This window comes from Nansenia antarctica, assembly GCF_963989245.1.
Source record: "Nansenia antarctica genome assembly, chromosome: 4".
NCBI classification, from domain to species: domain Eukaryota; kingdom Metazoa; phylum Chordata; class Actinopteri; order Argentiniformes; family Microstomatidae; genus Nansenia; species Nansenia antarctica.
In genome coordinates this window covers 40,822,442-40,966,620 of record NC_137689.1, presented here as the reverse complement: position 1 = coordinate 40,966,620, position 144,179 = coordinate 40,822,442, and the positions used below count along the sequence as shown (strand labels likewise).

Sequence of the window (144,179 nt, the reverse complement as noted above, 5' to 3'; positions counted from 1 at the left end):
GTGGAGACTCGTTACACTGTGTAATGTCATGATGCAGTCATCCAGTGATCCACCCTGGATTTTCTTTTAGCGATGTTGATGGATTGCCTCCCTGATGTCTCTTCCCTGCAATCATGACATTTCTTACATGACACGATTACTTTTACCAAGAGGTCTACGAATCACTAGTGCAAGTATGACGTCAACTCTTTGACGTGAATGACAAGTGGTCAGTGAACGAGCACGTGTGCGTGCACGTTCGACCTTGTTTTTGTTGATGTTCAATTTGAGTGCGGCTGCGCGCGGCTCAATGTTGTTACCGTTGGTGACGCGACTTCTGAAGACAGAAGGATTGGAGAAAATATAGAAATAGATAAGGAGAGGAGCCTGTCGTCTTGGCTCCTCTACCGAAGCTAAACGTGTCGATTTAGCAAGCTAACCTAAAGTGTGTTGCGGAGGCCGGAGGGGAAGATAGTCAACTTCACCCTTTTATGTGCTCGCCCTTTCCCCGTCGCCGGACGCTGCTACAGGGCCAGCCAACAACATAGCTAATCGCCATTATATGATCCAGTACACAGCGTCACTATTGCCCTCCATGTGGGTGAGGGACTTGTGTGTGTCAGATTATGGCGAGAAAAACAGTTAGCAGGAAAAGGAAGGCAGGAGAGCCCAAGGAGCAACAACAGGTAGGCGGAAACCGGCTGATCTAGTAGGTAATTAACGTAAGATAGCTTTTCAAGCTAATAGCGAGCTAATTCAGCTAGCTATCGAGCTAGCTATCAGCTGAGCTGTTTGTTACCAGTAACGGCGCATTCATGACAACGCAATGTAACGTTTGCTAGCTTACAGTTCACTATATTTTATTCATTGATGAACTGGCTAACTAACGTTAGCTAGCTGAAGCTAACTGCCTAGTTTGCGAGTGCCTCTAATGTAAGTGAGATGGTTAGCTAACGTTAGCCAGGTCGCTAGCTAGCTGTTTAGCCTAGGTAGCTAACCTAGCTAGTTCGATCTTTACAAGTATTAGAAACCTTAACTTGGGGGAAATGATAGATGATCGCCCAATGTTTTGTTTGCGTGTGTTTGATAACGTTAGCTACCGTTCGAACATGCAACTGCATGCGACATTGCCATAAATGACTTAACTAATTTCTTCATTCAAAATAATGTGTCTTTCCTTGATATTTGATTTCATCCTGTCGGAGCCAGGCCTACCTTTTAGGGCTTACATTGCAATTCCATTCATCACATTTGAATTGCGATGGCCGGACAGGTTACATTTAGTCTATGGCCTTTTACAACTAATACACATCCCAAGCAGCAGTTGAAAGACGTTGTATTTAGGCCTATGGGATGCTGGGTGGGGACTAATTTGCATATATATTTTTTTTAAATAAAATGTCATAGTCCTACAGAAGTATGTCTGCTGAGGTGAGGTTTTTTTGTACTTAATGGAAAACATGTCAAAACATCAGTCTTTTTACTGATTAGCCTAGGTTTGCTACATGGGGTGCAAGAACAAGTGAACAACATCCAGGGCTACAAACATTAATTGAAGCCCAAAATGTAGCCACGCTGGGCAGAGGGGGCTTTAGGGTACTGTGTCAACAGAAAAGCTCATTACGTAAGAGAAAAATCACCATCATTTGACCCATTTACCCCGATAACAATAAGTCAAATGAAGTCATGCTGTCACATGTCCAAATAAAAATCTGTAAATGCAAGTATGTTTTTTCTTGCTGTGTTGAGGTGTTTTGGTTTCAAGAAAGCACTTTATCAAATATAATTTATATCATTATGAGTATTATTATTACAGAGAATCAGACACTTTTTTTTACCTTCATGCCTATTTGTTTTCAAGCCTGTCTCAAAATACAACATACTCCCATTTAATGCCCACCCCAACCAATTTTGTGTCTTGGCCTATTTAAAAAAATGGTGAATGGGTTTCGGAGGGCCTAATATTTGACATTGGGTGCTAACTTTCCTAACAGGCTAGACACGTCACACTTTCAGTAGGAGCTCTGTATCTGTATGAATTGTCCTGTCACGGCACGTGGGAAATTGATTTAGGAGTAGCTAAAAAATATGTGTTGCCCAAAATAGACAATGCTTTTGGCATCAATGTCTACTTTCAGACTTCAAAATCATTTTTGCACTGTCAGTGAAACAATGTTGAAATAACTAATGTGGTGCCATGCTTGTCAAAGTGAGCTAGTTGTGTACAGCTTTGTGTTCTTTTTGGTAACAATTGTTTCCCATTAGATGTAGCCTAACTTATAATGTTAAAAAATAAGAAAGCTAACAGATGGACGTGGGAAATCATAGAAGCGCTTTTGTGGATATTTGTTATCCGTTGTAAGTAATACAGGGGTGCAAACTTGTTACTTGTCGCTAAATTAGAAGTTTTTACTTCAAAATAGGTCATCCATGCGAATCATGTAGATCTGGCCCAAAAATATTTTGGGAGGGGTTGGGGGGGTGGTGGTCTACGTCTCATCAAAGTCACATGATGACTATTCTTCGAACTAATCTTCCTGTCTGCTAAACTCTGCTGCTGTTGAAATAACTTTTAGCTTCATACAGCCAGATACAATTCTAGACAGTGTGGAGGTCACAGTAAGCAACCAGTTTTCAACTTAATTATGTGGGTGTTACGGTTAGGACCGCTGCTGAGACCACCATTAGTGCTAGCGCTATCCATTTAGCACCGTCAGTGCTAGGGCCCCCACCCCATCAACAAAAATGTTATCCGCGCATTAATAATTTGTCTTAGTTTTTGGGCTATCACCAGTTTGCACCCCTGGTAATAGGTTGTGTCTCACCACTCACGGTTGTCATGGACCTGTTTAAGGTAGGGATGCACGATATGCATTTTTTCCAACCGATACCGATAACCGATGTTTACCCGCTTCTCGTGGCCGATAACCAATATGATAACCGATATGGGAACAGATATAATTTCACAGTTGATAACCTGTAGTTCATGCACACCTGAAGGTAAGAAAGGCTGTCATCCAGGAAACCGGAAACAAATGCTGCTAACAGCTAGCGGCTAACAAAGCACAGCACTACGAAAGTTTAAACTGTAAAATTTAAAATTTTAATAACATCACAACATGCTGATAGAACATCAACATGCTAAAAACACATAACTACACATAATTAGATGATCACACAGTCCTTGCTTTTGAACACGTCCTAAAACGAAAGTATATTTACAAGTAGGGATGCTCCGATCTGGATTTTTGGGGCCGATACCGATCACCGATTTTTTTCCTCAAGATCAACCGATACCGATACCGTTTTTTTTTTTAAATACATAACTGTAGGCCTACTGACTGGATAGCCTACATATTTTTTGCTTTTTAGACAAAAGTTTTGATCCATTAGGCACCAAGCAAACGCAGACCCATTTTTATGGCATAGTAAAGGTCTGGCCTATCACCCAGTTAGGGCCTGAAGCCCAAGTCAGTCGATATGGCTGTATAAAAGACATCATAAACGTGGCCTTCATGGTTTACATACTGTTACGTCCTCCTATGTTTTCTGTTCAGTTATCTGTCTTCCCCAGAAAAAGAAAAAAAAAGATCGTTTTTTGCGATCTGCCATTTTTGCCGATCACCGATCGAGTCATTTGGAGTGAAATCGGCCGATTTAAATCGGTGGCCGATAAATCGGAGCATCCCTATTTACAAGCCATGTAAACCGATAGCCGATTACCTCCGGACAACAATAACAATGAATCAATTCGGTTGTTAAGTCGTGACGTGTTTCCGGGTCCAAAGTTGGCTGAGGCGCTGTCTTCGAAATGCCTCAGTAATAATAATAATTCATTATATTTATATAGCGCTTTTCCGAGGCTCAAAGACGCTGACAAATACGGGAAAGTACTGTGTCCCTTGTTGTATGAATAGATCAGAGTCTAAAAAACGATTGAACTGTCATTCTACCGCTGTAGTTAGTGTTGTTCCGATACCGATACTAGTATCGGCATGGCCACCGATACGCACAAAAATGCTGGTATCGGTATCGGCGAGTACTAACTTTTTTCTTTTTTCTTTTTTTTCTTCTTTTTTTTAAGTACTAAAGTTATTTTGTTTGTAAATGTTCACTTGCTGTTGCACTACTACTACGACTGTTTTATATCTTAAATGGATATTGCACTGATTGGCATCTGTGAGAGCCACATTTCAGGTTTTATAAGTGGTTGATTTTCTTGTCACCATACCAGGTAGACAATAAAAAAAAGTTCTATAGCATTCACTCTCTGTTGGTATTTTTTCCTGTTTTACAAAGGTTTTGAGCAGTGCCAGACTAAGTGTTAGCAATAATTTTACATCGAGGTGAGTATGCGGCTCAAAAAACATGTTTTTTTGTTTTGTTTTTTCAAACGCCGTGGTATCGGACCGGTACTCGGTATCGGCAAGTACTGCACGGTCAGGTATCGGTATCGGTATCGGGATAAAAAAATGGTATCGGAACAACACTAGCTGTAGTACACTGGTATTATGGTGCAGGGAATTTCTGGTTTGGACCCGGAAATTGCTAAACGTCACGTTTGACGTCAGACTTAAGAACCGAATTCCTCAAAGTATACATATTAAGAGAGCTATTTATAGTGGTTTCACGTATGCGAGTGGTGTAGCCCATATATGCATTGTGCATCTGCCTCAGAAACTCTGAAAAATGTCCACACCGTTTCGCTCTCGTCTCTACACTGCATGGCTGTACGCAGGCGCAGCATCATGAGCGCGACAACCGGAACTGGAAATATTTCCGGCATCATATTATCGGCTCTATATCGGCTAAAATTGAATAAAACCGATAAATATTTAATAACATACATTTCCCAATATCGGGCCGATAAATATCGGCGCCGATAATATCGTGCATCCCTAGTTTAAGGAAAGATTGTGTGTGGCTCTGAAGGATCCAGATGTCTCTCGTCCAGTATGCTGTGTGTTTGGATATGGTCCTGCAGGACGTAACAGAGGCTGTGATCAGACAAATTACGCGAGGCCTAAAATGTTTGTGTGGTTACATCTCCCACCTCTACTAGTTCTACTTAATTAATGGTTTAGTCTGCTGGTCGAGGTTGTGACAGTTTCCCAATGAACAAGTTGCCTTTAGTGAACAACATGTCATTAGTAAAAGCGCTGTTTTTGGTCTTCTCTCCTTTGCTATGTTTGTTGTTGAACCTTTCTTTTTGAAAGTGTAATAAAATATGTTTAAAGAAGGAACCATTTCTCTTGCAATTTAGAGCCCTGGTAACTCTATGAAAGGGCATTGTGCGCACACCAGGGTTTCCGTTAGAAAAATTTGCCGTCGGACATTGTGTCCGGGAAGAATTCGATTTACCGGACAAACGTGATATATTCCGGTCATCATATTAAAATATATATATATATTTTTTCAAAATCATGTTTTTTTCCCCCAAATCTAATATAGCTGTTTGTCGCGGTGATTACTGTTGTGTAGCGGCCTATATATGCCATTTAATGTCTATTTCTCATCCGATACGATTAGATGCGAGCTATATAATAATATAACATGATTTGACGCATGCGTGCTATGCCATGCGTCAAATCCAGCGCTGAACGGGTCCAGCGCTGAACGGGCGCCTCACTGGGAACTGAACAGACAGCATCGATCAATGAACGGACTCCACATTACGTTAACTGAAGTTTGTTAAATTGTTTGGGATTAATGTGAGTTTTCTATTTTCTCTTTCCAGTTTTACCCTTTTTTAAAAATCAATAAAACAACGTCATTTCTATAACCAGGTCTCGCTGGTTGGGAAGGCATTTCGTTTAGCTCGGGAGTATGACAATGGGGAGAACATAACTGTTTATTGAGAAACAATTGATAGGCAGTCTGGGATACGTATATAAAGAAATACCACAATGTCTAGATGTATAACATTTTATTGAACAGTAACAGTGCAAGCATGTAGGCTTCTGGCGTGACACGGCTAGCCTAATTTCCGTTCATATGCCTTTTATCAGATAAAATAAAATAGAATAAAACTCTTTGAAAATAAATAGGCTTTAAATTAACTTGCAATGCGTATGTATAGGCTAATTTCCGTTCGATGTTACAGCCTAGGCCTATCGCCTATGCCTTTTCTCAGATAGATAGGGGATAGCCTTAAATAAAATAGCGTAAAGTAAGTAAAAACTCTGAAAATAACAATGGCTGCTCATATAATTCAGCTACTTATTAGGCCTACGTCGCTTTTTGGCAGCATTGAAGCGTGCAGCTGCGGACTTGAAATCAAAGCTGCAAAGTGTCTCTCCGCAACTTGCAATGCGCATTAGCCGTGTGACCTTGCCCTCCCCAAGGCGACTTCGGTCCGCAGTTTTAATTCGGTTCTGCAGAGAGAATCCTCTCTCTGCAGGCACACTGGAGACGGGAATCAAGCAGGCTATCTTGGCCAGTGTGGCCCACTCTGGGTAAATTTCGCTGAAGTCTCGGATGAGGACTTCGCAGGCTGTTGAGAAACGCAAGCCCCCATAACCACGAAGCGCTGTCATGACACCGATGGCATCTCGTTGCACGTTTGTGGCATCGATGACCGGGGCTGTGGCTGGTGCTGAGTCATCATCGCTGGTCATTTCTTGGCCAAAATGACCAATGATGGTCTGGATGGCCGGTTTAGCATATTCTTCAAGCGCTGAGGGGACGGAATGAGTGATAATGAATCAGTGATGGCCTATTTTTTTTTATGACAAAATGACATCAACAGCCAGAATAACTGAAAAGTAGGAAGGTTTAAATGTTATCCTGTTGTTTTCATCATTGTTGTTATTATAGCCTAATAATTATTATTGTTATTATGATGATGATAATTATTATTAGCCTATGATGGGCGGCGGCCATAGTCTACATTTCGCAATTTAGACAAGCATTTTAGGTTATTCAAAAAGGATAGGCCTAAGAATTATACTATGCATTTTGCAACCAACTTAATTAAACAGGCTAGCTTCTACTTACCATCCTGCGTCTGTGGGTATTGGGAGGGGTTCAGAAGGATGTCGAAGCTGTTCAGTACATCTAGGGAATCTTCGGGGAATCGCTCGTGTAGTTGATTTAGCTCCATCACCAGAGCAGGCCAGTTACGTTTTATACCCTCCACTGCCCTGTGCAAGGATAGCCAGCGGACAGCGCACGGCTGCTTTAGGCTCGTCATGTCTTCGTCTCTGAGATCTGCTGTCACCTGACGGAGGCGATTGGTCCTGCTGGCTGAGTGCTTGTAAAAGGAGTACACAGAAGCAGCTGTGCGCTTGTAGGCTCCTACCTGGTCAACAGCCTTTGCCGCATCTAGCGCGGCCAGCGCAACTCGGTGGGCACCACAGTGCACCTGAATGGAAAACGCACTCTGTTTCTTCAGAAGACCACCAACTCCAGCACGCTTTCCCATCATTACACTGGCCCCATCCGAGCCCAGGCCAATGACGCGGGACAGCTCCACACCTCTCTCGCGGAGCACCTCCACCACTTTGTCAAATATACACTGTGCGGTCCCGGAGTGCACATCATAATTGCCCAGAAAACATGTCTCAACTCTTCCTTTTATTTCCAACTTCACGTATATAATCAGCTTCTTGTCCACGGTGATATTTACTGTCTCATCAATGATAATGCCAATGAAGTCACTCCCCTTTAGCTTTTCATCCAGCTGATCCATCACAACGTCTTCCAGTGCCCTTTCCATGTCATCAACAGAGTCGCTGTGGCGGTAAATGCCCTCAGTCGAGACAAAATCTGGAGCCTTAACTGCTTTCAGTAGCTCAGTCAGACCCACATACTGATGACATGCGATGCCATTTTTTGCCATGTGAAAGGCAACTTGTAGCTGAGAGTGCAGCTTATTGTTAGCCGTTGCATTAGCCTGCTCACAGTGGCCTTGCATAGCGGTTTGCTGTTGCCTCAAACTGACCGCCGATATGTGGTCACTGCACCGACTGTGATCAGTGAGAGCCGACATTCTCATATTAGTTGCTCCTCTCGTGAATCCATTATTCCTCCCCGATGTTTCGCACGGTGAGCAGAACATTTTTCCGGCTTCCTCATCTAAACGCAGCCAGGGGAAAGTTTTTTTCCATTCAACTCTGAATCCACAAGACTTCTTGGCTGGAGGAGCCACGACGGCGTCAGCCGCTGCGGCCTCCATCTCTTCAGAGTCAGACTTCTCCTCAGGCTCAGACTCATTGTTGCTTGGCTTCATGAAATAATTGCTAAGCTTACTGTAACTCCCTCCAAGCACGATGACACAAGTGGCTTTCTTCTACTGATGTAATTGGTTTTATTCAGTTCCAACAGCACCGTGAAAACTATAAGAACAAACATTCACGGTTAGCTTGGCTAGTATAACAACATAACATCGCATGTACAACACAGTTCAATACAAATTAAATACACACAGAACGTAAATACCTCGTTGGCTGCATGCTATAAAGGGAATGTTGTCTTTGAATCTGTGGTCTTGGTGAAGCTAGCTGTTCCTGCCGTAGCAAGTCCAGAACAACGGCCGCTCCGTCTCAAAATGCCACCGCCATTACCGAAACGGCAAAGGAAAAGGACAACTGACACGTGATTTCCCAAACCACGCGAGAGCAGACCAAACGAGACCACACCACACAAATCACCATAAACAAACAACAACATTCAAACACCAACAAGCAGACAACATGCTAACCAATATAGATGCCTTGTCAACTGTCCACACGAAATGGGTGGCTGCAGCTACACTTACTTTGTTTTGCCATCTTTCCATTAATTTAATCGCTCGCTATGGTGCACTTTGAGCTGCAACGTTTGCGTATTACTATGGTGGACGGGTTGGCAGGGTTGCCAGATAGGCATGGGTTACCGCCGAATGGGCTACTGTGTTTAAGCGGTAATAGACTGGTTAAGCTGTAATCCCATCTGGCATCAATCCCATGTGGCACCTGTGCGCTGTTTCGCATAGGCCGGCCTACACATTAGGAGTCATCATCATGCCGGTGTCAAATCATATCATAATAAAAGAAATACATAGCCTATATATTCGTCTTTTTTAAAATAGAAGGAATCATAATGTGAACTTTAGCGAATTGTATTCAAAGGGAATTATTTTCACCGGACAATATGTCCGACGACTTTTCAATTTGTCGGACTTCAACAAATTTTACCGGACAAAGACCGGTAATTGCCGGTTAACGGAAACCCAGGCGCACACACCTGGCTTTCTTGAGCACTCTGTCTGCCCATATCCTCTTAACTGATTTGTGCTTTTGCCACCCTGACCCTGCTACTGTAGCTTTTGTATCTCCCATTGTCAGAGTGGACTTGGCTAACAGTGCATGTCATGAAAAGGTTGAGTGTGTTTTTTGTGTGCGTGTGTGTGTGTGTGTGTGTGTCATGCATTCATTTGTACATAGATCCTGCCTGATGAAGTGTATTTGAAGGTATATGTGCACCAGGGATGCCCCGATACCGTTTTCTGCCACTGATACTGATTTCCGATAATCTATTCATAATATCGGCCGATATTAGGGGTGCAACGGTTCAGTTGCCCCACGGTTCGGTATGAACCTCGGTTTTTGGTTTCGGTTCGGTTTCAGTACGTGTTTGTGTGCATAAGGAGAAAAAAAATTAGGGATGCTCCGATACCGTTTTTTGACACCGATAACGATCACCGATAATCTATGAGCAATATCTGCCAATATACTGCCGTTATACTGCCGATACCGATCAAATAACAGCCTAATATTAAAAAGATAATCAATCTAGAACGTGCTAGGGCAGAACGCTTGAAGTGGCCCACGATGCGTCTCCTTGTAGCTATGATATCACTTATGCTTAGAGTTGGGTACCGAAAATCGGTACCGGTAGGTACCGGTTACTTTACATTCGGTATTTACCGTACCGAATTGCAAAGGAGATTTCGGTACCTAATTTCGGTACTTTTCTACTTTTTTCCCCCCTGGTGTCCGGTGTCATGCAACAGTCAACCACACGTGACTGAGTCGTGACGTGACATCGCCTGTTAAATTTCCAATCAGTGCGTGTCGTGGTAGTGAGCTCAGCTGAGCAGTGGTAGTGAGCTCAGCTGAGCAGTTGTGTTACGAGAGAAGAGTGAGTTTATAGTAAGTGTAGTAATATAGTTAGTGAATTTATACTAAATAATTATATTATCTGAATTGTATTATTATTATTATCATCATCATCATATTATCGAATTTCGCTAGCTAGCCTAGCAGTGTCTAGTAGCTAACAGTGTCTCTGTGTCTAGTAGCTAACAGTGTCTCTGTGTCTAGTAGCTAACAGTGTCTACTAGCTAACAGTGTCTAGTAGCTAACAGTGTCTAGTAGCTAACAGTGTCTAGTAGCTAACAGTGTCTAGTAGCTAACAGTGTCTCTGTGTCTAGTAGCTAACAGTGTCTAGTAGCTAACAGTGTCTAGTAGCTAACAGTGTCTCTGTGTCTAGTAGCTAACAGTGTCTAGTAGCTAACAGTGTCTCTGTGTCTAGTAGCTAACAGTGTCTAGTAGCTAACAGTGTCTAGTAGCTAACAGTGTCTCTGTGTCTAGTAGCTAACAGTGTCTAGTAGCTAACAGTGTCTCTGTGTCTAGTAGCTAACAGTGTCTAGTAGTTAACTGTGTCTACTAGCTAATAGGGCTGGGTTCAAAAAAATCGATTTCACGATTCTGAATCGATCTTCATTGAATGAGCGATTATCGATTCATAAATCCCGAGATCGATCTTTCATGCATTTTCCTGCTTGCAGCTTCAACCCGCAACGAGATCTCGTGGCCAGATCTCGCGCTACAAGAATTTATCATATCTCATATCTCACGCAACGAGAGGTCTCAACACTGTAAAATCTAAAAACATGGCGATGGCAGGGACACTCAAGTCACCACCAGGCTTAAAGGCAGATGTCTGGGTGCATTTTGGATGTAAAAATTATGACGATAGAGATGAGCAGGACAAAAGCAAAGCCATATGCAAGCTGTGCGCGCCGCAGTGGAGGTTACATTTAGTGGAAACACCACAAATCTACGGAACCACTTATTGAGGCATCATCACCCTGACGTGAAACATGGAAAAGCGGATCCGAAACAAGCCTCGCTGATAAAGACGTTTGGTTGCAAATTACAATCAAATTCTCCGCGTGCCCAACAAATTACCGAGGCTGTAGCAAATTTTATTTGCAAGGATATACGCCCGCACAGCGTTGTCGAAAATGCTGGCTTTTGAAGCCTTGTCAGTGTACTAGAACCACGCTACGTGTTACCGACACGCAAACAGTTGAGTGAAGTGATAGTCCCAGACATGTCCGCGCAGGTGAAACGTGACATCGCAACTTCACTTCAGCCAGCAGAGAGAGTTGCCATAACGTGTGACAGCTGGACATCCAGAGCAATGGACTCGTACCTGACAATCACTTGCCACTTTATCAGCGAGGCTTGTTTCGGATCCGCTTTTCCATGTTTCACGTCAGGCACGTCATGCCTCAATAAGTGGTTCCGTAGATTTGTGGTGTTTCCACAAACTTATTGTGACTGTATACTACAGTATTTTAATAATCATTGATTTTCCAATTATGTTTATTCCTGAATAAAATCTTCCAATCTCCAAAAAGTGAGAAAGCAGTAATGAAGGGCTTTAGTTTCATGGACATTATGGTTTACAATGTGTTTTTTTGTTCCCCAAAATACCCTCATCTATTGCACTATTTTCGTTTGAGTTTTGCACATTTTTATTTAGTATATACAGTACAGGCCAAAAGTTTGGACACACCTTCTCATTCAATGCGTTTCCTTTATTTTCATGACTGATATTTTAAAAAGTTATGAGCATTTTCATGTATCATGTCAAAAAAAGTGAAAGGTAAGAAATGCTGCCCCCAAGCTTCCCCCGACCCCTTTCTCCTCCGGGTCGGGGGAGGAGCCTATGCAGATCGGCCGGTCTCGTTTGTCTGCTTGTGATGCAAAGCAAACTACCCACCACAAAAACATAAAAATAAGTACTTTCTCTTTTGTTTTCTTAAAATGTTTATTCACCATAATGTAGTATGGAGTTCAAAGTACTAGAATACCACATAATATCAAAATCACCAACATCGCGATTTCCATCTATTTTTGCTCTCTGCCACAAACGAACGCCAGCGACATCCGACGGGTTTTCCCAGGCCACCACACATATATTCTAAACGGTATTTCCGTCCTCATATTTTCTGAATTCATTAAGATTTAAAAAAACATAAATATTCCACGGGCACGATGGGAAGCTTTGGTGGGCCTCATTCGGCCCGCGGGCCGCCTGTTGGTGACCCATGGTCTAAACTGTATTTTAATGACATCACTACATGTTGATAGAACATCAACATGCTAAAAACTACACTTAATTAGATGATCACACAGTCCTTGCTTTTGAACACGTCCTAAAAAGTCATGTATCACTTACCAGTAGCCTCCAGAAAACAATAACAATGAATCCATTCCACAAAGTATAGGCTACATATTTAGTGATCCATAAAATGTTGTTTATTACATTGAGTGGGCACTTCAAAATTCAAGTTGCGTGTTATGAAAACCCCCCAAAATATGACATTTTGGCAAAAACTATTTGAGAGCTATGCCTATTTATAGCCGTTTTACAGATGCGAGTGGTTTACGGTTTCACCAGCTGCCGTCACAAATGTAAAAGTGCCTCTTAGGCCTGGACTACACGTATATGGATATTTTTTTAAACGCTTTTTTTTTTTTTTTACAATTGGGCCTCTCAACCATATGAACACAGGGTTTTCACTCACATAAACTGAGATTTCACTAAACGGATAAAAAAAGTGAAGAAATAAAAAAATATCCGATTGAGTGGATCAGTGTGGTTATGTTAAACGGATTTGGTGTTGATGCAATGACGCCAAGAGCAAGGTTGCCAGATGGGGATTGACAATTACAGCCTAACCAGTCTATAACCTCTAAATCAAGTAGCCCATTCGGCGGTAACCCCCTCCATTTTATGTTTTGCTGCCCTTTGATTACAACTGACTGCGCATGCCCATAACGTTCTTCTACGGTATTTGACAGATCGTGTTCAGTTTTGGCTCTTCGTATGGACAGAGATATTTTTGTGGTGTGGACAGTTTTTTTTTTTTTTAAAGAAAAATATCCGCTTAAAAAAATATCCATATACTGTACGTGTAGTCCAGGCCTTAGGCTTGACGACTGGTATAGAAGAGAAACAAATGAAAGTAAAAATGCACTTTAGCCATGACAGCTATACCAGCTGTAGCCCACATATACGGCACTCGTGAAGCATTTCTGCGACACGCGTTTCTGTTCACTGTTTTCATTCCCTCGTCGCTGTATTCAATGCCAAAACCAGAATGAATGGTTCACTAGTGTATTGAACCGTAGAAGACGAACCGTACGGTTCAATATGAAACCAAGAACCGTTGCACCCCTAAAATATATATATATATATAATATTATTTGGTTGGTTTATTCATGGTGTATTCATATTCATTATTTATATTGGTTTTAAATACTGTACAATCCATTTAAATAGTAGACACCTGGTAGGGTGTTTGAGAGTTCCTCTCACTTCCATGCTTGATAGCTGGTCCAACTTTCCCATTGAGGTATATGACAGACTCTTTTATAAATCTATACAACCGAGAAAACTTACTGTTCTTATGCAATTCAATTGGGTTTAACCTGTCTTGAATCTTCCTGCCAGAAACTCTTTCCTCTATTCCCATCCAAATATGCAGCCTGAAATAAATCTAAACCTCCTCCAGGGGTGGTTTAAATATATCTGCTAATCCAGGTTTAAACTAGGTTTAAAATTACTTGTGCAACAGACTTTATTTAAACCAGGTTTAAACCTGGATTACCAGAGGCTTTGATTTGAACCAGGGTTGAATTAAACTTAAAGTTTAAGCTAGGTTTAAAGTTTGGTGCAACAGGATGAGTAGATAAGCCATCCTCTCTCTCTCTCTCTCTCTCTCTCTCTCTCTCTCTCTGTCTGTGTCCTCTAGGTGGGCTGGTGCCAGTCACACAAGCGGAGTCGGGTTTCGTCCTCGTCCCGGCACGCGCAGCAGTGGTGGCGCAGCCGGCGTTCGGTGGTGTACGCCCTGCGGGGACGGGAGTTCCGGCCGCAGCAGCAGCATGAGTGGAGGCTCCAGTGCAGCCTGCGGGGCTTTGCGGCCGGCCGTCTGCCAGGCATCCTGAAGGAGAGAGAGTTCTCCCTGGGCCGCCTCAACAAGGTGTTTGCCTCCCAGTGGCTCAACCACCGGCAGGTTGTGTGTGGAACCAAGTGCAATACGGTGAGACCACGGAAAACGAATTGTCACGACCCAACAAGCTCTGCATGTCAGGGTTCCCACGGGTCCTTGAAGTTGTTGAAAGTTTGTGAATTTTAAAAAAAAAAAAAATCTTAAAAGTTTTTGAAAATAGACACGGAAAGTGCTTGAATTCCCCTCTCTCTCTCTCTAAAAAATAAATAAATATATAAATAAATAAATATATATATATATAAATATATATATATATATTCACATTTTCTTTACTTAGCTCGTCAACTAGTAAATAAGTCTCTGTATTGCTTAACTTTACACATATTTCACAATATATTGTTTTGCTGTGCTGTGGTAGAGAAGGCAAGAGACCATCTAGTGTTCACACATTCAAGCCTCTCTTTTTAATTGTTGTCTGTGAGCGGATAGTTCCTATTATATAAACTCTCATATAGATCTGTCTCAAACTATGCCGTGTTTGGTCCTTGAATTTGAGGGAATTGAGTCTTGAAAGTCCTTGAAAGGTGCTTGAATTTGATGTTTCAGAAGGTGTGTGAACCCCCTAGTAAACAAAGGAAATGGCTGGTTAACATACAGGGCCGAGGCCAGACACAGAAGTATGTTATAGGTACGCTCAGTTGGCAGTTTGACGGCACCCGGTCAAGTGGTAGAGGGGAGAGTCGTACCTTAGCTCTTCGCGTGCTTCCGGTTACGCAACCGGAAGCTCCTGCTTCAGGAATAGTCCAAGCAGGTTGGTAGGGAAGGGGTGTCCCATTTGTTTAGTTTGAACATTTAACGCACATCAGACAAGACAAGGGGGGTACGTCACAAGTCCCAGTAGCATCACGTTAGGGGTAGCGGAAACATCGCAGGGGTTCATCACAGCGTCGCACATGAACGGCGTCTCCCCATTCTCCCCTCACAGGTGGTCAATCAGCTCTTTTCATGACACCCGCCAAGGGGCAAGCCACTCCTCCAAGTACCCTGGGTAGCCAATCACCATAACCCACTGAGCTTACATTAACAGATAAGAGTTGGGCCGTGACAATGTCATTTTGTCTGTGTACCCAAATGGGGTCACACTGCGTTCATGTGACGCCGCTATCACCTCTAACCAGAAGCTTTCCTTCTCCCTCATTCCCTCGCTCCCTCCCTCCCTCCAGCTGTTTGTGGCAGACGTCCTGACTGGGCAGATCACGCGCATCCCCATGCTGAAGGACCGGGAGGGCCACGTGGGGGGGGTGGTGTGGGTGGCAGGGGCTGTCGGTGCCCCCTTCCTCCCCGGCACGGGAGCGGCGTCCGGGCTGGACCAGCAGGGCTGCGGCATCCACGCCATCGAGCTGAACCCCGGGGGCACACTGCTGGCCACCGGGGGGGACAACCCCAACAGCCTGGCCGTCTACCGCCTGCCCACCCTGGACCCCGTCTGTGTGGGAGACGTGAGTCATCTGTCACCCACCACCACCCTCTCATTGAAAGACCACTTCACCAAGTCCTGCACATTTTTATTTTCACACTCTGAATCAACACATAGCTGGTAGGATTGACAGATTTCTTGACAATGTATTGTGGGTTATTTCATGCCCTGGTGTGATGATTCCATAGAAGGAGTAAATGATGATATGCATAGGATATCTCAGGTGGTAAGAACACCAAGTACTGGGAGAATGTGCAGCAGTCATACGGGAGGTTTGTCTTTCTCAGGACGGCCATAACGACTGGATCTTCTCCATTGCGTGGATCAGTGACAGCATGGCCGTGTCTGGTGAGTTGGTTCATGACGTGGTTCTCTAGATTGAAACTTTGAAAGAGGTTTGACTTAAATCCAGGGTTCAACATTAACGGTTGCCCAATTGCCCGGGGCAAGTAAAACATTTGCTGGGTTTGTTTGCGCGACAGCGACGACGCTGCCGGATCCTGGATCTGTGTATCGGTGTGCAGGAAGAACAACGGACGGCGCAGGCGCCAGACAAGACTAGATGATCGTGGAGTGAAGATATTAGTAAAGCCCACCTGTCTGTCGATCAGCGCGTACGCTTTAATAATATCTTCACTCCACAATCATCTAGTCTGGTCTTGTGCCTGCGCCGTCCTTTGTTCTTCCTGCACACCCGGCAAATGTTTTACTTGCCCCGGGCAATCGGGCAGCCATTAATGTTGAACCCTGCTTAAATCCCTGTTGTTGATCAATCCAGATGGATGGTGCATGTCTCACTACGGCCAGTAGCCTGCTAGCTCAATTCAGCAAGAACGGTGATGATGTGTAATTCCTATGCCCTATGCTTGCATTAAGATGGACTCAGTTCAACTTGAGTGATTTGTTGATGATATTTTTCCACCGAATAATAACCATCAACTTCGGGTAGAAGAAATATCTGTTTCCATCACATTATTTGTGCTTTCCCGAATAACGCATTCGGATTCAGGTACGTCCCTACTAAGAAACCTAAATACTCACACACACACACACACACACACAGACACACACACACACACACACACACAAGCTCATAGGGATAGGACGATACACTCAACTCACAATACGATGCACCTCTCGATACAGGGGTTCACGATACGATAGTCACGATACAATATCATAAATAAAACAAGATGAAAAAGTGTGACTGAACACTAACTTATTTATTCCGTTCCATATAATAACATTTTAGTGGCTTGTTACAGTGCAAGCTAAAACTTTGTCTGGATACTTTTAAACATCATATTTCCATCTCTAGCCTAGACTAGGATATGGACATGTTTTTCTTCAGAAAAATCAACATATCAACATTTTCTTCATTTGCCACACAAATTATTTGTATCTAGGTGGAGCATTCTCAATGGGTCCATGTTTGACTGGTCGAATAACGTCACATTCAGGCAGCTATCTGTTTAAATACATTCAAGCAGCTATCTGTTTAAATACATTCAGGCAGCTATCTGTTTAAATACATTCAAGCAGCTATCTGTTTAAATACATTCAAGCAGCTATCTGTTTAAATACATTCAAGCAGCTATCTGTTTAAATACATTCAAGCAGCTATCTGTTTAAATACATTCAGGCAGCGTGCAGCATTCAGGGTGTCGTGGGCACACATCCGGGAAATTTTGCAGAGGCAATACAATGGTGATTGCACCCTCTAGTATTCAAATGGTGAAGTGTAGCTAATGGAAAATAAAACACAGTTTATTTCACAAACCATTTTTCTGCAACACGATGCGTATCGTCACGTTTTTGTATCGCGATATATCGCCATACGATATTTCGTCCCATCCTTACAAGCTCAGCAGTAACAATTCACAATTTAATAGATAGCCTACCTTTTCTTGTAACATCAGGGCTCGACATTAAGGCTTGTCCACTTGTCCGGGACAAGTATATTTTATGTTCGGACAAGTGGACTTCCTCCTGCAGTTGTCTGACGGACAAGTCAAAACAAATAAAGAAATCAATATGTGTTAATATCTACATTACAAAAATACAAAAATGTATTCCTCCTTCCGATCTAAATAGAAAAAAATATATTAGCAAGCTATGCCTCATTCTCGCTGCCTAAGTGCTCTCGTAGTTCAGTATCGTGGATGTTAGTGTACATTGTGGGTCGCCTATCACTAGTGCCATTTGCGTGAACGTGTATTCGCTTCTTCTCAATGCTGTTTATTTTCATTTAGTTTGATGCGATCGTATATTTTAGGTTTTAAGTTTTAAGATGAACACATCGCAATGCGAACTTCAGAATGGCAGTAGTGATAGGCAACCAACAATGTACCCATAACATCCACAATAATGAACTACGAGAGCACTTAAATACGTAATAGTTTATGGTAAGTAATATGAAGAGGGAGTCAGAAAATACCAGTGAAGGCATTAGCTAAGAGGGTGAGAACGTTTCTATTGAGTTGGACAATTTGAGGCAGTAACGGCGGTCCGTAGGTGGAGGACCACCGGTCAACCAAACTGTCAGCCAGGATTCAACCCTGGGGAGTTTAGGAGGAGGGGGCAGGAGGAAGTTCTCTCAATGTGAATACAGGATACTATCCAAAAGCTAGCAAGATTGCTTCCATTGAGGAGGCAGGGGTGGATTTTTGGTAAATATTAGTAAATATTCCTGCCTATGTCAGTGCTGGGCCAGAACAGAGTTCTGCACCTTCAATATCCTCCTCTTCATCTTCATCGATAGGCTAACCAGTCTTAGCAAACCACTGCTTGTGCCATAAACAGAACCCATTGTAACGGGTCTAGCTTTTACTAGTTTCCTGTTGCTTGGAGTCAGTGTGGATGTGAGCCCGGCCCAGTGATGTGCTGATGTGTCGGTTCCCCCAGGCTCTCGGGACGGCTCCATGGGCCTGTGGGAGGTGTCTGAGGAGGTGCTGAGCCAGGCGGAGCGGAGGCAGGACCAGGGGGTGCCCTGCTACTCCCACATCTCCCACCGCGCCCTGGAGGACATCCCCAAGGAGTACACCAACCCCTACAACTGCAAAGTGCGCGCCCTGGCCTTCAACAACAACCACAAGGTGCCGGTAAACTTTTTTATTTTTTGGGGCCAATCGACCGTCAATCAAATGTTGGAATGTGGTATTTTCTGCACACATACGGTACCCACGGGAGAACATAGCTCTGGGCACAGGGTTAGCCGTAGTTAGCGCTGTGGAGCAGGTAGGGGGTTAAGTGCCTTGTTCAAGGGCAGAACAACAGAGGTGGTAGGCACCGTAGATATGATGCCAGCAACCCTCCAGTCACCAGCTCATATCCAGCTGCCTCCTGGGGTGGGGATGGAACCAGCGACCTACCGATTGCTAGCCAGCCTCTCTAACCTCGAGGCTACCTGGTGGTTTCAGCGGCCTCAGACCTCTGAGACACACTGACAGGCCTCCTACCAGTCTCTTAAAGCAGTGCTACTCAAACCCTATGTCCCATATGCTGTTACCAACCTACCCTGAATTACAGGTTTTGGGGGACCTACAAAATAAACAAAACCTACAAACCTTTTTAGTTATTTAAAAATAAAAGTTGCTGTGTCATGAATTACCTATGCACTGAAATAAGTCTTCCCATAAGTGCACTGCTGTATCTTGGTGTGATATCCTGTAGGCCTGTTGCTATGGGCAACCCTTATGCTCGTGTGTGTTGCTATGGGCAACCCTTATGCTCGTGTGTGTTTGCCTGATCAGGAACTTGGCGCTGTGTCCCTGGATGGCTACTTTCACCTCTGGAAGGCAGAGCACAACCTGTGCAAGGTCTGTGTGTGTCTGTGTGTGTGTTCATGTGTGTGTGTGTTCATGTGTGTGTGTGTTCGTGTCTGTCTTTCTATGTGTGTCTCTGTCCCTGTGTGTTTGTCTGTGTCTGTCTGTCTGTCCCTGTGTGTTTGTCTGTGTGTGTGTCTCTGTCTCTCTGTGTGTGTGTGTCTGTCTGTCTGTCCCTGTGTGTTTGTCTGTCTGTGTGTGTGTGTGTGTGTGTGTGTGTGTCCAGCCTTGTATAACAGCCTGTGTGTCTGTGGTCCTGGTAGCTGCTGTCCACCAAGCTGCCTCACTGCAAGGAGAACGTGTGCCTGGCCTACGGGCAGGAGTGGTCCGTCTACGCCGTGGGCTCCCAGGCTCACGTCTCCTTCCTCGACCCCCGGCAGCCCACCCACAACATCAAGTCTGTCAGCTCCCGGGAGCGAGGAAGCGGTAATGGAGGTTTACTAACTCTTATCACTAAAACGCAAGCCCAGGCTGCATAGTTTGAATTCCAGAGGTATGTGTTGTGTATGTGGTGCTGTTCATGTTCTCAGAGGGGAAAGAACACTTGAGTGAAACAGCCTGAAGCTCAGTTGTAAAACGTACTCATTTGACATGATTTACATGAACACATTATTGCATTTACCTCTACACATGCATTTACCTCTACACATATGCATTTACCTCTACACATATGCATTTACCTCTACACATATGCATTTACCTCTACACATATGCATTTACCTCTACACATATGCAGACCAGCACCATAGGTAGTCCATCATCCCCTGGTTAGTACCAAACAAACACATACCTCAGCCTTCAGATCTGCACTGTAGACTGCATCACTTTTATGCACTGATGCCACATTAAAGGTGCCATGTTCAGATACTTAGTATTTTGATAGTACTTCCAATGCTGCTCATTTGTATGGATTGAAACATGTCCTATCAATGGAAGGGCAGAATAGTTTGCCACACCTCATGACATGACACCTCATGGATGACACTGAATACTGTATCTGTAGAGCAAATGTGACAGCAGCTGGTGAAAGAGGGAACAAGTCGGCAAACCGACTTTTATTCAGAAAAATGTAAATAAATCTCAACGTTGTTGGAAATCAGTGACACACTCGCTAGTCAAGCCAGAATATTGCAATGCAATGGATGCGGTGAGTAATCCTCACTGCTACCTAGTTAGTGTAGAGTAGTGGGGATTTACTCACTGGATCCATTGCATTGCAATGTTCTTGCAATTCTGTAACTTTCATTTCTCTTCCCCAGGGCCAGCTGGAGGTACAACAACAAACACATTTGGCCAAGATGCAAAATAAAACAGACGGTTACATTCACCAAGACCCACCCCCCCCCCTCAATTTACAAACAAGTGCCCGGGAGAGCACTTTTGACTGCAAACTAAAGTTACAGATTACACCTTTTAATTAAGGATACTTATTCACCTAAAAGGAAAAAAAGGTCCTAGTCATTTCTGCATGCCATCAAAGAGTGAGGTGCTCAAGGAATGACGATCCGTAAGGGCAGCGTTTTTGTTTTTTTAAACATGATTTGAAACTTACAATACATGATTGACTTAAGTCACCATCACACTAGAAACACACAATGGAGTAGTAAGAGCCTTATTGTTTTGATTATGATAAGGTAAGACAGTTCTACTCATTACGGTAACGATGGGGCTTATTTCACTATTCTGAAATGACCTGGTATGGCAGGCCGTGTCTTTAACCTGGAAGTTGTCTGACTGTGTCCCCCAGGTATCCGCTCGGTGAGTTTCTATGAGCATATAGTGACGGTGGGCACGGGCCAGGGCTCCCTGCTGTTCTACGACATCCGGGCCCAGCGCTTCCTGGAGGACCCCTTGAGTCCGGCCGGCGGGTACCGGCAGCGCCCGGGAGAGGGCATCCTCAAACTGACCACAGGCAAAGGCTGGCTGGTACGACTTCCACGCTTCACTCACCTGCCTCAGAGAATCTGGCAAATGTTTGTTTGAGAACATTCATAACGAATGGCTCCGTCGGCGGAGAGAGAAAAAAAACATTCAAAGTTCAATTCCTGTTTATCAGGGGTGCGAACTTGTCACCTTTCGGCGAGATTTGCTGTTTTTTTACCTCGATATAGGTCATCCATGTGAATCACTCCTGTTGATCTCTCTCTAGAATCACTCCTGTTGATCTCTCTCTAGAATCACTCCTGTTGATCTCTCTCTCTCTCTCTAGAATCACTCCTGTTGATCTCTCTCTCTCTAGAATCACTCCTGTTGATCTCTCTCTCTATAATCACTCCTGTTGATCTCTCTCTCTCTCTCTCTCTCTCTAGAATCACTCCTGTTGATCTCTCTCTCTCTCTCCCTCTAGAATCACTCCTGTTGATCTCTCTTTCTCTCCCTCTAGAATCACTACTGTTGATCTCTCTCTCTCTCTCTAGAATCACTCCTGTTGATCTCTCTCTCTCTCTCTCTCTAGAATCACGACGAGACGTGGAGGAGCTACTTCTCGGACATCAACTCCTTCCCCAACGCCGTGTACACACACTGCTACGACGACTCCGGCACCAAGCTGTTTGTTGCCGGCGGACCCCTGTGCTCAGGCCTCCATGGCAACTACGCAGGCCTCTGGAGCTAGCCTCACCCCCTCCCTCCCTCCCCCCGCCTCGCCTTCCCCCCTGACTTCCCCCGTGGGTGTTGGTGTCTCCCCCCGCTCTCCCCAGCCTAGCGTCTTGGCCTTAGCACATGTGTTGATAGGATTGGATGCGCTATAAGCCAACCTGATAAGCTAGGTAGATTTGTTTTGGTTTGCCATTTTAGCTTCTAACGCTCCAATCTTTTCAGATCTGGAAGGAGTGTGATGGATGTAGATGCTAAGGGTTGTTTCAGGACAAGGCCGTGCCTCCCTGGCTCATCTCTCCATCTCTCCTCCCTCACCCGGGGACTCGGGAGCATGATCTTGCCCCTGCGCCCACACACACACCTATCACGGCTTCCACATCACCATTACTATCTTGCCGCAACAATTTTTCATTCCTCCATCTGCCATTGTGGTCGTTCTGTCCTCCCTTTTCTCCTCCTTTTCTTCCTCCTCTTCTTACCTAATTTTTCTAGATATTAGATAATTAACCAGTGGTATTTAACAAGCTGGAAGGTCTGCCACTGAGAAAGTCGGACCAGAGTATCTAAAGTATAACATTTTATTACAAATTTTCAACAGTTCCATTATACACACATGGAGATATTTTCTTTGGTTTCTAAAATATGTGATACTGGCATAGACAGTTTCTTCGTGTGGATTTGGGAATCTCCCCCCCCCCCCCCTCCTCCTTATCTCTCTTGGAAATGGACAGCAATAAAAAGACACGAGAGATGAGTGGCCCTAAAAGACTTTAGTTTTGAAGGACGACTGAATAGGAGTTTGACTTTTATGAGAAACTGAGGAAGGACATGCTCATTGGCTGTACTGGGGCATTGCATGCCATGCCGGCCAATAAAGACAGTAGCGATGAAGAACTACCCAATCAGATGCAAGAAGAGAAGACTCAGAGGATGAGGACAACTAATCAGACAGCGACAACGTGTTCTATTTTTTCCTTACTGATGATGTAGCAGAGTGATGACTAGATGCAAAAAAAATGCCATATAGTTGTTCTGCTACGATTAATCCTGGAGAATGCTTCTTTTATTTTGATTCCAACTGTGTGATTTCACATAAAAGTACACTTGTTGATATTATTGCCATTAGCTTTATTGTTATTATTTATTTTCCCCTCTCGCTAACACCCTTATCTATGGTCAACTCTATTGGCATTCAACCCTAGTGACTGGGAGGTTAGTTACTTATCTGTACAGAGCAGAATTAACAGGATGTTGAAGATCTAGAGGTAGTTCCAGATTGTGGCTTTGAAGTGATGAGTTGGTGGGTGACTGACCAGCTCTGTGACTGTCCGAGGTCTAGGTTCTTGTGTGATGACATGTGCCAGCACTACATTTGATGAGTTGAACACTGCTGGATGCACCGTCATTTGTTTTACCACTATTGGTTCTAACTTTTTTCTCCTTTTGTATCAAGTGATGTATCAAGGTAATATGAGTGTTTCTGCTCTTTTCCTTGTGTGCAGAGGCAGGGTAGACTTGAGTTACTTTGTTGCCTTCCTTTAGTCTTTCTGTGAAAGACTGTTGCAGGATGACATTGTTTTGCTTTTGTACATGGAACTTTTCGTAAAGAGTTTTCATGATAATGCTAGATCCAAAAAAAAGAGAGAAACACCAATTACGAACATAAGTTGAACAAATAACCATCACTTTTAAAGTGTATTTTATATATAAATGTGTATGTATATGTATGTGTAAAATGCATAGAGACAAATGCATACATTTTTATGTATATGTTTGAGGACGTGTGTGGACTGATCTGTCTTTACTTTGGTGGTGCCCTCTTTTTTTATACACACCTCATGAATGTTTTTACAAATTACTGAATGAATTAGAGGATATTGTAAAAAAAAAAAAATCAGCTACAGTCAAAACCAACCTTTGAAATCTTTAAAAAGAAAATTATGATAAAAAATAAATAAAAAGTATATTGATGTAATATTTCTCTTATTACTTTGGCTTTTGTGTGTACAGTATATCTCAAAAGTGAGTACACCCTTTAGATTTGTGCAAATATTCTGTCATATCCTTTCAGGGGATAACACTATCTTAATGAAACTTTGATATAACTTAAAGTAGTCAGTGTGCTGCTTGAATAACAGTATAGATTTATTGTCCATTGAAAATTACTCAGTACACAGCTGTTAATGTCTAAACAGCTGGCAACAAAAGTGAGTACACCCCATAGTGAACATGTCTAAATTGTGCCCAAAGTGTCAATATTTTGTGTGACCACCATTGTTATCTAGCACTGCTTTAACCCTCCTGGGCATGGAATTCACCAGAGCTGCACAGGTTACTTCTGGAATCTTCTTCCATGACGACATCACGGAGCCCACGGATGTTGGACACCTTGCACTCCTCCACCTTCCTCTTGAGGATGCCCCACATGTGCTCAATTGGGTTTAGGTCTGGAGACATACTTGGCCAGTCCATCACCTTAACCTTCAGCTTCTTCAGCAAGGCCGTTGTCATCTTGGAGGTGTGTTTAGGTTCATTATCATGTTGGAAAACTGCCCTAAAAAACGGCCCAGTTTCCGAAGAGAGGGGATCATGCTCTGCTGCAGGATGTCACAGTATATATTGGAATTCATGTGTCCCTCAATGAAATGCAGCTCCCCAGTGCCGACAGCACTCATGCAGCCCCAGACCATGATGCTGCCACTGCCACCACCACGCTTGACTAGGCAAAACACATTTGTCTTGGTACTCCTCACCAGGGTGCCGCCACACACGCCGGACACCATCTGACCCAAACAGGTTTATTTTGGTCTCATCAGACCACAGGACATGGTTCCAGTAACTCGTGTTCTTGGATTCATTGTCTTCAGCAAACTGTTTGCGGGCTTTCTTATGCATCGGTTTCAGAAGAGGCGTCTGTCTGGGGCGACGGCCATACAAACCGATTTGATGCACTGTGCGGCGTATGGTCTGGGCACTGACAGGCTGACATCCCACTTCTGCAGCAATGCTGGAAGCACTCGCACGTCTATTTTTGGAAACCAACCTCTGGATATGACGCTGAGCACGTGGACTCAACTTCTTTGGTCGACCCTGGCAAGGCCTGTTCCGAGTGGAACCTGTCCTGGAAAACCGCTGTATGATCTTAGCCACTGTGCTGCAACTCATTTTCAGGGTGTTGGCAATCTTCTTATAGCCAAGGCCATCTTTGTGAAGCGCAATAATCCTTTTTTTCAGCCGCTCAGAGAGTTTCTTGCCATGAGGTGCCATGTTGTCCAGCATTCAGAGAGAATTGTGCCCAAAACACCAAATTTAACAGCCCTGCTTATCATTTACACCTGAATCCTTGTAACACTAACGAGTCACATGACACCAGGGCGGGAAAACAACATCATTGGGCACAATTAGGACATGTTCACTATGGGGTGTACTCACTTTTGTTGCCAGCTGTTTAGACATTAACAGCTGTGTACTGAGTAATTTTCAATGGACAATAAATCTATACTGTTATTCAAGCAGCACACTGACTACTTTAAGTTATATCAAAGTTTCAGTAGGATAATGTTATCCCTGAAAGGATATAACAGAATATTTGCAAAAATCTAAGGGGTGTACTCACTTTTGAGATATACTGTAGATTATTTTTGCGCACTGACTCTGGGTCACAATTCAGTTGAATTCAAGTGTTCCTCTTGTCTGTTGGCCTCACTTTACAGATGGTCCAGAGTAGGCTCCATGGGTTCAACTCAAATGTCAAGTTGTATTAAGTCACATTACACAAGTGTAAGAGTAAAATGATTAGGCTTTGGTTCCTGACGTTGCAGCACAAAGTGCTCTAATAATAATAAGGCTATAGGCAAGGTAAAATAGAGTGACAATAGTATGACATAAGTGAGACATTCGGACAAGTGACAGTTGTGAGAGACAAATAGAAAATAAGATAGGAGGAGAAGGATACAATTGGCAGTACAAATAGTCAAATTAAATTGTGAACTATTTGTGTTTTTAACGTCAGAGTGTGAGTCACTACACTAAAAGATGTCACTACACGAATTCTAACAAGCAGAACTGACAGTAGAGAATATGAATGAGTCATATATCAAAGAGGTTGTGGCGAATTTGGCGATAGTAAAAAGTATGAAACGTAAGAATGTTGCTCCCTCATGTCGATGACCCCTGGAGGACGACACGTGACCGCGCCGCAGCGAGGCTTGGAGGAACGCGTCAACGGTGACGCATCACGTGACCTGTCTGCTGCTGCTGGCTGAGTGAAGCGTGTGTAAGCAGGTAATAAAAAAAAACAAATCTGGTTCAGGCGCTCAAGCTAATATTTTGTATTGTACCAAGTTGAAATCATATTCTTAGCCATGTCCCTCTTGAAATGCAAAGTCACTGGTGCATTTGTTTTGTTTACACTACCGTTTCAGGCTATATTTCGCAATGTTCTGTTTGCTTGTTCCCCGGCAAGCAATGTCGGGGTTGGATTGTGCGCTGTGGCCATTTTCGTTAGGTAGAATTGATTCAGCTTTGTGTTTAGTTAGCAACCTAGCTAATTTTTCTACATAGGCACTTTTTCATTGTAATTTTTAAGGCAACCTCCCATGTAAACATATTATATAGCAATATCCGTGCAGGAATATCAGGTAGCCGTATTTTATTATTTTTCTGCCCGTACATATTTGTAATAAACTCAGTTAGCCAGCTAGCTAGTTACTTTGGCTAACTACTTAGCTAGCTAGGACAAAGGGGTTCTTCTGTAGTCGGTCACTATTGTGCCAGCTAGCATCATCTATGTAGCATCATCTATGTAGCGCTCCGCTTTGCAGACCTGTCAAAAGAATGAAAGGTAAATATTGATGGGCATGGGCATTATCCCTGTGTGCTGCGCCTACGATAATATAACCAAGTCTACGCATTATTCATATTGTTAGCACATCATCAACCGGACGTTTTTATCATTCGAGGGTAACAATGTTATTGTCGAACAAGACCAGTGTTCTGCCAAACTGCATTGTCCTCTTGACGAATCATAAATCGGTTGTCTGTGATCGTCTTGAACATTATTCGACTTTCAGTTGATAATCGTGCTCTTCTCAGTCATACATCTGTGGTTAAACTAAAGGCAGAGCCTTATTCCAAACATGTTGTTTTGACTCTTAAAGGCGCAATAGTATTATATATATTGAACATATCTAGCCTATTTGTAAACAAACAATGTATGGCTGTTTGAAACTCATCAATATCATGTACTGTTCGTGCTTGCATCCAGAGACTGAATCTGAGCGGTCACATAATGCCAATCCCCATTTCCGAAACAAATGGCAGCCAGCATTCAGCTAAACATCTAATCACGGGCTGCATTTGTAATGGGTGATATGAGTAATTCTGAGCTCAATTCAAGAAGCGAGAATATAGACAACTGTCTAAATGTTGTGATGCAAGGTTCTATCAAATTAGGAAAACAGAGAAAGCCATGAAATAGCAATTTCGATCTAATCAGCTGTGTGTGAGAGAAATATTATATTACTATTTTCTTGAGTTGCTGTGAGTTCTGTTGTCTATACACACTCCTATTTTTTACTATTCTTTCCTATTCTTAATGTTCCACAACATTGTGCCCTACTGAACACACTTTCCTCACACCTGTTCAATGGCAACTGGAGCTAGTACCCTGAACAGCCATACATCCCTGTGAGCAACACTACCATAAAGGTGACAGGCCTCATACCCAAGAACAAGTCAGTAGCCAAGGCCTATCAAGACGAGGTGGTGTTCCAGAAAGACAGCGTAGAACATTAAGAGTTATCTAAAGGTATCTGGCTTCAGCTAACCTGGAGTTCAACGTCAGGATAATTCAGTTCTAAAGAGTCCACTCCTGAATTTACTTGACTCATTCACATCATGTGTAGAAAGGCATGAGAGATGAACACTGATGGCTCCATTGAAGTAAAGCTGCCAAGAAGAGCCAAGTCAGTGCCACACTTTCACTGCAAACCAAATCACTGCCTGCCACTCATAGTAGCTGTAAAATGTAAACAATAGACTTTACTTTTGTTGTTTGTTATGTTGTGAAATACAATTGATGGAATTTTTTGGTCATACAAATGTCATACATGTTAGTACACTTAGCAGTTAGTAATGTTTGTTAATACTTATTAAGATTTGATTAAATATGTGAACACATTCAAATGTAATATTTTATTAATAAGCCTATTTATAGTTCTGGTCTAGTTTTTAGGGAAAGAACAATCATTTAAAGATAATAAAATGGTATCGCGTGTCCTGGGGTGGTCCAGTGGTCTAGCACTGCGGTCTACAGTGCACACATTATGCCCATGTCGGCATGGGTTAGAATTCAGCCCATGCCCTGCTGACATGCCCTCTCTCCCTTCTTCTCCTTACTTTCCTGTCTGTCTTCACTGTATCTGTCCAATAAAATGAAGAATATGAATGGGACTACCCCACTCAGAAAAAAAACACCGGTATTGCTATATCAAACCTGCTTTTCTACAATTTCAACTATTGCGTAAATCAATTTTATCCACTTGCACTTTTGAATCTACATGCACATAGATACCAGATTGTCTTGATTGACGTGAATCTTGCAGACAATCCTTGCAGAAGGGAGGGAATTTGATTTGATTGGTCAAGAGCATGGGAATTTTGCCTCATTCGAGGTAAAGTTGACTTAACCTGCAAGAAAGCAGGTTAGCTCTGAAGGATTTGTTGCTATAGTTTTCCTTGAGTGTTCTTTTTGGAACAAAAAATTAAATAAATTCAGTTGGTTCAATATCTAAAAAGATCTTACTAACTTAGTCTTACTAACTCATAGCGGCATAATAGCGATATTTTTGTTATGCTTGTTGTAAAGAAAATGTCTATAATGCATTGAAATTACATTAAACTAAGATAATAAGATGGTTATCATAATTTTAAAGTAATTACAGAAAAAGTAAATGACATTTCTGTCATGGCTTCCCCATTTAGGCCTACGAGAGTCGGAAAGTGACGCTACCAAGCGGACCAATCACAGTTCTTACGGTCTGCGTAGGTGTGCCGCTCCAGTAGTTACATTTTCGGAGAGGTGCGCGACAAGCTACGGCGTAGATTTTACGCAGAAGTATAAATTGGGCTTTAGGCTGATGAATGCTAGGCCGTTGTGATGTAGGACTCAGTAAGTGGAGACAGTAGCGTCTGATTCCCTTGTGTGGGCCTGGGGTGAGGAGACAGTTGTGATGCATTGATATGTTGTGCGTTGGACAGTCGTGTTTGTGATTGGATTCAATGTTTGGGAGGATTTACCTCCTTGGTCATGGCTGGGGTGTGAACCTTTCAGTGCAGGAAGCTCAGTAGTTTTGCATCGATGGCAGTGTGTCCCCATTTCTGCTGTATAGACGGCCTATTCCAATGACAGTTGAGTTCAGGGTTTCATATTCAGAGACAGTAGGCCTCATGTTGGCCTGGACTGTCTCCAAAGGCCTTATTTTGTGAAACTTTTTGACGGTTCCAGTGTTTCCTCCAGGATTTTTCACATTAGTGGCGGAGCGCTCATTTTTCGCACGCGGACCGCGGCGATTTTTGTTCGCGTGCACGCGCATAAAACGCGCACTGGCGCTCAAAACAAAGACGTAATTTCACCAAAAACTAGAGGGTGGCAACAATTATAATTTCTTAAATAGCGGTTAAGTCATTAAAGCTGAGCAGGTGATTTTATATAGATCAAATACCAATATATCCTACAGCTGCAGCGGAACATGCGGAACGCGCATTACACACACACACACACACACAGAAAGATCAATGCGAAGTAGGCCTACATGAGAGTACACGCACAAAACCGGCTAACGTTACTCATTAACTGTTTACACAAGTAAAATCACAGTGTGACAGTCAGATGGAGCATTCGGTAAACAACAACAGCAAGGTAATGCTATCAGTTGAGTTAAAGAAAACCAACTCTTACCTTTGAGGACACCAACATGAGCCCTGCTTACCCGTACCTCCGCCGTTCTGTTCGTGGTGATTTTAGAGGCAATAGATTATGTTTGCCCCGTGCATATTGCTATGAATAGTTCGAAGCTAGGTGCTTGCACGTTAGGTGCGAGAATGCTCGGTTAACCCATTAGCGGGAACATTATTTGTTTCACAAAATAGGCTGATTTAATTGACCATGAACATCAGAGACATACATTACGAATGTTCATTTAAAATACTCTATACTGAGCACTGGTATAAGAACATGAACCAGAGAACAGCAGTAAATGCAATAACCCACAGTCGTCGCTGATGATGTTGCATTTTCGATTAGGATACGTTTACAGAATTAAAGGGACCGGCGACGGGCGAAGACAGAAATCCAAATGTCCCGCTAAATTCGGACCAATCACAAAACTGTTTTGAAAGCGCGTCGCCTCGCGCCGCGAGCCTGTTGAGAGCGATTCAGTCTCGATTGCTGTGCGAACACAAACGACGAGGTTAATTGCAACATTGTAACATATTGTAACTAACTACGCCCTAAATCGTAACGAAATGTAGGTCTGGAAGCGGCCTGAATCTAGCTTTAATCTGCTTTTTTTCTGTTCTCCGGTCATAATAACTCGCTGCCTTTCTGCGCAGCAATTAGTGGCGGAGGAAATTCATTCGTGGCGGCCCGCCACGAATAAATGCATATAGAGGAAACACTGGGTTCTTTCAATCAAGGTTGTGCTTTACTTTTTTTTTTACTTTTAAGTTATTCTTCTTTCTAATGAACGCCCACATTTCCTTGAGCAAATAGTGCTGAGCAAAACAAAATCTGCCCTTCATAGTCCCGCCCCCCCCAGTCCTCTCTTTTTGGAGGAATCCTCAACAAAAGAGGACAGGAGTGAGGCCCTGTGCACTAGACAAAAAGTCCCCTAACTGAGGAGTAGCCAGAGTCAATGTCACCCTGGAATAGCTCCTGGGCCCTGTTGCTCAAAATGTTTAATCTGGATCAGAATGATCCCGATTATTTTCTCTGATTCAGGATCAGATCGAGCTGGCTGATTTCCCCTATACGACTCCAAATCAACCAGATATGATCTGATCCTGGACAGCAAAAAAGAATCAGGATCATTCTAATCCAGATGAAACTTTTTGAACAGCTAGGCCCTGGTCATTGGTATCGGAGGAGTAGAGCTCTGAGAGATGAATCCTCCCAGCCTGGCAGGGCTGGATAGAGCTGGACTACAGCAACGGGGGACTACCAGGATGACTGCTTCCAGGAGACTGCTCCCAGGGACCAAACAGAGGCCTCAGGGGTCTGCGAGGATTGATGGATGTCAGAATCACTTTCCAGCTCCTCTGAACTAACAGAGGAGAAGAGAGCAAGCTCAGAGAGTCAGGGTTGAATGAGGGTGACCTCATTGGTCTCCTAGGCTCATTCCAGGTCTCCCTAGTCTTGCCCAGCAGGATACAAGCTCTAATCTGGACAGGGAAGACAAGTTTATTTGTAAAGCACATTTCATACAACAGGGGCAATTCAAAGTGCTTTACATAGCATTAAATACAGAAGAAGAAGGATGGTAAGATTTTTTAATTTTTATATGACCAGAATAGATACATATAGAAAATAAATAGATTAACATTTAACAACATAATAAGACAATGAATAAAAAGATATAGATAAAAGTGTTATTACTGCAACTGTATTCAAGCGTTGCTCTTCCCGATATGTGTTTGAGATTGCAGGTGCTGCGTCTGTGTTTAGCCTAGGGGTGGGCAAACGATCAACATTTTTTGTTCGATCATCGTAACGAATTAACGATCAATTATCGATTAATCAATAAGGTTTTTTTTTCATAAAAAATAAAATAAAATAAAAAATCCGGTTACAGACGGTTTTGATAAAAAAACGTTTCTATTTTTATAAACCCCGGTTTTCGGTATAACCGAAAAACCGTCCATCCCTAGTTGGGTCGCAGTTCAGGCCCGCAGAAGGCTCCCTCAGAAAGGTGCAAACTTGTCAGCAGCAGCGCCTGCTGCGTATTGCTCCCCGAGGAGCTGTGCCATGGCGCTGACCGGAGGTCAGGTTACACTAACGTACGGGAACTTCCGTCATGCCGTACTGCGTTGCGAAATTCAATGCAAAGGCAAATGCAAAGTTCATTTCTCACACATAACGTGGACAAACTAATTTCCATTATTATTATTATTATTATTAAAAAATAAAAAATGAAAAATAAAAAACGGTTATCGAGCAAAATATTTTGTGATCGACCAAGACCTTATCGATCAATTAATCGATCATCGATCATCGATGCCCACCCCTAGTTTAGCCACTATCTTGCGAGATACGGCGTGTGAGATCACAGTGTTAAATGACACGTTTGATACTGCATCTGTGTTCAACCGCTATCCTGGCCCATACGGTGTGTGAGATCGCAGTGTAAAATACAAGCTTTCATATAAACACTTCTTATCGCCACTGAGCAGATCAACAGAGGAGCCTAACAGCAAACTCTACTTTCTCTTTCCACCTGTCTATTTGGAGAAATGGGAGTATGCTGTGGAATGTGTTCGGTGCAAACGTTCGATTTTCCTCAGCACTGCCTGCAGTACATTATATATCACATTGATTATACATGCTTGTCTTTGTGAGTCGAATGTAAGATCAACATGCATCACAGAAGAGAAGTATGGTGAGATTGACATTTTAGTAATTTAGCAGACACTTTTATCCAAAGCAATTTACAATTAGATATTACTCCCTGGAGTAACTTAGGGCCTTACTCAAGGACTCAAGTGCCTTACTCAAGGGCACATTAGTGGTGGTGTTCCCAGATGGGATTTGAACTCCTTCTGATCATTTTGCTAATTTTGAACTCCATTCTGATCAATTTGCTTCCTTTTTTGTCTGTATGGCAGTGAAATCCCTAATTTCATCACCTTGAGGATGACAAAAAGCTATCATATCAGTGTTTCCTCTATATGCATTTATTCGTGGCGGGCCGCCACCAAAGAATTTCCTCCGCCACCAAATGATTCAGACAGTCCACTTTGATTCTGGCTGCGCAGAAAGGCAGCGAGTTATTATGACCGGAGAACAGAAAAAAAGCAGATTGAAGCTAGATTTAGGCCGCTTCCAGACCAACATTTCGTTACGATTTAGCGGTAGTTAGTTACAATATGTTACAATGTTGCAAATTGCAATTAACCTCGTCGTTTGTGTTCGCACTGCAATCGAGACTGAATCGCTCTCTAACAGGCGCGCGCGCTTTTCAAAACAGTTTTGTGATTGGTCCGAATTTAGCGGGACATTTGGATTTCTATTTTTTTTGTTCGTTTTGTGTTTTGTGTAATATGTCTATCGGCAAAATTCTACTGCTGGTCTTAATTATCAGCGACCGTCTCCGCTGCCGTGCGACCAACACGCAGGGGGAATATGGAACTATACAGCAAAAAAGGAACGTCTAAACACTACAGTGTGTTGATCACAAACGAAAAAAGATGCTTATAGCACACGCAACAGAAATAAACACAGCTGAAGAAGGCATTGTGAGGTGTGATTTCGCCGGCAACATATTAACGCGTCATCCGTACAACCAATACAACCAACTTGTCCGTCTGAAGCGACAATACTGGCATCATTCGTGATTGGGTTACAATCAGTCAAATACTAGGCGAACATGTGTGTAAGACACAAATAAACTTGGATTTCATGCATTTTAAGTGGCATATTTGTAATCATGACGACGTAGCCTGGTCTAAGAATGCATTTCACCATGTTAATTCCCAGTATAGTGAAAATACCACCGCTCATCCGTGATCAGACTTAGCTGGGGTGAAAAAAGCAGCATCTGCACACTCAAATATGTGCAAAAAACGATGTTTATTGCAAGCTTTCGGTTCCCAGGCTATCGGACAATGTAAACAAAAGCTGTATGACAAGTTTGTATTACGCAGTTTGACGAGGCTGAAAGCGCACAGGGTTGCCAGATGGGATTGACAATTTACAGCCTAAACTTTCTATAACCTCAAAATCAAGTAGCCCATTCGGCGGTAACCCGCCCCATCTGGCAACCCTGGACGCAACCCTGGACGCGAAATGCATTTTGAGGAAGCAGTATGCCAAAAGTGTCCATCGTGACAGACTTCAATTATCCCGGAAATAATTGCTCGCATACTAAATTTCTCGCATACTCAAATCTCGCATACTGTACAGTGTGAACACACTACATACTCAAAATCTACGTCATATCTAGTATGAGTAGTATGCTAGTATGCTATTCCGAACACAGCCATTGATTGTATGTGGAATATTGAACTAAATTGAAGTTTAGGTCTGAGTCTAGAAATACACCAAGATTTCTGACCTGTTTTTTTGTTTGAAGAGAGAGAAGTTTTGCACTGACTTTCGTTCTTTTGTCAGATGCACCGAATACAATTATATCTGTTTTGTCCTTGTTTAGTTGGAGGAAGTTTTGTGTCATCCAGGCGTTTATTTGTTCAATGCAATTACAGAGAATTGGCGCTTCTTATTTCTAAGTTATAATTTTGAAGATTCTCTTCATAGATCTCCAGGGAGCTTACCAGTGATGCATTTGGATCTAATGGGTGCAATATCATAAATGTTTCTTGTGAATTTTAAGTTTAAATCGTGTAGAAGGTCATTTACTGAGGTTGAAATAGAAGTTTGGGGGGGGGTGGCTAGGGAAAAGGCCTGTGTGAACAGTGCATTGGTGTTTTCGTTGATATATCGTTTCAAAATAGTTTTAGACATAGTTTGAATAACCGGGAAGATAAATATGTCAAAGAATATGCAACAACAATGGTCAGATAGGGCAATGTCAGTTACAACAACATCTGAAATATCTAGGCCTTTGGTGATGATAAGGTCCAGAGTGTGACCTCGATTATGAGTCGGGAGATTCAAATGTTGTTGAAGTTCAAAAACAGAACAGAGAGTTGCTTGGCTTTGTTGTTATCTGAGTTATCTAGCCTACATGAATATTGAAATCACCAGCAATGATCAGACCATTAAATTCAGTAGTAATGATGGAGAGAAGCTCTCTAAGTTCATTGAAGAAGATAGTAGAGTATAAGGGTGGTCTATATCGGCATGTAAATGGTCAACATGTATGAAGAACTTGCTGAAAGAAACAAAACCAAATAACAAAGATAATTGAAATATTGTTTTAGCAACCACTCATTTAGTCGTCATGACGACCATGCAAGGTATGATGCAGGACATCTTCCTTTAGGACTTCTGTTTAAATGGAACTTAAAAAAAGACTTAGGCCTAATATAAAAAAAAACTTTTTGTGGTTGTGCATACTCCCCTCTGTTAAAAAAACAACATATGGAAAGCATATTCGTTGAAATATGTAAATGTGTGTGTGGCATATTAGATTCTAATTCAGGTCGTGTTCTTAACTTTTACTCTTGTTTTTAACAAGAATGTCCAATGGAAATAATACCAGTTAACCCAAGTGTTTGGTATATCGTTCATATCTCGTATCACTGTCGTATTATTGATCCTAATAGGAGATTTTTTTCGATATCCTGCAGCCCTTCTTCTCTACATCATTATATTTATTGTGTCTTGTCTTGAACAATGTTTTTGAGAACTGATTATTCAACCAGAGTTTTTATTATACAGTTTGAAAAGGCGTTTGCATACTATGCAGTATTCAGAACTCCCATTGGATTGTTTCTCATCGCTGTCGTCTATTACAAGATGGCTGACTTGGCTGACTCAATTCAATTTCGCCATGTGCAGTGCACTAGGAACATGATTTGGTATTCTACCATACTAATATACAAGCTACAGTACATACAACGACAACACGACAATACTCAAGACAAAATATACAGTACCAATATGAGTGGATATTATGAATAAATACTGTACAACTAAGTGCAAGAACATGTAAAGTGCAAGGTGCAATGATCATCAGTTATTGAGGAGGGCTGTGGCTTTGGGGAAGAAACTGTTCAAGTGGCGTGATGTCTTTGTCCTGGTGGCCCTGTACCGCTCCACTCTTTTGCCTATGCAGTGGAGGTTGCGTATGTTGGTGGGATGTGGACATTTAGAGGGAACCATTTGACACTGTCAGTACGTGTGGTCGGCTGTGGGTGTATCTCCCACTCCTTCTTGACCTGAAAGAAGTGTGTCTCATGAGGTAGTGGTCTGTGTTGCACAATCCTTGTCCAACTGTGTTTACGAGGATCGTGGGCCACTTATGTGTTTACATTAACCACTCTCTCTCTCTTTCTATCTCTCTCCTCCCAGATTTTTGTATTTTGTACATACATAGTTTTGTATATACTGTATGATGACCTCGCTGGGCGGCGACAAGGCCCGGGGCTCTCGGGACAAAGCTCTGCCTGCCGCCACACACACCACACAACCACAGAGACAGCTGCAGGTGAGACACACACACACACACAGAACACACACACACACACAGAACACCACAGAGACAGCTGCAGGTGAGACACACACACACACACACACACACACACACAGAACACACAACCACAGAGACAGCTGCATGTGAGACACACACACACACACACACACACACACAGAACACACAACCACAGAGACAGCTGCAGGTGAGACACACACACACACACACAGAACACACAACCACAGAGACAGCTGCAGGTGAGACACACACACACACACACACACAGAACACACAACCACAGAGGCAGCTGCAGGTGAGGAACACACGCACACGCACACACACACACACACACACACACACACACACACACACACACACACACACACACACACACACACAATCACAGAGACAGCTTCAGGTGAGGAATACACACACACACACACACACACACACACACACACACACACACTCACAGACATGTCAACACGACCATGTCGCATGCCAAAGTACTCCAGTACTGCAGTGGACTTACTCCATCACTGGGACAGTGTTTAAATTTGGTACTGTCACACGGACGACAGCCCAGCTCAGTGTGTGACCATCACGTTCTGTAGGTCTAGAAGTTGATCAATCTTATGTTATCAAGGGTGTTACCATAAAAATAAAAAAAAACATGTTCAAAATGTTAAGCCTGATCCATGTCAACTGTAAATACAACATTTTCGAATGTTCGAATAAAATAATGGCTTATGTCACTTTTGAGGAAAATTATGTTTTTGCCTGAACATATTCTATATTGTTTTACAATTACGAACATTTCCAAAAATATTTAGTTCAGTTTATTGTTTTTCTCAAAATTTGAAAATATTACTTAAAATAAAATCTACAATATATATATATATATAATATGACTTAAGCCATTATTTTAAGAAGGTGGACGATATGCTAAATATATTTCAAATGCACATCCCTATCCTAGAGACATGCATATGCATGTGTACACACACACACACACACACACACACACTTGTACTTTGCTGTATGTACGTCTGTCAGAGTTTTGTGATTAAATCAATATTTTCCCTTTTTCTACCTTTCCTCCCCCTTTCAACTTGACATTCTCACCACCTCTGCTACCTTTGTCATTACCTTCCTCTCCTCTTTCTTAACCTCTTCTCCTCCCCTCTTCCACCTCTCTCTCCATCTCTCCATCCTGCCTGCAGGCGACTGCGGAGCAGATCCGGCTCGCTCAGATGATCTATGACAATAATGACTCTGACTTCGAGGACAAAGTGAACCAGGTGAGTCCATTGGAGTCCTGCCTGCTGTCGCTCTTGAAACAGTGTGTGTATGTGTTTGTAGCTTAAATGGTAAATGGACTGACTTATTTATTCCAAAGGGCTTTACAATGGCCTCTCATTCACCCATTCACATACATTCACACACCAATGGCGGCAAGCTACCATGCAAGGCACCGGCCCGCTCATTGGGAGCAATTTGGGGTTCAGTGTCTTGCCCAAGGACACTTCGACATGTGGCCAGCCAGGGCTCGAACCGCCGATCTGCCAACCTTGCGATCATAAGACGCCGGCTCTACCTCCTGTGCTACAGCCGCCCCTATTTGGCTATTTGTCTACAAATATATGAGACAGGGTCTGGTTAAAAAGTAGTCCTCAAGTAGGCATGGTCTTTTTTCCAGATTATGAAGGTGCAGATTAGATAGATAACCAATCATGTGACCATAGAGCCAAAAATGTTTTCTTTCTTTTTTGTCTTTTTTTTATGATGTAATATTTGATGTAATGTTTTCTTGAGTGTGATGTTTTTATTTCCTATAGTTCTGTTTTATGTGATATTTTTATGTCCTGTTTTAATTGTTTATAACATCTGAGGCCGTATTTCCCCTGTGGATTTACCTGCCCAGGGACTGCTGATGCAATTTAGCTACCCAGCTAATTCAGGGAGAGTCAATGACTGTCCATTGTCCCTTTTAAATAAACAAATAAATAAAAATAGATTGTAAGCTTTCAAGTGTCATACATATGAAAATAGTTGAAGAAGATATGTTTATTTGAATGTTGGTCCACCTCAAACTAAATAGCAGAGAAACGCAGTCTGAATCAAAACACAGGCAAAACAGCTGCTAGTAGCTGGTGCTAAAAAGGAACATCGCTACGAACATCTAGCTGCATGTTTATCACATCACAACATGGTGATAGAACATCAACATGCTAAAAACACAACTAGATGATCACACAGTCCTTACTTTTGAACACGTCCCAAAAAGAAAGCTTGTTTCCAAACCATGTGGCAATTACCAGCTCCTACGGCAGGCGAGACCGTTAATCCAATTAATAAATAAGTATTTAGTGATCCTAAAACTGTTGTTTGTTATATTGAGTGTGCTCTTCAACACTTCAACTTTCGTAATATGAAAAAAACCTGGAAAACGTAAAAAATAAAAATAATGCGCGTCTTGAGGATTGCCGACATGCGGCTCTTTTTACCAGACTGTCACATATCGCTTAGACCGAGCTACAATGTTTTGTGTGTGTGTGTGTGTGCGCGTGCCCACAGTTGATGGAAGTGACAGGGAAGAACCAGGACGAGTGCATGGTAGCCCTCCACGACTGCAACGAGGATGTCAACAGAGCCATCAACTTCCTCCTGGAGAGCACCTCAGACACGGTGAGTCTTCCTGTCTGCCTCTGGCGCTCCCCAGCCAGGGGTTCCCTGGCTCACAATAAGGCTTAGGTGGTAGAAGTGGATGCCCATACCAAAACTATTTTTGTGCGACCGCAAACCAGGTGCTTGTTGTTATAACCATTGTGCTGACATTAGTGAGATGTATATATACAGTATATATATAAAAAAGAAAAGGAGAAATATGTGACAAACGTAAAACATAGGAACATCCATCCGGAACCTTCTCTCTGAGCTTTCCAATCACTCCTGCCTTCCTCCTGACCTGGTGTGCATCTCCAGGTGTGCATCTCCAGCCCACCTCCAGTCTGTCCAGGGCCTGACAAGGCTAGTGTCTGTCAATGGCACCAGTGCTACAAACTCCTCAGTGACAGTCAAAGAATAAATATTCCTAATTGGGATACATCAGTCACAGTGCTTTCATCAATAGCAATAGAGAATGCAATAAATTACACTTTACACTATACTTTTAGTTTAGTTGTTCAAATCTCCAGCAAGTTCCCCAGTTCTCTTATTGGCACTTCTCAGGGGACACCAGCTCGGCTGCCTTTACAGTTTTTTACGGTCGCTAAGTCGCAGTGTTCAATACTGAAGTCAGAGTCACAACTCTTCATACAGTCAGCGAAGCAGAGGTCCATGTGGGCCAAACTGTGACTCAAAATGCATTCAATGACCACGTTCTCCAAAATCCATAACACTTCTCTCATTCAAACTCCCCCACCTGCAAAACACTATGTATTTGCAACACTTTTTTTCATTGTTAACATACTGTGTTCAAAACAGAATGATTTGGTTCATTTTTGCAGTAATCATTTTCCTATCATATGACCGAAAGCTCGCAATAAACAGTTTTTTTGCACAGTGTTTGAGTGTGCAGATGCTGTTATTTTGCACTATTTTATTTATTTATTTTTCAGATTTGATCCCTTTTTCACCCAATTTGGTAGCCAATTTAACCCAACTTAGCATCCAATTATCCCCTGCCTATTGCATAGGATCCGCCGCACGACCCTGTGGCCGGCAGTCCCAGAAGAGGCCGCCAGGCAGACTAGCTGACTGGCTCCTCGAGCCCAGCACCGTTATTCCGGCGCCCAGGGGGCGGTGTTGCGCGACGGATCCTAGTCCAGAAATACTCCTATACCGCCCTCGGAAGCGGCCGCCCAATATGCCGCTTCCCGTGTGCCTCGGCCATATCTGGATCTGGCGAGCCGGGATACGAACCCCGGCCCCGGTGGGCAGCATGCACTAGTGGCCAGTGCGTAGACCGCTACACCACCGCGGGGCCGTTATTTTGCACTATTGATACTATTCAGTTCCAGCACCTCAGCAAAGTCTGATAACGGATGAGCGGTGGTATTTTCACTATTTGCAGTAATCATATTGAAATGTCTAGAAAATATTAGCGGAATATATACAATGAAATGAAATAGCCTAGATGCATTGCCAGGGAAGACATTAGATGTGACCAGATGCAGACCAGAGGGTGGACCACAACCCTCAGGAGTGAGACATTTTTGGTGTGATTGCTATTGTATTGTAGCCCTGGAATTTCTGTTTTTCTTTTTTGTTTGAACTTTGCATCTTCCACTTTATTTCCCACTTTTCATTTTACACAAGTAAATGTAGTGTACTTTGAAGTAAATGTACCGTAACATACTTTCTGCAAAGATAGTGGGAAAAAAATACACACTAAAGGATAGAAGCAAATTGCGGCATTTCTGATTCATTCTTGTTGCCTAATACTTTACAGTTGTACAGTCAACTATTCTGTCTATGATTACTATAAATCAAACCATTTTTATAATGAAATATTCATTCTTGTGAAAATCATTCAAACTATGTAATGCTCATATTGGCTGCCCAATAGTAACATTGCAAATTTGGTAAACCCAACCCGCCCTCCGATCTGCTCCTCTGTAATAAGGGTTTTTGAAGCCTTGGAGTTTTATTGCCCCATATAAAGGATGACAATACACCATCAATGTTACGGAAGAAGGATTTGGGGAGGAAAAGAGGCAAACATTGAAATAGGTACAAATATCGTGGAAAAATATTCATTTTGATACACTGCGTTCTCCCTACGAGTGTTAGCTGTAAGCTATTCCACTTTTGCAGATCTTCTTTGACTTTTGTTGTTAGTGCAGAGAAATTGTTTTTGAGTAGTAATGGTATACTTTGAGAGATGTTGATTCCTAAATATTTAAATGTGGTCGGGGAAAAGGCAGATCAGACTGTGTGATATCCCCTGCCAGCTGATTGATGGGGAAAAACTCACTTTTACCTATATTGAGTTTGTACCCAGAGAACGTACCAAAGGTTTTGAGAGTGTCTAGGATATGAGGGATGGCTCTCCTTGGGTCCGATATGTAAAGTAATAGGTCGTCTGCATACAAGGATACTTTATGTAGGGCCTTCTATCCTGAAACTCAGTGGTGCCAAATGGAATCACATTCATGCTATTCTTCCTCCCTATAAGCTTTGGTATGCCATGCCAAAAGACTGAAGCCCAAGCAACATACAAATAATCCGATAGTCATATCTACTTTGAGGATCTGGCAACAAATCAAACAGCACCTTGGCTGGAATACGCTTCCCCTTAATACCCCAATATGCAATAATGAGCTGTTCAAACCTGCTAGGATCGATGGCGGATTCTCTCTTTTGGACAGACAAGGCCTTAGCACGATCGGCAACCTCTACAAGGATGGCATATTCTCCAGCTTCGCTCAGCTGTGTACTGCCTTCAACCTACAGCAATCAAACCTATTCAGGTACTTTCAAATTCGGCACTTCGTTAAGTCAAATACATCCTCATTTCCGGATGCTCCTCCCTCTTCGGGAATTGACAAACTCTCACCTGTGGCAAAAATGACACGGCAACACATTTCACTCTTATATGACCTCCTAGCCCCGGATACACCCCTGGCTCTGATGAGGATTAAGACAGAATGGGAATCAGAACTTGGCATTACCATATCTGATGACCAGTGGACTGAGGCATTGAGGGAAATAAAATCTTGTTCATCCTGTGCAAAATTCCAACTAATACAATTCAAAATAGTTCATAGAGCACACTACAGTAAATCTAGACTCGCCAAGATATACCCGGATGTAGTAGACACATGTGATAGGTGCTCCCAGGCTCCTTGTAACCTCACTCATATGTTCTGGTCGTGCCCGAAGCTGGAGGAGTACTGGAAATCTTATTTCAAAGTAATTTCGGAAGTGCTGGGACATGTAATAGAACCGTCCCCACAGATTGCTATATTTGGTATACCTGAAGAAGGCAAAAGAATGTCAGTAAAGCAAGCAAATGTGATCTAATTTACCTCTCTGATAGCCCGTCGGAGAATACTTCTACTATGGAAGAGCACGCCACCCCCTTCACCAACTTCATGGCTACGCGATACAATGTCTCTTTTGGAATTAGAAAAAATCAAGTTCTCTATACGGGGTTCGACTGACAGGTTTTATAGTCACTGGCGGCCCCTTCTCACTTATGTTAAGAATCTGACCTCCCTTTCCCCAGAATGATTATTACCATATTGCATTGCAGTGAAAAAACCACACTTGCTGTTGAATAGCCAGGTTGCTATGCAGAGCAATGACCTATAAGACCCTAAAGTAATACTTCCCCTTGCTTCTATCTCTTTCCTTTCTGCATCTACCTTTCTCTCTCTCTCTTTCTTTTCTTTCTTTTCATTATTTTATTTTTATTTTTATTTTATTTTTCTCATCAATGTATTAATCTGTTTGTAGTTGTTTTATTTCTGTCTGTCTTGTCCGTATTTTGCAACAATGCACCTATAGAGGAGCAATGATAATATTGTTGCTCACTGTCATATATTTTTGTTGTCATTGTCACGACATACACAGGGCTTAAAGTACTCCGGCACAGTGCCGGATTTCCGGCGCGGGAGATTATTTTTATTTATTTTTTTCAATTGCGGCATTGCGCCGACGTGGTGGCGGGGGCGCTGTTTCACAAATAACTTAGCTTTCGTGTTTGCTAGCGAAACAGCTGATAGTTGATGTTGACTGCTCAAGGAGAATACATATTTGAAAGTACAGAATGCCTGAGAGCCTTATATTGCATTATATTACATTATATTTTGAATGGCCATCTGGTGCCTGAATATTGTTTTTTCCTTTACATATATAATGACATTTCCACCATAAATTGATGGCGAAAGGGCACAAATTGGTGCATATCAATTCACCAGAATGCAAGAAATTAAGTGTTTGATGCTCGTTTAAGGACCCCCAGACAGCCCTGCTTCATGGGTCCCTCCCGATGTCAAACACCACTGGTACCACCTCCGCCTCATTTTGAGCCAGGAAAAACCCTGAGTAGTGACGGGCCTTATGGGACGTGGTGCCAAGAAGGAGAATATAAGTGATAGTGGCTTAATAAGTAATCAGTTTGTTCTTTTAAAGACATCTATTTTTTTTAAAATTATTATTAAGTATAAAACAGTATTATGAATGAATGAATGAATGGTCTTTATTGTCATTACAGTTTTTCCCAATTGCTAAAACACAAAAGCCAATTCTCTAAACCAAATGACCAGTTCTCTAAACACATTTAATAAAACTAGCTCCCATTTGCCAAAACCATAAACACATTTCACATGAAGACACAATTCACAAAACACAATCCTCCTTTTTTCATAAATCTAAACACACTTTGTCTTGCTAAAACACAAGTTGCAAAAAACTCTGCTCAAATTCTCAAATTAAAGCTCATGTGATGCAAAATGCTTGCCACAGTCAGCAAATTTTTAACACAATGAACACACCTGGCTTCATTCATTGAACATAACGACTCAAAATTTAAGACACTTGTTGCAAATGATTGTGGTGTGTGTGTGTGTGTGTGTGTGTGTGTGTGTGTGTGTGTGTGTGGTATAGTCCCATAAATAAATAAAAAAACATCACACCCTGAACATTGTTTTCAGTGAGTATTGTTGTGTGTAATGGATCCTCTGTAGTGTTTGCATTGAGTTGTGATACAGTACAGTATTGTACATGTTACGGTACATGTGAGAATACGGTAACATTTTTCAAACCTTTATTTACGTAAAACTAGATAGGATAACAGTGCAACAACTTCGCTGCTGAACTTTAGTAAAATTTCGGACATCATATGCCATTTAAAGGGGGGAAATTGATATCTAAAAATGCATGACTATCATGCAAAATCAGCCTTACTGTAATGTAAAATATGTGATGTTAGATATAACGTTAGACAGGGAGCGCAGATTTATTTTTATGCATGACTATCATACATGTGGGAAAACTAGGGTTAGGTGCTAGGGTGCTAGGGTTACAGTAAGGTTAGGGTTAGGATTAGGGGTAGGGTTTGAGTTTTGAAGAGAGAAGGTGTGGTTTTGCTTATGTAGCTTTAGAAAAGTGTGTTGTGTTTAGAGTTTTGGGAAAATGGAGGAAAGTTTTGTGAAATGTGTTTTAGCAATTGAGAAAAACTGTAATACAGTACAGGTACCATACAACGAAATTTAGGAGGGGGGGCTCCCCTGGTGCTTGGAAAAAGGCTAAAAACACGAGGGCCAAGGGTAAAATAAAATGTACACTATCTACTATACTACTATACTATACAATAAAACACTGTGCTGTACTCTGCTATGCTATAAATATCCTAACTTTTCCTATATCTGAACCTTATGTACACAAGGGTTGTCATATTGCACATAGTATTGTTGCACATTCATTTAAAGTATTAATGCATTTTAACATTGAGACATATATTTTGTATTGACTATAAAATAGTATTAATGCATTTAAACATTGAGACAAGAAGCTGTCTTCTGTACCCGCTCTCCCAATATCTCAAACTGTGACCCCCCCTCCCCAAGAAAAAGTTTTAGGCACAGGATTTTTTCCCACTTTAAGCCCTGCATACTGCATGACATGCACTATTGCTGGGTCGTGACTGGGAGACCAAGAGGGTGTTGGCTGTGTTTCTGTGGTGATTTGTATATTTGATATTCAATATTTGTGAATATTGATTTGTGAGGACTGCCAAAATGCCAATAAAATATGTTTACAAAAAAATAAATAAATATGTAATGCTCCCTGTTGTTAGTGTTTTGTAAGTCAGAATGTTATGAATGACTGTGTATGCTTTCTGAGTGAACATTGTTGCCAGTGTATGGTTGAACGAGCTTCTTTTGAGACATGAATGAAGTGATTGGCCAACATGCATGTTAGTAATGCAGACTGTATGAAGAGTTGTGACTCTGTGACTTCAGTATTGAACACTGAGACTTAGCGACCGTAAAAAACTGTAACATGCAGGTCTTCACAAATTCCCCCTCTGAGAACGTCTTGGACGCTGCAGAGATTTCACTGGCAATGATGACAGAGCAGTTAAGGCTACATGTGTCTCCACATTTGGGAAATACACATTTTTAGAGATGATTCACATACAGCTTTTAGGTTCGGAGTCGTCATGTTTCTGTGTGGGTCTCGTGGTGTCCTTTGATGACATCAGATGCTACAGTCACTGTACAGTGAGCAGATAAGGCGTGTAAGTTTGCCATGTACCTCCCAGAAGAAATAGAGCTCTTTCCATCTTTCTTGAAATACCCTACATTCCGTGTCAACCTTTCTCTTATTCAACAGCATTTTTGCTAAACTAAACTAATGTGATTGTCAGCGCAGCGACGTGTTTTCCCTACTTCATACAGAGTTCATAGTGCTAGGTTTAATTCAATGATCAGATCATAGAAACTTCTTACTTTGCTTATTTGGTTGCTTGTAAATATGTTCTGACTTTGGTCAAGGTTTACTACCCTTGCATGTAGTCACTTTAGTCACCCAGCCAGTCACCCAGTCAACCAGCCAGTCAGCCAGCCAGTCACCCAGCCAGCCAGCCAGCCTGCCAGCCAACCAGCCAGACAGTCAACCAGCCAGACAGTCAACAAGCCAACCAGCCAGACAGTCAACCAGCCAGCCAGCCTGCCAGTCAGTCAACCAGCCAGACAGTCAACCAGCCAGACAGTCAACCAGCCAGCCAGCCTGCCAGTCCGTCAACCAGCCAGACAGTCAACCAGCCAGACAGTCAACCAGCCAGACAGTCAACCAGCCACACAGTCAACCAGCCAGATAGTCAACCAGCCAGACAGTCAACCAGCCAGACAGTCAACCAGCCAGACAGTCAACCAGGCAGACATTCAACCAGCCAGACAGTCAACCAGGCAGACAGTCAACCAGCCAGACAGTCAACCAGCCAGACAGTCAATGAGGCAGACAGTCAGTCACCCAGACAGTCAGTCTCTGTTGTTGTTGTTGTTGTTGTTGTTGTTGTTGTTGTTCTTCTTCTTGTTCTTCTTCTTGTTTTGGTTTCTTGGAAGTACTGAAATAGAAAGAGGTTCATTTTCTCTTCCTGTGTGTCAAACTCACTACTGTATTTAATCCTGTCAAACTCACTACTGTATTTAATCCTGTCAAACTCACTACTGTATTTAATCCTATCAAACTCACTACTGTATTTAATCCTGTCAAACTCACTACTGTATTTAATCCTGTCAAACTCACTAATGTATTTAATCCTGTTTGTAATCTGCTACCTGCTGTTGTCACCACCCCGTCCTGTATAACGCTCCCAGACACGACAGTGAGAAGAAAAAAAAATTGCCTCTAGCATCTTTGATTGCCAATGGCCCCTGGCCCGAGCATAGATTACTTTTTCTTGCGATGACTGATGGCTAGATGATTCACTTACTTGACAAATGTATATGTAAGTCACTTTGAATAAAGGCGCCTGCTAAATGCCAAAAATGTAAACGTGATGCAGTCATGTTGTCATGCCACAGCAGTGGGAGTATGTGTTTGCGTTGCAGACGCACAGTCAATGGCAACGTAATGGTTTATTGAAATTGGTAACAATAATCAGTTCTAGTCCCGTCCCATTTGCCCTTTTGGACTGTTTTTATTTATGTATATGTCTATTAAACAAACTCTTTTGGACTGTGTTTATTTATGTATATGTCTATTAAACAAACTCTTGTTTTGTCTTTCTGTGATGCATCCCCTCCCTGCCACCTCTGTCTTGCTCTCTCTCTTCTCTCTTTCCATCCCTTTGGGTCTTCCTCTCACCTTCTCTTCCCCCCTCTCCCTACCACTCTCTACTCCATCTCTCTCTCCCTCACTCAGACCTCGTGGGAGACCGTGGGGAAGAAACGTGCCTTGGTGAAGGATGGCCCGTCCTCAGAGAGCAAGGAGAACAAGGAGAACAAGGAGAACCGGGAGAAGATGGGCGAGAGGGAGGGCCGCGGGGGGCCCGCCCGGAGGGGCAGGGGGACCAGTCGCAACCGGCAGGGTGAGAAGAGAGAGATCCCCTCTGGTCCTTAGTCTTAAATATGAGTTGGTAGGTCTTAAAAATCTACTGGTGTAAGAGTCTCTAGGCACAGAGGGACGGTTCAATCAGAGCGGTTATTTCGCTACAATCGCTCAGCGTACGTCACCGACGTGCTGGCGGGATTCTGTTTAAAAGTAATAAACACAAGCAACTAATAATAATAATAATAATAGCTGCGGCGTCGGCTTCCCTTTTCGGGACTCGCTCGCTGGACACCCCTTTCGGGATCTGCTCGCTCCTGGGGTACAGTGTCTCTCTCCGTGTCGCAGGTTCTCCCTGTCTTGTTCACTGCCGGGGGGAACAAACACACACAGGTTAAAAAGACCATCTGGATAACGAGGCTGATTACTGACACATGTCCGCAATCAGCCCCGTCATCCACACTCCACCACAGTCTGGCTCCACCTGCAGGCCAGAACGCGCCATGCTCCCCACAACTGGATTAGGAAGTTGCGATAACTTCTCTGTATGATGTTTAATGTCCGGTCTGTAACGTAAGCAGTATGGTAATTAGCTGTATGGTAATTAGCCTATCAGTTCCCCCCCCCCCCCCCGCCGCCCACAACAATAGTATGGAAATAAGCTGGAACCAATAAACACCAATAAACACCAATAAACACTAGCTTTGCAGCCCCAGGGGAGAACTTTTCAGAGAACACCCAGGTAGTAAACAAGCTTCATCTAGGCGTGGTGTAAAGGAGACATTCTGACAGCGTAGCGCAAACAAGTCTTCAAATCTCAACTTATGTACCTTTGGGGGGAACTGTGGGGAAGTTGGAGAAAAGCACTACCTGGTTGGAGAAAAGCACATTTAGTGGTTGGTTACAACAGCTCCTAGGTCTGCTACAACAGCTCCTAGGTCTGTTACAACAGCTCCTAGGTCTGTTACAACAGCTCCTAGGTCTGTTACAACAGCTCCTAGGTCTGTTACAACAGCTCCTAGGTCTGTTACAACAGCTCCTAGGTCTGTTACAACAGCTCCTAGGTCTGTTACAACAGCTCCTAGGTCTGCTACAACAGCTCCTAGGTCTGCTACAACAGCTCCTAGGTCTGTTACAACAGCTCCTAGGTCTGTTACAACAGCTCCTAGGTCTGTTACAACAACAGCTCACTGTTACAACAGCTCCTAGGTCTGTTACAACAGCTCCTAGGTCTGCTACAACAGCACCTAGGTCTGTTACAACAACAGCTCACTGTTACAACAGCTCCCAGGTCTGTTACAACAGCTCCTAGGTCTGTTCCAACAGCTCCTAGGTCTGTTACAACGGCTCCTAGGTCAACTGGGCTCTGAAGTAAACAACGGTCCGTTGGTTCAGTAGTACTGCATATTTCCGGTCCCGGAATCCCATAATGACACTCTTTCCCCCTCCACCTCCTCCCCCCCTCTCTCTCTCTCTCCCCCTCCACCCCCCCCCCCCCCCCCCTCTCTCTCTCTCTCTCTCAGTGCGGCCAGAAGAGAACGGTGTGGAGGCGGTGGCTGCCTCCGTCAGAGGGTTCGAAGGGGGGCGCAGAGGCAGAGGGCGAGGTGAGTTTGTACTCTGTCATTGGCCTGCACCTACAGTGTTACCTTGTTGAAGCAGGTGAGTGTGTACTCTGTCAGTGACCTGCACCTACAGTGTTACCCTGTTGAAGCAGCATCCCAAAATTAACGGTCCTCCAATCATGCCATTCTTCCAACCACAGAAACATTTTAGTCATACTCTGTGTGTGTGTGGGTGTGTGTGTGGGTGTGTGTGGCCCAGTAGGATCCGGGGGCAGAGGACGGGGCACGGGCAGGATGCCACCGGTGCCACCAGGGAGCAGGTTCTCCGCCCAGGGAATGGGGTGAGTTTGTCCATCGCCCTAGTTTCTAGTTTCGTTATGCCGACCATTGAAAATGCCAAATCGCCAATCTCTATTTTCTCAGAATGGATGCCTTTTTCGTATGTCTGCTTCACTGTGCCGATATCTCCACATCCCCTATGTGCTGGAAAAGTTAGTTTTGTTAGTGCATCAAAGTTATGGGCGGTGGTTCCTGTCTTTTTGCGACAAGCTGTAACTTCCTGTCAAAGAATTCTGAAACATTCACCAAACTAGAGTGCTTTTATATGACATTTACCTAGCGACAATACTTTGGCTCAGTACAGGGACTACAACGGTGACATTACTTTGGCTACAAAACGAAGCGTCATCATTATTATGTACCTTTGGGGGGAACTGTGGGGAAGTGTAAGTTCAACACTACCTGGTTGGAGAAAAGCACATTTAGTGGTTGGTTACAACAGCTCTTGTCTGTTACAACAGCTCCTAGGTCTGCTACAACAGCTCCTAGGTCTGTTACAACAGCTCCTAGGTCTGCTACAACAGCTCCTAGGTCTGCTACAACAGCTCCTAGGTCTGTTACAACAGCTCCTAGGTCTGCTACAACAGCTCCTAGGTCTGTTACAACAGCTCCTAGGTCTGTTACAACAGCTCCTAGGTCTGTTACAACAGCTCTTGTCTGTTACAACAGCTCCTAGGTCTGCTACAACAGCTCCTAGATCTGTTACAACAGCTCCTAGGTCTGTTACAACAGCTCCTAGGTCTGCTACAACAGCTCCTAGGTCTGTAACAACAGCTCCTAGGTCTGTAACAACATCTCCTAGGTCTGCTACAACAGCTCCTAGGTCTGTTACAACAGCTCCTAGGTCTGCTACAACAGCTCCTAGGTCTGTTACAACAGCAACAATACTTTGGCTCAGTACAGGGACTACAACAGCGACAATACTTTGGCTACAAAACGAAGCGTCATCATTATTAGGTATTTTCGGTTAATAAACTCTAGAATGTTGACAGTTTGGTCGAATTTATTCGCCCTTGGCACTAAATGTTACGTTTAGTTCAAATGTAGTTGTTGCTCATGAATACTCCTACAGCACTATCCTCCTCTGGCCATGGATCTGACAGTCTGTCTGTCTGTCTAACCCTGGAGCTGACAGTCTGTCTGTCTGTCTAACCCTGGATCTGACAGTCTGTCTGTCTGTCTGTCTAACCCTGGATCTAACAGTCTGTCTAACCCTGGATCTAACAGTCTGTCTAACCCTGAATCTGACTGTCTGTCTGTCTGTCTGTCTAACCCTGGATCTGACAGTCTGTCTAACCCTGGATCTGACAGTCTGTCTGTCTGTCTGTCTGTCTGTCTGTCTAACCCTGGATCTGACAGTCTGTCTGTCTGTCTGTCTAACCCTGGATCTGACAGTCTGTCCCTCCACTGACCCCTCTAACCCGTCTGTCCCTCCACTGGGGTTGTTGTTTCCTCGTAGGCGAGAGCGTCTGTAACATTTTGGTTTGTCTTCTCCTCTCTCCTCCTCCTTCCTTCCTGGACAGCATCTTTAACCCAGCTGACTACACCTCAGACGCTGGGAGGGGCGGGGCCACACAGACGGAGGTCTGGGAGGGGGGAGCCAACACCAGCACCGAGGGGACAGGTGAGACCCCCACGCCAGGCCTGGAAGTCCTCTCACCCTCTCACCCTCACCCTGACCACTCTCACCCTCTCACCCTGACCCCTCTAACCCTCTCACCCTGACCCCTCTCACCCTCTCACCCTGACCCCTCTCACCCTGACCCTGACCCCTCTCACCCTGACCCTGACCCCTCTCACCCTCTAAACCCTGACCCCTCTAACACTCTCACCCTGACCCTGACCCCTCTCACCCTCTCACCCTGACCCCTCTCACCCTGACCCCTCTCACCCTCTAACCCTCTCACCCTGACCCCTCTAACCCTCTCACCCTGACCCCTCTCACCCTGACCCCTCTGACCCTGACCCCTCTGACCCTCTCCTCCTCTCCTCAGTGACCTGGAGGAGTACCCTGGAGGACTGGACAGCGGAGGACTGGAGTGAGGACGTGAGTGGGAGTCGGGTAGGGAGCTGGAAGAGCGTTGTTGTTTTTCCCCACATTCACGTGTCACGGCTCAGTTTGAAGCTGGTGTCATGCTGCCGACAACAGCATAGCTTCCTCACCCCCCCCCCCCACCCCCATTTTACGCAGAAGTATAAATTGGGCTTCAGAGTGTGCAGATCTCATACTCCTATCTGTTGATCAGGACTTGATTTGCATATTGGGATGATACTTGTGATCAGACAACTAGGGTGTGTTTTAAATGCTTCAAATGACGGGGCTGCGCAAGTTCAGAATATCAACGTTGTTGAAAATCAATGACACACTCGCTAGTCAAGCCAGAATATTGCTGTCAAATATGCAAGGTGGCTAGTGAAGATGGTCATGATGATGATGATGACAGACTCAATCGGCAAACTATTGATTACATATGCAAAGTATATTATATTTACTGACACACGAAATCAAGATCAATACACTTCTTCCCTGCTGAGAACCCATGACTTCATATACGACGGCCGTATGTCAAATATACAAATCCAGTCCGTAAAAGCCTTTTGAGGGGCTGCTTTCACACAACCGTAGCATTATGGTTATGTCTCGCCGTTGCATTGATGGACCACCCAGTGAGCCTCCCCCTCTCACCCTGACCCCTCTAACCCTCTCACCCTGACCCCTCTCACCCTCTCTCCCCCCAGCTGTCTGAGACCACGGTGTTCACCTCCTCCTGCACGCCTGCGGCTGAGAACCGCATCACACCTGGGCAAAGGTAACTCCCTCTCAGTAGTCTAGTACCTCCAGGTCTCAGGTCTCAGTAGACTAGTATCTCCAGGTCTCAGTAGTCTAGTGTCTCCAGGTCTCAGTAGTCTAGTGTCTCCAGGTCTCAGGTCTCAGTAGTCTAGTATCTCAGGTCTCAGTAGTCTAGTATCTCCAGGTCTCAGTAGTCTAGTATCTCCAGGTCTCAGTAGACTAGTGTCTCCAGGTCTCAGTAGTCTAGTGTCTCCAGGTCTCAGTAGTCTAGTATCTCAGGTCTCAGTAGTCTAGTATCTCAGGTCTCAGTAGTCTAGTATCTCCAGGTCTCAGTAGACTAGTATCTCCAGGTCTCAGTAGACTAGTATCTCAGGTCTCAGTAGTCTAGTATCTCCAGGTCTCAGTAGTCTAGTATCTCCAGGTCTCAGTAGTCTAGTATCTCCAGGTCTCAGTAGTCTAGTATCTCCAGGTCTCAGTAGTCTAGTATCTCAGGTCTCAGTAGACTAGTGTCTCCAGGTCTCAGTAGACTAGTATCTCCAGGTCTCAGGTCTCAGTAGACTAGTATCTCCAGGTCTCAGTAGACTAGTATCTCCAGGTCTCAGTAGTCTAGTATCTCCAGGTCTCAGTAGTCTAGTATCTCCAGGTCTCAGTAGTCTAGTATCTCCAGGTCTCGGTAGACTAGTATCTCCAGGTCTCAGTAGTCTAGTATCTCCAGGTCTCAGTAGTCTAGTATCTCAGGTCTCAGTAGACTAGTGTCTCCAGGTCTCAGTAGTCTAGTATCTCCAGGTCTCAGTAGACTAGTATCTCAGGTCTCAGTAGACTAGTGTCTCCAGGTCTCAGTAGTCTAGTATCTCCAGGTCTCAGTAGACTAGTATCTCAGGTCTCAGTAGACTAGTGTCTCCAGGTCTCAGTAGTCTAGTATCTCCCGGTCTCAGTAGTCTAGTATCTCCAGGTCACAGGAGTCTAGTATCTCCAGGTCTCAGTAGACTAGTGTCTCCAGGTCTCAGTAGTCTAGTATCTCCAGGTCTCAGTAGACTAGTGTCTCCAGGTCTCAGTAGTCTAGTATCTCCAGGTCACAGGAGTCTAGTATCTCCAGGTCTCAGTAGACTAGTATCTCAGGTCTCAGTAGTCTAGTATCTCCCGGTCTCAGTAGTCTAGTATCTCCAGGTCTCAGTAGTCTAGTATCTCCAGGTCTCAGTAGTCTAGTATCTCCAGGTCTCAGGAGTCTAGTATCTCCAGGTCTCAGTAGTCTAGTATCTCAGGTCTCAGTAGTCTAGTATCTCAGGTCTCAGTAGTCTAGTATCTCAGGTCTCAGTAGTCTAGTATCTCAGGTCTCAGTAGACTAGTGTCTCCAGGTCTCAGTAGTCTAGTATCTCCAGGTCTCAGTAGTCTAGTGTCTCCAGGTCTCAGTAGTCTAGTATCTCAGGTCTCAGTAGTCTAGTATCTCAGGTCTCAGTAGACTAGTGTCTCCAGGTCTCAGTAGTCTAGTATCTCAGGTCTCAGTAGTCTAGTATCTCCAGGTCTCAGTAGTCTAGTATCTCCAGGTCTCAGTAGACTAGTATCTCCAGGTCTCAGTAGTCTAGTATCTCCAGGTCTCAGTAGTCTAGTATCTCAGGTCTCAGGTCTCAGTAGTCTAGTATCTCCAGGTCTCAGTAGACTAGTATCTCCAGGTCTCAGTAGACTAGTATCTCCAGGTCTCAGTAGACTAGTATCTCCAGGTCTCAGTAGTCTAGTATCTCCAGGTCTCAGTAGTCTAGTGTCTCCAGGTCTCAGTAGTCTAGTATCTCAGGTCTCAGTAGTCTAGTATCTCCAGGTCTCAGTAGACTAGTATCTCAGGTCTCAGTAGACTAGTATCTCCAGGTCTCAGTAGTCTAGTATCTCCAGGTCTCAGTAGTCTAGTATCTCAGGTCTCAGTAGTCTAGTATCTCCAGGTCTCAGTAGACTAGTATCTCAGGTCTCAGTAGACTAGTATCTCCAGGTCTCAGTAGTCTAGTATCTCCAGGTCTCAGTAGTCTAGTATCTCAGGTCTCAGTAGTCTAGTATCTCAGGTCTCAGTAGTCTAGTATCTCCAGGTCTCAGTAGACTAGTATCTCCAGGTCTCAGTAGTCTAGTATCTCAGGTCTCAGTAGTCTAGTATCTCAGGTCTCAGTAGTCTAGTATCTCAGGTCTCAGTAGTCTAGTATCTCCAGGTCTCAGTAGTCTAGTATCTCAGGTCTCAGTAGTCTAGTATCTCAGGTCTCAGTAGTCTAGTATCTCAGGTCTCAGTAGTCTAGTATCTCCAGGTCTCAGGAGTCTAGTATCTCAGGTCTCAGTAGTCTAGTATCTCCAGGTCTCAGTAGTCTAGTATCTCAGGTCTCAGTAGACTAGTGTCTCCAGGTCTCAGTAGTCTAGTATCTCCAGGTCTCAGTAGTCTAGTATCTCCAGGTCTCAGTAGACTAGTGTCTCCAGGTCTCAGTAGACTAGTATCTCCAGGTCTCAGTAGTCTAGTATCTCCAGGTCTCAGTAGTCTAGTATCTCAGGTCTCAGTAGTCTAGTATCTCCAGGTCTCAGTAGACTAGTGTCTCCAGGTCTCAGTAGTCTAGTATCTCCAGGTCTCAGTAGTCTAGTATCTCAGGTCTCAGTAGTCTAGTATCTCCAGGTCTCAGTAGTCTAGTATCTCAGGTCTCAGTAGTCTAGTATCTCCAGGTCTCAATAGTCTAGTATCTCCAGGTCTCAGTAGTCTAGTATCTCCAGGTCTCAGTAGTCTAGTATCTCAGGTCTCAGTAGTCTAGTATCTCAGGTCTCAGTAGTCTAGTATCTCAGGTCTCAGTAGTCTAGTATCTCCAGGTCTCAGTAGACTAGTATCTCCAGGTCTCTGGAGTCTAGTATCTCAGGTCTCAGTAGTCTAGTATCTCAGGTCTCAGTAGTCTAGTATCTCAGGTCTCAGTAGTCTAGTATCTCCAGGTCTCAGGAGTCTAGTATCTCAGGTCTCAGTAGTCTAGTATCTCAGGTCTCAGTAGTCTAGTATCTCCAGGTCTCAGTAGTCTAGTATCTCAGGTCTCAGTAGACTAGTGTCTCCAGGTCTCAGTAGACTAGTATCTCCAGGTCTCAGTAGTCTAGTATCTCCAGGTCTCAGTAGTCTAGTATCTCCAGGTCTCAGTAGTCTAGTATCTCCAGGTCTCAGTAGACTAGTATCTCAGGTCTCAGTAGTCTAGTATCTCCAGGTCTCAGTAGTCTAGTATCTCCAGGTCTCAGTAGTCTAGTATCTCCAGGTCTCAGTAGACTAGTATCTCAGGTCTCAGTAGACTAGTGTCTCCAGGTCTCAGTAGTCTAGTATCTCCAGCTCTCAGTAGACTAGTATCTCCAGGTCTCAGTAGTCTAGTATCTCCAGGTCTCAGTAGACTAGTATCTCCAGGTCTCAGTAGTCTAGTATCTCCAGGTCTCAGTAGTCTAGTATCTCCAGGTCTCAGTAGTCTAGTATCTCCAGGTCTCAGGAGTCTAGTATCTCCAGGTCACAGGAGTCTAGTATCTCAGGTCTCAGTAGTCTAGTATCTCAGGTCTCAGTAGTCTAGTATCTCCAGGTCTCAGGAGTCTAGTATCTCCAGGTCTCAGGAGTCTAGTATCTCCAGGTCTCAGTAGACTAGTATCTCAGGTCTCAGTAGTCTAGTATCTCAGGTCTCAGTAGTCTAGTATCTCCAGGTCTCAGTAGTCTAGTATCTCCAGGTCTCAGTAGACTAGTATCTCCAGGTCTCAGTAGTCTAGTATCTCCAGGTCTCAGTAGTCTAGTATCTCCAGGTCTCAGTAGTCTAGTATCTCCAGGTCTCAGGAGTCTAGTATCTCCAGGTCACAGGAGTCTAGTATCTCAGGTCTCAGTAGTCTAGTATCTCAGGTCTCAGTAGTCTAGTATCTCCAGGTCTCAGTAGTCTAGTATCTCCAGGTCTCAGTAGTCTAGTATCTCCAGGTCTCAGTAGTCTAGTATCTCAGGTCTCAGTAGTCTAGTATCTCCAGGTCTCAGTAGTCTTGTGTCTCCAGGTCTCAGTAGACTAGTATCTCCAGGTCTCAGTAGTCTAGTATCTCCAGGTCACAGGAGTCTAGTATCTCCAGGTCTCAGTAGTCTCGTATCTCAGGTCTCAGTAGTCTAGTATCTCCAGGTCTCAGTAGTCTAGTATCTCCAGGTCTCAGTAGTCTTGTGTCTCCAGGTCTCAGTAGTCTAGTATCTCAGGTCTCAGTAGTCTAGTATCTCCAGGTCTCAGTAGACTAGTATCTCCAGGTCTCAATAGTCTAGTATCTCCAGTTCACAGTAGACTAGTGTCTCCAGGTCTCAGTAGTCTAGTATCTCCAGGTCTCAGTAGACTAGTGTCTCCAGGTCTCAGTAGTCTCAGTAGACTAGTTATCTGCAGGTCTGTGGAAGTGGCCTTTTCGGTTTAGCACCATCCAAGCTAACCAGAAGTTGCCGAATATTTTCAGTTGTTGCAACAAATATAGAAGCTGAACATCTGACCATGCCCCATTAAAACTCTATGGGGTTTTGTTCTACAACACCCTAGCTGCCTAAGTGTGAAATCCTGGAAATCAGTTTTGTTTGTTGTTTTATGGTATGAAGGTTCCTTGTGTGTGTGTGTGTGTGTGTGTGTGTGTGTGTGTGTCCTTTCCTCTAGTCTGGACCTGGCCTCTCTGCTGCAGAAGCCAGACCTGGGGGGTCTGAAGGCGGCCCCCCCCCCTTCCCCCTCCTCCCAGAGCCTGGTCTTCACTAACTCCCACCAGCACCACCCCCACCCCCACCCCGCCCGCAACGGGACGCCTCTTGGCACGGCCACTGCCAGCTACGCACACGCAGCCCTGGTGAGAACCACCCTCCCCCCTCCCTCACCCACGCTCTCCCCTCCCTCACCCACCTCCCGCCTCACCCACGCTCCCCCCTCCCTCACCCACACTCCCCCCTCCCTCACCCACGCTCCCCCCTCCCTCACCCACGCTCCCCCCTCCCTCACCCACGCTCCCCCCTCCCTCACCCACGCTCTCCCCTCCCTCCCTCACCCACGCTCCCCCCTCCCTCCCTCACCCTCCCTCACCCACCCTCCCCTCCCTCACCCACCCTCCCTCACCCACGCTCCCCCCTCCCTCACCCACGCTCCCCCCTCCCTCACCCACGCTCTCCCCTCCCTCACCCACCCTCCCCTCACCCTCCCCTCCCTCACCCACCCTCCCCATCCTCACCCACCTACCCCTCCCTCACCCACCCACCCTCACCGTCCCTCACCCTCCATCCTCACCCAGACCAGGGGGCTAGACCAGTGGGTGGCATGTTGTCATTTTGGCCCCACTTTGGTCTGGATAGTCAGATGACACACCGACCCACGCCAAACAACAACCTGAAAGTGTATTACCGTTAACTTTCCTACGCAGTGTTGTATGAGGTTTTATTTAAGTCAGTTTTTTTATTTCAGTGGTGCAAACTTGTCACCTTTCAGCGAAATTCGCTGTTTTTACCTCAAAATAGGTGACCTACGTGAATCATGTAGATCTGGAAAAAAACATTTGGGGGAGGGCGGGGGTCTACATCTCATCTCATCCAAGTCACATGATGCCCAAGCTAACATCTTCCTGTCGGCTAAACTCTGCTGCAGTTGAAATAAAACGTCTTAAAAAGGTCTTAAGATGGAAGTAGAAACATAAGAAGTAATAAAATAAAATAACATAGAAGTTATTTCTATGTTGCGATAACTTCTCAACAGGATTTTACAGGGTTCGTTCAAACTATCGTAATTCCTGAACTATATGTGCAATCGAAAGAAATCCAACAGTTTCTGATAGCAGATAAGTTGCACTCTCTAGCCATTTAGGGTTATTACGGTAGTTCACAAAAAAGAAAATGCATTGACCTCAGTGTCATGGAGTGATTTGAAGAGAAGCGGTATTTTAGCGGTGTTTTATACTTTAGTGAGTTTCTGTACATATATGTTTGTGATTGTGAAATGTCACGAAGACCATCGAGGCTAGGGTAACCAATCCACCTAAAAGTTTCATCGAGGACAACGATGTAAGTGACGAAGCACTGATTTCTTCTTCTGAACCAGGGTATGGAGGTTAGTTCTAGCGAATTTACCTGATAGAACATCGACATGCTAGAAACACATAACTACACATAATTAGATGATCATTATAAGTATTTAGTGATCGTTAAACTGTTGTTTATTATATAGAGTGGGTACTTTACAACTTCAAGTTTCGTGTTATGAAAAAAACGAGTCGGCGAGTGGTTTGCCCTAGGCTGCCTTTGTAACTTCGCTCTGGAAATCTGATCAGCAGTCATGGAATGCCTCTTGTCCAATCAAATTACTTGGTCCCTTTATGACGTTGAGCCCAGTGTGCCCTCCGGCGCTCTCAGAGCGAATTTACGAACGCTGCCCGAGACTGTCTCGCGTCCCCCTTTACCTCGCTTCTACCCTGCTGCTACGCTGCTTCTATAACATCAGGATCAGACACAGGGCGAGACTTTCAAAATAAACATTTTTAATGGCTTCTGTGTGCTTTAGACTTGCGTAGAATAGATTTTATTTTTATTTAAAAAGTCAGACCGGAAAATGTATTATTGTCGCCAGACCCACTGCGTGGGAATACGACGCGTCTGCGTTTTTGGACCATCGCCAGTTTGCACCCCTGTATATATCAGGCATGATAATCGCTCACCTTTCGGCGAAATTCGCCGTTTTGAATCCAAAATAGGTGACCTACATTCATATTATTATTATTATTATTATTATTATTATTATATATATATATATATATATATTTTAATCTTGTAATTCTGCATGTGACCACCACTAGAGTAAATCTAAAAGAAATCAGATATGAGCACATGGAAGCTAATTTTTCCACACAAAAAACTTTCCGCCGGGACCGCCTAGCAGGTTCCGGGTCTCGTATCCTTCTCACCTTTTTCACCCCGACCCATTTTCATGCCTGATATATGTAAAAGTGTTTTTGACGCCCTGTGTTAAACATTCCAAGTGGTCGTGCTCCAGAAGAGATGGGGGTGTTGTGTGACTAGCGTGGAGGCGTTGGTCAGATGGGGGTGTTGTGTGACTAGCGTGGAGGCGTTGGTCAGATGGGGGTGTTGTGTGACTAGCGTGGAGGCGTTGGTCAGATGGGGGTGTTGTGTGACTAGCGTGGAGGCGTTGGTCAGATGGGGGTGTTATGTGACTAGCGTGGAGGCGTTGGTCAGATGGGGGTGTTGTGTGACTAGCGTGCTGTGTGACTAGCGTGTTGACTGAGGTTTCTGTGTGTGTCAGTCGTCGGTGCTGGGCGCAGGCTTCAGGGAGCTGGGCCAGGCCCAGAGGAGTCAGTCCAGCCCCGGTGCCCAGATCCTGGAGCAGCTGAAGGGGCCGGGCCTGGGGCCTCTCCCCTCCTCGCAGGCCGCCCCCCCGCCCAGTACGCAGGGCGCTACTACCTCCATGGGGAGGCTTCCAGGACTAGGGGCCGCCGTCCCCCCTCCCTCCTCCTCCAGCTGGGACATCAAGGCCCCGGGCCCCAACGCCACCTCCTCCCTCACCTCCCAGTTCAGCCGTGAGTGCCGCTTTACTTTCTACACCTTTCTAAAACAAGAAACTAGTGGTGTCATTTCAGTAGCACAACTTGAACATCTCTGTTGCTGGAATGCTGTCAAGAACAGGGGGCACTTTGTCAATCTGTTGTGTTTGTGTTTTATATGTTAACGTGTGTTTCGGTCTGCTCGTGTCTGTGTGTTTGTTCTATCAGACCTGGTCTTCAAATAGTATTTTTAAGTTCACTTCAAATACTTTTAGGTACTTGACTGAGTTTGACTGGCACGATTGAACCAACGTGGTCTTAAATGTGCAAAATCCCCCCGGCTGGCACGCCAGGCAGGCTCAAGCAAACGGGGGGAAAAAAAAGAAAGAGTAAAGAAAATGTTAAAAAGAACCATTTCTAATACTGTTTGGACCCAGGGTTTAATCTTACAGTGCAACAAGTCATTAGAAATTCTTAGACAGTTGAGTTCTTATTTTGGCTCCATACACCAAAAGTTTGGATTTTGAACACAAATACCATCAAATAAAAGGTGAGAATCTCGACTTGAGCCTCATAGTAAACAATGACTATGTTCAAAATCCAAAACTTTTTGAGTATAGAGCCAAAAGAAGAACAACCGCTTCACTGTCCCATTACTTAACTCAGGGGCACTGTCCAGTATCTGCGTTTGTGTGCACGGCTTCACCTGTGTGTTTCTGAGTGTCTGTCCGTGTGTGTGTGTGTGTGTGTGTGTGTGTCTCTCCAGGGGAGTTTAAGATGCAGCCTGAGCCCTCCCTGGTCCTGAGCCAGCTCATCCAGAGGAACGCTGTCCCCTCCCTGCCCCCCCTGGCCCGCCAGCCCAGCCCCCCGCAGACACAGCCCCTCCCCGCCCTCCTGGGCTTGGCCGCCGCCCCCCCCGCCCAGTCCCCTTCCCTGGGGCCGCTCCAGGGACCCCCCAAGCCTGCTGCCCCCAGCACGGCGTCCCCCGACCCCCCAGGCTGCAGCACGCCGCAGCAGCAGCAGCGAGCGCAGCTCAAGGGCCAGAAACGAAGAATACCCCCCACCTCCAAGGTAAGAGAGCCCCCCTCTCCACCTCCAAGGTAAGAGAGCCCCCCCCCCCACCTCCAAGGTAAGACAGCCCCCCCTCCCCCCCCACTGAGAGACAACCACAGATGATGGTGGGGGAACTGGTGTGATGATCAGCATCACCACAAGATGTTATCTAGTCTAATAACAACATTCTGTTTCTAGTGTTATCTCATCCAGTGAAGACAGACAGTCCTAAAGTGCCTCACCCCCCCCCTCCCTCCCTCACCTCCTCCCTCACCCCCTCCCTCACCTCCTCCCTCCCTCTCCAGATCCCCTCGTCAGCGGTGGAGATGCCCGGCTCGGCTGACCTCCCGGGTCTCAACCTCCAGTTCGGAGCTCTGGACTTCGGCTCGGAGTCGGCCATGCCAGACTTTGGGTCGAGGGAGTCCACACCAGCCCCGGTCCCTCAGAGCCAGGCCAGCCTCTACGCCTCACCCCTCAGGTGGGCAGAACCCCCCTCTTCTCGTGGGCAGATTAGCTCATCCAAAAACCCCTCTTCTCGTGTGGAGACAGCTCATCTAGAACCCCCTCTTCTCGTGTGGAGAGAGCTCATCTAGAGTTAGAGTTACTAGACAACAACCCAGCTAGTTTAGAGGTTAGAGTTACTAGACAACAACCCAGCTAGTTTAGAGGTTAGAGTTACTAGACAACAACCCAGCTAGTTTAGAGGTTAGAGTTACCAGACAACAACCCAGCTAGTTTAGAGGTTAGAGTTACCAGACACCAGGCTAGTTTAGAGGTTAGAGTTACTAGACAACAACCCAGCTAGTTTAGAGGTTAGAGTTACTAGACAACAACCCAGCTAGTTTAGAGGTTAGAGTTACTAGACAACAACCCAGCTAGTTTAGAGGTTCCAGCCCCCCAGGACTGAAACCCATTTGGTAGTCGAAGGAGTGCTTCCCTATTATTATTATTTTTTCTTCTGTCGGACATCTCAACAACCGTCTGGTCCAAAATAATCAGTATCGATGTCCACCATTACTCCGAAACTGCAAATGGCACCAGTTGACCTATCCCCTGGCACCTACAGTCTAAATAACAGCATAATTTCATATAGTCCTGTTGAAACACGTCCAACTCCAGGGTGTTCAATGTACATGTACGGAAGCGTATAAAACGTGTATAAATAGCCTGTGCAGCTAACTGTTAGCCTGTGCTGCAAACTGTTAGCCTGTGCAGCTAACTGTTAGCCTGTGCAGCTAACTGTTAGCCTGTGCTGCTAACTGTTAGACTGTGCAGCTAACTGTTAGCCTGTGCTGCTAACTGTTAGCCTGTGCTGCAAACTGTTAGCCTGTGCAGCTAACTGTTAGCCTGTGCAGCTAACAGTTAGCCTGTGCTGCGGTAACTAGTAGATGACAGAGAACTGGAGAGTCTGTCACAGCTGGTCTGAGAACCTCCCCTTCCCCATGGTGACTACTGCACCAGTCCTACATAAATGGCCATGTAACTGTTATTCCATTTAAAGATGAACACCCCCCCCCCTCTATGGCATGCTATACTCATCGCTCTTGCGCCCTTTTTGATTTCGTCAAGCCTTCCTTTACGGCAGCGGTTCCCAACCTTTTTGGACTCAAGGCCCACTTAAAAATCTCTAAAGTGTTCGTGGCCCACACAGGCATTTTACGCACGTGTACAATTATTTTGTGTGTCTCATCATTATTCTCTTATTCTTATTGGATATTTCATATGCATCATCATACAGTCATCATACATACAGTGCAGTAGGCCTAGTAGTATCACACTGGTGATGCACTTTTTAAAGGTTTTAAAGAAAAAAAATACAGTGGTTACAGGGGTGTTTCCTTCATGTACAGTATGTAACCAGACATCTCTGTGGGGGGGGGTGTTTTGGTGTTTCCTTCACAGCGAGTCCCTGGGCAGCCCTCTCTCCGTCACCCTCCCTCTCTCCTCCTCTGAGCCCCTCTACCCCTCCTCCCCCTCCGTGGCCCTGTCCTGCCTCACACCCTCCAGCTCCGCCCCCCCTCCCTCTTCCTCCTCCTCCTCCTCCACCACCCTTTCCTCTTCCTCCTCTGTCCCCCCCCCCTCCTCCTCCTCCTGTCCCTTCGTCTCAGCGGGGGACAGTTACGACTGCGGTGTGAATCCCCACTCCCGCCTGGCCTTCTCCCAGAGTAAAGAGGCCCCTCCAGTCATGGTGAGTGTGTGTGTGTGTGTGGGGGGGGGGGGGGGTGGGTGTCTGTTCTGGCCGGGGGGGATGAATTAATGAATCGTTTAATGACCACACGACCAAGGTCGGTGGAATTTGTTGTACAGATTGGTACAGATGGGAAAAAAAACTCAATACACCAGTGTCAAATACATCAAACATACACACATTACACATGACTGTCACAATGGACAATGTGCCAGTTTACAATAGGGATGCAACCTCAGCAATATGTTCAAGTCAAGACTAAAAACCCATCTTTTTAATATTGCCTTTAAATGACTAAATAATTAAATTAAGATTATAAAAACCCATCCTTTTAATATTGCATTTAAATGACAAAATAATTCAATTAAGATTATATAATGATTGAAGCACTTTGAGCTGCAACGTTTGCAGGAAAAGCGCTTTACAAATAAAGTTATTATTATTATTATTATAATGTACGCACGTAACCACAAGACAAAATCATCAATATTTACAACTTATACAGTGCAGTACAGCTGGCCGGGTTAGTGCAGTGAGTCAGGTGTGGAGAGTCCTTATAGCAGAGGGGAAGAAAAAGGAGTTTCCACAATACACACCATTGCTGTCTTGCTGCGGGGCTGTCTGGCCACCCAGAACCTAACAAAGTGTCCATGTCTGTGTGTTCATCCCAGCAGAACGGTCTGAGCGGTGGGAGGACATGTGCGCCGTTCAACAGTAAGGTTCTACTGGCTGGTTCTCTTCTGTTAAACCAAGTAGCCAAGTTAAAGTGACCAGACGTTCAGTTGGATGTTTTCTCTCTGTCTCTCTCTCTCGCTCTGTCTCTGTCTCTGTCTCTCTGTGTCTCTCTCTGTCTCTCTGTCTCTCTCTCTCTCTCTCTGTCTCTCTCTCTCTCTCTCTGTCTCTCTCTCTGTCTCTGTCTCTCTCTCTCTCTCTGTCTCTCTCTCTCTCTCTGTCTCTCTCTCTCTGTCTCTCTCTCTCTCTCTCTGTCTCTCTCTCTGTCTCTCTCTGTCTCTGTCTCTCTCTGTCTCTCTCTGTCTCTGTCTCTCTGTCTCTCTCTCACTCTCTCTGTCTCTCTCTCTGTCTCTCTCTCTGTCTCTCTCCAGCGTCGTCTGCCTCCTCCACACCAAAGCCAGAGTCTCCCTCATTAAGCATCAGTACCAGCAGCAGTGGCCCCGCCCCCTCTGCCCACCCTCCCACCTCTATACCCCCCCCACACAGCTCCACGCTCTCTAGCCTGGGCCCTGACATGCCTTGTGCCAGCCTGCCACAACTCAACAGGTAACACACACACACACACACACGCACACGCACACACACACGCACCAACAGCTTGGTACACTTCAACCGTCTTGTTCCATTACAAAGTGGTCTTCTTCTACTTCTGCTCCTGCTGTAGTGGTCAGAAACAACAATCCCTACAGGAGTTTGGGGACGATATCAGGGTTCCACATTAACGGTTGCCCGATTGCCCGGGGCAAGTAAAACATTTGCTGGGTTTGTTTGCGCGACAGCGACGACGCTGCTGGATCCCGGATCTGTGTGCCGGTGTGCAGGAAGAACAACGGACGGCGCAGGCGCCAGACCAGATTAGATGATCGTGGAGTGAAGATATTATCAAAGCGTACGCGCCTGTCGATCACACGTTGCATCAATAATATCTTCACTCCACGATCATCTAGTCTGGTCTGGCGCCTGCGCCGTCCGTTGTTCTTCCTGCACACCGACACACAGATCCATGTATCTGTATGCATGTATCCATGTGTTAATGTGGAACCCTGGAGTATGTAACATGCTGAGAGAGAAGATGTGGTGATAGGGACACACTGATGGCTGTAGCAGTCAGATATCTTCTCCTGTCTGACTGGTTGTATAGTAACTGACCTCTCCCCCCCCCAGCCATGCCAGCAGTAGTCATTCCTCAGGATCAGCCCTCGGATCCAGCGCTCTCACTGTGAGTACTGCGCGCACACACACACACACACCTCCCCCTACCCCCCCCCCCGGCACACACGCTTTTCCCACACACAGCTTCACGGCTAACCCCAAAAGCCTGTCTGTCTTTTTGTGTCTTGTACGCTTGTTATTTGTTTCTTGTTTTTATTTTCACTTGTTTACCTATTTCTTTTAACCTGCTCTTACGTTTGCTCTTTAATTATGTTTTTATAGCCTATGTAAAGCACTTTGTGACCGCTGGTCTGTGATAGGTGCTATAGAAATAAACTTTCCTTCCTTCCTTCCTTCCTCCCTCTCCCTCTCTCTCTGTCTCTCTGTCAGTACACCAGTGTGGACAGCGGCAGTGTTAGCTCTCTGGCGCCCTCGTCTGCCTCGTACCCCCCGGCCCCCCCGGCCCCCTCGCTCCACCACCAGATGAGCAGCGGCGGCGGGGGTGGGGGTGGGGGGGGCCACCTCAGTGGGCTGAGTGGGACCAGCGGAGGGCTGCACGCCACCGCCCTGGGCCTCGGCGCCAACGGAACCACGGGCCTCTCCACCCTGTCTGCCCAGAGGAGCCAGCTGCTGTCCTCCTCCTCTGGTACGCACACACACACGCACACGCACACTCAGGCGCATGCCACACACAACACACAGGCACGCACACCGCACGCACACGCGTGAGTGTGTGAGACAGTACAGTATGTGTGTGAGACAGTACAGTACAGTATGTGTGTGAGACAGTACAGTACAGTATGTGTGACAGTACAGTACAGTATGTGTGAGACAGTACAGTACAGTATGTGTGTGAGACAGTACAGTACAGTATGTGTGTGAGACAGTACAGTACAGTATGTGTGTGAGACAGTACAGTACAGTATGTGTGAGACAGTACAGTATGTGTGAGACAGTACAGTACAGTATGTGTGTGAGACAGTACAGTACAGTATGTGTGTGAGACAGTACAGTACAGTACAGTATGTGTGAGACAGTACAGTATGTGTGAGACAGTACAGTATGTGTGTGAGACAGTACAGTACAGTATGTGTGTGAGACAGTACAGTACAGTATGTGTGTGAGAGTACAGTACAGTATGTGTGTGAGACAGTACAGTACAGTATGTGTGTGAGACAGTACAGTACAGTATGTGTGTGAGACGGTATAGTATAGGGCTGCACGATTAATCGATTTTAAATCGAAATCGCAATTTGACATGATGCGATTAGCAAATCGCATCGCCTGCGATTTGGGATACATTATACAGCACGTCGGATTCAATGTTTTTTCTTGTGTGTCAGTCATTCACACCAATCAGAAGTGCTGTGCTCCACATGGACCTGGCATCTTTCACCAATCAGAAGTGGCCAATGGTAACTACGCATACGCCCAACAACACTGCATGTGAAACGCCCACTTGTGAATCTGTGTGAAGACGTTTCAGTAGCTAGCAACATTCATGGTGTGGATAAATGGCGTCAGCAGAGTCAACGACAGATGTGCAACAAAAGCAGGTGTTGTGCACGACCTGTCGTGGAACAGTCGCTACATCCCGAGGCAACACCGCAAACCTGTATCAGCACTTGGAAAAAAAAGCACCACAGGCAGCTCTATGTACGGTCAGAAACGGAGAGTTAAGTTAAAGTCCCGTAGCCCAGTCTAACGTTAAGCAAACTAGTGTTTTAGAGTCGTTTGCGGCTGTTACGCCGTATGAAAAGGGCTCACGAAGGTGTGAATGTGTGAGAGTATTCCATACTCCGCTTCGCGTCGTGCCTAACCACCCCACTAGCTATGCAGATATCCAACGATATACCAAGGCTTTTCGTTCCATACCAATTAGTAAACATGTGCATATTGTGACATGTATACACCTTAATCGGAAAATGACCCTTTTTGGAATATTCAGTTACTTATCTGCGCATGCTCGATTTGCAGGGAATCCTGGGTTTTGTTGTCGTTAGGGACAGCATAGCAAGCCACATTACACTTGATAAACCAGTGCTGTGATTAGGGGTGGGCCGATTAGAAAATTTCATATCACGATTATCGTGGGCAAAATAATCGCGATCCACGATATTATCGCGAGAATTAAAATAGTTTTGAATGCCAATAAAACACACTGTAATCACTAGACGCGCGACGTTTTTTCACCTACTTTTACCGCGACGAGGTGTCGAATCACACGACCACTCTTCACAATGGGGGAGTGTGTACTGACGCACAAAGATCGCTGGATGGCGATGTCACACAAGAAGAGAAAATTACAAGATCACTACCTCTAAAAATTCATAAAGTTCCTATGCGCAGAGAAGCAGGGAAAAACAATAGTAATAAATATTACAATATTGTGTTATCATAGTTATGAGCTTCACAGTGATAAAGTCTGTTTATTTGTCGTGAACTTCGCCGGTAACATCAGCCTGTCAGCCCCTGCAACTGCTCACAGGGGTTGTTACATGTGATTATATGGAATGGATGAATATGTTCATTCTTTTTATTTTGATTACATTATATAATTGTATTTGGTATAATGACAAATAAACTTGAAAGTTGAATGATCTCACAGGAGCGCGTACCTGCACTGAGCGTTCATGTGCCGCAACCTGTTATAGTTAGTTTCACCTATATTAGTGAAAAGAGCTGAAAGAAAATACATGAAAGAAAGGAGAGAAAGAGTACAGAATGATAAATCATTCAGAATGTTATTGGTTTTAATATTTCACAATCTGCCAGAATAAGAACACTCCCTCGCACGCCCAGCCCATCATTTTTGATGCCGCTAATGTGTGTAATGAAAAGTGTGACAATGTTGAAAGACATGATGTCATAATCAAAATATAAAACCTGGTTGGATAAAATAAGATTCTGTTGTGATTGTGTTGACATTGTTGTGATGTCAAAAGAAATCTTGGTTATGTAATGTGTAAAGTGGAGAGGAGATTGATCGGGACTGCAGGAGTTTTCATTACTAACGAATGATGGTTGATTATTATTCTACAAAAATAATAGTAATAAATATTGCAATATTGTGTTATTATAATTATGAGCTTCACAGAGATGCACAAACCTGTCGTGTTTATTTGTCGTGAACTTCACGCCGGCCGTAACATCAGCCCGGCGACTGCTGTAAGCTTGTAAGCATTGTAAGCGTGTAATACACGCTCTTGCGTGTTTCCATTCATGATGATGTGTTTCTGTAAATTCATATATACTGTATATCCTATTGCATTATTTGAAAATGTACAGCGCTGTAAATAGTGTCATTCAATGCACAACGCACGTCGTTTCACACTATTTTGATTGACTTTCTGCGGCAGCGAAATACATTATCAATATCTTATTATCAATTATCAATATACTGGTGGCCTAACATGGTCCAGTGGTCTAGCACCGTGGTCGTGCACACATATGTCGGCCCTTCTTCTCCTTACTTTCCTGTCTGTCTTCACTATATCAGTCCAATAACATGAAAACTATGAGTGGGACTGCCCCACTCAGAAAAAACCATTATACAATAACATTATATACAAAAAAAACATTATATACAATATTATAAATATCCGTTCGTTATATAATATTCGTTGATGAGTACAGGCATAATCAAACGTAGGTTACTCCAATTACTTTGGATAGCTATGCATGCACCACACAACTTGATAGGTACATACTGTGCAGTGTATCATTCATAACATATCATAATATCTTATCACTATTGCATGGAACTTGGGTAAACCCGCTGTGAAGAAAAAAAACTCAGCTCCAACAAATCTGAAGGGATTGGGAGACATACTGTACAGTTTATCATTTTCATAACTGTCTGTACATATCTTATGTATCACTATTGCTATATATAGCCTATATATAAACACATTATGTTACAAATATCAGTCTTATCCACTGTATCTAATTCAGCACTGAAGCCTGAAGGTTGAGCACAGTGTGTGCCCCCTTGCTACCTCTGCTGATATAAAAGAGAATTGCAGCCTTGGAGAAAAAAATGGCAGCCGAATCCCAAGGCAAATACACAGGCACACACAGAAATACTGCACAATCGCTTTATACTAACTCGATTTTGAAAATGTAAAGATGCTGGGTGGTAGAACGCACATATCTAGGAAAAGTCATGAAAGGAGGGTCCTGACATTTGATCGAGTGCAAAGGTAGAATTTTCTTTGTACTCACTGGTGCCCGATGACACCTCACGGCTTTCCTAGTGTTAACTTAGATTTTGTTGTATTTTTATGACATTTTAAGTCAGTAATTCAAATTCAGATTCTAGTGGCACATATCTCTGGCCATAATCCGGGTCCTTAAGAAAGAGCAATGAGCGCTGATTGACCTAACTCCTTTTCGGCCAATCAGCACCTTTCATTAACGTACCCAAGGAAGTTTAAAGAACGCACTCCCAGTGTTGCCAACTTTCAGAGCGCCTTGGCGACTTAATTAGTCAAAAGCGACCAGCGACAAATCTAACTTCCTTTTCTGGTCATTTGGGGAATTACTGTAAAGCATCTAACATATCCCGTATTCCACGGTTCACGTTACAACCAGTGGTGTTGTCTATTTTTTTCTAGTGGGTATACTGTGATTTTCCCCTCCCAGCCTCATATCGTTCATTTACGGAACTGCGCTCCCTGTCGAACGTTATATATATCTAACATTACATGTTATAAGGCTGATCTGTGCATGACTAGTGCTGCATTTTGACTTATATCATGTCGCATCTCCCCCCTTTGATGGTATATGACGCTATAGGTCAGACATTTCTATCCCAATGGTCAGAAATTCAAGTGCTTCGTAACACAGACGGGGTGAATTTTATGAATGAAAGTGAAAGTTCTGTCACAAAACGCCGTTACGTATCCTCACACATTTTTAAGTGGGTATATGGAAATCCTTGGCCTTCCTAGCGGCTATACGGCGTAGTCCAGCGTGTCACGTAGACTACACCACTGGTTACAACCAAGCTCAGGAGAGACGAGTAGGGATACAGTCTATGGCGAGCGAGGGTTGCCGTGTCCTCTCTCCCCCTCAACACTCACACCCGCGGCCAGTCTGATAGCAGCCGCGGGGAGCGTACAGTTGTTCCCCGGGTCCTCGCGGGGGGTTCGGGCAAAGTTCGGGAAATAACGGACGGTTGTCATGTGTTTATACAGCATGGATGTTACGTGCCTAATGCCTTTGATGCGCACACTTGCTACTTGCCGCCTTCATAATTTTATTTAGCCTATATAGCACAAGTCATGCATTGCATGTAACCTCAAGTGCTGAACCGTATTAAGTAAACCACAATATATTTGCTAAAGCTTAGGGGCGACCGTGCCTTTTGCAGCCATAGACTGTCACTGCCTGGTAATAACAAGGTAGGCAAATGACAGTATCCTGTCTAAAGTTTTTCACCAGCCATGGTGAGAAGGCTAGCATATGTTACCTAGTGACTGACTGACAAGGCTGACTTGACAGTAACGTTACCCATGCAGGCTGAACAATAGCGCGAGACAAGTTCTGTGAGGATATTCGCGCGCGGCTCATGTGAGGAAACGCAATTATATTACAGTAACAGTCGCTAACTTGACTGCAAAAGTAATGTAGCCTAGGCTGAAAAATAGCGCCAGACATTTGTTAAACACAGTTGATTCATAACATACGATTATGACGATTATTTAAATAATTTAAATTCTCCACGATTAAGTTATCGCGGGTGTTTTTATCGCGATAAACGATAATCGTCCCATCCCTAGCTGTGATATTATTTATCGTCTTAGAATCTTAGCAAGAGACACTTCAACAATTATCATAACGTTTATTATGCATCAGCTGTTTTTATACAACGCATCAGCAGCGTTAACCAGAATATTGACCGTAATCGGAATATGGTGTGCATGTAAACGCAGTCAATGACTTGAAAGTTGTGTCTAAGACTTGTTGAGAGGAACAAAATGGCAGCTGTTTAAAAAAAAAAAAAAAAAAAAAATGTTCCAATTCATATCTTTTGTTCTCATCCTTGCATTAGAATTAGAGCAGTTAATAGTTTGATGGTACATGTGGTAATGCTCTCTGAAATTAGCCCATGATAGAAGGTGATTAGATGAATCTGTCTATCACCTTTCAAGTATTTGTGTGGTGGCCTGGGAAAACCCGTCGGATGTCGCTGGCGTTCGTTTGTGGCAAAGAGAAAAAATAGATGGAAATGTCCTATTTCGGCGATTTTGATATTATGTGGTATTCTAGTACTTTGAACTCCATACTACATTATGGTGAATAAACATTTTAAGAAAACAAAAGAGAATGTACTTATTTTTATGTTTTTGTGGTGGGTAGTTTGCTAGCGAAACAACGTCACGTTGAACGTGTCTCATTCTCAGTTAAGCAACGCACGCACACATGAGCGAAAGGAGAGACGATACTTCCACCTGTGTTATTGCCAGTTTACTGATGCTCACAATAAGCATAAAGTAATAAAATCTTAACTAGAAGACACACAAATGGAACTGTCCCTCGCATACCGACGAGGCGAGCAGACTAACACCGCATCACAAGCAGACAAACGAGACCGGCTGATCTGCATAGGCTCCTCCCCCGACCCGGAGGAGAAAGGGGTCGGGGGCAGCATTTCTCACCTTTCACTTTTTTGACATGATACATTAAAATGCTCATAACTTTTAAAAATAAAGGGCTATCTCAGTCATTCAACCAGTTATGAATAGCTGAGAACTTCTAATTTATGGAAATATAAAAAAATGAAAATGTCAAAATGCCACCATGTGAAGGGTTTTCCCAGGCCACCACACATTTTTTAAAGTGCCTGCCCTTTTCCAAACAGCTTCCAATGCTCCATCACATGTTTTAAATCTGTTACACAGTGACTCTTAAACTGAAGCTTGACTTTAAAGCAACCCAAAATAAGTTTCATGTAAGTTTAGGGCTGCTAGAGACGGGAGACATTTCAACTTGGATGGCTGACCACCATCTCAAGCTCAATCTTAACAAGACCGAGCTCCTCTTCATCCCCGGAAAAGCCTGCCCTCTCCAAGACTTCTCCATCACAGTGGAGAACTCTACTGTAACCCCCTCCCTGACAGCCAAGAACCTTGGAGTGATCCTGGATAACCGACTATCCTGTGCAGAGAACATTGCAGCAACGGCTCGCTCCTGCAGATTCTTCCTCTACAACAGTGGTCACCAACCTTTTTAAGCCCAAGATCCCTGACCTCGGCCTTGGTGAAGGCAAGATCTACCTATTGAAGCGTTGAGAGAAAAAGACAGCCAAGATAGTACTTTAAACTTAATGACGTTTATTTGCCTGTATTTTAATTAGATGCAATGCATTGGTCCAACATTAAAATTGATGCAACAACAAAAAAAAGACTATCAAGCATATCAGGCAGCTGTCTTGCTTTAAGAATTGTACATAACTGAAATTCAATTCAAAGTTTGATTATGTCATTTCATTACAACACAAAAAAATAAAGGCATGGAATGATGGAATGGAGGAATGTATGATAAAATCATTTTGTTCATGGTAACGTTAGCTGACATTCTTGACATTTTGACACTTGACTGACTTAATTATTATTCTTACTTATTAACATTGACAAACATATTTACAATTAGCATTTTATAAAGTAGAACTGTAATCTGTACTTTCTCAGTCAGTGCTAAGTGCAGTCATCTTATGCAGCATCACTTTTCACATCAAAACAAAAGTAAAACTAATGTGTACTTTCTCATATTATTAACATTGACAAACATATTTACGTATAGTATAAAACATATAGCATTTTATAAAGTAGAACTGTAATGTGTACTTGTGTCTCAGTCAGTGCTAAGTGCAGTCATCTTATGCAGCATTACTTTTCACATCGAAACAGTCATGTTACTTACTCAAGTCAGTGTGATGGTTGTGACTGGATACTGTCTACAAGTGCTTTGTAGTTTGGCTCATAGATACTGACTGCCAGTCTGAGACAGTCTGTGAGGTGTCTGTCAGTAAGGCGGCTCCTGTACTTTGATTTGATTATTTTCATCTGTGAAAATGACATTTCACAGAGATATGTGGATCCAAAGTAGGCACTCACTCTTAGTGCACATGCAGTGAGAAGAGGAAACTTCTCTCTGCTGACAAGTCCCCAAAAGTCACTGTCCCTTGACCTGGCTTTCAGCTCTATGTCATTTTGTAAATCAACCATCTCCATGTCAACTCCACTTGGCAAAGTAAATACTTGCTGGAATTTGGCTGCTACCTGCTCTATATCAATGGGCACAAATGGGTTTGAGACAAATGCAGCAATATTATCTCCCATGACATCTAACTCACCAAAACGCCGATTGAACTCTGTTGCCAGTTTGTCCAGGGGAGCACAGTACTGCTCAGGGTGAAAAGCATCATTGTCTTCCAAGGCCTGTGCCATTTTCTCCAGGTTGGGAAAGTGTGTCAGCCTCCCATTCTTTAGGTGTGTGTGGTCCAAACACCGAGCTTGGCCTTGAACCCATTTACTGCGCTTATCATGTGGGGAAGGTGACGGTCTTTTCCCTGCAGCTCGTAGTTGAGTGCGTTCAGTTTTGCGGTTATGTCTGTCAGGAACCCCAGGTCCAGTAGCCACGCATCGTCTGACAGTTCCTTGTGCTCCTCGTTCCTTGTAAGTAAGTAGGCCTAAGTAAAGTAAAGCTTTATTTATATAGCACCTTTCATACAAGAAATGCAGCTCAAAGTGCTTTACAACAGGAATAAGAACATAAAGTGAATAAAAACATACAGTATATAAAAACATATACATGCATAGAATGAATATAAAAGCAGGGGGAAACAGTAAAAAGAAAAGGTAAAGATCTGACTTTCCACACCAATTTAAGTCCTTTGCCTATGAAAATATTTACTACCACTTGCCTTGTCGACAGGAACGTCTTGATCTCGGGCAGCAAGTCGACAAATCGCTGCAGCACTTTGCCGCGACTCAACCACCGCACATCAGCATGGAGAAGCAGGTCTCCGTAATGCGGGGTACACACATAAGGATTTTTTGGCCGGTTTTGATTTTCGGATGTCTGAAAACGACAGAAAACGGCCGGTTATCAGATGGATCTTAACATTTTCCAATAACAAAATCCTGTGGTGTGAGGTGTGTTAAGAGTCAATTCTCTTCAATTGTGCAATCAACTCTCCCGGCAACCTGCTCGGAAAATCGGCGTGGCCGGCAATCGTAAATGTGAAATGCGTTCAATACTTCCGACCAGAAACCATAGGGTTGCCAGATTGTTTGGTGAAATTAGCGGTTTTAGAGAGAAATCTCGCGTGAACCCATCGTTTTTAATATTGCCTTTATGGATATGATTTTGTTTGTGGTTTATTTTCTCTTATTGACATGGCTTGGGGAACGAGACTAGAGAGTTTGGAGTCTGTCGTAAAGAAAATCTTTATGTCTGTGGGGTGCTGAAATGGGGAAATTGGCGCACACCACACACAACACGATCAAGGCTGTTCAAATCCAAGATTTTGTTTCTTCATGTGTGGGGTCTGTCTCAGATAAGATTTCTGTTAAGATGTTGAAATTCCTTATGTGTGTACCCCGCCAAGCTCGTCCAATAACGCTTTGAATAAGCGGTGCTGAAGCGCTTTCGCTCGAATCGAGTTGACTAGTTTCACCACCAGTGTCATTACATGGGAAAAGTCCAACACCTTACCAGCCAAGGCCTGCTGATGGATCACACAGTGATAATTGACGAAGGAGGGAAAATCAGGGTCATTACGACACAGTCCAATAAATCCATTGCGCGCACCGCGCATTGCTGGGGCCCCGTCAGTAGTACCGTATTTTCCGCACTATAAGGCGCACCGGATTATAAGGCGCACCTTCAATGAATGGCCTATTTTAGAATTGTTTTCATATACAGGGCGCACCGGATTATAAGGCGCACCGGATTATAAAGCGCATAGAATAGAAAATACTGCAGTCAAACGTTTGACTGGGGTTGCGTTACGCCCAAGCTCCACCTACTGCGTTGCGTCACCTCTCCATCGGTGTTGTGTCAACTTCCCGTTGTCCATGCTTCACCTGAGCGTTGTCACCGTCAACGTTCTACCTGCTCCACTGTCAAAAATATATATTTTTCCACCTCAAGTATCAGCCGTTCGTCATCCATTTTTGCAACAAGCGTCAAGGACCTGCGGTGATTCACAGCTGACTCGCGTGAATAGCAATTCGCAATAGCTGCGACCACGAGATATAGAGTAGTTAGCTACAAGCATTTTCAATCTGGTATTATCTCTATTAGTGGATTAACCGCTGTGGTGATTTAACAGCTGATAAAAATACATCAAGTAGACTACAAACAGAGCAAAACAATAAAACAACACCAGAAAACAACCAATAGGCTATACAATTATAACCAACAACCAATATGTGACAGCTCCTGGTGAAATGTGCAACGTAATTTTTCAGTTTTGTGACTGAACGCAGCCACAGCTACGAACGCTGCTAACAAAACACATCGCTACGAAGGTCTAAACTGTATTTTAATAACATGACAACATACTGGGAGAACATCGACATGCTAAAAACACATAACTACACATAACAAGATGAACACACAGTTCTTGCTTTTGAACACGAGCTAAAACGAAAGTATGTTTACAAGTCAACCCCTTACCAGTAGCCTCCGGCAAACGAGAATAATGAATCCAATACACAAATTATAAGTGTTTAGTGATCGTTAAACTGTTCTTTATTATATTGAGTTTAAAACTTCAAGTTGAACGCACCAAGAAGGACCGCCTCGAAATTCATCGATGTTCATGTCCCGTGCTCGCGCTGTTGCCTTCATTCGAATAGTGACTGTAGAGACGCTTCTACTTGCGGCTCTCTGTTCAACAACCCACTGTTGGAGTTTGTCCTCTAACTGTGGCCATCTCGCTTTGTTCCCTTGGAAACTCTGTTTAGTCTTCTTTACTTGGGGTCTTTATACACACAAGTGGTGTGGGACTGTGAGTAAGCACAACACCGGTGTTTACTGATTACCGTATTGCTGCAAGCGGTGCGGCTTTGTAGTTTACCAGTCGTACTGAAACATTTTGACAGAGCGCCTTGAGCGCCGTGTACAACCAGTATGGATCAACCAATTAACAATTTGATCCATATATAAGGCGCTCCGGGTTATAAGGCGCACTGTCGGTTTTTTTGAAAATTAAAGGCTTTTAAGTGCGCCTTATAGTGCGGAAAATACGGTAATCGCCACTAGTTTATGAATGGGTATGTCATTTTCACCGACATATTTTTTGAACTCATTGTAAATATCCACACCCCTCGTTTTCTCCTTTTAGTGCAAAAGAGTGAAGAAATCCTCCTTTGTTGTAGAATCCTGGAAAACCATTTTGACAAATGTTTTTTTTGCGAGTCACGTAGCAGAACTATTCTCTTATCTGATTGGTCACTTTCATGCAGCATTTGCGACACAACAGAGAGAGAGAGAGAGAGAGAGAGAGAGAGAGAGAGAGAGAGAGAGAGAGAGAGAGAGAGAGAGAGAGAGAGAGAGAGAGAGAGAGAGAGAGAGAGAGAGAGAGAGAGAGAGAGAGAGAGAGAGAGAGAGAGAGAGAGAGAGAGAGAGAGAGAGAGAGAGAGAGAGAGAGAGAGAGAGAGAGAGAGAGAGAGAGAGAGAGAGAGAGAGAGAGAGAGAGAGAGAGAGAGAGAGAGAGAGAGAGAGAGAGAGAGAGAGAGAGAGAGAGGCGCGTGCAAAACATAGGCTCTTTGTGTATTTATTTTAAAAAAACATTTTTTTTTTTTTTTTTTTTAATCAATCAAAGATCTACAGGGAAAGTCTCAAAGATCTACCACGACGGGTTGGTGACCACTACTCTACAACATCAGAAGGATACGACCATTCCTTACCAGAGAGGCAGCGCAACTACTGCAATGTACTCCTGGCTGGGCTCCCCGCTTCAGCCATTAGACCTCTGCAGCTCATCCAGAATGCTGCTGCCCGGCTGCAGGGGCGTGTCCAGGGGGGGGCCAGGGGTGGCTCGTGCCACCCCTGAAATCTGATTGGCCACCCTAGGTGCCACCCTGATTGATTGGCTATCTGCCTAGTCACTCAGAGCAGAGGCCACTTCGCGCCACGAGACGAACTTTTCGAACAGAACACATTTTTGATCAGCGGTGAGGTGTGCTGGTCTTGGCGCTCCTGAAGAAATGTGAGTACCATTAATAACGTTAGACTTTTGCATAGCTACATATAGGCTACGGTGTTGTGCTAGTGGTTAAAACGTTTTGCTTCACTTGGAATCAGAGTTTAGGATAAAATTCGCTTTGCTCTGCGTTGTTTGGAGCTGTGAGAACGCACATTCGAAGTCACTCCCGGAGCAAACAACCAACACATGCTCCGGCGCTTGAAAAGGGTGGTTTCGCTCCGGTTAGAAACGATGCATCGAGGCTGTCCAAAGGAAAACAACAGCGCACGCGTGTTGATCGGGATAAGAGAGGGACGAACGGGCAGTTTTCTATTTTCCTGACCAATCAACTACCACGTCTGTTGCTTCAATTGCCTATTTTACTTTGTTTACATAAAGGGCTGTGAGAACGCAAATCAGAAATAATTTATGCAACAATGTTGCAAACTCATCCGCTTGCTCTGGGTCATGATTCAGATTTTCATGTAAGAACATGACCTTAGTAGCCCAATTAAAGTATACAATGGGGAGTGGAGACAGAAATGGTAATAAAAAGCACAAAATGGTGTGTACAAATTCACCAGAATGCAGGGAATTAAGTGTTAAATTCTCAAAATTGTGCCACCCATGCATAACAAGGTGCCCCACCTGGGCCACCCCAGTGAAAAAGGTCTGGACACGCCACTGCCCGGCTGGTATTCAACCTCCCCAAATACTCGCATGTCACCCCTCTCCTTCGCACCCTGCACTGGCTCCCGATAGCAGCTCGCATCAGATTCATTGAATCATTCAAGACCCTGGTGCTTGCATACCAGGCAGCTAAAGGGACAGCCCCTGCCTACCTGAAGGAAATGGTAACCCCCCAAACCCCTGCCCGCTCACTCCGCTCCTCCACCTCGGCTGGCCGACTGGCCCCACCTCCTCTACACAGCAGTCGGGCTGCCCGATCACGTCTCTTCACAACACTGGCTCCCCGCTGGTGGAATGAGCTCCCCACGGCTGTCAGAACGGCAGAGTCACTACCCATCTTCCGTCGTAGACTGAAGACCCATCTCTTCAGGTTACATCTTAACTGCTCCTCCTGAGAAATCTTCTGACCCTCACCACTACGTCACCTAAAGACACCCACTTTCCCCTCTACTGTGTCCCTAAGAACTTCTATTGCCCCCCTTGTACTGTTTCTCAGTTTCTCCAGTAAAAAAATAAAAATAAAATTGTAGAAGGCGATAGGGAGAAGGTTTCTCAGTGGCCCCGGGCCCGAGCTAGATTACTCTTCCTGCAACGAATGGTGGAGTGCTGATTCACATGCTTAGTATTCAAATGTATTGCTTGTAAGTCGCTTTGGAATAAGGCGTCTGCTATATGCCAAAAATGTAAATGTAAATGAGCCAATTTGTGACGTCATATCATCGCTTTGCTATGGAGTCGCAAACGGGAAAGGCTTCAAATCAGCGTTCAAGTTTTTCATTTTTTGCAGTTTTAATCAACAAAATCAACAAGATTTTTCCAGGGAAATCCTCCCTTGTGGGAGTGGATAAACTGATTCCAGGTTTTTTCTCATTGGTCGATCGATTTGGCTACGAGAAGCACTTGTGCTTGTTTGTTCACTCCACTAAGACTCGTAAGGTAAGATCTTCTATTTTATGTACATGCGACTTTCTAGTTACTAGTTGAAACCAGTGTGTTCGTGTATTTAGACATTTCTTTATTATTACCCACTAGCAACTAACTGAAAGCACATTGTTCAGTCTGCTGGCCACCTTTGTTGTTAGCATGCTAGCATTGTAATAATTTAATAATAATTTTGCCATTTAGCAGACGCTTTTAATCCCCTGGAGTAACTGAGGGCTAAGTGCTTTACTCAAGGGCACACTAGTAGTGGTGTGGTTTGGTGTGGTTTCAGGCGGGATTTGAACTCACAACCTTCCGATCACAAGTCCACTCACTATCCACTAGACTAGACCACCACTACCCCCCATTGTTGTAGCTCGGTAGTCTGTCTATGTTGTAAGTACGGTTAGTATGTCTACGTTGTAAAAGTTGTGTGTAAGACTCATGTTCAGTGTGTAATACTGGAATACTGTAACATGTCAAGTGTAATAGATTACAGAAATTTTAAAAGTTTAAAAACATGTGTTGCTTTCTTTGTTTTGAATGAGCTAGCCGCTAGTTGGCTAACGCCAAACACACTACTCTGAGCACTTTAGGTAATTATCATTGTCAAGTATTAGGCTAGCTATTTTATGAACATGGTTTGGTAGTATTTTATTAATATGGAGTGCCAGTAACTGTAGGCATCTATCTTCCTTCTGTTGCAGCTTTGATGCCCCCCACCCCACCAGACACAGCAGCTCAACAACTCACTGGCAATATTTTGTTGAATAACAAGAACAGTTGGGCATAGATACAGCATTTTGAACTGTGTCATGATTTATTATCTATTGATAGTCAATTCACAGACCTTGCATGCTTACCTGTGTATAGTCTGTTGTATGTTCTCAGTTGTTGCCCTCAGTTCCAACTATACTTGTACTTGAAACTTGAAACTGAACTATAAGGCTGGACATTGACTACTGAGCACTACACTATTTCCAGCACAAGACATCAGCAAAGTACTCTTAATGCCTCCATAATAATACGCTGGCTAATTAGCTACAGTAATAACATTGCTAGGTGATAATGTTAGCAATAGCTAGCTACGTACTGTAAACTTCTCTTTGAAAAGTCTATCTGACCCAGTGACTAACACTAATGTTTGCACACTGATTGTACTTTGCACAGCTTGTCGCACTATTGTTCTGCTGTAGTGCGACTACCATCACTTATACTTATCACTTTATTACTTATTATTGTTACTATGTACCTTGTTGAAAAACCAAAGCGAAATATTTGTATTCTTGTGTACTGTAAAATAAATTCTGATTCTGATTGAAGACTTTTTGTATCATTAAAAGACAGTAACAATAACAGTTACAACAACCATAAATAATAATAAGCTGGGTAATTAGCTTAGGTAATACCTTGCTAGGTAATAATGTTATAGCTGTATAACTATAGCTGTCTGACCCAGTGACTAACACTGACAGGTATTGACAGCTGATAGCTGTCAATCTAGAGGGGGAGTGGTTGGGGGTGGGGTTGACCAGCTATTGTTACCGCCCATTACCTGCCTGTGTGAAGGTGAGAAAGAACAACATCTTTGAAGGCCGTTTTCTCAGGATTTAGTTTTCAGGGTTAACAAGATTCAAATACTCATGTCGTCTTCAATTTTTTCCCGATTTCTATGTATGACACATAATTTGAAAGCTTACAATCTGTAGTTCAAGCATATGTAAAAAACAGAAAAATGACTTTGCCTACTCCATGATCATTCCACCACATTGCGTCACATTTGTGCTCCTAAGTCCCCTGAACACGTACAAATAAACTGCACGTTGATACGATCTTCCTAGCCGGAGATATGGCCGCACTTTACAATAAACTTCCATTGGGTCGCTTTAAACAAAATTAATCGCAAATTAAATCGCAATCGCAATATCTGTCAGAAAAATCGCAATTAGATATTTTCCCCAAATCGTGCAGCCCTAGTACAGTACAGTATGTGTGTGAGACGTTGAACCAGCCCCATGAGGCCTCCAGCTAACAATATATGAGGTGTGTGTATGTCTATGAGGTGTGTGATGTCTATGAGGTGTGTGTATGTCTATGAGGTGTGTGTATGTCTATGAGGTGTGTGTATGTCTATGAGGTGTGTGATGTGTGTATGTCTATGAGGTGTGTGTATGTCTATGAGGTGTGTGATGTGTGTATGTCTATGAGGTGTGTGATTTGTGTATGTCTATGTGCTGTGTGATGTGTGTGTGTCTATGTGATGTGTGTATGTCTATGAGGTGTGTGATGTGTGTATGTCTATGAGGTGTGTGTATGTCTATGAGGTGTGTGATGTGTGTATGTCTATGAGGTGTGTGTGTGTATGTGGTGTGTGTATGTCTATGAGGTGTGTGATGTGTGTATGTCTATGAGGTGTGTGATTTGTGTATGTCTATGTGCTGTGTGATGTGTGTGTGTCTATGTGATGTGTGTATGTCTATGAGGTGTGTGATGTGTGTATGTCTATGAGGTGTGTGTATGTCTATGAGGTGTGTGATGTGTGTATGTCTATGAGGTGTGTGTGTGTATGTGGTGTGTGTATGTCTATGAGGTGTGTGTGATGTGTGTATGTCTATGAGGTGTGTGTATGTCTATGAGGTGCGTGTATGTCTATGAGGTGTGTGATGTGTGTATGTCTATGAGATGTGTGTATGTCTATGAGGTGTGTGATGTGTGTATGTGGTGTGTGTATGTCTATGAGGTGTGTGATGTGTGTATGTCTATGAGGTGTGTGTATGTCTATGAGGTGCGTGTATGTCTATGAGGTGTGTGATGTGTGTATGTGGTGTGTGATGTGTGTGTGTCTATGTGATGTGTGTATGTCTATGAGGTGTGTGATGTGTGTATGTCTATGAGGTGAGTGTATGTCTATGAGGTGTGTGTATGTCTATGAGGTGTGTGTATGTCTATGAGGTGTGTGTATGTCTATGAGGTGTGTGTATGTCTATGAGGTGTGTGTATGTCTATGAGGTGTGTGTGTGTCTTCGTGATGTGTATCCTGTGTGTGTTCTCAGGTAAAGCCCCTCCTAACCTGTCCCAGGGGGTTCCTCCACTGCTGCCCAACCAGTACATCATGGGCCCCGGAGGTCTGCTGCCAGCCTACCCAGTAAGATACCTCCATCACCCCCCTACTGTCCCTGTAAGATACCTCCATCACACCCCTAGACTGTCCCTGTAAGATACCTCCATCACCCCCCTACTGTCCCTGTAAGATACCTCCATCACCCCCCTACTGTCCCTGTAAGATACCTCCATCACACCACTAGACTGTGGTGTTAGACAGGTCACTAGACAGGAAACCTAGGATAAGGGAATTCGGAGAGATGTACTCCACGGCATCATCCTGCTCCTGGGCTCGGGCGTCGATTGGCCACTCATTGGCCAGGTTGGCTGCAGAGTAGAGGAGAGTCTGGAATTCCCCCCATGTGAAACTGCCGGTGGTCCCGAGATTGGTAAGCGCTCTCTTGAGGATCCGAACGGCTGCCTCGGCCGCTCCGTTTCGATGGGGGGAGTCCGCCGGATGGAAGACCCACTGCCACTCGGTGCCGTTCCTGGCAGCCACATCCTCAATGGACGCCTTCTCCAGACATGCCAGGTGCTATTTGCATTGCATTGTGCAATTCTTTCAAGGAGGGCTTGGCACCTACGAAGTTCGTCCCCCTGTCCGACCACAACTTCCGAGGATGTCCCCTCAGAGCAGCAAACCTGGCGTAAGACTGAAGGAAACTCTCTGAAGACTGGTCGTCGACGACATCTGCATGGACCGCCCTGGACGCCATGCAACAAAACACGATTCCCCAGACCTTACTTTTTGTTCTCCTCTTGACTATGTCCCTCACCTCAAAGGGGCCGAAGAGGTCTTAAGTGGTGAACTCAAACGGGGCTGCTGGGTTCACCCGCTCTGGAGGGAGGTCACTCATCACTTGCTCACACATCTTTGCTTTCAGCTTCCTGCAGGTGATGCACTTGTTGACAACCTTCTTCACTATCCTCCGACCCTGCACCACCCAGGCTTTCTTTCTCATGCACAGAAGTGTAGCAGCAACGCCTTCGTGATTTATCTCATGGGCCTCTTTAGCCAGCAGGGCCCCTCGTGATGATGTCAGCTATGTTACGACAGCCCTCGATCCACTTCCAATCGTCCAGTGGTCCAGCCTTTTGGATTTCTCCAATCCGGTAGGCGTAGAAAGTTTGGTAGCCATAACTGTCCTTCTGTATAGCTCCCAATACCGTTTGGCTATCCACAAGGTGAATCCAGCGTTCGAAGTTCAGGCGACCATGCTTCTCGATGTATTTCCTCAATCGAGTAGCAAAGACTGCACCGCACATCTCCGCCTTGATCACGTCCCCCTTCTGATCGAGAGGTGCCAGCTTTGCTTTGGACTCCACTAGCCTGACGTTCACTCCTTCTTCCGTCTCCCAGCGCAGGTAGAGCACAGCTCCATAGGCATCCTCACTCCCATCTGAGAAAGTGATTCCCCAGGGGCGGCCTTTCCATCCTGGTGGCGTGAGACATCTGTGAAATTTGACCTGGCTTAGCCTTACATACTCCTCGAACAGCTTCACTGACGCCTCTCGGAGGCCTGGTGAGAGAGGGGCATCCCAGGTCTCCTTGGACAGATTTCCTCCCCCTGCCTCTTGGAAGGCTCGCCTTACAAGTATCGCACCCTTCTGCTTTGCCGGAGTCACTAAACCAATGGGGTCGTAGAGTCCTTGACTCAGCAACATTCTCCTGGTCAGGACCTCAGGTGTCTTTTCCCTGACTTCATCCTCTCGGAGATCCAGTCCCGTCCTCATCTTCCCTCTTCGTTTAGAGAAGTTGATTGACATCATATGGAACCAGTCCTCCTCCACATCGTATCCGATGCCAAGCGCTTTATTGTCTTCCTCCCGCATCTGGTTCGGCAGGATCAGAGTTCTGGGTTCCGCCACAGGTCTTCCGTCGCCACTGGTGCCAGTCACGGCTCCAGGCCTCCCACTCTGACCAGATTGTATCCAAGGCTTAAGGAAGAAGCCTCCAGTGTTGAGGATCTTCTCTACTCCACTGGTGATGTCATTCAGTCTCTCTGGGTCGTTATGAGATGTCAGAATTTCATCCACGTAACTGTCCTCCTCCAGGACTCTGCGCTCCTCTTCCATGGTTGCAAACTGGGGTAGTCTCGCCGTCTCTCTCATGGCAAGCTGTGCGATGCAGCCAGCTGGTCGGTCACCAATGTTGACCCTGGTGATGGCGTACTCTTCTATCTTCTCTTTGGCGGTGTCTCTCCAAAGAAAGCGATGAAGATGGACTTCCCTCTTCTTCAGCCAGACCGAGTTATACATCTTTTTGATGTCTCCCAGGGCTGCGTGCTCTCCTGTTCTGAACCTTAGGAGGACTCCTCTGATGGGGTTGAGGACGTCCGGACCATTTAACAGGAGGTCGTTCATGCTTACTCCCTGGTATTCCTGGCTGCTGTTCCATACAATCCTGACAGGTGTTGTTACTGAGTGGGGATTTGGTGCAACCAGGTGGCTAATGTACCACACTGGACCTTCCCAGTCCTCCATCTCCTCCTTGGTGAGTTTTACAGCTGCTCCCCTTGCGGCCATCTCATGGACTTGCGCTGCATAAGCTGTCTTCCACTCTGGGTCTTTTTCAAGGCATTTTTCAGTTCTCAGGAAGGTTGCCTCCACTCCTCGCTTGTTGTTTGGAAGCGACACAGGATCCACCCTCCACGGGTATGCTGCATCCCAGTGAGGGGACGTGCTGTGCTCGTCTTCTGTCACATAAGTGAGGCCCTCCTTGATCTTCTCGAGCTCTTTTTCTTCTGCTAAGGTCATCTCTTTCCCTCCTGGTTGGCATCCACCGCACCGACATCCACCACATTTGGGTTCGCAGGCCGCACCGATGCTGTCCCACTTCCACCAGTCGAGTATCTCCTTATTGGCCACAGCTGTACTTCGGAGCACTTCCTCTCCTTTGTCATGTTGCTCCTGCTGGGCTCTCCCAGAGTTCTCTGGGTCCACGGGGGTCTCCCTGTACGACACTACCACCGTTCTCAATGATCTTGCGAAGTGGGTTCTGGATTTGTGCATCGCCATGTCCACTCTCTCAAATAGATTGGGATGTGCTCCGCCAACAGTTTTTCCCAGCGGACCTTCCCAGAGAACGAGGTCTCCTATCACCTTGGTCTTCTGTGGGGCGAGACGTCCTTCTCTGTGACTTATCAGGAGCTCTACCTGTTTTGGGCGGGCCAGCTCCTCAGTCGCGACTTCTGGGAAAAACCTCCTGAGCTGTTGTGGGGTGACTGCCTGGTGCACTCTGGCTATGTTGTCCAAGCCATAGCAGAGAAGCTCATGAGATCTTTCTTTTCCCTCTGGGGTTTTCACCCTTACTCTCAGGGTGTACTTTTTTGTAGCAACCTTCATTGACATCTCTCCAACTCCCTGGATGACCAACGTGATGTCCTCACCCCTAAGCTGGAGACGTCTGGCGGCTTTGTGGGTGATATAGTTTGTGTCCGAGGCAAGGTCTATCAAGGTGCCGATCTTTTGTCCCGCGTTTGCGGTCACCATCATCAGCATCATGATGACCGGGTGCTCCTTCGGTCCACTCTCCTTCACCAGCCTCTTCTCATCTGTGTTGGTGCACACCGCCGCTGTAGCCTTATTGGTGAAGGCCTTCCTGTACTTTTCCAGCAAATCTGAAGGCAGATCGGCCAAGAACTTCTCCTGCTCTTCAGTCAGCTTGGCTTTTCCTCTGGTCCTTTCCAATTTCCCACCTCAGTTTTCCTCTTCTTTGGGCAGAGGAGGTAATGGTGATCTGAGGAATTTCCTTTCTGACAGCCTTCCTTTGTGCAGAGGAACCTCTTGGTGCACTTGCTGTCTTCAACATGAGAGCCTAAGCACTTTGTACATGCTCCTGCCTTCTTCAAGAGATCCTTTTTCGCTGGCTGGTCAAGCCTTCGGAACTCTTTGCAGGCAAACAGTCTTCCTCCATGCTCCTCATCCCCACACATGAAGCACGCACCCTTCGAGGCATCCCCTCTCGTGGCCTTTGTGAAAGCCTTCCTCTTCTCCTTCTCCTTCCTGTTCTGCTCAGGAGCGTCCACGGTCGACAGTTGCTCCATCCTCTCGAGAACTTCCTCCTGTTTCTTCAGGAACAGTAGAAGACAGTCGAAGTGATTGCTTGGTGTTATGCCGTGCATGGGGTCACTCACTTGAAGGAGCCAGTCACGCTTCACGGTGTCTGGAAGCTTGCTCTTGATGGACTTAACCACTAGCCGGTTCTTCAGAGCATCCTCCTCCCCCAGGTCTTTAAGGTCAAACAGTGCTCTTTCCACGGCCTGGATGAGGTCAATTGTTTTCCTTGGCTGGTTTCCTTTGACACCAGGAATCTTGTCAACCTCCTCAAAGTTCCCTTGTTCCCATATCGATTCTCCCACAGCCTGAAGATCTCGTCAGCGGATCTACTGTTGGATAACCCGAGGTTCTGTTTTATCATCCCGTCCAGGCTATCCAGGAGATGGAGCTTCTTTATCTCAGGTGACCCAGAAGGCTCTCCCTGTCTCTGAAGGCTCTCCTAGTCACATCGCCAGCGGTAGAAGTTCCTCATACAACCAGTGAATGTGGGCAGGCGTATACGTGCAAGGTGGATTTTTGGCACGGCTCCTTGCAGGACGCTCCTTGGTTCCCTGCTGGGGTCGGGCGGCGTGTTGACTGAGTCCACTGGCATGTTGGCTGCACTGGGTGGTGTGCCGTCTGTTTCCGGCTGCTCATCGCTTCCAGTAGCAGCCCGTTTCTCCGCTCTTCTCTTCGCGTCACGAAACTCTTTCTCCCACTTGAGCCATAGTGATTCTTTCCGGTCTAACAGGTTCACCACACACTCTCGTACCTCACCTGCCTGGGCTGCAGGAATCCAGGCCCTCCATGAGGCTAGCCTTTTCAATAGACTCCCTTAGGTAGTTACGTTGCATTTCACAGAACTCAAAGGTTTCATGCTCCACATCGATCTCCTCTGCTCGGTCCATGGCTCTTTCAGCTCGCCTGGTGAGAGGAGCTAGTTCAGGCTCAGCAAATCTGGACCAGAGGGACGTCTTCACCTCAACGAACCTTTGGTCACAGTCTTCTGCCATTTTCCCAACGTTGCCCGCTTGCTGCCTGCTGGCTTCCGTGTCTGCCTTAGACAATGCTTCAGCGTAGTCGGTGTTGGCTGCAATGAGGTTGCAGTATTCACCTTCAAAATTTTCCCATTCAGCCTTCAGCTTTCCTTCTGTGGAGGAGCTGGCAGTTCGGGTGAGGATATTTGCTCTCCTGGTGAACACTGATTGAGCTCCAGATCGCTCACGTTTGAGCTGTCCAAGCATCTCCTCTTCTTCTGCCAATTTGGCACTGGCCTCTGGCTTTGTTACTTTGTCAGGCATTTTGTCCCAATCCAACATGCACAAATAGCCTGCTACTAGCTTCCCCTTGATGCTTCTTGAAGCTGCGAGGTTTGCCTGTCCCTTCGAGCTGTAGCTTGAGACAGGGCTAGCCAGCCACTTTCATATGGCATATAGCTTCAGGTAGCTTGCTTCAGTGGGCAGGCTTGGTAGCTTCAAGAAGCTAGCTCCAGTTAGCTAGTTTGGTAGCTTCAGGTAGCCAGCCTCAGTTAGCTAGCTTGGTAGCTTCAGGTAGCTTCAGCAGTGGGCTAGCTGGGTAGCTTTAGGTAGCTAGCTCCTGTTAGCTAGCTTGGTAGCTTCAGGTAGCTTTAGCAGTTGGCTAGTTGGGTAGCTTTAGGTAGCTAGCTCCAGTTAGCTAGCTTGGTAGCTTCAGCAGTGGGCTAGCTGGATAGCTTTAGGTAGCTAGCTCCAGTTAGCTAGCTTGGTAGCTTCAGGTAGCTTCAGCAGTGGGCTAGCTTGGGTAGCTTTAGGTAGCTAGCTCCAGTTAGCTAGCTTGAATGCATCAGACACATGGAGCACAATCAATCTCCCAGCTGACCGTCGTCTTGGGATTCCTCCTCAGGTCCTTGCTGGTCGTTATATCCCACGCCGCCCGGCTTCTTTCCTCCGGGTGCGTGCGGTTGATAACTGCTCGGTTTTACTCCCACCGAAAGGGGTTTTGGACACACAGGGGGCGTGACTACTCGACTCAATGTGCAATATTTGTTATTTTAATGACATTTCCTTTCATTTCCACAAAGTCGTTTCCTTTCTTCACACAAAGTAGTTTTTTCACACAAAGTAGCACAAAGTAGGTTATCAACCTAAAAGATACAAAAAGCACGAATCACATACAATGAAAACATACACAATGAAAACCTATCAAATATAACAACATACTTTAAACAATTGTAATTTGCCTTACCGGCTGCCCGTGTGGCCCTGTAGCTTGACTGACAAACAAGTTCAAATAATTTGCTCATCATTTTCCTCCATCACCCCCCTACTGTCCCTGTAAGATACCTCCATCACACCACTAGACTGTCCCTGTAAGATACCTCTAGGTAGGGTGGTGGGAGGGTGAACAGGGTCAAACATGTTTCCTATGTTTTATATTGTAATTCAGTGTACAATTTGATGTGATTTGCAAACTGAAATTCAATCAATTCAATAAATATATTGTAAAAAACAAAGTAGTAATAATGTTCAGGACTAGCCGTGCCTCTTCGTGTAAGTGCCTGTTGTTGTCCTGCGTGTCTCACAGCAGATCTACGGCTACGAGGACCTCCATATGCTCCAGTCCAGACTGCCAATGGTGAGTGTGACCCCCCCCCTCCCTCTCCCTGCTCCTCAGAGCTCACACACCCTGGGGCGCTTAGGTGGCGTAGCGGGTTAAGCGTCGACCATGTAACCGCAGGGTTCCCGGTTTCATTCCGGCTGCGGACATATCTTGCATGTCATTCCTTCTCTCTCACCCATCCTTCTTGTCAAATCTCTACTGGCCCAGCCCAGACGCTAGGCTAACTGATGCTACCATGTAACAGACCTGGCCCAGCCCAGACGCTAGGCTAACTGATGCAGACCTGCCAACCTGTACGCATTTTGCGTAGCAGGTACGCATTTTAACGTCAATGTACGCTGGTACGCATTGTCAGCTGAAAGGTACGCAAAAAGCTGCCTGATTGGTTCCTCCTTCCTTCACTCACTCGTTCCATCAATCATATTCGCAAGCGTCACCTGCGTCACGTTGACCTGCTTCGGATACTGCTCTGTTTACGGTATACAGATAAGCATGCCTACCGCCGACCGTTCCTCTTGAGAACTCAACTGTCAAGCACTTTGGAATAGTATGGAATACATCAGAGATTATTGTATTCTGTGTCAGAGCAGCTTCAACACCGAGTCTATATTAACGTAAGCTATTAGGCTAGCTAGCTTAGCTACGTTAGCTTAACTGGACCTCAAGGTTTTCAGCAGGTTCGAGCAGTTCAGCCTTAGCGTTAGCTAGCTGGCTAGATAAGTTAACTTAGGCTGTGTCCACCAACGAGCTGTATATTTAGCTAAACGGCACCAAGCTAAGGTAAATAGATAGCCAGTGTTAGCTAGTGCTAATGTTCACCATCTCTGTAGTCTGCTCTAAAATACGCAATCAAACAGTGCAGGCAACCCATGCTGTTCTGTGAATGAGACGAGCTATTGACTGATGGCTGCCTACTGCCAAATCATATTATTACAGCAAACATGTCGGTAGTTTGGCATCTGTTCTCTGAACAACAAGGAGAGGCTCATTCCGACATTGACTTCTGTTTTCGTTTTCGCGATTTCAAAATAAAAGCGTGAGCTAAGCGTTGTTGAAAATGAATGACACATCGCTATTCAACTAACACAGCTTGTTTTGTGAGCCTGCTAACAATGTAAAGTAGTGTTATAGTTAACTAGGTAGCAGTGGGGATTACTCACCCAATCCATGCATTGCAATAGTTTGGCTTGACTAGTGAGTGTGATGTGATTTTCAACAATGTTGAAATGTATTTCCATTTTCAAATTAAAAGTCTGAACACTTTGATTGGTGACTTCTTCCCCCTTTCACCAGCCGCTGTCCCAATTTTTTGTGAACCATAAGTTCCCACTGTCTGACTTAAAGAAAAGAAAAAAAAGGACATGCTAGATTAATTGTGTATTATGCACAAAATAGATTAATTATGGAGGAAAGGGTGTGCATATCACACTGTCAGACAGAGCTCCACAGACAGAAGGTGACCACTATCATAACAACACAAAGTGTGAAACAGCTCCTCAGAAAGGAGACCCCACTCCCAGCAACCAAGCAGCTGAGAAGATCAGGCAAAGTGCTGCACCTAAACTGCCAGCATATCCAATGCAGAGGTGGGTTGTGTGAGTGTAGAGAAGAGTAGCAACATTGACTTAATGGTTCTGTGAGAGGAGCTTCTTCAGCGCAAACGATTGATTTATGTCATAATTGATTAAAGTCATTGGGGCGGCTGTGGCTCAGGAGGTAGAGACGGCCTCTTATGATCGCAAGGTCGGCAGATCGGTGGTTCAAGCCCCGGCTGGCCACATGTCGAAATGTCCTTGGGCAAGACACTGAACCCCAAATTGCTCCCAGTTGGGGGGCTGGCGCCTTGCATGGTAGTTTGCCGCCATTGGTGTGTGAATGTGTGTGTGAATGAGAGGCCGTTGTAAAGCGCTTTGGATGAAGGCGCTATATGTGTGCAGTCCATTTACCATTTCATAACCGCTTTTTATAACACTAGCCCCCACCGAACCACCCCTCCCGTCCACAACGACTTCGGATAGCTCTCTCTTTTTTCACCATAGTTGCATCCCTGATTAGTGTAATGCACTAAGTAGCAGAAGCAGTGTACAGTGTTCATGGAAAGTGGTACAATTGCACTTTAAGTTGAGAAATATTGGCCTTGTATTGGTAATGTTTTACTTTTTAATTATTCTAAAGAATATGATTGTATGGTTTTCTTGATAGCTGATTTATTTGTTAAATAATGTGACGATATGGCGTGGGGAAATGCTAAGCATAGTGGGGTGAAAGCATGTGAACCAGGGACAGGGCTAGGGGGTGGCTACTTCTCAAGCCCCTGATGTTTTCCCACAAGCCCCGGTGTATCAATATAGTCAATATAATTCTAATTCCTAATTGCCTCCATACTCTCAGTTAACTTAAGTTATGTGTTTTGCTTCACAAGCGTGCATGTCTTAATTACAAACACATATGAAAAATGTTTAAGTGTAAAGTGCTTTACATACGTTATTTAAAAATACAGCAGGAGGAGCATAGTAAGATTTTTTTTTTTACAATGAATAAAAGCAAATATAAGAAGTAAATAGATTTAATATGACAATAGTTAATACTGCTGCAAAACATTTAAATATATAAAAAAAAGAGTTTAATGTTTTTAGGGTTTGGGCCTGTTTGATTTCTTCAGGGAGTTTGTTCCAGGAGCATGCGGCAGCGTGACTGAAAGCTGCTGCACCGTGTTTTGGGATGCTACCATGTAACAGACCTGGCCTAGAGAGCCCAGACAACGTCCTGTCTGATTGTCTCTCTCGCTCCTCTCTCCACAGCCCTCTTTGCAGGATTACTATGGAATCACATTCCCCGGCCCCACCACCACTCTCTCAGGCAGAGACGGGAGCCTAGCCAACAACCCTTACTCAGGTAACTCCTTCAACCCACAGTCCTCTAAAACGCCCTTCGTCTTAGCCACCACCTCCTCCTCTTTTCTTTTCTTTTTATCTCACTGCAATTGTGGAGGCTTCTTCGTAGTACCTCTTACCACATTTCTTTATTTCTTTATTTTTTAATCAGAAAATTGTGTTTAGAGGATTAACCTGACAGGAACACAGCTGTGTGTGTGTGATTTGGTGAGGCTGCATTCTCATTTTATTCTCCAGATTGTGTCTCACTGCCAGTTTACATTAGAGATGCAACCTCAGCACATATGTTCAAGTCAAGACTAAAAACCTTTTTAATATTGCCTTTAAATGACTATATAATTAAATTACGATTATATAATGATTAAAGCACTTTGAGCTGCAACGTTTGCAGGAAAAGTGCTATATCAATAAAAGTTGTTATTATTATTATTATTACCAAAATAATGCTGCAAAAACGCCTTTCGCCTCCATCTTGCTTTTACACGTAACCTCCCTCTTCCCTCCCTCTTCCCCCTCCCTCCCTCTCCCCCCCCCTCTTCCCCCTCCCTCCCTCTCCCCCCCCTCCCTCTTCCCCCCCTCCCTCTTCCCCCCCTCCCTCTTCCCCCTCTCCCTCTTCCCCCTCCCTCCCTCTTCCCCCTCCCTCCCTCTTCCCTCCCTCTTCCCCCTCCCTCCCTCTCCCCCCCCCCCTCCCTCTCCCCCCCCTCCCTCTTCCCCCCCTCCCTCTTCCCTCTTCCCCCTCCCTCTTCCCTCTTCCCCCTCCCTCCCTCTTCCCCCTCCCTCCCTCTTCTCCCTCCCCCTCCCTCCCTCTTCCCCCTCCCTCCCTCTTCCCCCTTCCCCCTCCCTCCCTCTTCCCCCTCCCTCCCTCTTCCCCCTCCTTCCCTCTTCCCTCCCTCCCCCTCCCTCCCTCATCCCTTCCCTAGGTGAAGTCCCAAAGTTCGGCAGGGTGGACTCCACCTCCCCGGCCCCCCCCGCCAGCCTGTCAGCGCCCCAGCCCTCCCAGGGCCAGGCCCAGGGCCAGCCCCCCCCTCCCCCCCAGCCTCCCTCCCAGCCCCAGGGCCTCTCCCAGCAGCCCCAGGGGCACCACGGCTCCCAGCAGGCCTACCTGCCCCCGGGGTACAGCTACCCGGGCCTGCCCTACTACGCCGGGGTGCCCAGCCCCGCAGCCTTCCAGTACCAACACACCATGTTCACCAAGCAGCACCAGCAGCACCCGCAGCACCCGGGCCTCAGCAACCCCTCCGCCAGCCCCTTCCAGCAGCAGCCCAGCGCCTACAGCCAGCACGCCTTCAGCTCAGGTACCACACACACACACACACACACACACACACACACCTACAGCCAGCACGCCTTCAGCTCAGGTACCACACACACACACACACACACACACACACACACACACCTACTGCCAGCACGCCTTCAGCTCAGGTACCACACACACACACACACACACTCACACACCTACAGCCAGCACGCCTTCAGCTCAGGTACCACACACACACACACACACACACACACACACACTACTGCCAGCACGCCTTCAGCTCAGGTACCACACACACACACACACACACACACACACACACACACACACCTACTGCCAGCACGCCTTCAGCTCAGGTACCACACACACACACACACTCACACACCTACAGCCAGCACGCCTTCAGCTCAGGTACCACACACACACACACACCTACAGCCAGCACGCCTTCAGCTCAGGTACCACACACACACACACACACACACACACACACACCTACTGCCAGCACGCCTTCAGCTCAGGTACCACACACACACACTCACACACCTACAGCCAGCACGCCTTCAGCTCAGGTACCACACACACACACACACACACACACACACCTACTGCCAGCACGCCTTCAGCTCAGGTACCACACACACACACACACACACACACACACACCTACTGCCAGCACGCCTTCAGCTCAGGTACCACACACACACACACACACACTCACACACCTACAGCCAGCACGCCTTCAGCTCAGGTACCACACACACACACACACACACACACACACCTACTGCCAGCACGCCTTCAGCTCAGGTACCACACACACACTCACACACCTACAGCCAGCACGCCTTCAGCTCAGGTACCACACACACACACACACACACCTACTGCCAGCACGCCTTCAGCTCAGGTACCACACACACACACACACTCACACACCTACAGCCAGCACGCCTTCAGCTCAGGTACCACACACACACACACACACACACCTACAGCCAGCACGCCTTCAGCTCAGGTACCACACACACACACACACACACACACACACACACACACACACACACACACCTACAGCCAGCACGCCTTCAGCTCAGGTACCACACACACACACACACACACCTACAGCCAGCACGCCTTCAGCTCAGGTACCACACACACACACACACACACACACACACACACACACACACACACACACACACACCTACAGCCAGCACTCCTTCAGCTCAGGTCAGGAGTGACACACACGCACACACCTTCAGCTCAGGTCAGGTGAGAGACACACACACCTACAGTAGGGGTGGGAATCGCAAGGTAACTCACGTATTGATAACCGTACGATATTTTGTCCCCCGTACCGATAGTAACGCGGTACATTGATTCTGCAATAATCGATAAATTGGAAGACGATACAAACGATACCTGTGTTATCGTTTGTATCAGGATATCTGTGTTAACTGGTGTTTCATAACGTGGTTCCAGTGTTAGCAGCATTTGTCAGAAACCTTTGTTTTCCACAACACTGTACAGGCGAAGGTCCTTGCAAATAAACCCAGATAGACTTGGTAATAGTCGGAGCCCTCAGGGAATTAAAGGGAAGCCTTGTTTTGAAATATAATCGTTCCAGACTTTAGATTTGTTTGTTTTTCATTCATCTTCTTAATTTTTGCTGATAGAACATCGACATGCTAGAAACACATAACTACACATAATTAGATGATCACACAGCCCCAAACACGAACACATCCCAAAATGAAAGTATTTACGTTAAACTGTCGTTGATTATATCGAGTGGGTACTTTAATACTTCAAGTTTCTTGTTATGAAAAAAAACTAATCTGCGAGTGGTTTAGTTCTAGGCTGCGTTCGTAAATTTGCTCTGGAAATCTGATCAGCCGTCATGGAATGCCTCTTGCCCAATCAAATTACTTGGTCCCTTTATGACGTTGAGCCCAGTGTGCCCTCCGTCACTCTCAGAGCGAATTTACGAACGCAGCCCTAGACTGGCGTGGGAATACGACGCGTGCGGATGAGAGACAACATAAAAATAAAAAAAACGTATTGCTTGCCATTGGTTAAGCTGCCGCCATAAAAAACAATATTTTAGCAAGTGAAACGATAATCGTATCGTAAGAGGCCACATGATACGATAATCACCGTATCAATATTTTGTCCCACCCCTAACCTACAGTTAGCACACCTTCAGCTCATGTCAGGAGAGAGATACTCACACACACACACACACACACCTACAGTCAGCACACCTTCAGCTCAGTGGTTTGTGTGTGTTCCTCCAGTTTTAGAGTGGTGTGTGTGTGTGTGTGTGTGTGTGTGTGTGTGTGTGTGTGTGTTACTCCTCCAGGGTATGAGGAGCTGAGCCAGGGCCCGTCAGGAGTGGACTACAGCAAAGGCTACAGCAGCACCTCCCAGACCCAGGCCAAGGCTGCAGCCAGCGGGCCCGGCAAAGGTACCACCCCCCCCCCCCCCCCCCTCCACACACACACCCCCTCCACACACACACACCCCACCCCTCCACACACACACCCCCCACTCCTCCACACACACCCCCCCCCCCCTCCACACACACACATCCCCCCCCTCCACACACACACCCCCCACCCCTCCACACACACACACCCCCCACCCCTCCACACACACACCCCCCCCACCCCTCCACACACACACCCCCCACCCCTACACACACACCTTCCAGACCCAGGCCAAGGCTGCAGCAAGCGGCCTAATTTTTTTAGATACTGGATTTTTGATTTTCATGAGCTGTAAGCCATAATCATCAACATTAAAACAAAAAAGACTTGAAATATTTACCTTTATGTGTAATGAATCTAGAATATATAAAAGTTTCACTTTTTGAATTACATTACGGAAAATAATGAACTTTTCCACAATAAGATGTGTTTTTAGATGCACCTGTATATGGGTAGAACGCGCAGCTTCTCTGCTTTCAGGGACTGTTAGAATTTCTTTTTATAGCACATTTGGTTTAGGAATTACGGTAATGTGACCATCGTGTTTATGTTTTTAAGGATTTTAAAAAGTATTGCGAATCGTTTTTCATTTCACTGATTTGAAACGTCTCATATTTGTATCGATAATTAACTGTCTGGCGATGCGTCGTTACATCCCTAGTACTGAGTCATGTTGAAGGACTGATATGAAGGACTGGACCATTTGTTTGAAAAACACACATTACTTACAGACAGTCAATATGGATTCAGATCAAAAGGATCAGCATCACTGGCAATAATAGAATCAATTGAGAAAATCACAAATGCTATAGTATAGATCACAAACAATATGCAGTTGGGGTATTCATTGATCTAAAAAAAAAGCTTTTGACACAATCAACCATGACATATTAATCAATAAACTGGAAAGATATGGTGTCAGGGGACTAGTATTACATTGGGTTAAACGTTATTTAAGCAAGAGACAACAGTTTGTGAAGCTGAGTAACTTCTGCTCAACATGTTTGGACATTGCTTGTGGCGTCCCCCAGGGGTCAGTGTTCAGCCCAAAACTGTTAATTTTGTATATCAATGACATACAGTATGTAAAGTATCAAAGCTACTGAAGATGGTATTATTTGCAGATGACACAAAAATGTTCTGTTCTGGGGATAATTTAAAACAACTACTAGAGGACATCACTACAGAAATGGGCAAACAAATAAAATGGTTTGATAGAAACAAATTATCATTCAACTTCAGTAAGACAAAAATAATGATATTTGGTAATTGCGAAATGAATACACATGTACAACTACAAATAGATGGAGTGGAAATTGAAAGAGTTTATGAAGATACATTTATTGGAGTAATTATAGATGACAGAATCAGCTGGAAATCACACCAAACTAAACTGTCAAAAAGCATTTCAGTAATAAATAAAGCAAAGCAGGTTCTGGATCAGAAATACTCCACATTCTCTACTGTTCACTAGTTTTACCATATCTAAATTACTGTGTGGAGGTCTGGGGCAATAACTACAAAAGTTCAATATATTCACTATCTATTCTCCAAACAAGAGCAATACGGGTAATTCATGATGTCGGATATCTGGAACACACTAACCCATCATTCTTAGTCAAAATTACAAAAATGTACAGATATTGTTACATGCCAAACAGCACAATTAATGTTTAAAGCAAAAAATAACCTACTACCAGGAAATATAAAAAAATTGTTCAGTGATCGAGAGCGGGGTTATAATTTAAGGTTTTTTTCACACAGTATTCATACCACCAGGAAATGGTTTTGTATATCAATCTGTGGAGTGAAGCTATGGAACAGTTTGAATGTGGAGTTAAAGCAATGTCCAAACATAATCCAGTTTAAAATCAGGTCTAACAACATGTCTTCATAATGTACAGGATGATGGGGGGGGGGGGGGGGGGGGGGTTGATAATCACACTGTGTTTACAGGGGTTGTTTATTTATTATCATTTATCATCTGGGTTCCTAAATATTTATTCTATATTTAATGTATATAAATATGATATTTGGCTACGCAGTATTTGTATATATTATGAGATTGTATTGATTTGAACATTTGAACAGGAAGCATTTTTATGATTTATGGAGAAGGGATGGGATTGAATAAGTTTGTACTTCTTATCACTCCTTTTCGAATATGTGAAAAAAAATTGTAAGAAAAACTTGCCCCAAAAAAAAGAGTTAAATCTGCAATAATTTATTTTGCTTTATGCTTTTTAATTCTATTAGTTTAGTTTTTTTGTTTTCCGTTATATTCATTATTGTTCTGTATCTTGTAATGCACATATTTTGCAATCTCAATCAGTCAATCAAGGTGTTGGTCGGGGTGTCCTCATGTATCCATGTATAGAACAGCTGCTGTTTAGTGAGTGAGAGGTTCTTCAGAGCAGTTTGGCAAGGATACTTCCTACTTCCGGTGGCGCTGCTCTGTAGCGACTCGGGCCGGTGATACTGGCTTGCTTCAAGTGTTTTTATTTGTTTTGTTCGTTTTGTGTTTTGTGTAATATGTCTATTGGCAAAATTCTACTGCTGGTCTTAATTATCAGCGACCGTCTCCGCTGCCGTGCGACCAACACGCAGGGGGAATATGGAACAATACAACAGCACATCACATACTCCAGGGAAACGCTGCTGTCTCTCCGACCACCTCAGCCACGTGAACGCCTCCGTCGGCGAAACAACAAACCACCGCTGCTGTCAATAATCCTCAGCAATGTGCGGTCCCTGCTGCCTAAAATGGACGAGCTACGTGTCAACATGAAGCACTGCTTTGAATACCGAGAGGCGAATCTCTTGGTTCTGACCGAGACGTGGCTCCACCAGGGAATCCCAGACTCTCTGATCAACCTGGATGACTACTCGTCCGTGCGCGCAGACCGCACCGCTGCAGCAGGGAAAGGACACGGCGGGGGGCTGTGTGTGTACGTGAGTGACCGGTGGAGCAGCCAATGCACAGTGAGAGACACCGTATGCACCCCAGACGTCGAGCTGCTTTGTCTGTCCTTGAGACCCCACTATCTACCACGGGAGTTCGGGAACATCATCATAACCGCCGTCTATGTACCACCCAGCGGAAATGCAGGCAGAGCAGCCGCCCGTGTTGCGGAATGTGCCCATGAACAGCTGCAGCGCACACCGGGAGCGCCTATCTTCTTCCTGGGTGATGTAAACCACTGCAAGTTAGAGACTAAGCTACCTGGCTTTGAACAATATGTGAAATGTAATACCCGTAATGACAAGATCCTAGATAAATGCTATGGAAATGTAAAAAATGCATATGTAGCCAAATCAAAACCTCCCCTCTCAAACTCAGATCACAACATTGTACATTTAATCCCCTCGTACAAATCTGTCTTTAAATCAAGCAAACCTGAATGTAAAACTGTCAATGTGTGGCCGCATGATGCTACTGAGACACTTAAGGGTAGCTTTCTGTGCACAGACTGGTCCATATTCCACGCACTAGAGCTGGATGAGGCCACTGTTACCATAACAGACTATATAAGATTCTGTGTTGACAATGTTGTCCCAAAGAAGGAAATAGTAGTTTATCCTAATAACAAACCATATATCACAAAAGAAATCAAAGATTGCATAAATAGGAAAAAACAGGCATTCAGAAATAAGGACAGGGCAGGACTGTCAGTGGTCCAGAAAGAACTAAAACAACTGCTTGTTAGTGCAAGGAAAAAACACAGGGACACAATGGAACAAAGTTTTTTGACTTCCAACTCTAAAAAACTATGGGACACAATGAAATCAGTGACCAACATGAACCCAACAAAAAGACAGATCATGACCCTAGACCAGGGGTGCTCACACTTTTTGGAACCAAGATCTACTTTTCAAGTAGCCAGTCTGCCAAGATCTACCAGTCTAGTTTCAACATCGCAAACGTACATGCACGTACTACAAACACACACACACACACACACACACACACACACACACACACACAGTTCCCAGCCTGCATAGTAAACTCACAATACACTTTCCCTCTCTCTGTCACACAGCCACAGGTGAAGACCATCACAAACCCTCCCTCTTTGCTATTCTCGCTCACACACACACATTCACACACACACACACACACACACACACACACACACACACACACTCACTTTCTCTCACTCACACACTGACAGCCAGTCTGCAGTACCATAGCCAACTACTGATCCAACAAACAGAAAAGTAAACCAGATACAAAACAGGTAGTTCCCTAGTTTGAAAGGAATAAATAAATGCATTTCTCTACCTTAGTGGGAGACCTGGCACTGGGAGGAGGCAGCTAGTTTCTAGTAGTCAGGGCTGTGGGAGCTGGTTGCAAGGTGTCATCAGCCACTGTGGATCTGTCATCGAAAAGGCAATCTGCAGCCTCGAGAAACTTTTTTCACAATTTCGCCGTCTTTGAATGACTTCTTGTGTTTAACAAGAACGTGACTGACGCGATAAGAAGCTATCGTTGCAGCCGTACGTTTTCGCTCTTTTGCCACATTTCCCTTCTTCGAAATAGCCATCGTAGATTTGCAGATCAGACAGACGCATTTCCAATATCACATCGTGTAAAAAAGTCCTCCTCCCATTCTGGATGGAAGTTATACGTTATTGGTTTCTTACTTGGTCCAGCTTCCCCACTCATTTGTATAGCCTTTATTTAGTATTATATAGTAAATAGTAGAAATTGGAAGGCTAACTAGGTAATTAGTCTCGCCGGTATTTTGTATTTTGTAGTTGGTGCTGTTGACTGCGCATGCGTGGTGAACCGCGTGTTAGGTGTAGGTGAAAAGATCAGATCTCAGACTGGCTTACCTGTACGTCAATCAAGTGGCAAAAGCCATAGTGAGGATGGATGATAGGCGAATTTTTTTTTTTTTTTTTTTTTTTTTTTATCGTTTTGTTCAATGCCATGCGATCTACCCATACTACCTTTGCGATCGACGTATTGGGCACCCCTGCCCTAGACGAACAACAAAAAGCAAACGAGCTGAATGACTTCTACCTGAGGTTTGACACACGGAACTCTCAGGAGTGTGACCATGTGTTGCAGACCCTGCCAGAGACTGACGCCAACTGCTGGTTGGAGGTAAATCCTACCAGCATTCGACGTCTCTTTGGCAGGGTGTCTACCAACAGGTCCACAGGTCCAGACGGTCTATCAGCTTCTCTTCTCAAAAACTGTGCAGAAGAACTAACAACAGCATGGTGTCCGCTATTTGAAAAGTCCCTGAATACCGAGGTTCCAGCTCTGTGGAGGAAGTCAATTATAATCCCTGTGCCGAAAAAACCTCGTGCCATGGAGAATAATGACTTCCGCCCCATTGCTCTAACTTCCATTGTGATGAAATGTTTTGAACGATATGTACTGTCTCTGCTTAGAAAACACATTGACCCATTGCTAGATGTTTTTCAATTTGCCTATAAACAGAACCGTAGCACGGAGGATGCTATTCTCTATATCACACATTCTGTATCCAAGCACCTCGAGAACAAAAAGGCCTATGCCCGAATTATGTTTGTTGACTTTAGTTCCGCCTTTAATACGGTACAACCCCACGTGCTCTTAGGAAAGCTCAAAGACATGGGTGTCAATAGTACTTTAATCAAATGGATCCATTCCTTCATGTTAGAAAGAGAACAGCAAGTGAAAGTCAATGGAACACTGTCAGTGACTAAACACTGCAGTACAGGTGTCCCCCAAGGTTGCGTTCTGTCCCCATATACATTCTCAGTATACACCAACGACTGTAAAAGTAACCACCCAAGCAACCATATTATAAAATATGCTGACGACACTGCAATTCTACGTCTCCTTGATAAAGATACAGACCCCTCGGTGCTCCATGATGAGATTAACATATTCACTAAATGGTGCGACAGCAACCATCTCATCTTAAACCCCACCAAAACTCAGGAGGTTGTGTTAGACCCAAGGCAGGTAACTGACCATGAGCCTGTGGTCGTTAAAGACCAAACAATCATCCAGGTGCCCTCTTATAAGTACTTAGGTATTCAATTAGACAACCATCTCTGCTGGAATACACACTTAGACAGCTTATGTAACAAACTACAGCAGAGGCTTTATCACCTGAGGCGACTCAGACTTTATGGGGTGAGAAAGCAGATCATGAGAATGTTCTATCAGTCCATTGTTGAAAGTGTAATCAGATATGGAATAATTGTGTGGTTTGGCAACTTAACTGTACAACAAAAAAACAGACTAGTCAGCATTCACAAAACAGCTATGAAAATTGTAGGTGAGAGACTATGTGATCCTAAATAAACTATATGAAAAAGCTGTCCTGGACAAGGCTAACAAGATAATCGCAGACCCCCAACATCCGCTCTCCACAGAATACAAAGTTCTCCCCCTAGGTAGAAGGCTTCGCATGCCAAGATGTAACTATAAGCTCTTAAAACTATCATTTGTCCCATTCTCCATTAAACTAATCAATTCTCTCAAGCAGAAACGATGATTAGGACATGATCACCAGCACCTGCACTTTATCTTAGACACCACTTGAAGGGCCATGTGCAATATTCGAAATCACCACTTGAAGGGTTATGTGCAATATATATTTATACCAAATGATGCCATGTCCAGGTGGAAACTGCTGCCAATGTTACTCAATGTTTGTTGCTGTCCTGTTGTTTACTTTGTCTACTGTATGTTGTATGTATCGTCACTGTTGCACTTGAAGCATGAAAGTACCATGCCCAAGACAAATTTCCCCTCGGGGACAATAAAGTACAATCAATCAATCAATCAATCCTGTCTCCCCCCCAGGTGTCTCTGTGACTTCAAGCAACTCCGGGGTTCCAGATATCAGTGGAACTGTTTACAACAAGACCCAGGTGAGACTGAGGCTCTATCTTTCCCTGGTCATTCATATTATATTTACTCTGAACAAAAATATAAACGGACACTTCCAATCTTTCATGAGTTGAAATCAAAGATCTAATACTTTTTCTATATACACAAAAAGCCTGTTTCTCTCAAATGTTTGTTCACAAATGTGTTTAAATCTGTGTTAGTGGGCACTTCTCCTTTGCCAAGATAATCCACCTGACAGGTGTGGCATATCCAGATGCTGATTAGACAGCATGATTATTGCACAGGTGTGCCTTAGGCTGGTCACAATAAAAGGCCACTCTAAAATGTGCAGTTTTATGTTGAAAAGAGACATTTATTATATGATTGATTATATTTGTCGATTTTTAGTTGTCCATCTGTACTGAATGACACAATCCACTGACTCTAAATCCCTCTGTTCTCTGCCCCCCCCCCCAGTCGTTTGATAAGCAGGGTTTCCATGCAGGGACCCCCCCACCCTTCAGCCTGCCCTCGGCGCTGGGGGGGCCTGGCCCCCTGAACCCTGGAGGGGCCCCTGGGGGCTATGCCCCTGCCCCCTTCCTCCACATCCTGCCTGCCCACCAGCAGCACTCTCAGCTGCTGCACCACCACCTGGCCCAGGACGCACAGGTACACACACACACACACACACACACACACACGGATACACACATACAGATATATACACACACACACACAGACATACGGATACACGCATACACACACACACACACAGACAGACACACGGATATACACACACACGGATACACACACACACACGGATACACACACACATGGATATACACACACACACGGATACACACACGGATACACGGATACACACATACACACAGACAGACACACGGATACACACAGACACACACACACACACAGACACACAGATACACAGACACACAGACACACATGGATACACACACACACACGCACAGACAGCAGGACAGAATATTAATCCTCTGTCACTGGTAGATGAGCCAGAACGACAGGGTACAGGACGTAGCTAGAACGTTACGTTGGAAGTTTGTTGACAGTGAATACAAGTGACAAAGCAATAGTGAAAGTTTGCTTGAAAGCTAAACAATGTGTATAATGTAAACATAAATCACTAACACATCAAAGTTGTTGTTGTTGGTGTTGTTAAGCTGTTTTGAGTAGTATTCATGGTTGGAAAAGAAAGTAAAGAGTTCCACTACTGGAGAATCCACTAGGATAACAGTATATCAATACACTGCTTAGTTATGTGAAATCATTGTGGAGTCAACTGCAATGAATGTGGGCAAAACTGAAGCTGCCTTGGCATTCTAACTACAGTATGTGGTCTTGACTGACCAGCTCAGTGGCCTTGCGGTTAGAGTGTCCGCCCTGAGATTGGGAGGTTGTGAGTTCGATCCCCGGCCGAGTCGTACCAAAGAATATTAACATGATACCTGATCCTCCCTGCTTGGCACTCAGCATTAAGGGTTGGATTGGGGGAGGGGGGGGGGGTAAGACCCTGTGACATAACAGCGTCATGTCCAGGGGGTGTACTTGTACATCAAGCTGCCTCACGCTACGGAAACAGGAGGTAGGCTCCCGCCCTAAGGGCCATTAGCAATTAGGGGTTAAGTGCCTTGCTCAAGGGCACAACAGTAGCCACCTTAGATATGATGCCAGCAACCCTCCAGTCACCAGCTCACATTCAGCCCCCTCCTGAGGTGGGGATCCAACCAGAACATTTATGATTGTTAGCCGGCCTCTCTCACCTCTGGACGACCTGACGCTCCATAAAGTCACTGCATGTGTGGTGATACTAATGATACTGATGTTGTCCCTGTGGTGTTGTCTGGTGTGTGATAGTGATGTTGCACTGTTGTCTGGTGTGTGATACTGATGTTGTACTGTGGTCCTGTGTGCAGGGGGGTCCCTCCCAGCGTGGGCAGGCCAGCAGCATGCAGCAGAAGAGCCAAGTCAACAAGTCCAGCTACGGCAGCTCCCCATACTGGGGCAACTGACAGGGTGTACGTACATGTACCATCACGCTCATCCATCTGGCTGGTCAGACCAGACCATAGGGACAAACCATTTTACAGCACCAAGCTAAAACACACACTACCACCCCCCCCCCCCCCCCCCCCCCTCCCCTCAATATCTCCCCTTTCAAATTTATGGCTGTTGTATGTAAAATATATTTATGTATGTATTTATACAGTATATATGTATTTGGTAGGATATGAAATGTGGTTTCCTGCATTTTTTTCTCTTTTTTTTTTTGAAGGATGTTTTGTTTTTATTTCAACAAACAAAATTGTGGGAAGATGTGAGATGATTCAAAGATCATGGAGAAGTAATGAAGTTGATGGTGAATATACTTGAACAAAAACAAGCATCATGTGACATGGCGATAATTTTTGTATGCATACATGAACTCTGACAGCGACCTACGTTACTGCTAAGCGTCGTTGTCAGGGCGAAGCCTTTTTTTAAAAACTGTTTTTGTAACTGGTCTCCCCCATCTGTGAACTGTTTTCTATTGAGGGTGACTTCAGCCCTATCCTCCCATCTGCTCCACCTCTCTAGATGGCTGGCACAGTTACAGTGCAGCCAGGCCTTGGATTTGATGTCATTTTAACATTGGTTTAATCCTCATTGTCCAACCAAATTAAAACTTCTTAAGTTTCATTGTGTTTGTTGGTATTTTATTGTTATAACTATCAATGTAGAAAATGTAACAGATCTTAAACATACTTTAAGATGTTCACTGCACCAATACAGTGTTCCCACACCTTCTGAAACATCATATTCAAGGGCCCAACACGGCATAGTGAGACAGATCTAGATGAGAATTTATATAATAGGAACTATCCGCTCAGACAACAATTAAAATATTAAGACCTGTCACTCTTCTTTCCTTCTTTTTAAGTTTATCTATTTAATCTATAAGGTATTTTTCTCTTGCTCATCCTTTATTCTGTCTGTTCTTCTAGATGTGTCACATACCTCTGCCTTGCAGATGCGACTGACATCAGCAGTGGTCTGTCAATACTCACATTATGTATGTCACCCACAGCTCTTATATGGTCAACTATACATTGCTGTGCTATGTATATGAATCATCCTTTAAGTTCTCCACTTCAAACTGCTGATTAATAAGAGAATCCACGCTCTACTGAGGCTTGCCCTTGTGACAGTAAGAGGAGTTGGCAGCAAAAACTCCATAGACTTCTGAGCTCTTTCAAAGCAACGTTGTCCTTTGACATACTCATTGTTACGACCCCATATGTGGTCTAGGGAATATGGGGTGTAACAATTAAATAAACCGGGGGGACAAGAATCGTGGGAGAAGGGAAATGTAAAATAAACAAGATTTATTGTACAAAGGTTTTGTACAAACAGGTTTCCGTGAAACAAGACAATCTTGTTTTTTCAAGACTTCAGACTGTTGTAGTGAGGTGTCATTTGTGCCAACATGTGATACTCACGTTTGACAGTACGGAGGGCAGTTTCATGTCAATATCCAAGACGCGGGCTCCGGGTAAACTGCACTGCTGTCTGTCTGAGTGAGGGGTGGGAGAATGATAAATCTTTCACTATAGAATCCCCAATCACTATTAGGTGAATCAATCTATGAAAAAAAAGCACTTAACCAAAAAAAAAATGATACAAAAGGTTTTTCGATGGATTCCGATAGTATTGGGCGTGCTAAATAACATACTAAAAGTCGACCAAAATCGACCCCCCCGAAAGCCGCCATTTCCAAGATGGCGTCCCAGATGGCGGTGGAGATATTAAAATGGCTATATCTCAAATTGAGAATATGGTGCAAAGGATTTCTCAACTGATTCTGGTACCTCTGGGCATGTTCACTAACATACTAAAAATCTAGGAAAATACACCTTCCAGAAAGGCTTCATTTTCAAGATGGCGTCCAAAATGGCGGCAGACCAAGCTTAAAATGGCTATATATCTCAATAGAAAAAAATATATAACTATGATTTTTCACTTGATTCTGGTACGGTACCTCTAGACATGCTTGTGAACATACTAAAAATCTAGGGAAATACACCTTCCGGAAAGGCATCATTTTCAAGATGGCGTCCAAACTGGCGCCCAGGAGCTTAAAATGACTATACAAATACAAATAGCTTACTAAAAAAGGTGTTTGCACTCTCCAGCTCTCAAACTACCATACTTGAAGCCTTCTTTTTGACCATTATAGTTGTTATAGTTAGAGGTGTTTGCACTCTCCAGCTCCCAAACTACCATCGTTGAAGCCTTCTTTTTCTGAATCAGTTTATTTTAATTTTTTAGTTTCTGACCAAGTCCTGTGTTTGGGCATGTCTGGGCGTGTCTGACATGGCAGTGTTATTTAAGCCCCAGTTTCATTCTAGTCTTTGACAGAGGTGTTTGCACTCTCAGCTCTCAAGCTAGCATAGTTGAAGCCTTCTTTTTGACCATTATAGTTGTTATAGTTAGAGGTGTTTGCACTCTCCAGCTCCCAAACTACCATAGTTGAAGCCTTCTTTTTCTGAATCAGTTTCTTTCTTTCTTTTCTGACCTAGTCCTGTGTTTGGGCATGCCTGGGCGTGTCTGGCCTGGCAGTGTTATTTAAGCCCCAGTTTCATCCTAGTCTTTGCCAGAGGTGTTTGCACTCTCCAGCTCTCAAGCTAGCATAGTTGAATCCTTCTTTTTGACCATTATCTGATTTCTAAAGTGATGAGTGAATTCAGTGCCCAGATCTGTCCCATTTGTAAATTGGAAGATGGAAGTGATTTTGTTGAGATTCGTCAGAAAGGTGCTGATGGGATCAATAAAGCTAGTGTTAAAAGAGGTGACACTGTTCATGTGACTGCTGGCATGAAAGTACATTCAGAATGCCGCAAAATGTACATACATAGCCGAGATATTGATTTACATTTACAGAGGAAACAGAGCGGTGAATCAAGTACCACTAATAAAAGGACTAGTACTAGGCAGTCTGAAGCTCCATTCAATAGCCAAACTGATTGCCTTTTCTGCGGCACAAATGTTCATGAAGGACGTGCCGACTACAGTTACGTGAAAACAGACAACTTTGCAAAGTCTATATTGCAAAGCTGTGATAAACGAAATGATGAGTGGTCATTCAAAGTCAAAGGTAGAATTGAATACTATAATAGTGATCTACATGCTGCAGACTGTGTGTATCATAATGCTTGTAGCACACATTTCCGGTGTGACCGTGATGTTCCCATGGAATTTCAGCCTGATTGTAATCCAAAGCGGAGAAAGTCTGGAAGGCCAAAGAATGAGGACCAAGAACAAGCCTTCTCAAAAATGTGTGCTTACTTTGAAACGAATGATGATGGACAGCTGACCGTTTCTGCACTTAGGTGTAAAATGCAAGAGTATTTGTCTAAGGCCGATTCCATCCCATATAGTAATCAATACCTAAAAACATTGCTGATGCAACGATATGCAAATAGCATATTTATTGCAGAAGGAGATGGCTTGGATTGTATTGTTACAATAAGAGAGAAAACATCAGACATACTCAGATCCTACTATAACAACACAAAACAAAACAGTGATGAAGAGTCTGAGAAGAGACACTTACTTGAAACAGCTGCAAAACTCATAAAAAGTGACATAATGACTAATGTTCCACCTGTTAATGAGTACCCGACTACAGAGACACTAAAACTACAGAATGCCCTTGATTATATTCCACAATCACTCCACATTGTGTTAAAAGCTTTGTTTGTCGGTAAAGAGACAGAGCAGAAAATTGCTAGTATTGGCCACGCAATCATACAGGCAGTCCGACCACGAGCTGTCCTTGCCCCTTCCACTCTTGTTTTAATCAGGTCTGCCTTCTGTTTGTGTGCTAATATCCTGTATTGTCTGTTGCTCTTTGTTGGCTGCTGTGGGGTGTAAGCCCAATACAAATTTCCCAGTGATGGGACAATAAAGTGACTCTTGACTTGACTTGACTCTTGACTTGACAAATTGGCCTAGCAGTGCAAATGCACCACTTAAACCGGTCTCGGTTCATTGTAGATATGCTGAATAAGATGGGATTCTGCTCTTCCTATTCTGAACTGCAGAGGTTTGAAATGAATGCTGCAAATTGTACTGCACCAAACATGCTTGGTAAGGATATTGATGTGTTGAACACGACCGTCTTATTTGCTGCAGACAATGTAGATCATAATATTCTAACAATTGATGGGAAAGGGACATTTCATGGGATGGGCATGATAGCTGCCTTGACACCAGGACAGAAGACAGACCAAAGGATTCCGAGGTTCATAATTAATGAACTGAATCTTGTGCAGAGGTCAAAAGTTGTGATAATAGATTATCACTTTGCCAAACACTTTTGCAGAGACACCACATTTAAAGAACTTCCAAGACTCGCAGAATGTAACAAGATGGTTGATCTGCTTTGGGAGTTATCATTCAATTTCAAACAGCCTGCACCTGGTTGGCAGGGGATGATGCACATTATTCATAAGGGAGATGAACATCCAGGGCAGTCTTCAGTGAGACACTTACCAATGATAGACATGTACTCCGGAGACAAAACATGCATTCTGTCAACACTGGAGTTCATTTGTGGTCTGGCATCCAAACACCACCTTGCCCCAGTAGTTACATTTGACCAACCCCTATATTGGAAAGCAGCAGAGATAATCCTAGATTCACCACAGTGCAGTCACCTCAAGTCCATTGTCCTGCTCCTAGGAGGATTTCACACATTTATGAATTTGCTAGGAGCAATTGGTACACTGATGGACGGTACAGGACTTAAGGACATTCTAGGGGTAGTCTATGGGGAGAACTCAGTAGCCCATATGATGACAGGCAAATCAGTTCAGAGAGCATTCCGTGGCCATCTTCTGGTTGACAAATGTCTTAACCGCATGATAATATCAGAAATGGTAGATGATAGTCATGAATTTGCAGCAATGGTTGAACAGTCTGAAGCAATGTATACCTCAATAGTTAAGGGTGAAATGCCATTGGAAACAGTGTTCACATCAGAGACCCTCATTACAATAAATGAAGAGCTGGGAAAAAGGAAGATGGAACTGTGTGCTAGATCCAAAACTAGTCAGTTGTGGCTAAATTACCAACACATGTTAGAAGTTGCTAGGTCACTAATAACAGCAGATCGCACAGGTTCCTGGCTTTTGCACCTACGCGCTGTTTCTGAATGCATGCCGATATTCGCTGCGGCTGGGCATTACAATTACTTGAAATCGGCACACTTTTATGTCCAAGAGATGAGTCAGCTTCACATCAACCACCCAGATGTCTTCAGACAATTTGAAAAGGGTTTTCATGTTATCCGTCGCAGCAGCCAATCATGGGCAGGCCTCAGCTCAGATCTTGTAATCGAAACAACATTGATGAGGTCATTGAAGACTACAGGAGGGATGACACATGGAAGTGGAATGACCGACAATCAGAGATCCCTTTGGACAATGTCAAAGGGCATAACATCAGAGTATAACACCGCAATGCAGGAGTTCTCAAACCAGACATACACAACATCAGAACAGCACAAGGATTCAACAGAGGCAAGGATGAAAAGGGATGCTGCTGACCTGGAGAAGATCACTTCAAAACTTGCTATATGTTCACCTTTCTCTCCAGACTCTTCTTTAAGGAATGTTGTTACAGGTGTTGTCGCTGAGGATGGAGTGAACCAGTGGCGTAGCGGACGGGCCCGCAAGCGACGCACCGCGGGGGGGGCCCAGCCACTAGGGGGCCCCCTAACATTGGATTTTTATTTTTTATTTTTTATTTTTAAATAATTAAAAAAAATATGAAACAAAGAAAATAAGTGGCCCTTCATTGTGTCAAGCTTAATTTTAATATATAGGCCTATATTAAAAAAGATATACATAGTTAGCCGTATCCAATAGCAACATGACTTTGACGTCACACGTAGGCAGCGAGACACAAGGAAAATGAGCAAGCGAAAATACAATACAAAGTACAATAAGCATTCTTTAGGTGGTGGTAGATTCTCTATTCGGACATTCGGAGTGAAAGAAAACATGACACATACACATACAACACATACAACATTCACACAATATAATACCACGAAAGCGTACAGCACTAAACAATAACATTTATTTGGGCAGCATCATACTCAAACTCAGGCAGAAGGGCAGGGTCCGGCCAGGTTCACAGTCACAGGCTGTCAGTGCATCATAATTCAGCATGGTTAGGCTATATATAGCTGCTTCTTTTTCTATTCTACTATTCTATTCTACTTCTGCTGTCTGCGTCTCCCTGGGTATTCCTAGACCAGATGGCAAAAAGTAAAGAAATGCCACAATATACCAGGACTTAAGAAACGAGATGTCCAACAAAGGATTTGACTAACCCTGGCCAATTTTACGCAACAAGTAGACTCTGATGCAGCGGAGACAGGGTTGCCAGATGGGCTGGTTTTTGGTGGATTTAGCAGTTTTTAGATTGGTTAGGTTGGAAATTCTCAATCCCATCTGGCAACCCTTAGCGGAGAGTCTACAGATTGTGTATTTACAGATATCGCGCTGCTGTGCACACCACACTTTGTTAAAAGAAATAAAGCTTGTACTTTTCTACTTATAATACATTCTACTGATGTAGTCTACCATTTGGTTTTAGTTATTGCTCTCACTTGTTTGTACCTTTTGCTAAGTCAAGCATTTATAATGTAGAGTGCATATTGCGAAATTTCGCAACGTCAATAACGCATCGGCCTCTAAAAAACGCACTTTTTTTTTTTTACCTCCGTTGCGAAAGGGCCCCCGCCGCCACCTTGCGGGGGGGCCTCGGGATTTTGCGGTACGCCACTGCTACTTATAATACATTCTACTGATGTAGTGTAGTCTACCATTTGGTTTTAGTTATAGGCTATTGCTCTCACTTGTTTGTACCTTTTGCTAAGTCAAGCATTTATAATGTAGAGTGCATATTGCGAAATTTCGCAACGTCAATAACGCATCGGCCTCTAAAAAACGCACTTTCATTTTTTTTTACCTCCGTTGCGAAAGGGCCCCCGCCGCCACCTTGCAGGGGGGCCTCGGGATTTTGCGGTACGCCACTGCTACTTATAATACATTCTACTGATGTAGTGTAGTCTACCATTTGGTTTTAGTTATAGGCTATTGCTCTCACTTGTTTGTACCTTTTGCTAAGTCAAGCATTTAGAATGTAGAGTGCATATTGCGAAATTTCGCAACGTCAATAACGCATCGGCCTCTAAAAAACGCACGTTTTTTTTTTTTTTTTTTTTACTCCGTTGCGAGAGGGCCCCCGCCGCCACCTTGCGGGGGGGCCCCGGGATTTTGCGCTACGCCACTGGAGTGAACGTGCATGATTATGACTCTGTTGGACGCAACATCATGCACAAAATTATCGGACAGCCGGCATTCACATTTTCATTTAGTAGAAAGGATAAAGCCATAACCCTTGGACAAAAATCGTCTATCAAGGTTGCTCCTGATCGAATCATTGATTCTGCACTTCTTTTTCAACGTTTCCTTATTGTCTCCCAAACTGGAGAGCTGTCATTGGAGGAGGTTATGCGTTACGAACTCAGTCCTTTCCCTCCTGCCCTCTTTGAAGCCGGAAACGTCTTCCGCAAAGCTGATAAACCACAACTAGCGCACGCGATCTGTGATCATGCAAGTGATGCAATCCTAGATTCTGTACCAGAAACGGAGCATTATGTTCTTGATGGTGGTTCACTCCTTCACCGAATACAATGGAAGCACGGACAAAGCTATGGTAAAATTGCACAGTCATATGCAGACTTCACCATCCAACATTATGGCTCAGCTACAACCATTGTGTTTGATGGCTATGAGGATGGGCCATCCATTAAAGACAACACACATCAAAGAAGAGGAAACAATATTCATCCCATTGTCAACTTCACTGCTGAGACAGAGTTCTCAGGTAAGAAGGAGGAGTTCCTGTCAAGAGATCTGAATAAACAGAAACTGATCCACATGATAAGTGATGAACTGAAAGAACGGGATTGCACTGTGGTCAATTCACTTGGAGATGCTGATGTAGACATAGTAAGGGCCGCAGTGGGATCATCTCTTCTTCACACCACGACGCTGATTGGAGAAGATACTGATCTCCTCGTCTTACTTCTTTACTATGCACAAAGAGATAGCAAGGGCCTTTATTTCAGATCAGACAAGTCGAAAGCTGATGGCAGTTTTAAAGTGTACGCCATAAACCATTGAAAGAAGTACTCGGACAGGATGTGTGTTCTCAGTTGCTGTTCATCCATGCTGTGACTGGCTGTGACACAACTTCCCGGATCTTCGGAGTTGGCAAAAAGACAGCATTCCAAAAACTTGTAAAAGGGGATCCTGTCCTTCAGGCTTGTGCCAATGCATTCACTGTACCAAACCAGACAACAGATGTGATCGATGACCTTGGGTGCCAAGCAATGGCTGTCTTTTTTGGTGGAAAGTGCACAGATTCGCTTGCAAAAATGAGATATAACATTTTCAGCAAGAAGGTTGTCTCAGCTTCATCAACGGTAACGCCTGAACGTCTACCACCAACTGAATCTGCTACCAAATTCCACTGTCGTAGAGCATACTACCAGGTCATGGTCTGGATGGGAACAGATGATGGTATATGCTCTAGACTGGGGCTGGAACCTGCAGGACAATAGATTTGTCCCACTCATGTCAACAATGAATGCTGCTCCAGACAGTCTCTTGAAGGTCATTCATTGTAACTGTACCACTGCCTGCAAGACACTTCGCTGCTCATGCAGAAAATATGGACTACCTTGTACTACTGTCTGTGGACCTTGTCAACTTCATGAATGTGACAATCCACATAACAAGTTTCTCCCAGAGGATCCTGAAGATGATGATGAGTAGGCCTAAAGACCACAATAAGTGGGTCATTTATTTTGTGTTCAACACCAAAGCCAGCTTTCTAGGTTGAATATAATAACCAATTTTAATTTTAGCCAAAATAAGCTACAGGCAGCCATTTTGATGATGCAAATGATGCATTCCTAGCAGATATATTTAGCTAGATATTTTGCTCGTTATTAATGTATAGAGGTGCCAGAATCAGTTTATAAATCCTTTAGAATTTTTTTCCCATTTGAGATACAGGCATTCTAAGCTCCCAGTCGTCATTTTGGACACCATTTTGAAAATTAGGCCTCTTCGGAAGGTGTATTTCCCTAAAACTTTAGTATGTTCCGAATCCTAAGTATGTCTAGGGGTACTTGGGGTACCAGAATCAAATGACAAAATCATTTATATAATTTTTCTATTGACATATATATAGCCATTTTAAGCTTGGCCGGCCGCAATTTTGGACGCCATCTTGAAAATGAAGCCTTTCTGGAAGGTGTATTTTCCTAGATTTTTTGTATGTTAGTGAGCATGCCCAGAGGTACCAGAATCAGTTGAGAAATCCTTTGCACCATTTTCTTAATTTGAGATATAATTTTAATCCATTTTAATTTTAATCCATTTTAATCGCCCCGGCGCCATCTGGGACGCCATCTTGGAAATGACGGCTTTCGGAGGGGTCGATTTTGGTCGACTTTTAGTATGTTATTTAGCACACCCAATACTACCAGAATCCATTGAAAAACCTTCTGTATCAATTTTGTTGGGGTTAAACCATATATTGACTTGCCTATATAGTGGTGGTGGTTGTCTGGAGATGGGGCAAGACAGTGGATGTGGTCCCTGAGATGATGAGGGACTTAGGGCTGTGAAGCGGTTGGAAAGGCTGAGCTCTGGTGGTGAGGTGGGTGGCAGGTAGTCACATTTTCCTGTCCATCTGCCACTGACCTGCTTCTACTGTGTCAGGCACAGATGCTGGCTTTGGACAGGAAGCCTCATGGGTACCAGTCAGCCGCTGCTTCACTTGGGATGGTAGGGTGAACTTACCTGGGGAGACTGATGTGTCATGTGTTATGTTTAGGCGAGTTGTGTTTGTGTGTGAAGGCAGTGTGTTTGGTGTGGGAGTCTTTGCTGGGGTTTGAGGAGCAGACTTGACCTCAACAGAAAAAAACACCCCAAAATAGTCTCAGTTCAAATATAACATGGAAACATAATCCAGAGACATGTTGATATGGAGTATTAGCAAAATGTCTTTACTTGGGAAAGATTCCATCAAAGCAGATTTACAACAGACTGAAATGGCTATTTACATATGAGAGTACAGTTGAACATGCATCAAGGCACAGAACTGAAGTCAGTTCCAGTATAAAGTGCTTTGAGGTTTCAACAGGAAAGTATAAAATTGAGACAACAAAAACACTTACACATCAGTTTCCATCAGCTATGGTGTTTAAGCCCAACACGCAACATAAAAAGCAAAAATAATAAACTGTACAGGTCTAAAAATGGAAAGTTGAGACTGAATTCTCTATTCTGCATCTTGTTTCTTCTTTTTCTTTTTCTTCTCAGTCACAGGTGTTTCTGGAGTCTCCTCCTCCATCGCCTCACTCTTTCTCTTCTTCTTCTTAGCTGGCGTGGAGTCCTCCTCCGCTCCGTTCTCTGGGGCCTCCTCCTCAGTGTGCTTCTTCTTCTTCTTCTTGCCCACCGCATCTCCGTTCGCCTGCGGGTAAAGAAGCACTTCATCAGGACCGACCACAGACCCCACCTGTCTGAGTGTGGCAGTGTGTTCTTATGTCTGACTCACTTCAGTGACCAGGTCCACTGTGAGGGACCGGCCAATGGTTAGGAGTCGGGTTAGTTTAGCATGTCGTACACTGAGAGAGGACCAGGGGAATGGGTCAAATCCCAAATCAAAACATGCGTTCGTGTGTGTGTGTGGGCTGTTCTGGCAGAGCCAGCTGACACGTACCTCTTCGCCATTGGACTTTGCTGTAACTTCGGCCTCTTCCCCCTCGTCTGTGGCGAGAGCCTTCAGCTTCTTCAGGCGTTTCTTCTCCACCTTCGCCTTCCTCTTCATCTCAGCAGCCACAGCCACGCCAGCCTGAGGAGTCAATCAAAAGGCATTTTTACACCATTGTTAACACATGGGGGGGGGGGGGGGGGGGGGAGTCAGACAAAGTTGATGTTGACATTTCGTGACGTTAGAATGATAAGGTTCTATCTCCGTTTAGGGTTGTTCAGAGATATTGAGCGTCAGTTTTTACATTCCATTATGTTTTGTGAGATGAACCTTTGTATTTTATGAATTACTAACTCAATTTCAACATTTAAAAAATAACACCACACAGGCATTAATAAAGACCTAATGGATCAGATTAGGTGTAAGAAACTCAATTTTGACAGAACCTTATAATTCTAACGTCACGATTTTCCTTCCTGCAACAACCTTCAGGCTGGTAGCGATGTCTACATGTCGACTGCTGCGTCAGGCTCATTAAATCAGTAAACCCCCACGTTTGAGTCGGGGAAAGAGTTGTCATCACTCGCAGCAGGTTAGCTCACCTACCAAAAGGTGCATTTAACTCCTTATGGTAATTCTATGGCACAGCCACACAAGACAAGAGGGAAAACCTCACCATGTGTGATCACTACACTGACTCATCGTTTGGAAGGTTTCCTCAACAGAACTCACCTCCACCACAGCTTCCTTCATGACGTCCAGGTTCTTGCGAGGTGCGTCGCCCGTCTCGTAGAACGACAGACGCTCCTCCACCTGGTCACGCAGCTTGTCACCAAACACACTGGTGGGCACCTCTGTCATGGGGGGGGACACAAAACAATTGTTTACTACTGATCCAATAGTGACTGCGGCAATCTGGTTTTATGTTCTGGATTTGTGTGGCTTTTGCTCAGAATTTAGTTATATCACCATCAACCCAAAAGGGTGGAATGCTGTTGACGAAAAATTTGAGCATCATCGCAAATAGTGCCAACCAGGTCATAACAAGACGGCCCCTAAAATTCACAACAATGTACTGTGCCCTCACTCACCTGAGAAACAGTCGATGCGCGAGGCGATGGTGCACTTGTTAGCCAGGTACCGGGAGATGCGACCCTTGTTCTTGGCGGCGGCACGGCCGATGAAGGTGGAGTGGAAGATGAGGCCGTATTTCGGGGTGTTGCCACGCGTCTTCAGAGCCCTGTATGAGAACAGGGTTAGCGACAAGCCAGCTAGGCCTTGGAGGCCACCTGGGCGGTGAGGCCCTTCACCAGGGAGGGGAAGTGGAGGCGTACCTCTGGGGAGGGAGGGAGGGCTGGGTGGAGGGGATGTTAGTGGACAAGCAGAAGGATGCTTGCTGGACGTTGTTCTGTGTGGAGATGTTTCAGCCAGGCTGCTCAGTTTTTCAGTATTAAGAATCAGGGAGCATCAGAGAGTATTATGACATCATCGCAAACCAGGCTTGAGCAGTGACATATGGGGGGGGTGTCCTAAATTAAACAGAGCGCCCTCATGACAGGGTGTCATTTCGTGATCTTAGAATTATACAGTTCTATCTCCGTTTAGGGTAGTTCAGAGATATTGAGCGTCAAAGTTTTTACATTCCATTATGTTTTGTGAGATGGAACCTTTGTATTTTATGAATTACTCACACATTTTACAGTTTTAAAAATAACACCACACAGGCATTAATAAAGTAATCGATCAGATTATGTAAAAAACTAAATTTTGACCAAAAATGGAGATAGAACCTTATAATTCTAAGCTCACGAACTGTCGACTGAACCTGTTCAATGTTAGCGGTTAGTCACACTGAATACCAACAGATAATAAAACCTGTTATTGATAAGCCGATAACAGAAGTCTGCGGTACGGAGTCTGGCGTTAGCTACCTCAGTGCTGGCGGGCGGCTTGCTCAGACTACGGGGGTGCGTGAGGGAGAGGGATCACCCTGGGGGGTAGGCCCCCCAGTCACCCTGCTCGACTCCGCCCCAGCCCTGCCATCACTGCAGCCGCCGGTCTCCCCAGCAGGGAGGGGGTGGTCCAGTACCTGAACAGGGCCTTCTCTGCACCCAGGATCTGCACCGTGGAGGCCGGGTACTTGGCCAGGTTGGTCAGGCTGCCGGCGTGGGAGATCAGACGAGCTCCGACCTGGGGAGGGAACAACCGTCAGGAGGGCTGCTGACTTCATACGTGCAGAACATGTGACTGCTATTGTGTAGCTGAATAACTGTTAATGTGTTACGTTAACATACCGGACACCTATTCAGTCTGTTGTTCTGTGTTCTATTGTGTAGTTGAATAACTTGCCTTTCCAGATTAAATGTCTGTTCTTGGTCTTGGATTTTGTGAAATACATTTCTAAATAAATGAGACTTCCAGTCCAGACCTGTTTGTTTCCTCTTAGACAATTTTTTTTACTTCAACCTGGAGACGACATTCAATTAGAACACAAGTCCTCGATCTGCACCCAAATTATCTGCATGAATGGATGTTAGGCAACAGTAGAAATGAAGACCAGCTGGGGTTGGGGGGGGACCATCAGCACCAACGGAAGACTCAACACAGGAGATTCAGGGGATTGACAGATATAGGTAGAACATCATCGGTCCCCCCCAACAGAGTAGCACACCCAGCGACTTATACTCCGGAGGGACAGTCTGGAAGATCCGGTACATGTATGGAGTGGAAGGTCTACATGTATAGAGTGGAAGGTTCACATGTATGGAGTGGAAGGTTTAGACGGAGGCCTCTCTACCCACCACGTCTCCGATGAGGGCCGCCAGGTTGGGGGCCACCTGGTTCATCTTGGAGCGCAGGTACTCCTGGAGCTCCAGGCGGTAGGCGGCCAGGGACACCACGCGGTTAGAGAACATCTCGATATTGATCAGGTCGATGGGAGAGATGTCCATACCTACAGAGAGGGGGTGGTCACAGGGGGGGGTCGTTAAAGATAAACACCGCCGCCACCGACTAAGCAAACGTCTGGTAGAGGAAATAAAGCTGGTGGGGCAGGAAGAGCCGCCACAACAAATAAAGAGTGAAACGGCGTCGCTAAAGAGGAAAGACGAGACTGGTGTGTGTGTGTGTCTCCCGACAGGATCCGCAGCGGGGATGTTCAGCACCCGCCGCAGGTTTATGAGAGTGAGTGCTCTGCCCCCCGTGTTAATCACACAGGACACGTCAGTCCTACATGGGCAAAAAAGGGGCTGCTGCAAAACAGTCTTACAGTAGCGAGTGTTAACACTAGAACATCCTTAACACTAGAACAGCTGTGCCTTTTTACCTACTAAGAGCCGCCTCGCTCTTTACAATGCTCAAGCTGATACTTACACACAACGACCACTAGTTGGCCGCTCATAAATTAGCCTGCTTCCTACACAGAAAAACTGCAAAATAGCTTCATACTAGCTCACCCTGAAGTGATCTTGAAAATGTAAGCATACTAGGTGGTAGAACGAGTGCAAAGATATCCCTTTTTGTTTTACTCACTCTCATGGCAGATTAAGTGCTGCGTGTGTGTGAGTCTCACCCATGGAGCTGCGGGAGGCCTCCAGGATGGCCTGGGCCTTGGCGCTGTCCATCACCACCTCCTCCAGAGCCTCCAGGCTCGCCTCGCTCAGCTCCTTCCTGTTGCCGATCAGCTGCGCCAGCTTGCAGTAGGTGGAGTTGTCCGTCACGATCTTGATCAGCTCTGGGAAGTGGTAGCCGTACCACTCACTGGTGTGGGGAACAGAGGGAAATGAAAGGGGGGTGGGGGGGTTAGGCAATAGAAGAAATGAAGACCAGCTGAGGGGGGGGGGGGGGGGTCTCTGGAGGGGGGACCATCAGCACCAACGGAAGACTCAACACAGGAGATTCAGGGGATTGACAGATATAGGTAGAACATCATCGGTCCCCCACGCCCCCAGCACCACCACCACGTTCCCCAGGCCTTCCACGTACCGCACGCGCATGGAGAACAGGTTGATGTCCTTGTCCAGCTGGTCGAGGAGGGCGATGGACTGGATGATCATGTTGTCGGCCCGATTCACGTTGAACTTGACCTTGGCCCGGGAGTAGCTGTGGCCCAGACCCAACTGGGCCTTGGAGGCCGCCTGGGCGGTGAGGCCTTTCACCAGGGAGTGGAAGTGGAGGCGTACCCCTGGGGAGGGAGGGAGGGGGATGTTAGGGGACAAGAGGAAGGATGCTTGTTGGAGGTTGGTCTGTGTGGAGATGTCTCAGCCAGGCTGCGTGTGTCCCTAATCCATCCACGGTGCTAGGCTAAAGCCCAATTTATACTTCGAATTTACGTGCAGGTACGCGCTGGGGTTGGGGGGGACCATCAGCACCAACGGAAGACTCAACACAGGAGATTCAGGGGATTGACAGATATAGGTAGAACATCATCGGTCCCCCCAACAGAGTAGCACACCCAGCACCACGTTCAACTGGCCTCCGCGTACCCCACACGCATGGAGAACAGGTTGATGTCCTCATAGGCGGATGTTCGGCAGACACTTACCTACGCAAGGGCTCTCCCAATTTATAGTTCTGCGTTGGTCGGTCTGCGTCGTGTTGGTCAGTGTACTCATAGCGGCATAATAGCACATTTTTGTTATGGTTGTTGTAAAGAAAATGTCTATAATGAATTGAAATGACATTAAACTAAGATAATAAGATGGTTACCATAATTTTTCAGATCTTTATTAATAGGTAATTACAGAAAAAGTAAATGACATTTGTCATGGCTTCCGCGTTTTGGCCTACGAGAGTCGGAATCATGTACTACCAAGTGAACCAATCAGTGCTTACGGTCTGCGTAGGCACTGCCGCGTAGGTACATTTTTGGAGAGGTGCGTGTAAGCCTACGGCGCAGATTTTACGCAGAAGTATAAATTGGGCTTAATCCACCCACGATGCTAGGCTAAGCCCTCACCTCGGAGTATCTCCGTCACCACTCCTCCAGTCTGGATGGACAGGCTCAGCTCCTCCTGGAGGGCGGCTCCGATCTTGGCGTCAGACACCCCCAGCGCCGCCTTCTTGGTAGAAGCCAGATTGGTCTCCAGGAACAGTTTCAGGTCGGCGTGGACCACTCCTGAAAACACCAAACAACGTCAAGTCTTCACAAGAGAAGGCCCCCATCCTCCCAATTTAGAAATTACGTAGTAAGAATGAGAAACGGAAAAAAGTTGATCTGAGCTAAAGGGGGTTTTCATAAACAGGCTGGGTGTTGGAAGTCTCACATTTCCACAACACACATTCAGGGGATTGACAGAATGAAAATATCACCACATCAGAGCCAAAATAAAGTAATTGAAAATCAAAAGCTCCGGTACACAACTCACCTTCTGATATGGCGTTGATGTTCTCCAGCGCGGCCTGGGCCGACTTGAAGGGGAAGAAGGCGACCAGGCTCACCATGTTGTTGAACTTCCCGATGCTTGTAACACTTTCTTCAACCTGGAGACGACATTCAATTAGAACACACAAGTCCTCGATCTGCATGAATGGATATTACTATGGAAATAGTAGAAATGAAGACCAGCTGGGGTTGGGAGGGGGGGGACCATCAGCACCAACGGAAGACTCAACACAGGAGATTCAGGGGATTGACAGATATAGGTAGAACATCATCGGTCCCCCCAACAGAGTAGCACACCCAGCACCACGTTCAACAGGCCTCCGCGTACCCCACACACATGGAGAACAGGTTGATGTCCGGCAGACACTTACCTGAGGCAGCAACAAGCCGATCTCCTCCACCTCTTTGACTGCGAACAGCGCATATCCTGCGGCGTGCTCGAACAACACGTGTAACACCTAGGGAAGAGAAGCCGTTAACAAACTCTCCATGCGGTGATTTATTCATCCACTGGACATCGCTACCGAAAACGACAACCTCAGTGAAGACAGGTGGGTCCAATGTAAATTCAATCAATGTCTAATCGTGGAAAAACAGGAAAAATAAGGCCTGCTAGGCTAACTGTGCTAACTACGTGGTGAGACGTCCCACGTGGTGCTCAGTTGCAACGTGAGGCCAAATGGCCGCGACCACTGGACTGAGAAAAAAGTCAGATCTGCTCTCAAGTGGATTGCATGAGTGCAGGGGGTTATTAAAAACAGTCATGGTGAACTTATGGCATGGCTAACCCTACAGTAATGCTAACCCTACAGTAATGCTAACCCTACGACACATTTGCAAAAGCAGGGTCTAGTTACACCACGTGTTACTCAATCCACGACAGGTTTGACTAAATAAACACCTCATGGAGTTAGATTTTTTTCACATGTCTAAGTTACCATGGTACATACGATGTAAAGCGATGTCAAATTCGGAGATAGGGTTGTTAGGGCTCGGGTTTGAGTCTAACAACTTGGGTTTGAGACTGAGGCCTAGTCAGACAGGTAGCTCAAGCACAGCACGTAAGTTATAACAGGTAACCTCTGGACAAAGGCATGGAAATATTAATAACAACGTTAATCTTCTGCACACAAACTTCAGTAGAAGGTTTTGTAGTGTTTTAATACTAGCCAAGTATTACACTATTTGAGTCAATACTGAACTTTAGACACTGCGAAGCGAAAGCACAGACTGGTTTAGCTAGACAGCAAAGTTTCGCCACGAATATAATTAATTGTCGTCAATAAACGTGAACCCTATTGCGAAGGGAAATTAGATGGTGTTATACATCTTTCAAGCAAATAGATGGACAAAAAAACATCAAGTAAATCCTTACCATGATTTCGAAATCTCTGCTGCGACACGCTGCACGCGCGTCTCCTTTGCTACACGACAGAGGAAAGGACTTCCTCTAGACTTTAACATGTGGCCACATGACTAAATATCGCGGTATAAGCTTGGTATCGCGAGACAAGCGAAGTCTCCACCCCTCTGGTATGACGTATGAAGTCTTCATCCCAGCTACAATGGATATTCATTACTGATATCTGCAACATCATTTTGCCTAGTCAAAACTCAAATTCAAGATATCTTTAATTATATTTTGACTAATCGAAACTCACATTTTAGATATCTGTAATTATATTTTGACTAGTAAGATTCAAATGTATTTTGCCATTCAAGTGTATGGGGTTTGTCATTACAGATATCTACAATTCAGTTGTAGATATCAGCTATTCACATTGCCGATATCTGCAACTGAATTATGACTAGTTGTAATTACAGTTTCAGATATCTACGGTTTCATTCTGACTAGTCATAATTCCAGTTCAAGATATCTTTAATTCCCATTAATTCAAGATATCTACATTGTCCTTAAAGATATCTTAAATGAAGTTGAAGATATCTTGAATGATGTTGTAGATATCTCAAACTGGAATTAGGAATAATCGTAATTTAATTGTAGATATCTATTATAAAGTTATAGATATCTTGAAATTAATTTTAATGATTGATATCTCAAATTGGTGATATCTTTAACTTTCATTCTGCCTAGTCGAAATGTTATTACAGATATCTTAAATTAGAGTTTAGACTAGGCGAAATGACGTTTCAGATATGTCTGTTGTTGTCAGAAAACGCTGGAGCAGCTTCAATTACTGCGCTGTAGATTTCTAGTACAAGCATCTAGTGAACGAATCTCACGTTCACCACAAATCCCTTGATGATATGTTCTCTCTATTTCATGGCATTTTCGCGCTATCCTATCCACCACAGCAACCGCCATTGCTTCTGCCAACACTCCAGGGGCGGATTTAGGATCGTAGGAGATCCGGGGCTTAGCCCAGAGGGAGAATATAATGTGCGCGCGGAGCGCGCCGGAAAATGTTGCCTTCAACCTTCAACTTACCACCACCTTAAAGCGGACAAAAGGCATTGGAGAACACATATACATTCACACCCTTTAATGAAGCAAACTAATTGTGGTGGTTCTGGGCACAGAGGGAGGTCAGCACACGTAGCTCCCCCTGTCAGTCACCATCATTTATATTTGTATAGAATTACATAATTGATGGGCTGAGGCTAGTTATGTTACAGTATGTATATCAGGGCAGACTCTGTGCTCACCACTTATATTGTATTTAGAGTCTTGTCCTGTGTTATATGACGATATATTACATGTATTGTTGGCCTGTGTATAGTACTGTGAAATCAAATCCCCCCTGGGACATTAAACAAACTTAGTTAGTTAGCGTTACATCTTAGGATAGATTTGAGTCATGTTCTGTATACATACATACTACCATAAGGGCATACTTAATGTGGTTACTCCATGTTTACTAGCTGTAACATTAACGTTACATCATTCTTTTTCACTTGTTACTCAGTCAACCAGAGTGCAGATATCAAAGACTATCAGCCTGTTATTCACTTTATTTGTATAAGTATTATCCTTTGTTTGATTTCTTACCATGTACTGTAACAGTACCTTGCTATGTTTCATTTTCATTATAACATATTAATAATATTATATATATACATATAATATATATATATATATATATACATATAATATTATGTTATGATAGCCAGCTAGCATTAGCAAACCGGAAAAGTAGTGTCAGTGAGTCAGTCACCTTTCTAATAAGATTCACAAACCTGAAACATCATCTATGTCATCACTGCTGGTGATGTCATTGTTGTCAGCTGCTGATATGGCTGCTGCAACAGTTCTTGGCACTTGTTTTGTTGAAAACAACTTTCGGATATCCATCCTTACAATTTTGCAAGTCAGGCACTGATTGAGATCACTTCTTCTTCAGGGCAGGGTAGGCTACGCAGTATGCAGGCTAATGTCGCGCAGCTGCTGCCTCTCTGTTGGACTCCGGTACTGCACGTTACTCACGAGAGGTTTTAAAAATAAATAAATAAAATAAGTAAAACATTCGGGGCTTTTCAGAAAACATCCGGGGCTTGAGCCCCAGTAGCCACCCCCTAGCGCCGCCCCTGCAACACTCATCAAATGCTTTGCTGGTCCCGCCAATATCATATACCTCGCATCATGAGCATCGTCATGCAATACAATTCGGACTAATCATAATGACGTTTGAGATATCTGCAACTATTATTTTGACTAGTCAAAACTGAATTACAGATATCTGCAATGTCATTTAAGGATGTGTGACGAGTTGAGTGTCGTTTTCGGTGACACCACTGCTGATATCTGTAATTCAATTTTGACTAGTCAAAACTGAATTACAGATATCTCTAACTGTCGTTTTGACTAGTCAGAATGACGTTATAGATATCTTGAATGCAAATTTAGACTAGTAAAAATCGAATAACGACTAGTCAAATTTAGCTAATAAATGTTAAAACGGCTTGCCATACTGGTATTCATAAGAGCAATTGCGTCATCTCCCTGTCATCAGAACGATCACGCCCCTTTTTGGGTGATAGAAGTGTAGAAGTTTGACTGGCGGTCAATGGGAATTTCTGGTCTTTGCTACTTTAATCCGATAAAATAAGAAAACCGTATAGCTTTTTAGATATTAGATGCCCAAATCCGATGGCCAGTTAGGCAAACTATTATATAGTGTGGTTTCCGATCAATGATCGACGTCGTTATATGACACGTCATCTCCCTGTCATCAGAATGATCACGCCCCTTTTTGGGTGATAGAAGTGTAGAAGTTTGACTGGCGGTCAATGGGAATTTCTGGTCTTCGCTACTTTAATCCGATAAAATAAGAAAACCGTAGTGCTTTTTAGATATTAGGAGCCCAAATCCGATGGCCAGTTAGGCAAACTATTATATAGTGTCGTTGCCGATCAATGATCGACGTCGTTATATAGAGAAAATTAATGAAATAGGGGTTGATTCATCAGATCAGTCATATGTCATCTCCCTGTCATCAGGGATTTGTAGTTCTTCATTTGATTTGCCGTGTAAATCCCCAGACTGCCCAAATCCGATGGCCAGTCAGGCAAACAATTATATAGTGTCGTTGTGTCGTTGTATGGAGAACATTTATGAAATAGGCAATGAATGTGTGTCCTTTCAGTCTGCCTCCATCCATGTGGATGAACCACCCGACCCTGGTCTGAGGTGTGTAGGGGGATATTTAGTATAACAGGCTAATGGGTTTATTGTGAGTTTACTTTGATTGTTTGTTTATTGCCTAGAATCATCACCGTATTGAGTAGTCATATGGTTATGGGGGGTGATATTGCAAGGTAATTTAAGCACCTGCGCACCTTGCATGGCGGTAGTGGAGAGAGAGGGGAGCGATGTATTTTTGTTGACCGCATTATACGCATATTCTATACGCATTGTTTGTAATTTTTCTGGTTTTGATCGCTTATGGATTATTTTTGTACTTCGCCAAATTTGATTGTTCTATTCAATAAATGCTCTAAAACGTACTTTTCATCTCAGCGGATTGTTTGGCGCGTCATACAATTACCAGCCCAGACCCTGCTTGCGTCTCTCAGCTACTTTTTACTTTTGGCTCTATCTATCTATCTATCTATCTATCTATCTCGCTACAGGTGTCATATAACCCTAACCCATATCCTGTCATATAAAAGTAGGCTACCTTATTGAATCTCCAGGTAATGTATTTCTGACATCCATCACTTTTGCTGGCGTTAAGATACTTTATTTTTCTGTTTTGGTAGTCTGTCCAATGTGACAATTGCCCTCCTCCACCGGCCCTAGTTTTGGATCTAGCTTGCTGTTCATTATTTTCATGATAAAACGTCATAACATCTTCATATACAGGATAAATACGGATTAACAGTAGGCTACTTTGGCAAATGCCCATTGAACAGATTTATTTATTGTCCTATCTTAAGAAAACTAATGTAACACACTCATCTGGGGATTTACACGGCAAATCAACTGAAGAACTACAAATCCCTGATGACAGGGAGATGACGTATGACTGCTCTGATGAATCAACCCCTATTTCATTACATCAGTGGAGGCTGGTGACTTCCAGAATTGAGGAGGCCCATTTTTTTCCTGCTTGCTCGCTTCACTCGCGATGGAATGTTCCCTGTTCTTCTTATCTGTTTTTGTTAAAAATTATTAATTTGTGTTTGGCGGTACTGAAGGGATTGGGACACTCTCAGGATGGTGGATGAAGCAGCTTTTATTGCCTGCACAATGGGTCATCAAATAAACAAAACAATTGGCATGAATCTCTGGTCCGCCTGCAGCAGCTATTGTCCCTTCTGCTCAGGCTCACAACATTCACCACAACATACTACATACAATCAATGACATGTCAAAAGCACTCAAACACTATGTCAATCAGACACACAACATACAATTCAGAACAATACTTCATCCATTTCTAATATTTATCCTGCAGAACAGCACTCATACACGCGTGTGTCGGAAAAGGGTACTACATGCCTTAGATCGCGAATGCCAGCAACACCACGACTCTTACAAAATGCACCAAAACATAGAACTCAAACAACATATGTAATAAGTTATCTGCACAATGGGTCATCAAATAAACAAAACAATTGGCATGAATCTCTGGTCCGCCTGCAGCAGCTATTGTCCCTTCTGCTCAGGCTCACAACATTCACCACAACATACTACATACAATTATTAATTATTAATATTAAAAATAAAACTGTTCAATAAATCCTAAATGTTGTCTACCTATTCGATGTATAAATCGCGCCAGAATCTCGCCGACTTCCGAGGTCATTTTAAGCAAAAGTATTTGGCCAAATGAGCTATTATTTTCAGGGAAAAATGGCTTCATGTGATTGGACGAACAAAATGTCAATCTTTTAGCCCTGGACTCAATGCATGGTGAGGCCAGGCCTCCTCTGCCCACCCATTTTCAGTGATTTAGCCATTCACATTATTGCCATGAAAAAAATTGCATTACATTGACTTCTATGAGAAACCACTTTCCGGCAGGAGGCCTGGCCTCCTCAATACAAACGGATAGGGATTCTGGCCTGTAGGTGCTTTACAATTGCAATATTGGGTTTTAGCCATGGAAACATTCAGATTTATGAACAAAACGGAAATAATATTAATATAAACATTTTTAAAATATGTTTTATTATGCCGTCGGCGCGGTGCACGAGCAGTGGGTCGCAGGCGCCTGGCAGCCGCTCGCCTTTTTCAGCCGTCAGTTGACGCCCAGAGAGCGCAAATACAGCGCGTTCGACAGGGAGCTCCGTGGCCTCTTTTTGGCAGTCTGCCACTTCCGGTTCCTGCTGGAAGGCCGTGAGTTCACGGCGTTCGTGGATCAAAAACCCCTCACGTTCTCCATGTCCAAGGTGGCCGAGCCTTGGTCTTCCCGCCAGCAACGCCAGCTCTCGTACATATCTGAGTACACCACAGACATCCAACACATCGCTGGCAAGTCCAACGTGGTCGCGGACTGTCTCTCCAGAGCGGTCGTCGGGGCCGTTCAACTGGGTCTCGACTACCTCCGCATGAGTGCGGACCAGGCCTCCGATCACGGGGTCCAGACCCTCAAGAACGCGGACACAGGACTACGCTTGGAGGATGTCCCAGTCGGTGACTCAGGCGCAAAACTGCTGTGCGACTTCTCTACGGGCCAACCGCGGCCGCTAGTCCCTGTGAACTGGCGCCGGCCCGTTTTTGAGGCTGTACACAACCTCTCCCACCCCGGCAGGAAACCATCCGTGAAATTGGTTTCTGAGAAGTTCGTATGGCAGGGACTCAAGAAGGAGGTAAGGGGCTGGGTCGACACGTGCGTGGCCTGTCAACGCGCCAAAGTGCACCGCCATACCAGAGCCCCTTTTGAGCCCTTCACTGTTCCTGAGAGGAGGTTCGACCACGTCAACGTTGACCTTGTGGGACCACTGCCCGCCTCTCACGGCTTCACCTACCTTTTCACCATGGTGGACAGGACGACCCGCTGGCCCGAAGCCGTTCCCCTCTCCTCGACGGCGTCTTCCGACGTGGCCCGTGCATTCATCGGCACGTGGGTCGCGCGCTTTGGGACCCCGTCTGACCTGTCCTCTGACCGTGGCTCGCAGTTTACCTCGGAACTGTGGAACGCTGTAGCTAGTGGTTTGGGGGTAAAGCTGCACCGCACTACTGCCTATCACCCCCAGGCTAACGGTTTGTGCGAGCGGTTCCACCGCTCAATGAAGGCGGCCCTACGAGAGTTTGACGGACGGCAACTGGGTGGACAAACTTCCGTGGGTCATGCTTGGCCTCAGATGTGCCCCCAAAGAGGACTTGCAGTCCTCGTCTGCCGAACTCTTATACGGCCAAACCCTACGAGTCCCCGGGGATTTCATCCCGGATGCCACTGACCCCTGCTTTCCGGGTCCCCACCGAGCTGCGCTCGTCGGACTTTGTTTTCATTCGCCACGACGCCCACCGCGGCCCCCTACGCCCCCCTTACGATGGCCCGTTCAAGGTCCTACAACACGGGGACAAGACCCTGGTGGTGGACGTTGGTGGTAGACACGAGACGGTCTCCATTGATAGGATCAAGTCCGCTCACGTGGACGTTTCCCGGCCATTGGAACTGGCTCAGCCCCCACGCCGTGGCCGCCCCCCCATGCCCCACCCCCCGCCCCCGGTCACGGTGCCTTCAGCTGCGCTGGTTGCCCCTGCCCCTGTCCCGGTTTCCCCTGCCCCGGCCCCGGCTGGCCCTGCCCCTGCCCCTGCCCCTGCCCCGGATGACCCTCGTCGTCCCTCCCCGACACAGGGATTTTGACTATGGGTGAATTCTGGGGGGGCTTGTGTGGTGGGTTAACATAATTCACCCCCGGAACTATGGGTTGGGTGTATTGTTTCCGCAAGGAGGGTTAAGTGCGTGGTACTCAGGTTGTTACATGAGTGATATAGTTACTGCTTGAAGCATGTGGTCGCAGCTTGTTCATGTTTGTTAATAAACGTTTAGCTGTGACATTTGATACGCCGCCTCCGACTCCCGTCTCTCGGCACTACAGTACATGGCAGTCCCACACGCCCGTCCCGCTCCAGTTCTGCATCCAGTTGAATGCAATGATTCAAGTGGATCGGGCAACCAGGGAATTGCAGATGTGTGAAAGGGAGCAACACAGGAATCTACCGGCATTTGGCTCATGTGTGAACGGCGAAAATGCCCGGTCGGCACAGCTTGGGATTCCATGGAAATTACAGGGAACTATGTGTGAAAGAGGCTATAGACTCGTTTTCAAAGACGGGAAACTCATCGAGTGGTCAAGGGTGTCCGCACCCCGCTATCACAGGGCGTAAATACAAAGCTCATTCACCTGCGTTCAATTTCAAGTATATTTGGTATTTATAGATGGAAGTACGCACGCAATTTTAAACAAGCGCAGCCCGTTTTATAAACAATTAATTGTTTACGTGCAAGTTAAAGATGACGTTCAAGTACATTTTTATTAATGAGGCCCCAGGACCGACATGGCCTCAAGTCATATTTACAGAGTGATTTTTATTTTCCTGTGTCTTCCTCCCATAGGTACTCACGCCGGGAACGTTACAATTCCGGAAATCTGAAGCCACGCCCCTCTACCGGGTTACGGACACGCCCCTCTACCGGGGTACGGACACGCCCCTCTACCGGGGTACGGAGGTCAGGTTGACCCTCACTATGAATAGCTTGTTCTTGGCCACTTTCGACATTCGATGTTGTTGTTATCTTTATCTTCACTCAGCTTTTTCATGAGTTTGGGGTGTCATTATCAACATAGTGTACAGTCATCGCCGTCAATCACCTGCATTATAGTTAAAAGACGATTGGGGAAATGCATGGGGACACCCCATGGGAAACTGCACTTCCGTACCCCAGTAGAGAGCAGCAGTGGCCAATGTGGAGCGTCACTCTGGATTTATTGAGAACCTATTTTCAAGGATTTTTTCATTGAAAAAGTTTTCCTCCAGAAACACAGACAGAGTCTTTCACTTGAAATGCAATGGTCTCTCATGCTTAACCTTACCTCAACATGTTGTCAAATGGAATATGGACTGCACTACAGGAAGCATTTGCAAGCTGTTTTGATTGCCCGAGGAGGAGTTACAAAGTACTAGCTGACAGGGTTCCCAAACGTTTGCACAAGGCCTTTTTCCTTGTTTTTTCTTATTTTGAAACTGTAACAAGTAAAAAATAAAAATGGATCTTGCTTTAAAATGTAATGAAATGTGTCATGTTTAACTTTGTACCATTTAGAGGTTAGGTTTGCTTCTTTTCACCTAGATATTAATTGTAAAAGGCATTTTGACTAGGGGTGCCCACATTTTTTTGCACCCCACTGTATACCTCTTTTGATATAGCCTCTATTTATACAACTGTATACACCATACTGTACATAGCTAACTTAACTATAGCTTACTACTATCCTCTCCTGTATATACCTCTAACTACCGTACTCGCCAAGCTGTACATATCACTATCATGTTTTATGTCACTATTTGCACTTCTGGTTAGATGCCAAACTGCATTTCGTTGTCTGGTACTTGTATTCTGTAATGACAATGAAGTTTAATCTAATCTAATCTAATCTATAAGTAAATAGTGGATGGGATATGAGAAAGGGTCATGGCCACAATGCTCCACAGCCTGTGTGGGGTGGACATCCTGGTCTTCTGAGGAGGCAGAAGGGCAGAGACAACATGCAAGCTGGACTGACGTGGCGTAAGCATTAACATGGTTAAACATAGACAATATCCACTCACCATCCATCTGCCGCCCTCTCATCAGACATCAACTGGGGGACACATGTGTAGCTGGGATGGGTTAGGGTTAGGGAGACTGAGAGGGATGAGAGGAAAGGGACAATCCTGGTAGGGTTAACAAGCAGAGGAGGCCCTAATATTCCTCTACTGTTTGACCAGAGAGGGGAGGTAGAACAGCCCACCAGAGAGGGGAGGTAGAACAGCCCACCAGAGAGGGGGGGTAGAACAGCTCACCAGGCAGGAACATGAGGGAGAGGAGTTGGAGGGCCGTGTCCGTGCAGTCATTTGAAATATATTGTACATTTATACCAAAATATCTTTTGAGAACATTGTACTCATATTCAGGAAACAAGTGAAGTGTTACTGCAGGAAAGAGCATGATTAAAAAAAACTCTCCAGAGTCACCTGTTACCAAGGAGTGAAAGCATGTGGTGCCGTGTGCAAAAAAGAGTTACAATACACGGTCATAAATGTCACAGTAATCAGGATATTACTGAAGTTCCGAGAATTTACGACTGGCTATCGTAGAGCAGGCAGAGAGTGGTTACACAGTGACTTTAATAGTGAAATGAATACGCACTGCTGCAACACGACTCTCAAAAGGGATCCCACTCCTTCACAGGAAAACACCTCAATAACGCCCCCCAATAAAAGAGATTGATTCCAGGGGATGCCTGGGTTTCCATGGGGTTGGAGGAGAGAGGCTGGTGGAGCTGTGTGAGGAGAGGGACAGGAGAGGTGAGGAGCGGCAGCATATAAAGAGATGGGCTGGCTGGGTGACAGGTACATTACACAGCTCATCACTGGAAGACATTCAGAGTAAACCGACAGAGTCTAGCACGTAAGTACGACTAGTTTCTATGGTCTGTGTGTATGTGTGTATGTGTGTATGGTGTATGACCCCCTCTCTCTCTTTTTCTCTGCCCTATTGTTTATGCTATATTTTGTGTGTGTGCCTCTATCCATCTATATCTGTCCTATCTTTTGTGTGTGTGTGTGTGTGTGTGTGTGTATGACCCCCTCTCTATTTTTCTGTCCTATCTTTTGTGCTGTCTTGTTTGTGTGTGTGTGCCTTTTTCTATCTCTGTTCAATCATTGTGTGTGTATGTGTGCGTGTATGCTATTTTTTTTGTTTTGCTAGTCTTACAGTGAGTTTGTTTCTCTTTATACTTCTTATCTCTATCTGTCATGTGGTCATGTGCTTCAGTTTCTCTGCCTGTGTAAAAACTCCCTCGGCCTGGGTGTGGTGAGTACACCGTAATTACAGCTTTCTCTGTCCAGCTGGTCTGCTAGTCTTCTAGTCTTCTAGTCTTCTAGTCTTCTAGTCTGCTAGTCTGCTAGTCTTCTAGTCTTCTAGTCTTCTAGTCTTCTAGTCTTCTAGTCTGCTAGTCTTCTAGTCTGCTAGTCTGCTAGTCTTCTAGTCTTCTAGTCTTCTAGTCTTCTAGTCTGCTAGTCTGCTAGTCATCTAGTCTGCTAGTCTGCTAGTCTTCTGGTCTTCTAGTCTTCTAGTCTTCTAGTCTTCTAGTCTTCTAGTCTGCTAGTCTGCTAGTCTTCTAGTCTGCTAGTCTTCTAGTCTTCTAGTCTTCTAGTCTTCTAGTCTTCTAGTCTGCTAGTCTTCTAGTCTGCTAGTCTTCTAGTCTTCTAGTCTGCTAGTCTTCTAGTCTGCTAGTCTTCTAGTCTTCTAGTCTTCTAGTCTTCTAGTCTGCTAGTCTTCTAGTCTTCTAGTCTTCTGGTCTTCTGGTCTTCTAGTCTTCTAGTCTTCTAGTCTTCTAGTCTTCTAGTCTGCTAGTCTTCTAGTCTTCTAGTCTGCTAGTCTGCTAGTCTTCTAGTCTTCTAGTCTGCTAGTCTTCTGGTCTTCTAGTCTTCTAGTCTTCTAGTCTTCTAGTCTTCTAGTCTTCTAGTCTTCTAGTCTTCTAGTCTTCTAGTCTTCTGGTCTTCTGGTCTTCTAGTCTTCTAGTCTTCTGGTCTTCTGGTCTTCTAGTCTTCTAGTCTTCTAGTCTTCTAGTCTGCTAGTCTGCTAGTCTTCTAGTATTCTAGTCTTCTAGTCTTCTAGTCTTCTAGTCTGCTAGTCTTCTAGTCTTCTAGTCTGCTAGTCTTCTAGTCTTCTAGTCTTCTAGTCTTCTAGTCTGCTAGTCTTCTAGTCTTCTAGTCTGCTAGTCTTCTAGTCTTCTAGTCTTCTAGTCTGCCAGTCTGCTAGTCTGCTAGTCTTCTGGTCTTCTAGTCTTCTAGTCGTCTAGTCTTCTAGTCTTCTAGTCTTCTAGTCTGCTAGTCTGCTAGTCTTCTAGTCTTCTGGTCTTCTAGTCTTCTAGTCTGCTAGTCTGCTAGTCTTCTAGTCTTCTAGTCTTCTAGTGTTCTAGTCTTCTAGTCTTCTAGTCTGCTAGTCTGCTAGTCTTCTGGTCTTCTAGTCTTCTAGTCTTCTAGTCTTCTAGTCTGCTAGTCTGCTAGTCTTCTAGTCTTCTAGTCTGCTAGTCTGCTAGTCTGCTAGTCTTCTAGTCTTCTAGTCTGCTAGTCTTCTAGTCTTCTAGTCTTCTAGTCTTCTAGTCTTCTAGTCTTCTGGTCTTCTAGTCTTCTAGTCTTCTAGTCTTCTAGTCTGCTAGTCTTCTAGTCTTCTAGTCTTCTAGTCTGCTAGTCTTCTAGTCTTCTAGTCTTCTAGTCTTCTAGTCTGCTAGTCTTCTCGTCTGCTAGTCTTCTAGTCTTCTAGTCTGCTAGTCTTCTAGTCTTCTAGTCTTCTAGTCTTCTAGTCTGCTAGTCTTCTAGTCTTCTAGTCTGCTAGTCTGCATTCAGATGATGAGCAACATGTGCTGGGATCAGCTCAAGGTACGGCCAGGCAGACACTTTGGAAACAGTAGCCACATCCTCCAAATTAACTCTCTTTAACACCCTCTGTGTGTGTGTGTGTGTGTGTGTGTGTGTGTGTGTGTGTGTGTGTTGAGGCAGGACGGAGCAGAATGACGATGCGAGGCGCGGTGGCAGGCTGTTTGGTGCTGGTGTGCTTCGTGGCCATGCTGGCTGAACGGGTGGAAGGACACATCGCTTTCATCAGCCCCAAAGAGATGAGGGAGATGAGGGTGAGGAGGAGGAAGTGATGTCATTGTGTTAGGGGAAGAGGGGAGGGAGATGAGGGTGAGGAGGAGGAAGTGATGTCATTGTGTTAGGGGAAGAGAGGCAAACAGGAGTTAAAAATCGAATCAGATCCAAAATCTAATTTTGGACACAGCTCACACAGGCTGAGGGGACGTCACGTCCCACAACTATTGCAAACATTCTGAAACATCGATCTCCAGGGCCCTGTTCCACAAAGCGTGATTAGAGCTAATTCAGACTTGTTTACATAATTCGCCATTATTTCAGATCGAGTTCCGTTCCATGAATGTGGCTCAAATAATTCGCTGTTTGGTTCCTTCAGGACAAACCTGGTAGCGACCAGGTTTACGATCTGGTTTAAATTAGATGTGTGTCAAAAATGTCTCACAGGCGGAAACGACAGTTCTATCAAGAGTCCTTTTGGAAATATTAGGTCCCACCTTTTACGAGATAGATAGATCATTTGATATTTTGATAGATAGTTTGATAGTGTGCTAGATAGATAGATAGATAGATAGATAAAAAGGTGTCAAAAGATAGGTATGTGTGCATCAAAACTAGCACAGTGGCGTGTCTGGCAGCCAGCTAACAACCAGAAGGTTGCTGGTTCGATCCTTGCCTCAGGAGAGAGGGGTTAATTTTAATTTAATGTTTATTTTCTTAACAGAATCCTTCCATGCATGCATCCATGCAAATCGATTTACAATAAATACATCTGTCTAAGTAAGTGAATCATCTATCCATCAGTAATCGTAAGAAATAATTATCTATGCCAAATCCAGGGTCCAGTTATAATGCTAGAAGAACATCATTTACTAGTCAGAAAGGCTTCAAACACCATTGTAGTTATGTCAGTTCTCTAATAAATTAGCCTACACCATCAACTAAACATATCTTTTTTGATCAGATTCAACTTTATTGTTATTGCAGGGTACAAGCATCAGACAACGAAATGCAGTAAAAAGTGTATGTCAGAAGCGGGATTCGAACCCCCGTCTTAAAAAGAACCCACATTTGCTGATGGCAGTGGCTGATACCACTCTGACATCCTGGTGACCTGATAGTTTGTAGCCTGCTGCTAATATCACCATAGTAGTGAATGTTCGCATAAAAAAAAAGAACATGAAACAATAAGTAAGGGCTAGTATGACCTGTGCATTTAATGTGTCAGCAATTTCTTGTCAAACCATTTCCCTCGCCTTGTTAATTGCGGCAGTAGTGCCTTCTTTTACTTTTCACTGTCATTTTCCAGTCTTAGTATCTTCTTTAGTTCCAGTCTTAGTATCTTCTTTAGTTCCAGTCTAGTATCTTCTTTAGTTCCAGTCTAGTATCTTCTTATCGACAATCGGCTCTTCTGGGCTCCTTCTCACTGCGGGCCCAAATTGTGACTTTCCAATCCGGATTTGCGTGAACATTGATGACACAAGGCTGATTCTCATTCGAGGAATCACTTGAGGCTTGAATCGCAATCGAGAGTTGCTCGAACGAGGCTTCCCTTTTAATCGCAAATATACTAATCAATGTACGTGGAATACCCCCCAGGACCTTCAAGACTTTCTTAAGAATGTTTGAGAAAGTTAGCCTTAATTTAGTGTCTGGGATATGACGTCTTAGCCCTAACCCTTTTAGAGAAGGGAGGAAAAGACGACATTAGTTGAATGCGGAGGGCAGGACACTCTCGTTCACTCGTTTACTACAATATCTTTGATGAAAATGGCTTTTTTCCCATTAGCGTGACGTCCTATCCCAGAATCGACCTTTCAAGGGGTAGCTCACAATTTGACACCTTATGGTCAGATGGTTCTTTACTTTGAAAGTAGTTTATAGTTTATGGGCCAGAACTGTAATCCATAGTTCATGGTTCATAGCCATTACTAACTTCAGCTAACTTTAGCCACCACTGTGGGAAAAAACATTTGTGGCCAAATCACCTCAAAGTAAGATGGGATTTGAGATGATTTGGACATGTAAATGATGTGTGTGATATGCGTTGACAAAACGTGTGTGTGTGTGTGTGTGTGTGATATCACAGGAAAGGGAGGGGAAGAAGGTGGTGGAGCCGAGGTCAGAGGATGGCCAGTTTGAGGAAGTGACCATCCAACAACGTAATGAAGATGGAGGGGACAGGGCTCCCGTAAGCACACACACACACACACACACACACACACACACACACACACACACACACACACACCTAAACACACTCACATACAACTAAACACACACACACACACACACAAACACACACGAACACACACACACACACACACACACACACACACACACACATAAACACACACGAACACACACACACCTAAACACACACACACACACACACACACACACAAACACACACACAGACCTAAACACACACACACCTAAACTGTCTGTCTGTCTGTCTGTCTGTGACAGGATAAGACAGTGGAGATAGCTGTGAGACTAACTGCCAAACAGCTGGAGAATGTGGCGCCGGTGCTGGAGGAGATCATACATGACATGGTGGTGGAGGCAGAAGGTAGATATGAGCTTCACCTGAACCCAGGTCATAACACTGTGTACTTATACATCTATTACAAGGCAAATATTTCCTAGAGAAATGTTACATTCTTATAGAGAGAGCAGAGAGAGAGATCCATGCTACTCACAACATGATGAGAACCTCACAACAACACACAGGAACAAGAGAGAGAGAGCTTTTCCCCACCTCTGCTCTCCATATCATCCTAAAAACCACAGTATTTAAATTAGGAGCTGTTGATGAGGAGTCCACCAAGCATCATTCATCTTTAGCATTTAAACTGATGCATCTAAACTGATGACATCACAGTTCTGACACCTCAAGACATTCCATGGAGCTCACAGCCATTTGTTTTTCCAGGGGGAATGGTTCTCATTTATTTGTATTTATATACTTTTTAAACTGTAATGTCCACACTTTTCTATTTTTCTATTTTTAAGTTATCTTTATTTACCTGTATACTATATGCCAATAAAGTAAACGTAGGAAGATAGGGGCACAATTGTAATTGTCCACTTCACCTTCTTAATCCTAAAACATAACAATAACATTACTACTGTACATAACAATAACATTACTACTGTACATAACAATCGTGACGTTAGAATTATAAGGTTCTATCTCCATTTTTGTCAAAATTGAGTTTTTTACATAATCTGATCCATTAGGTGTTTATTAATGCCTGTGTGGTGTTATTTTTAAAATGTTGACATTTTTGAGTTAGTAATTAATAAAATACAAAGGTTCCATCTCACAAAACATAATGGAATGTAAAAACTTTGACGCTCAATATCTCTGAACTGCCCTAAACGGAGATAGAACCTTATCATTCTAAGCTCACGCAATAACATTACTACTGTACATAACAATAACATTAGTACTGTACCTAACAATAACATTAGGTTGCATCTTACTTCAGGGAGTGAACACAAAACTGAAAATACAGTGCTTTATAAACATGTAGACAAGCATAATGTCTTATACTTTTATACTACCTACATGTTTCAACATCTTGTTTTAACTTTATCTTGTCTTTTATGTTTATCTACATATCTGAAAACTATGTTGCTCTTGTGTGAACAAATCAGATACTCTTTGTCAAAGTTTTACTCTCTTTCTGTTTCACCCCATCTGACCCCCCTCCCCCCCTCTCTATCTGACCCCCCCTCCCCCCTCCCCTCTCTATCTGACCCCCCTCCCCTCTCTATCTGACCCCCCCTCCCCCCTCCCCTCTCTATCTGACCCCCCCTCCCCCCTCTATCTGACCCCCCCTCCCCTCTCTATCTGACCCCCCCTCCCCTCTCTATCTGACCCCCCCTCCCCCCTCCCCTCTCTATCTGACCCCCCCTCCCCCCTCTCTATCTGACCCCCCCTCCCCCCTCTCTATCTGACCCCCCCTCCCCCCTCTCTATCTGACCCCCCTCCCCTCTCTATCTGACCCCCCCTCCCCCCTCCCCCCTCTATCTGACCCCCCCCTCCCCTCTCTATCTGACCCCCCCTCCCCCCTCCCCTCTCTATCTGACCCCCCCTCCCCCCTCCCCTCTCTATCTGACCCCCCCTCCCCTCTCTATCTGACCCCCCCTCCCCCCTCCCCTCTCTATCTGACCCCCCCTCCCCCCTCTCTATCTGACCCCCCCTCCCCCCCTCTCTATCTGACCCCCCCTCCCCCCCTCTCTATCTGACCCCCCCTCCCCCCTCCCCTCTCTATCTGACCCCCCCTCCCCCCTCCCCTCTCTATCTGACCCCCCCTCCCCCCTCTCTATCTGACCCCCCCTCCCCCCCTCTCTATCTGACCCCCCCTCCCCCCCTCTCTATCTGACCCCCCCTCCCCCCTCCCCTCTCTATCTGACCCCCCCTCCCCCTTCCCCCCTCTATCTGACCCCCCCTCCCCCCTCCCCCCTCTATCTGACCCCCCCCTCCCCTCTCTATCTGACCCCCCCTCCCCCCTCCCCTCTCTATCTGACCCCCCCTCCCCCCTCCCCCCTCTATCTGACCCCCCCTCCCCTCTCTATCTGACCCCCCCTCCCCCCTCCCCTCTCTATCTGACCCCCCTCCCCTCTCTATCTGACCCCCGCTCCCCCCCTCTCTATCTGACCCCCCCTCCCCTCTCTATCTGAAGCCAAATAAGAAGACAGGAGGTGACAAGATGCATCAAGGCAGTCAGATGTAATCAGCAAGGAAGAAAAGCACATTTTATGTTTTAATGATATGAATAAAAGGAAGTGATCATTTCAATTGGTTGTGTTTATTTGATGACAGATGGGAGGGGAGAACTAAAATGAAACTGTTTCACTGCAGACACACCCACCTACATTCTCTAGGACAGGGGTGCTCACACTTTTTGGAACCAAGATCTACTTTTCAAGTAGCCAGTCTGCCAAGATCTACCAGTCTAGTTTCAACATCGCAAACGTACATGCACGTACTACAAACACACACACACACACACACACACACACACACACACACACACACACACACACACACACACACACACACACACACAGTTCCCAGCCTGCATAGTAAACTCACAATACACTTTCCCTCTCTCTGTCACACAGCCACAGGAGAAGACCATCACAAACCCTCCCTCTTTGCTATTCTCGCTCACACACATTCACACACACACACACACACACACACACACACACACACACACACACACACACACACTCACTTTCTCTCACTCACACACTGACAGCCAGTCTGCAGTACCATAGCCAACTACTGATCCAACAAACAGAAAAGTAAACCAGATACAAAACAGGTAGTTCCCTAGTTTGAAAGGAGGAAATAAATGCATTTCTCTACCTTAGTGGGAGACCTGGCACTGGGAGGAGGCAGCTAGTTTCTAATAGTCAGGGCTGTAGGAGCTGGTTGCAAGGTGTCATCAGCCACTGTGGATCTGTCATCGAAAAGGCAATCTGCAGCCTCGAGAAACTTTTTTCACAATTTCGCCGTCTTTGAATGAACTTTTCTTTTCTTTTTTTTTCTTTTATTTTTTTTCTCGTTTTGTTCAATGCCATGCGATCTACCCATACTACCTTTGCGATCGACCGGTCGATCGCGATCGACGTATTGGGCACCCCTGCTCTAGGATATAGAGTCTAGATAGAGATGTCTTGTTGAAGTAAAACAGAGAGACAGTTTGCAAGTTAAAAGGAAAAATAAACTGCACGCATTCTGTAGCTAGAAGGATTGTAGGAAGGACTGACTACCTGTAGCTATAAGGACTGACTACCTGTAGCCATAAGGACTGACTATCTGTAGCTATAAGGACTGACTACCTGTAGCTATAAGGACTAACTACCTGTAGCTAGAAGGACTGACTACCTGTAGTTAGAAGGACTGACTACCTGTAGCTATAAGGACTGACTACCTGTAGCCATAAGGACTGACTATCTGTAGCTATAAGGACTGACTACCTGTAGCCATAAGGACTGACTATCTGTAGCTATAAGGACTAACTACCTGTAGCTAGAAGGACTGACTACCTGTAGCCATAAGGACTGACTATCTGTAGCTATAAGGACTAACTACCTGTAGCTATAAGGACTGACTACCTGTAGCTAGAAGGACTGACTACCTGTAGCTAGAAGGACTGACTACCTGTAGCTAGAAGGACTGACTACCTGTAGCTAGAAGGACTGACTACCTGTAGCTAGAAGGACTGACTACCTGTAGCTAGAAGGACTGACTACCTGTAGCTAGAAGGACTGACTACCTGTAGCGAGAATGACTGACTACCTGTAGCTATAAGGACTGACTACCTGTAGCTAGAAGGACTAACTACCTGTAGCTGGAAGGATACTCCATGCACGCTTAATTTCATACCTTTCCACAATTAGATACATTACCATGATAAGGAAATCATGGATACATTTTTACATCTGTTTCAGATCCTTTGTTTTGTAATTCACCACAACCCGTAATATGGATAATCCCTTGTTCAACTGTACATGTCATATTAATATTCATCTCATGTATATTCATTTATTTATACTCAGTGTAACACCTTATACTGTAATACACTGCCTATTATGTCTTTTGCACTATGCCACTATTCTGGTTAGATGTCAAATCGTGACGTAAGAATTATAAGGTTCTATCTACATTTTTGTCAAAATTGAGTTTTTTTTACACAATATGATCTATTAGGTGTTTATTAATGCCTTGGTGGTGTTATTTTAAAAATGTTGACATTTTTGAGTTAGTAATTCATAAAATACAAAGGCTCCATCTCACAAAACATAATATAATGTAAAAACTTTGAAGCTCAATATCTCTGAACTGCCCTAAACGGAGATAGAACCGTATAATTCTAAGCTCACGAAACTACATTTTGTTATCTCATTACTTGTACTCTGTACAATGAGAATAAAGTTGAATCTAATCTAATCTTATCTAATAATACAGTATGTCACGGCTAAGCTTCCTGGCTAAAGCCGTGTCTTTTAGAACACAGGGATAGGTTCTAACGCACATTTTCATTGATGACACGATTTACGATTTACTTTGTAGCTTCGAATTTTATTTCATTTGTTCTATTCCTCCAATACAAAGCGTCTTCTGTAAAGCACAATGCTATCAAACTTTCCATACAGTGTGTGTGTGGTTAAAAACCATACGGCTACCCTGTGCCTAACATTTCCTTGTCTGGCTCACTGCCCACTCTTTTAACCAGACAGATACCAGTTCCAATCAGCTGGCTAGAGAATGGGCGTGGCAACCAACACCGGGCACCCCCCACAATGCAGATCAAACCACCCCATGAACCACGCCTGTCACCAAAATAACTATAACAAACAAAACAGAAATGCAAGCAAAGACAAAAACCAGGACAAACCTCTAAATTCAATAAACAAGGAAAATGGCTCCAACATTCCGGCCCCTACTTGTTGACCCAGAAACAATTACAAATAATCCTAAATGGAGCCTGTCATGTACATTTTACCATGGTAGCAATATTTACAGTTATATTCACAATTGATACAAAGTATTTTTATTTTTATATAAGAGTTCATGGTCTTCGCAGACGACTCCTTCACAGAACCTGGTGTTCTATGTGTGTACATATCAGTAGATGTCGGAGTGTTTGCAAAGCGATATATGTGCATGTATGTATGTATGTATAGTGGAGTATGTTATCAGTTTATGGTGGGTTCAGCTGTGAACACAGTGACCCTCGTTGGGGCACAGTGTTCACCACCGGCCATCGTAGTTCAGCAAAAGTGGGTTCTTCTCCTTGGCGTATTCTCTGGTGTTTCTTTAGGTCACCTGCCTCACTGAAACTCTTCCCACACTGGGAGCAGCAGAACGGCTTCTCTCCTGTGTGTATTCTCTGGTGTTTCTTTAGGTGTCCTTGCCGACTGAAACTCTTCCCACACTGGGAGCAGCAGAATGGCTTCTCTCCTGTGTGTATTCTCTGGTGTTTCTTTAGGTCACCTGCCTGACTGAAACTTGGTTCATCCTTGGCCTTCTCCTCTGACATCATGTAGAGCTCCTGCTCGCTCATCCAGGCTTCGGCCTCGGCGGCATCAAAGTAGTACTGCTGGGCCTTGTGGGCCTCCTCCAGACGCGTGTGACGTTTCTCCGTCTCCGCCATGATCTGAGCACAGAGACGCTGCAGGTCGGCCAGCCTCTCTCTGAGTGCCTCGCCCTGGGGGCTGTCCTCTCTGAGGATCTGCTGGCTCCGCTCGAAGATGTCATCGCAGCGCGGCTGGTGGCCCTGGATCTCTTTCTGTAGGGTCTGGTTCTTCTTGATGAGGAGCTGGACAGTCTGGAGGTTGTGGCCGTGGTCTGTCGTTGTGGCCAGAGGCATCCTCTCTTCGACCCAGAGGATTTCATCCTCCACGTCCCTGTTGAACTGGTGGATCTCTCTGGACGCCATCAGGTAGTTCTTCCTCTTCTGCATGGGGTCCAGCAACTCCTTGAACTTGATCTCCACGATTTGCCTCTGCCCGTCCACCTCCTCGGAGCCCTTCCCCTCCTGACTGAGGGCCTGGGCCTGGCTCTGGAGCTCCACCACCTCCTTCTGACGCACCTCCACCTGGCTCTCCAACATCTGTTGTTTCTTGAGCAGGATGTTGATGCTGTTCAGGTCCTTGCCGTAGTCGTCTGACTGGATCTGCCCCTCCAGGCCCACCAGCCACTTGTCGAGGTCGGCGCAGCTCTGGGTGAAGAGCTCAGCCTTGTTGGCGTCGAACAAACACTTGGCCTTGGTCTGGGTGGTCGACTCCAGGTCTTCCCACATATGATGGAGGGCAGCTAGCTTCTCCTTCACCATGGCCTCTGTCTCTGGCTTCTCTGCTATCAGCTGGGTCCCATCCTTCTCGATCTTGTCCAGCCACTCCTTGTTAGACTGCAGCTCGGCCATGAAGGCCTGGTGTTTCATCCACTTGCTGTGGAGGTTCCTGGCCTCGTCGTATGACATGTCCTGAGCAGTCAACATCTTCTCGTTGATCCACAGGGACAGCTCCTGACAGTCCTGGAGGAACTTCTGCAGGTCTCTGTTATCCTTCAGCTTCATTAGCAGCTCGCTGGCTGCCTCACGGTTCTTCTTATGTCTCTGATCGATGGTGTCCACCTTCTCCTGGATGCGGTCGGCGTTGATGTTGCCGTCGGAGACCAGCCTCCGTCCGGTCCGGTGTCGACCACGGCGTTGATCTTCTCCTCGTTAGCGTCCATGGTGGTCATGAAGTCTTCCTGCTTCTTGATGGCTCCCCCTGCGCCCTCCAGAATGGTGGGCATCTCTGTGTGGGCTAGGACATACTCCTGGTTGTTCTGCTTGACCAATATCTCTTCCAAACTTGCAATAGAGATTCTATTCGTGCCCAAATACGGACGGCCATGTCCATCCATACTGGTGCAGCTGTTGCCGAGTGGACCGGTGACCACCCAGCTGAGGAGAGTCTGAACAGCAAATGGTCCATTACCTTCACTGTTTATAATTCTCCATGGTTCAAGAGCTTTTGGTGTATTGACGCCAATCAGGAGTTCCACGCCTGCACTGATTTTAGCTATTTCAACGACAAGTTGTGTCATCAGTGCTTCAGTGCAGAATGTAGCAGAGCTGCCAGGGTCTAAAAAGGCATACGTCTGCACCGTTTGACTTCCACTAGCAACCTTCACCTGCACCGGTACGATGGCAAGCGTACACTCCTTGCTACCTGCCCCAGTAGGTTTGCATGGCTCTAATGACACCAAAGCACTATTCACGGATGACCTCTTAGCTGTTGGAGTGTTTTCAACTCTTGGAGAACCTCTCTCCTTGGCTTCCATGTGTAGGATACTTGGGTGGTCTTGTTGACAGGTTTGGCAGGTAATGCGCTTGGAGCAATGCCTGCTCATGTGCCCTTTATCTAAACATCCAAAACACAAGCCTCTATCTTTTATAAACTCAAACCTCTGCTGGTCAGACTTACGTTTTATGTTATGACATAACTCCATAGTATGGTCACCTTGACAAAACAGGCAGGGCTTCTGAAAAGCAGCTTGAGTGTAGTTACTGGTGTATTGTTTATTTTGAACTGGACCTTGGGCAACAGGTGGCTCAGTTACAGTAATTGCAAAACTGCTCCCTCTGCTGGCGGATTTGGGGTTTGGAGCACCCTTATTGGTTGACAAATCTGCAATGTCTCCAAACATGGGTTCCAGTACAATCCTCGCCTGTTTCTCCACAAACTCCACCAAGTTCTTAAACTTCACTCTTCATTTCTGCCTTTCCTGGAAATCACACACAGTTGCCCTCCATTTTTCGCGGAGCTTGAATGGCAACTTAGAAATAATGATTCTGAGGTTTGACACGTGATCTAGTTCCTCCAAATTCTGGACATCCTGCATTGTGTTGCAACAGCCTCTTAGAAATAGTGCATAGGCTCGCAATGCCTGTCCATCCTCTACTCTTATAGGATTCCAATTTAGTGCTTTATTCACATATGCAGCAGTAACCTTAAACTCATTACCAAAATTCCACTCCAGTTGCTCCTTGGCCTCTTTATAGCCCTCTGTAGGATCCATATGTAAACAGCTGCGAACTAGTTCCCTTGGCTGTCCATTTGTAAACTGCTCTAGGTAATAAAGTCTGTCTTGATTATTATCAGTTTTTGCCTCAATGCCATGTTCAAAGGCTTTAATAAACGACCTGTATTGGAGTGGGTCACCATTGAAAACTGGTATTTCCTTTGAAGGAAGAAGGGACTGCTGTAATTGTTTTACCATAATTTCTGT

The 144,179-nt window shown here is 44.8% G+C and overlaps 3 protein-coding genes across 4 annotated transcripts; 2 read left to right on the top strand and 1 right to left on the bottom strand.

Moving 5' to 3' along the window:
- The first annotated feature begins 351 nt into the window (after positions 1-351).
- Positions 352-24,078, top strand: dcaf12 (DDB1 and CUL4 associated factor 12). 2 transcript variants are annotated; one of them, XM_080530204.1, is made up of 9 exons: positions 352-665; positions 14,012-14,299; positions 15,433-15,708; positions 15,974-16,034; positions 18,591-18,781; positions 19,439-19,504; positions 19,774-19,936; positions 21,258-21,436; positions 21,966-24,078. In XM_080530204.1, the coding sequence occupies exons 1-9, from the start codon at positions 606-608 to the stop codon at positions 22,122-22,124; spliced, it is 1,443 nt and encodes a 480-aa protein (XP_080386330.1). In that variant the 5' UTR covers positions 352-605; the 3' UTR covers positions 22,125-24,078. The 2 variants fall into 2 exon arrangements, with proteins under 2 accessions (XP_080386330.1, XP_080386331.1); XM_080530205.1 differs by lacking the exon at positions 21,966-24,078 and having other exon boundaries at positions 20,770-21,397.
- Positions 24,079-26,351: 2,273 nt separating this feature from the next.
- On the top strand, positions 26,352-103,949 carry ubap2a (ubiquitin associated protein 2a). Its single transcript, XM_080529356.1, has 27 exons — positions 26,352-26,392; positions 36,357-36,492; positions 37,701-37,778; positions 39,055-39,165; positions 47,356-47,521; positions 49,005-49,080; positions 49,244-49,384; positions 50,906-51,006; positions 51,377-51,444; positions 52,122-52,192; positions 56,811-56,994; positions 59,445-59,718; positions 60,449-60,753; positions 61,041-61,213; positions 62,638-62,923; positions 63,595-63,637; positions 64,027-64,201; positions 64,820-64,874; positions 65,198-65,453; positions 81,674-81,765; positions 88,323-88,373; positions 91,160-91,253; positions 92,173-92,547; positions 94,879-94,983; positions 101,817-101,884; positions 102,321-102,512; positions 103,796-103,949. Exons 2-27 carry the CDS (start codon positions 36,397-36,399, stop codon positions 103,889-103,891), a joined length of 3,732 nt encoding a protein of 1,243 aa, XP_080385482.1. The 5' UTR covers positions 26,352-26,392; positions 36,357-36,396; the 3' UTR covers positions 103,892-103,949.
- Positions 103,950-114,000: 10,051 nt separating this feature from the next.
- On the bottom strand, positions 114,001-121,535 carry nop56 (NOP56 ribonucleoprotein homolog). The gene is made up of 12 exons (XM_080527960.1): positions 121,481-121,535; positions 120,477-120,563; positions 120,089-120,203; positions 119,680-119,838; positions 118,707-118,905; positions 118,294-118,481; positions 117,524-117,675; positions 116,812-116,912; positions 115,814-115,962; positions 115,455-115,576; positions 114,732-114,863; positions 114,001-114,482 (listed from the first exon to the last, which is right to left on the bottom strand). Exons 1-12 carry the CDS (start codon positions 121,481-121,483, stop codon positions 114,291-114,293), a joined length of 1,599 nt encoding a protein of 532 aa, XP_080384086.1. The 5' UTR covers positions 121,484-121,535; the 3' UTR covers positions 114,001-114,290.
- Positions 121,536-144,179: the final 22,644 nt, after the last annotated feature.

Excerpts from the sequence above, each read along its gene's own strand:
- dcaf12 (XM_080530204.1), top strand. The coding sequence starts at position 606 with ATGGCGAGAAAAACAGTTAGCAGGAAAAGGAAGGCAGGAGAGCCCAAG. Across the intron at positions 666-14,011 it reads AGCCCAAGGAGCAACAACAG|GTGGGCTGGTGCCAGTCACA; the intron begins GTAGGCGGAAAC and ends TGTGTCCTCTAG. Across the intron at positions 14,300-15,432 it reads GTGGAACCAAGTGCAATACG|CTGTTTGTGGCAGACGTCCT; the intron begins GTGAGACCACGG and ends CCCTCCCTCCAG.
- ubap2a (XM_080529356.1), top strand. The coding sequence starts at position 36,397 with ATGATGACCTCGCTGGGCGGCGACAAGGCCCGGGGCTCTCGGGACAAA. Across the intron at positions 64,202-64,819 it reads AGCCTGCCACAACTCAACAG|CCATGCCAGCAGTAGTCATT; the intron begins GTAACACACACA and ends TCCCCCCCCCAG. Across the intron at positions 91,254-92,172 it reads AGCCAACAACCCTTACTCAG|GTGAAGTCCCAAAGTTCGGC; the intron begins GTAACTCCTTCA and ends TCCCTTCCCTAG.
- nop56 (XM_080527960.1), bottom strand. Across the intron at positions 115,963-116,811 it reads GCAGAGAAGGCCCTGTTCAG|GGCTCTGAAGACGCGTGGCA; the intron begins GTACTGGACCAC and ends GTTCTCATACAG. Across the intron at positions 115,577-115,813 it reads GCGCATCGACTGTTTCTCAG|AGGTGCCCACCAGTGTGTTT; the intron begins GTGAGTGAGGGC and ends CCCCCATGACAG.